Genomic DNA, 144,179 nt, shown 5'->3' with positions numbered 1-144,179 from the left:
AGCTATGTGGAGAAGGAGGCGGCTGACAATCTCCTGCCTAGGCCCAGAGCCCTCCAAGAGCCCAGGGAGAGGGCAGGGATGCGAAGTGTCTAGGAGGTACCGCAATAGAAGCGCCAACATGAAAGTATCACAGACTTGAGGGAGCCAGCTGAGCCCCGGAGGGCCTAGGGTGACAGGGAGATGGGGATGGAAGAGGCTAAGAACCTGCCATCGATGGCTGGCTGAAGGGGTCTGCTTTTTGTCCCAGGGTGGGGCTGAGGAACATTGGCAGAAGCTAGGAGCCCACATGCTCCCCAGGAGGGAGCAAAGCAGCGTCACAGACAGCCTTCCCAGAGCACCCTGTGGCCAGGGCCCTGTACCCGGTACGCAGCACCTCTCACACACTCTGGAAGGTAGGGCCAAGCCAGACTTCTGATCTATGGGTAAGAAGATTTTGTACCAAACCCAAGACCACCCAGTACATTGAAGCAGCTGTCTCCAGACCTCTGCTGCTTGCCTTCTGGGAACTCAGGTCCCCCTTCCCTCCAGCTGCCATCATCTCTCTGACCTACATTTAACCGCTCCCCCTCCCTCCCCCCCGGCTCATCCCTGAGTCTGCCAGGAAGCCTCTGTCCCCAGTGGAGGCCACTCCAGAATCCTCTTCATTAGACTCCTAATGTGGAATATTAAAAGCATGAGCTTGAAACTTTTCAGGGCAGCACATAATATTTACGGGTATACTGTTTTAGAAAATCAAATATTTATACTCGAGTTGACTCCGTCATAGTACACGTGTCTGAGTGGCTGGGGCTGGGGCCGAGGCTTGATGAATGGACCCAGTCATTAAAATGCTTTCGAAACCATTTGTGCTCCTTGCAGCTCCTCTTGTGTGTGTTGGGTTGCGGGAAGAGTTGCTAGGTTCCAATATAGGATCCACTGCCTAGGGCTGATGAGACCAGTTCTTCCCTCCCAGTAACAGCCAAGGACGTCCATCCTCCCCCTCCGCCAATTGGAGATAAGAGTCTCTCAGACTTTCCTGCCTAGACTGGCTTTGAATCTCAATCCTCAGCCTCCTGAATAGCTAGTGTTACAGATGTGAGCCACCAGCACCCGGCAGTGTTCTCAGGGCAAGACAATGCCTGTCTTCTGAACAGCTGCTTCTGCAGAGCCTAAAACAGTACCTGATTTCCAGTAGGATCTGAATAAACTATTGCTGAATGGCAATTTGCCCCAAGTGGATCATTTTCTTAAGACCCACCAATGAGGGGTTTTCCTGATCTCTAGTTTTCTCTCTCTCTCTCTCTCTCTCTCTCTCTCTCTCTCTCTCTCTCTCTCTCTCTCTCTCTCTCTCTCACACACACACACACACACACACACACACACACACACACACACACATACACTTTTTGTGTACTTTCTTATCATATATTCCACTTTACAGAGACATTTATGACTAATTTCAAATCACTTTCCAGATCTAGAGTATCTCCATCAGTTGCCTTACCTTCACTGTTTCCTTCCTCTGACTCTTCATCTTATAATAGTATCTTCCTTCTCCTCCTCCTCCTCCTCCTCCACCTCCTCTTCCTCCTCTTCCTCCTCCTCCTCCCCTCTTCCTCCTCTTCCTCTTCCTCTTCCTCCTCCTCCTCCTCATCAACAACATTAAAACATCAACATAGCTCTATTATACTGCATAATGACTCCTCATGTCCCTTATCTCAAATCTCCATTCCACTGGCCTTCAGAAAATTTCTCTGAACTATCCCCTGTTCAAGTACATCCCACAGCCAAGAAGCATGCCCACTCTTGCTATGGTTGAGCAGAGAGGCCGTTGTTTTTTTCTGGTAGGAGACTGACATCTAGGTTTATTGCCTTTTGCAGAAGTGAGGAATAGAAAAGTTCACAGAGCCTTGAGGTTCTCTCTGGGTTTCATGGGGTGGCTGGGTAGGACGTGATCCAGGTTGGGGAGACAGTGACCCTGTTCCCAGGATGCTCTCTTCCGAAGTCACCAGTGAAAACTAGGGCTTGGGACCAATATCTGTGATGTGCATCTGTTTATGTGGCCAAGCTGAAGTGGACAAATCACAGGGTGGCCACTGAAGTAACAGAGCTATGTTTGGCTCATGATGTAATGAGGTTGAGTGTCTGGGCTGGCTTGGAAGGCCAAAAGAGATTCTTAAGAGTGTCTCATGTCAACTCTATGTATGTGGGGTATAATAAAAATACTTTCTGAGACATTCAGATTACTCCCACACTGCCTGCACACACACACACACACACACACACACACACACACACACACACACACACACACACACACACACACAAAATGTCGTTACTGCCTCTCCCAATGCTGATGGATTCGTGACAAATGGCTTCTTTCAAACTTCCTGCTTAGTTCTGCATTCAATGATTTTGCCCTTCATTATAGATCAGTGGTTCTCAAACTTGTCCATGTGGCTGAGCACCTGGAAGTTATGGGGCTTTTTGCGGAACACCATGAAATACTGATATCTTTAATCCCATTATATGAGCCAGGAACAATTTTACTAGCAGAAAATATGACTATATTAATGTCTGTGATATAATATCACAACCACAAACACACATGTTCTAAAAAAGAGCTAAAAGAAAAGCAAAGAAGAAGGCTGCCAGACTGAGGTAGGCTGTGTGAGCCTTGTTTGCTGCTTGTTTATTCAACTGCTATATCTAAAGCTGCCCAGTGTGTATCAGGCTTACCACCATCACCGTGAAATCCCCTTCATGCCTGATTCTATCTACTGGAGTCACAATCGGCTCATCCTGTCTCTTCGTCTGTCCCACCACACCTCCCAGAGAGATAGCTTTCCAGACAGACTATGATGAACTTCAAGATGATGCTTTTGCATTTTTTTATTTCCCAGACTGGTCTCGCACTTCTGCCCAGGACCAGCCTCAGATCCTCCTACTTCTGTCTCCCAAGTAGCTGGTGTTATCAGTGTGTACTGTTAGGCCTGCCCACGCTCTCAATTTTTCTTTTAATCTTTTCAAAGATGATTCCTGAAAAGAATCTTTGGGGCACAAAGTTGGCAATACCGTGGTCAAAGTTGTTTTCTATCATTAAGAGAGTAAAAATGAGCACAGGTTAGAAGGAAGCTGAAATTTCTTAGGTCACTGGGGAAATAGTGTCTCTAAGATTACTAATATAATAAAGCAGGTGTACTTGGAAATAGAGTTTTGTCATTGGGTGAGTCTTTGGGATGATGGCTTCTACCAACTCTCCACTGACCAGACCTCTCACATCTCCCCAGAGGAAATGTACTGGCTAGAGGAGTGCCTCCACCACCACCCCACCAGTCCCTTTTGCCTTGCTGCTCCTGAGCCTCTTATCAACTGCCATCTTATCCAATGTGATTGTCATCATGCTATTACACTTCTTGTTCTTACAGATTCATTGGGCCATTTGGATCTTCTATCTCATTGTCTCCTTCCTATCGGCGGCACAGAATCATAAAGTAGCCTCAGCCAATCTTTCTAACGCCAGCTGTTTTTCTCTCCTCTCGGAAAGTGAAATGGAAGAGGGCCACTGTCTGTGGGGCCCCACCCTCCCCATAGGAGTCCAGGGTTCAGGAATTGTGGGTTAGCTGCACCCTAGCTCCAGGAAGAGGCACAGAATTGACCTTGGGATACTTCATGGAGAACAGAGAAGTGGGAATTCTGGCCCTATTACTCAGGGTAACTCGGTATCACTTTCTGGCCTAAGTCATTAGACAATTACCTTCTTCCTCTAATGTCTGCATCTCACCACACAGTAAACTCCCAAGGACAGAGATAATAATAGCACTAATAGCCACTGCTTACTCTGCTCTTACTATAATGTGTGTGTGTGTGTGTGTGTGTGTGTGTGTGTGTGTGTGTGCGCGTGCATGCGCAAGCACTGTCCCGAGTATTTATAACCTTACTGGGTCTCTCCCCCACAGCAACAGGCCTGGGTGCTGCCTCCAGCTTCACTTTGCAAAGGAGGGTACTGATGTTCAGTCATGTTCAATGATAGAGCTGGAGTTTGCATTCAGTCCAATGAGCTCCAAAGCTTTTGTTCTTAACCCATGCACCTACCACAGTACCTGGCATACTGTAGGTACTTAAAATGTGCTGAAAGGGGCCACTTCACTAATGAGTCCCTTCTTCCTGCTGCCCCAGGTTCAGCCTGTGCAAACATCCCTGTTGTCTCTGCCCTTCCCAGCAGAGCTGCTCCACAGCCTGGCTCTTCCAGCCATGCTCGGAACTTGAGCGCTGACTTCCACTGTTAAGGTCCTGGGTCTGGGGCCTTATGCACTGCCATCAGCATGACACTGCAGGTGGCGTGGATTCTGAAACAGGGAAACATCCGGCAGCCAGGAGGAAAGAGAAACCAAAATTCCCTGCAGAGACCCAAGGAGGAATGTCCATCACAGGAATAACCAAGTTATTAACTCATTTTCCTTCTCTTCTTACCCTCAACCCTCGGGGCTGGGCTGCGCAGAAGAAGAGGCCCAACATCACGTAAGCAGAGGACTGGCTCTCCATCTTCCTACCCCCTCTGGGGAAGGATGCCGTATGGTGAGATTGTTCTAAGAATCAGAACTTCAGAGAGCAGAGGGAAAAGACGGATCTGGCAGCCAGGCAGAGCGGTCATTTCTTCCCAGCTAGGAACCCTTGGACAAGACAGTTGCCTGCAGGACCAGAAGAGGGAAACCACTCTTCCCTCCCCATGTCTCTCTCTGGAGCACTTGACAAGACCTCAGGAAATCACCTGGCACGCCAACCCCCTTCCACCTGCTCCTGACACAGAGAGCTGCTTCTGTAGCAGAGATTAAGGAGCTCAAGTCTGGGGCTCTGCAGAAATCCCAGCTCTGTCACAGGAAACACGGCAAGCTATTAAACTTCTCTGGCCCTCAGTTTCCTTATCTGTAAAATGGGGCAAATCCTATCTCAGAGGGTTGCTGAGATATGCAAATGAGGCAATGCACAGAACTCAGCTCAATCAAGCAAATATGAAGGACTTGTAAAATTCAGCCACTGTTCTCTCTACTTGTATTGTGTCACACAGTTTACAATACATTCTGTCCTTTGTGAGTTTTTGTTTTTCTTTTTGCTGTTTGGGCTTTTGTTTTTGTTTGGAGCATTCTTTTGGACAGGATTTTGCTATGTAGCCCAGGTGGGCCTAGAAGTCACCTTACTCACTGTTCCCTCACATACTCTTGACGATCCAGTCCTAAAGGCAGTGCCCAGGGGCCCTTTAAAATCCATCAAGATATTCCAAGGTAGGGATTGTCCTTATCTGACTGAGGAGCTGCAGGCTCAGAAAGCTTACGTGGCAGGCCCACAGGACACAAGAGAGCAGCCTCTTTGTCAATGTACCAGGCTATTTCCCAACCAAGGGAAAATGTCACCACACCCACGAAGGCATTTAATTTTACCACAGCCCGGGCAAGTTAAGTGACTTCCTTGCAATGGCTCTGCCGGGTAAACAGCCCTGGCTCCGTTTCAACTCTGAGAAGAAGCCACCCTCCGAAGGCCAAGGCTTAGACGTGGTGACTCTGTAGACAGTTGCCTGACCCTCAGCAGCCTGCAAATAAAGGCCTGGAGTTTTCCAGGGTGACCTCAGCTGAGATGAAAGCACGGTCCAACGTGCCACCCTTGCCCCAACACTGAAGACAAACAGCCCCTCCTCTAGTTTCCTCCAATGTGCTCTTTCTATTAAAATGCAGGCAGCCTCAACCTCCTGCTGGAAACCACACACATGCAAATACTAGAAAAGCCACAACTGGACTCACATGCTACAACACACGTGACACTTGTTGCCTGACCCAAAGCGTCTCTCTGACTCAAAGGCTGAAAGGCCTGAATAATCCCCAATGTAGAAAGTGGCCAACAGCTGGGCACCTGTGGCTGCTGCCTGCAATCCTAGCTACTCAGGAGACTGAAGTCTGAGTATTGGTTCAAAGCCATCTCAGACAGACGCATATGAGACTCTTGTCTCCAATTAACCAGCAAAAGGCCAGAAGTGGATCTGTGACTCAAGTGGTAGCTTTGAGTGGAAAAAGCTAAGGGACAGCACCCAGGCCCTGAGTTCAAGCCCCAGTATCACCACTGTCTACCCCAAAAAAGTAGCCAAGCTAAATCCTAGCACTGGTGAATACATTTTCTATCTAAGAGAGCAAAGACAAACAGTAGCAGAGCCCAACAGTAGAAGCTTATGGTTTACCAAAACAAGACAATGTATTTGTTAGCCTGCCAAGCTCAGAACTGACCTCAGGCCACAATAAACTCCCCAGACTATTGCAAAGACACTAATAAATACTCCACCAGAGGCACTAGGGGAAGAAGAGAAGAGGAACTTGTTGCCAAATAAGTTCAGGAAACAGAGTTGAAGAAAGTTAAGTCTGCATCCTTCTTTCTGGAAAGTGCTAGTGTAGATGGGCTACAAGACAAAGTTCTGGAGAAATCAAGATGGTGCCCCAAGTGCCCTCATCCTCATCTAGAGTGTTCTACCCCCTTGCTAATCTCTCCTCCCCTCTCCCGGCACCTGCCAACACCCAGCTTCAGACAGACAGATATAGCATTTTGAATTGAATTGAAATCTAATGTCCTATCAGTGAACATTTGTCAGTAACTCTAAGTTCTTTGTCCTTGGAAAGGGAGAAAGATTCCCCTCATCCCACCCCAGATACTGGGACTCAAACCTAGGGTTCAACCATTTGAGCCATATTCTCCACCTAGAAGCCTCTCATTCCTGGGGACAGTTTCTGCCTTTGCCTCAATTTGATACAGCTGAAATTCCTACCCTTGGTGTAGCTGGCTTCTAGGATCCTTGTGTTCCCAGGCATGAGAAAAGCAATGTGTTGCACATGAGCTCAGGGTCCTACAGTGTGGCCTGCTCTGTTTTCTCATCTGGAACAGGAGCTTCTTGACTTCCTAGGTCCATGTTGAGAATCTAAGGAGTAAGCAGAAGTGCCATTCTAGAGCAGGTGCTTACTCAATCATAATTCTTTTTTGTATGATACTTCCAAAACCCTTGACAAGGTCATTCTAAAATGTTGGAGAAATTCTCTTGCAGAGGGGGAACAAACATGTCAACAATCATAGCACACACCAAGGAAGATTCACGAATGTTAGCTCCAGTGAAGTTAGTTCTACTTCCCTTCAGAATCCCAACAGTGCATTTCTGGTAGACCTAAGCCAGCGCAGAGAGGCCCTCTCCTTCAGGGAAAGTATTTGCACTGAGTCAAAACCACAGCGTGGCTTGTACTTAGCCTGAGGTTTCAGCAAATAATTCATAATCCTCATCACCAACTCTGCTTCCGCTCACAGCACTCAGCTCAGACCGCCAGAGAGTGGTGGATAGCGGTGGACGAAGGGCAGGCTGCACAGGCTGGCCTGGACACCTGACTCAGCCACATTGCAGCTGAAGGAGTTAGACCCAGCTAATGTCTTTGAGCCTCAGTTTCCCTGTTTATGCACTGTCAGTGTGTGTGTGTGTGTGTGTGTGTGTGTGTGTGTGTGTGTGTGTGTGTGTGTGTGTGTGTGTGTGTGTGTGGTGTATGTGTGCCAGCAAACTTGAACTCAGGGCTTGGGCAATATCCTTTAGCTTTTTTAGTCAAGGTTGATGCACTACCACTTGATTCCCACCTCCACTTCTGGTTAGTTGGTGTTCAATTGAAGATAAGAGTCTTTCCTGCCTAGGCTGGCTGTAAACCTTGATCCTCAAATCTCAGCCTCCCAAGTACCTAGAATTATAGGTATGAGCCAGTGGCTCCTGGCTACAATGAAAGTCTTGATGTCTGCCTCCTCAAGAAGGTCAGGAAGATGAAAGAAGCTAGCGAGTTGGAGGGGAGGGGGCTGGCTTTATCAAATGCATGGCCTCTGCCACTCAGAATGCTACTCCACTGGCACTTCTTGGAAGGAACACACATCCACTTCTTGGAAGAAACAGTCATCCAGTGTCATCCTCCATGGATTCTGCATCATGCTGGGCTAGAAGCAGGGATAGAAGCGGTTTTGGCATTACTGATGCTGCTGCACCATACTGAACCTAGGCGCAAGCCTGCAGGGAGATGGGAGGAGCTGTGGGAGCCTGCCCTCCATGTGCACCCTTTTTGTCTGCAGTTGGCCTGAGTTCTAGGTTGCTCCAACTTTTTTATACAAAAATTAAGCCCCACTTTGCTCCCAGGGGTACCCCGTGTTGATGGTAGCCCACATGATACCCTGATTTAGGACATTTTCCTGGGGCCACAGGAAAGGAAATAGAGCTGCTTCCCAGTTGGCTCCATAAGAAAATGCTCATCTGCTATACCTGAAGAACACACAGGGACCTTCTAGTGCAACCCCACTGGAGCTGCAAGATGACAGCTCCCTTCCCCACATTCACCAGCCAGTCAGCTCCAGAAACCAACTGTCCCAATTCCAAGGGGCTGGTATTTGTCTCCTGAGATAAGAGCTGAACAGTGCAGAGGAGGGGGGGGGGCTGCTCAAGCCACATTGAAACAAGGAACTTCAGAACTTCTGGTATGGAGTGTGTGACCCTGGGCCCTCCCCCTAGCTGCCTGTGTCCCTGTTAAGTCACCAACAAATGGGGATGTGAGCCAGATTCTAAGCCCCTCTGTGTTCTGGTTCACTGTCTTCCTTGCTGGGGGCTGGGAGGGGTCTCTTCCTGTGGGCATGGCTTGAGCCAGGTATGGAGTGTTGTTGCTACATATGAGATCACACAGATTCCTAGTCAAGGGGAGACATGTGTCTCTCACAGGCAGGAGGGCCTCTGCAGCAGACCATTCCAGTTCAGTGCAGGGCACAGAGCAGCTAGCTTACCTGAAGGATTTCAAACTACCTTGGTTGATCTTGCCAGGATTCAGTACATGGAAGCCAGGGGCCAGGTGAGCTTCACAGTGCCCCAGGAGGCAGGCACCAGGGGACTCAGGTTGCTCCTTCAAAATAAAGTCCTTTCTCTTCTTTGATCACCCAGGCCTGGCTACTCTTCCTGAGGCAGCTTGGCTGTTAACCTATTCTCTGGAGACTTGGCGAATCTCCAGGCTGCCACTCTTACAAACTGAGAGTGCCTCCACTCTTCTTTGAACCAGGATGCTCTCATTTAACCAGGGCTACAAACTGAGCCCGACACCAGATACCATACATCATCCCTCCCTTGCCCTTACACAACCCTTTGAGTTATGCAGTAGTCTCCACTTACAATGAGAGATGTAGACTCAGAGACTGTATTGGGGAGCGAGTGAGGATGGCAAAGAAAGAATAGATGGGTTTTCAAGAAAGGTCATTACCATTTGGAAATGAAGGGAAGGCAGGAAAGAAGAGAGATGGAACTATTTAGACTTCCCAGTCGATATTAGCTGACCCCCTCTGCTCTGACGAGAGAGTCACTGATCCTGGAAGAGTGACTCATGGTATTCTCACTTTATCATCTGGAAAACAGTGAAGACAAGTGAGTTGTTCAAAGTCACACAGCCCAGAAATGGGAAAGCTGAACTCGAATCAGAGTCCCTGACTCCTGGCTCTTTCAGGCACACCACACTGCCTTTCTTTTGAACACCTGCTATGTGCTGGGTTTCATGCCTTGGATTCTAAGTGTTCATTTCTAGTAAAAACTTAAGACTCCAGTGGGAGTTTTCTCAGAGATGGATATTGTCTAAGACAGTGGCAGCCAAAGGTATGGGAAAGGGCCAGGAGAGGAGCATCCATTCATCGTGTCAAAGCCTCCTGAGCCCTGTAAGGAGGGCAGAGGTGGCTGGGGTCATCTGGCAATCATAAAACCCTGCCTGGGGCAATTACATTCCGAGTCCCCCAGAGTCGGGGCCAGAGATACCGCAGTCTTTCCCTGCCAACAAAACCCCCTCAGAGAACCTCTCTCCTTCCTTGCTGTGTCAAGCAATTCTGACCTTGAACTTGTCCATGCAACCCAGGCCCAGCCCCTTCACATTCAATTCCACAAGTGACTATCTACTGTGGATCCGAGCTGAGCAGACCCAATCCCTGACTCTCAGGAGTCCTGTGCTAACATAGGGACCAGGTGAACTCACCTCCAGAGGGAGATGTCAAGGCCACATGTGTAGAAGGGAAAAATCACTCTTTGGAATGGTGGTTTGGTTATGTACTTATTAGTGAATCCAACAACCTCCGTGGTATTGGAGAATTTGGGCCTGTGCTCGCAATCCAATACTTAGAAGACAGAGACAGGAGGATCAAGAGTTCCAGGCCAGCCTGGGCTACAGAGCAAGATGTTGTCAATAAATAAATACATAGATACAATAATAAAGTACAGGATTTTTCTAACTAAACCGTTTCCTGCAGTGACAATGGTGCCATGCAGGAACTAAAAGTCAAGTTCTATAGTCTAATGACAGCTGGACACCAGCCCCTGAATGGACCCAGGCTGAGCATCCCAGCATGTATGCACCCAGATAACACAGCCGCCAAACTATCACAAGGACAATGAGACCGCAGAACAAGATGACCACAAAAACGACAAGACACAGGTGTATCATGGCCTCTGTTAAGGAATTGCACGCCGAGGTGTGAAGAGAGGGGCCTGGGGTTAAATTGCCGTTAAAAGCTGTGTGGCAGTGTTCATTGCATCCTCTAAGGGAGGACAGATGCCCAACCCGGATCAACCCAAGGGGTTAGTGGGATAGTAGGATCTGGGAAGGGGAGCTTCTCACCTTTATGGGACACATGGGAAAATGTGGCTTCCACACCCTCCCCTCCCCCTCTCTCTCACCTACTGCTGCTGTCCCTGTCATGAAGACGGGCAGGGTCCAGCGTTTCAGCGAAGGGAACAGAGACCTGAGGACTGCCAAGTGCAGAGGGGTAAATGGAGCGTGAAGAAGGTGACCATGAGGTTAAACAGAGTTTGAGGAAGGAAATGAGGAGGAAAAAGATGAAAGGCTCCAGAGCATAGAAAGGCCCATCCTTATGGATTTCTGATTCCCAGGCTGCTGAGCACTGTGTTTCTGAGTAGGGGGTGACTTGTGGATTTGTCTCTGTTCCCTGGTGGAAAGAGAACTCAAGGGCAGCTCTCATGATGGTCCCTGGAGGAGCTTTCCCAGCTGAGGCAAGCCCAGCCTCAGTCTCTCACCCGGGTGATGAAAGGTCCAGCCGACGCTGGTTTAGGGGTGGCCAGAAGAGGGCAGAAGAGGGCTGGTAATAGGCCACAGAAGCCTTACTAATGTGCAGGTGCCCAGGGCAGCCCGTGGTGGCTTTGAAAGGCCCTGAGAGCCTTGTTGGACTGGAGAAGAAGTCATGGTGAGATAGGGAAGGTGAGAGAAGGAAGAGATTGGAGGAGGAGCCCCTGAGAACAAACTCCATGATGTGAGCTGAACTTACAGTAGACAGGATTCCCAGCTACTCAATTACAGTGTGACATTGAGTGAGCTACTGACTTGTCTGTTCCTAATCTCCTTCTTGACAAATTAGGAGATGTTAATAGCAAAGCAATGATGGTTTTCACATAAAAGAAAGCAAGGGACAGTTTCATACCCATCCAGATGCCCTGGCCAATCCTTGTCATGCATATATCTGCCTCAGCCCGAGTGTTAGTGGAACCAGCTAACCTCTTGGTTTTACAGGAGTGTGGCTGTCAGGGTGTCTGTGCTGCTGGACCACTCTCCCCCGCCTCCACTCCTTCTATCACTTTCCTCTCTCCAGAAATACCTCAAACTCTACTCCTATCCCCCTGAGGGCTAGGAACCCAGCTTCTGACCTGACCGGCAGAAGATCACCAGGAGTGGGTGGCCCCTCCATTTCAGCCTTAGGGTGTCTCTAAGAGCTCCATCCCCAATTCAGAACAACTCTGGAGACCACCTGCACATACATACACACCTGTGCATGCATGGACTCACAGGCTTTCCTAGAGACCTTTGCAGAGGGTAGTGATCGAGCCCTGATCCATTTCCTCTGTCCCTTTTCTTCCTCATTTTTGTCCCTTAGGATTTTGCTCACAAACTGCCAGGTTAGGAAGAGGGATGTGGCGTACCTTTACCAACTGCACTCAGGCACTTGTAGACTGGAGCATAGAGAATGAGCTGAGAACTGTCCCTTTCCAATAATGACCACATTTCCCCACTATCCTTGTGTCCTCAGCATCTCCACAGAGGGCCATCTCTCAGGGCGCATTTGATGTCTGCTGACCCCAGGTCACTAGACGATGTACCCACTACCTGGTGTCAACTGGGGACCACTAGCTTCCATGCAGATGGCTCCATCCTCAACCCCTCCCTTTGCCCCAGCCCCTGCAGACAGAAGCAGCTGGCCTAGGTCAATCCCTTGGCAATCTCAGAGATTCTAAGATCCTTCCTACACACACACACACACACACACACACACACACACACACACACACACACACACACACACACACACACACACACACACACACACACACACACACACACACACACATATACACGTGGGAACTGGGGACTTCGGCAAATGGTACCATGCATGAAGGTTTCACACTAAGCCTTGTGAAGGCACCTGCAGGGTTGGCTGGGCCCCTGGGGAGGGTGCATTGTACTTTCCTGTCCTCTCACTTTAACTAGGGGCACTCTGTACTAGATCCGTCTCTTATAGCAGAGCTCCATGTAGGCTTTCAGATTTCATGGAACTCAGGATTCTGACTATACAAAAAAAAGTCCTTTGATGTGTATGATGGGGGGGCAGTCCTCAGCAGGGTCTGTGCTCCCTTCCAGCGGTCTTAATGGTCATACTCAGCGAGACAGATTTCATCCTCTCTCCCTTGTTGTCACCTTGCAGATATTTATAGCATTATCTTGTCCACCAGAGAGCGTAATGGGCTTTTTAGGCTAAACCAATTAAACTCTCCTCCCGTAAGTCATGTCTGCTGCCTGCCTCCTGCCGCCCTTCTCTGAACTTGCTCCTTCTTCATTATCTCGGCCCCTCGTGGCGGGGAGTTCACAAGCTGGTTATGGGATGCCTGCCTTTCTTCCAGCTGCCTTAGTCATCTGCCCCAGTGCCCTTCTTCTCCCTTGGGCTGTGCAGCTGTAACCTTGACCTTGGCAGTGCAATGAACCCTCTTGGAAACAAGGAAAGCTGAATATACTCAGGAAAGGGTATTTGATCCTTCCCTCCTTTTCTTCCTGTCCTTTGCTCCTTCCAGATATCACACAATGATCTAGAATTATCTGCTGACAGGAAGCACCCAGGCTTATATATATATATATGCACCTGCAGTAGGGACCAATGGTTTAAGAAACAGAAGTGACTATAAGATAGAAATGCAACATCAAGTTAATGAGGATCATTTTTAAAAATAGAGTAATTCTAAATTTTTTCCTAGTACTTCATAAACCAGTGCTAGAAACTGGCCTGGAAACATAAGGCTACACCTGCAGCAACAACCCAGTCTGGGTGTGCCCAGAGCACTGACAAGTCGTGGACATCAATAGTATGGGGGAAACCACTTTTCCCAAGTTCAAGTTTGCAATCCCTAAGGGCTCTGGTGATCCTACAAGGGACCCAATAGTCAAATGTTGCCATTTTTCACTAAAAACATAAGGAAATGCTTTCTCAAGCAAAAGAGCAGCGGATGTGAGAGCTGGAAGCCTGCCACCAGAGCCTGCCTGGCCCACACGGGGCTGCATAAGATGTCAGTTTGGCCATGACCTGGTCTCCAGTTCACTGGCATCTCTCAGCCCAACACCACTGACCAATGCGGTGAGCTTTGCCATCTCGTGGTATTACGTCCTTATTATGTCTAGTCATACTCAGTTTAATTTATACCCAGTATGAACCATTGATTTAAGACATGAAACATAAGGAACACTCAGATAGAAATACAATATTAAGTTAATGAGGACTATAAAAAATAGAATAATTCTAAAAATTTTTTCCTAGCACTCCATAAACCAATGCTAAAAGGGGAAAACACAAGGCAATTAGAGTCAATTTGGCTTATTTACTAAGAATAAAGATGATCCATTCTTATAATGATTTTTTAAGAAGTGCTTGCAATGAGCAGTTTCAGACTTTCCCTTTAGTTCAATCTCTGGGAGAAGAAAATCCTTTACATTAAAAATAATTTCATTTTTCAAAACACAAAAATTTCAATAATTCCAAATATGAGGCTCTAATTTTTATAGTGGCAACTTAAAATTGCCATCTGCATTTTAAAACACATTTGGGATCTATAATATATCAAATTAAAAGTTGCCAACAAATCACCTTTTTGCATAATTAACTTAAAATAAATTAAACATTTATCACTTAATGGGGAAAATGCTCAAATTCATTTTCATACATTATGCACATAATGAGTGATTAAAATAAACTTTATGACACGCTTTTTAATAATACATTAACATAATGTAAAATTATTGTATTTTAAAACCATGCTACATTCGACATAAAAATTATAAAACAACCTAGACATGGTGGTATATATCTGCAATCCCAGCACTCCAGATCACAAGTCCAAGCCAGCATGGACTATATAGCAAGACCCTGTCTCAAAAATATTATTAGCCAGACACCAGTGGCTCACACATGTAATCCTAGCTACTTACTCAGGAGGCTGAGATCTAGATACCAGGCTGGGCAGACAAATCTGAAGGACCCTAATCTGTAACTATCAAAAAGCCAGAAATGGAAGTGTGACATGTGGTAAAGTGCCAGCCTTAAACCAGAGTGTGAAACCCTAGTTCAAGTCCTAGTAACAGCACACACACACACACACACACACACACACACACACACACACACACACACACACACACACACACACACACACAAACACGAGAGTCAATAGTGTTTCCCTGTAATCTTTCTGGTTTTCCTCATGTTCCCATGGTAAAAATGCACTTTTCAAGGTGATGTGCTTGGCCAAGGGTTCTATAGGGAAAGTTCTAGACCTTCAGAAGTTCCTTTTGCCTCTCACAATAACTGGCAATATTTCAGATGGTGGTCGTTGTACCAATCCAGATCCCTGAGTCACTATGATGAGCCCATCTCCCTTGCTAACCCATAAGACACATATTGACAGGGAATCAAATCAAACATTATATTTTAAACCATTGATATTTGGGAGTATCTGTTACTATACATCAATCAAGCCCAGTTCCTGACTAGAAATAAAATGATCTCACATAGTCATATTTGGAAATTGTATCAGTCAGGTCAGGCTTGGTTAAAACATAGTAAACCAGCTCCCAAATTTAAGTGGCTTAATACTACAAATTACCTCTTTTGCCAGGAATAATGAATAATATTATGGGACAAGATTAGACCAAGATTAGACTTTATTTTTTAATCAACCTCTCCTTTAGTTTCATGAAGGTTGACCAGTTGTCTCTTCCCAAGATGGAACTTTAGAGATAAATTTATTAATGTTTAAATAATGAGCTAGCTACTAATAGCTATATAATTTAGACAAGTCACTTTAACCTCTCTATACTTAGTTTCCTCATCTTTAAAATTAAGATACATGACACCCACCTTGCCTGGCTACTGATGGAATTAGAAATAGCATATAGAAAAGATCTTCTATCATGTCTAACACTGTAAAAATAGAAGCCATATAAGACAGTTCATTTATAAACTTCTTTTATGTTTCTCTTCTCAGCACCCCTGTCCCATGTCTCTCTTCTTTGGCATCACAATCCTCTCCCTCCTTATTCATATGGTTCTAGTGAGGTTGCTGGCTGAAGAGGGTACATATGTAGCCAAGGACTCATGGATCCCAGCACCTTTTAAGGACGAATCAAAGGTCAGGGCTTATGACCCATGAAGGCCAGTCATGATGTTTTCATGGGATTTGATATAAGGACAATCGGGAAAGAGGTTCATCATTCATGGACAGTGACCAAGGGGTGCCATAAGCCTGCAACTGGCAGTGATCTCATACCCTACTATGTAGAAGAAACTTCAGTGGAAGAAAGTTCCCATACAAAGAGAAAAACCAGGGAAAGAGGAAAAGAAGAGGCAGGAAAGAGGGCAGAGAAAGAGAGGGACAGAAGCAGAGAAAGACAGAGGCTCTCATTATAGCTGCTCTTGTCCAGCCCTTGGATGTTGCTCCATCCAGCCTTGGCCAATGCTAGTACTACCTTCTTCTGCCTAGGTACGTGAATCCATAAATTCCTTGTGGCTTAAGCTAGCTTAAGCTTCCACCATTGGCAATCAAAATCATCTTGATGAATCCAGACATGCACAGTTAAGACATAGGTATGCATACGTAGCCTTCATGCAATCACAAGCACATGTGGTTAGCATCTTGGGAGAAGAACCAAAGGTGCAGTAGAAATACTGGGAGGAAGCAATTGTGCCTGACTGGCTAAAAAAGGCAGTGATCAGGAAGGGCTTTCTGGGGGAGGTGGTACTGGAAGCAAAGCTTTGAGGAAGCAGCAAAGCCTTGGCTCTTGAATTTGTTTATTTTACCTTTTCAAGCACCAATGAAAACCACACCCTCCTCCATCTCTTTCAGATCTGGACCTCAAAGATTAGACTAATGTGAAGGAAAACCTCTCAGAAAGTTTCTATGGAAATTTTCTTTAAGCCTTGTTTCCTCATACTCCCCACCATCCCTAATGAGATGCTGACAAAGTGGTAGATCCTAGGGATATACAGGATCCCCCTGATCGAGGGAGCTGATGGTCTACTGGGAGATGTGTGCTGGATAGACAGTGGTTAGGGAAGAAGTGAGGGCCCCGCCTCAGACGGGCAACCAAGGACTGTCTGAAGAGGAGTTTTTGAGTTAGTGCTGCAGAGAAAAGAGACTACCAAATGCAACCGCAAGCTCCTTTGGGGCATAGGCTGATAGGTTGATTATGTCCAGAGGTGGGAGGTGCTAGGTATGCACATTTAAGGAAGAGCAGTATGCATAGTACATCCAGAAGAGGCTGGAGACGCAAAGCCAGAGAAGTAGCCAAGTCCTCAATCCCGTGGGCACATGGGGTGTTGATGGCCCCTGAGGCGAGTTCCTAAGGGTGTGGAAAGCCCTATAACACTTTAAGCAGGGGGGTGACAAGGCCACCATCATTCCTGTTGCTTTATAATGGAATCCTAACTCTTTCTCTATCAGCAGCACATGGGGGGGAATCCTTCTGATGGAGGATGGCCCTCACTTCATCTCCTGGTATCCAAGCTCCAGCCTGACCTACTTGCCCTGAAGCTTGTTTCCTCTGATATTTTGGTCACCCTGAGCTGAAATTTCCTGCCCTATGGTTCCTAGAGAACCTGAAAAATTGCACAAGGGGCTTGTGAGCCCCCAAGACACCCCCAAGAAGTCCTAGAGTTCTAAACCTGTACAAGTTTCTGAAGGCTTTAGGTGAACCCTCACCTATTGGGCTGGGGTCTTCTTCTCACTGGCATCCTTCCCCAAGAGCCAACCACCTGCTTCCTGGACCATTTCTTCTACCCTTCTGTTGGATACCTAGACAGGGACCATCAACTCAGTGTTTCCCAACTGCTCAAGCTCCTGGCAGCTGAGGCCCATCTGTTAGGAACATATTCCAACTATTTCTTGTCCAGAACACCTCAGATATTAAACATCTGTCTGGGCCACCAACACCTGTTACTATGCCCTCCTCCCCAGTGTTCTTAGCTGGGCACCTTCCCATCCTGGCAGCTTGGATCCCCAAAGGCCGGTCTCCTGCTTATACAACACTGAGCCTACGTGCATGGGGTTTTAGTTGGATGGGCCTGGGCTGGAACTCTGGCATGGCTACTGAGCAGCTGGGAGGCTTCAGGCAAGCTACTTACTCACTTACAGATTCAGCTTCATGTCTTGAAAATGGAGCCAATAACAGGAAGTGGACTGAAAGCTTATGTCCCCCTAAAATGTATCAGTTGAAATCTTAATCCCCGATGAGGTTATGAGGAAGTGAGGCTTTTGTGAGGTAGCACGAGGGTCAGAAGGATCGAGACTGCACAAATTTCGTCAAACACAAAAATAACCCCAGAACACAGTCTCATTCTCTCTTTCTATCTATCTGTCTCTCTATGTCTCTGCCTCTCCCCACTACACCCTTTCATTCCCACCATTTAAAAATCCAATGAGAAGTCAGAGTGTGCAGTCTGGAAGAGAGCCCCTCCCAGAACCCAGCCATGCTATGGAACCTCAACCCCAGAACTGTGAGAATTAAATTTCTGACACATATAACTCACTCCATAGTGTCTTGTTCTAGAGGCCCAAAGTGACTCTAACACTACAACTCATACTTGTGCTCTGAGATCTGAGTAAAACAACACATGTAGTAATATGTAGAGTACAGTCACTCAATAGTCATTATTTCTATAATTATCAGGGTCACCTAGTCACAATAAATATAGTTATTTCTTTGCCTAGCCAAGTGTGATCATCTTGACAACCAATTTCCCATTCTCTACTCCTGACACAAGCCCACTATAATCCCCTGAGTGACAACATGGTCCAGAACTTCCACTGGGGACTCAGGAGAGGGAAGAGGACAAGAATCAAACTCTTCTGTCCTATGAGAAGTTCATGTGGGGACTCAGGAGAGGGAAGAGGACAGGAATCAACCCCCCCCCCCCAACCCATGAGAAGTTCATGGCCTGTGATTTTTTTTTTTTTTTTAGGAAGAAAAAGGACTGAGACCTTGTCCCCCTTTCCACTTAGGCTGCTCTAAAGTCTATTTTTACCAATTTTCGCACTCCTCTGATCTATTTGGCTATAAGGAATGACTTATCCAGAGGTGGGAAAAACACACAGGACTTTGGCTTTGGCATCTCTCTGTAAAATCAATTGCATGAGAGATTCTGCTGCTCTGGCATCTCTATGTGCTCCAGCTGGGAATCCAGCTGTCTGGGAGATGAGGCCATGGAGATGGGCTGGGGCATGGCCTGCTCCCAGATGGGAAAGGAATGTATTTTTCTGCTAACCAAGAAGCCCAGGGGTGGTCCAATAGATCCAAGTTCTAGAGACAGGGCCAAGATGGACACAAACCCACATGGGAGCCATCCACTTCCCAGGTAGCTACAGGCCGGGGCAGGAACCACAGCTCTGGGAGTTAGGGTAGTCCTCTGTGACCATCTCTCCTAACCCTTCCGTCAATCTACTGAGGAGCTGACACCCAGAGGGAAGGCACTCTCCTCATCCAGGGTGAGACAAAGCCATACGTCCTGGCCTCCCAGTGACCTTTCTGAGGAACTCGCTGGCTGGCTGCTCACCCGAGTTATCTAGTGCCCAGGGAGAGAGTTCTGCAGTGGGTTCACCCAGTGCCCTCTGCAGCTGCCTGGCTGCCCCTGGTCCCTCTCTGTTTTACTGCCAGGATTGCCTTCCTGCTTGTTTTCTTACGGGAAGAGTTAGAGGGGCCAGGCAGGGCCGCCACTATTGAATGGCTCTTCTGAAGGGAGACTGTTATTCCAGCAGCTCTGGAATGTCTAGAGGGATGAAACAGAACTACTGTTTGCAGGGGTGGATGGAGCGAGCTGGCCTCTACTCCAGCCCTGTGTATATTATGAGCTCAGAGTTTTTAAACAACTCCAAGCCCCAGATTCCAAAGCATGTGTGCATCGTTTTCATGCCTGTATCCCTGATGTCCTGGGATGTAAGGTCACTGGGCTTTACAGCCGCTGGAGTCCACAGAGGATCAGCCGGGATTTGAGCAGTCACATGGTGGTTTCTGGAGCACCCTGTTTCCCCATCAATAGCTCCCACTCTTCTATCCCCAAGGAAAGTTTTGGTAACCAGTTTAGTCTCAAATTCCTGGAGCCTGGCCCAACTGGTAGAAGGAGATTCAATTCAGGCATGAGGCAGGAAGTCCCTCAAAATGTATGAGGTTCTTCAGTCTATAGAGGGACCAGATTCTACAGCACCCAAGTAAGAAAAGCTCCTCTTCCCAGACTCTCTTTACTTCCAGTTGTTGAAACAATGTTGCATTATGTTGATTTTATTAGGGCAAGAGACATGATTGCCAGGATCATATTGTAAGTCTTCTACAAGCCTGTAATATATAAGACCTGAATGGCACCACCAGGGCTATGCAATGTGTCACCTGCATGTGTCACAGAGATATGTGGTGGCCTGCAATGATATTACTGCTCTCTTTCTGCCTGTCTTAGAAATGACTCCATTAGGCTCTCCCTTTCTATTCCCTGATGGTTGGCTTGGCCTGGAATGGACAGCTTATAGCAACATGTACATTCAATAGCAGACTAATGGAGCCTTCTATGGGCCCCTAGAGCCTCCTCCACCTTCTGAAGCCCAAAGCAATAGGTAGAGATGGGAACCCAGGCCAACCTCTGATAGAAAAGGAAGAGAGGGACAAGGAGCCTGGAGCTGATCTGTACTTGCAGAAGTGCTGAGGAATAGAAGATGTAAGAAAATGAGACCGCATGAGGCTGTATAGGAAGAGCCGCAAGGAGGGACACAAAGCCAAAAGTATCCACAAAGCATCAACCTGCAGGGCAGAAAGGAAAACCCTCGCCTATTTCTTTTCCAGCAGAGACAACTCTGCATCTCATTTTCAAAAGTAACATGTTAGTTACTTTTTCACAACTGTGACCAATATACCTGAGAGAACAACTTATAGGAGGAAAGATGTACTTGGGTTCACGGTTTCAAAGAGCTTAATCCATAGTCGCTGGGGCATAAATTTGGAGAGAACATCATGGTGGAAGGAGCGCGTGACCTCATACAAACAGAAGCAGAGGAAGAGGAAACAGCTCAGCCCTCTGCATCCTACAACTAGGCCCCCGCCTCCTAGCCTCCAGAACTTCTCAAAATAGCTCAACCAGCTGAAGACCAAGTGTGGAACACATGTGTCCCTGGGGAATATCTCAGACTCAAACCATAACAGGATAAAACCATGAAATCCCTGGGTGTTCCTCAGCAAACCTCTCCTGAAGAATCAGAAAGACAGTTTTGCCCTGCCTCCTTTCCCCTCAGTCACCTGCCCCTCCTTCCACCTGGACCCTCACCCTAGTCTCTGCTTCTGGGCTCATTAGCTGCCCACTGAGACTCAGAATGATTTCATTAACATCATCACAAATGCAGTCATGGAGAACTTATTAACCAAGAGTGAACTGGCCAGTGCTTCCCACAAACAGCCAACTTAAATACTGACCAAGAGATCCATTTATGGCATCAAAGGAAACCCTGAAGGCATACAGTCAAGGAAATACTGTTGCTTAGTCAATGCAGAGGCACTACCAAAGAAGCTGCAGAAAAATTATTCGTATCTATTTGGGGAAGTGTGGATTCAAAATAAACAGCTGTAGAGGAGAGCAGACATGTGCTGAGGGAGCAAATTTGAGAGGCAAGTGCAATGTTCAATCACAAATTTCGAGCCTGAATGATCAAGCTTTATTTGGTCCCTGTATGGCTCATAATTTTAAACTTTTATTATGCAAAACAGTCAGTTTGATTTTTTTTTACATTACCAAAGGAAGCTCCATATGATTAACAGATCACATTTGCCAACCTCTTCATCTGTGAAAAGTGGGCTACTTTGGAAAAGATTAAGTTATTTTCAACTGTTTGGCTTTGGAAATGGTGGTACCCTAAATCAGTGTCCCTTCCCACAGCTGCCACTGAGAAAAACTTACAGTGGAATAGAATGGGAGAGAGGTGCAGAGGATAGTTCAGGACCCCCCCACCAACACCACCCCAATTGATGCCTGTAAATAGCCTTCAACATAGCCTCAGGGCTACTCACGGATTGGCTGATGTCTAAAACTCTGAAGTTGCTGAATGGTGAGACAGATGATAGCTAGACAAGGTAGATGATAGGAGAGAGAGACAAAGACAGAGAGACAGACAGAGAGACAGAGACAGAGAATAGGCAGAATGACCAGGTGAGTCCACATCTAAATCCACAAATGGATTTAGTCCTTGTTGCTCCAGGGGAGCTCTCCAGGGTACTGGACAGACTGAACTTGGAAGTCTGACCCATAGACTAGATCCTTTGGCTTTGAGCTGGGTCTGTGGCTTCTGCTTTCCTGGATCTTTCTCTCCACATATGGGCAACAACCTTTTGTTCATTTGTGTGTTAGGACTCAATGACTGTAAGCCACAGAAAATGGGTGTGAGGCCTGTGTAAAAAGAATGAAGGGCTGTGTAGCTAGGACATGATGGTCTCTCATGGAGCCAAACACATGTGTGAACCACCCTGATCAGGCCATCATCTCTCCCCTCTGTTCCTCTGCATCTCCTTCTTCCCTCAGCAGGCCAGTTGTCTCTGGTCCTCTACCTGCCTCACAGACTACCCTCCCTTGTTCATGAGAACTCCTCCTAAGGTCCAGAACAGACACTTAACCAGACTGGCCCCATTTTAACAATCCCAACTCCAAATTACCAGAAGAGAGAAACCTGACTGAGCTGGTTTAGAACCACCTAGAGGCTGGTTTGGGGGCCAATCATTCAGCAGGACCTGAACAGGGGTAACCAATCCCAGGGAAGGCAGGACAAACACACATTCAGTACAATTGCTTAAACTTCTGGTACTAACTGCTTTCATGTGTTGGTTGGTGCCCAAAAACTCTGATGTTGTTGTATGATGAGACAAAAGATAGCTAGATGAGATAGATGATAGAAAGCTGAAATAGATGGTAGAAAAGGCTTCAGAAGAGATGGTGACAAAGGCTCTTTCATCACACTTTTAAATGCTATTGTTCTTATCATTAGAATCAAGGAAAATAAAAATCAATGGTCCTCATCAAAAGAGGAGCTTGTTAGCAATGTCATTCAGTAGCAGATTACAGCAGTGATTACAGACATATTGGCATACAAGTCCCTATATGTGTTCGTGGTCCCAGAGACGTCCAGCATCTTTAGCAGGGGAGGGTGCAAGAGTGGAGAGGTCTCCAGGTTCTCAGTGTGTTCTAGAGGAAGCACTACCCTGCAATGGATGTTCCTGACCAAGAAGAACTAACTAAAGAGGGATGAGCCCAGAGTCTCTGTTCTAGAACACATGTTCAGGCTCAGAGGGCTCAACTGCATAACCTACTTCTCTGCATACTTCAGATGTTCTTCTGCATCTTTCCTATATGCTGGCAGCCTGGTAACCTTGGTCCTCTATCTAACCATTTGGAGAGTGATCCTTAAAACCTCATCCTCAAGGACTGTTTTGAAAAATAGAGACTTGGAGGGTCAGCAGATGGCTGTGATTTTTGTGTATGTGCCAGTCCTGGGAATTGAACTCAAGACCTGGGCCATGTTTGTGAGCTCTTTTTTCCTCAAGGCTAGCACTTTACTACTTGAGCCACACCTCCACTTCTGGCTTTTTAGTGGTTGATTGGAGATGAGTCTCATGGACTTTCCTGCCCAGGCTGGCTTTGAACCATGATCTTCATATCATAGCCGTCTGAGTAGCTAGGATTACAGATCTACCAGTGCAGTGCCTGGCTAGAAGCTTATTTTTAAACAGTTTCCCATGGAGTTTCTTTTTTTGGTAGACTTGAGAGCCCCTGAGTGAAGGTACAAAGTCTCATACTGCAAATATAAGCTGAGGACAAAGCCTACGTGTGCTTTCTAAGAACAGCGTCTGCCTCGCTGCTCAGAGGAAAACAGTGTCTTTCCTTTCTTCTGCAATGACAAGTTCTCTGGAAAAAATGCCTCAGGAGTTCAACCCAGGCTGTCATTAGACCACTGTGTCTGGACTCCTACAGATTTCTCTACCCATGCAGTTGAGCCCTTGGAGCCTGAATATGTGTTCTAGAACAGAGATTCTGGGCTCATCCCTCTTTAGTTAGTTCTTCTTGGTCAGGAGCATCCCTTGCAGGGTAGAGATTTCTCCTCCCCATTTCTCTAGAACCCTCAGAATAAGGGTATCCACAAGCCTGCAGTTTGAGGGAAACAGTGCTTCAGTGAAAGGCAGCCAAATGGAAGCCCGAGCTGTACAGAGCAGGGACCTCCCACGTGGTCTCTACATGAAGCCACCATACACAGTGCCCCAACCAAGACTAATTCTAAGGGCTCATTGTCATGAGGAAGCGAGAGTCCCCCAACCCTCTTAGAGGAACAGAAAGGACCTGGGGCATGTAGGATAGGCAGATAACCAGGGAGTAGAGCCTGAGGTAGAGAGTAAAATAGAGCTGGAGGTGTGGGGGAGGAACTAAGAGGAAGTTTGGGGCTAAGTCTGGATCTATCAGAGAGCTCTTCTGACTTTGCAGGAAATATAGAGAAGAGGACACTGGTTAGAAGCAGGCTGGCCTCCTCTGGCCGGCAGGGACTCAGTAATCTCATGATGTCCTGTGGGGAGGAGTTAGGAACTCAACATAGACAGAGAATTTGTGCCCAGCTATCTCCTAACGGCTGTTACCTTACATGCACTACCCAAACTCTCTAGTCTTGGCTTTTCCATCAGTAAGATGGCAGGGCGGGGGCGGGGAACAGTCAATCTAAGAGATGTCTACCAGCTCTGAGTCTCTGTGGATGCTGAGCTGAGAAAAGTTCAGACCTGGTTGCTGTGAGTTCTGGAGCCTCCTCTTCACTGAGGGCCCTGAGGGAACATATGGAGACATCTCCTGATCATTTGAAACAGGAAGAGGACAGTAGGGGAAGGGTAGCAACCTAGGAAGGAGTCATGGAACCTGAGGACCTGGACAGTCAGCTCAAAGACATGGGTGGGTGTCCAAAAATCCAAGGAGACATGAGATCAGATCATTGCTTCCCCCTTTCCAGTGAGCTTGAGAGACCCTGCAAAAAAGCCTCATTGCTGCCAGGCACTGGTAGCTCCTGCCTGTAATCCTAGCTACTCAGGAGGCTAAAACCTAGAGGACTACAGTTCAAAGCCAGCTTGAACAGAAAAGCTCCTAAGATCTCATCTCCAATCAATCAGCAAAAGCTCAGACTGGAGGTGTGGTTCAACTGGTTGAACACCAGTTGTGAGTGAACAAACCAAGTGTGAGCTTGAAGCACTGAGTTCTGTACTGGCAGAAAAATAAATAATGTCTCATTACCTCTAAAGATAGAAAGGAATTCCTAACTTTATCCTTGATTAGGTTACAAGGGCTAACCAGGATACTGAGGGTTCTTGCTTTGGGCGCAAATGGCCTCAGCACAGTGTGGTAACTGGGTAGCTAACAGCCACCTACTTCTTGGAAAAACAGATGGTAAATTATAGCTTCCTCCTGCAGTCTGTTTGGCCAGTGTGGGGTGTGTATCAGCCAGTGTCTGGGCAGGAAAACAGAAACCACAGAAGTTATTTTAACAGGGCGAATTCAATCTAGAGAATTGGTTAAACTGGTATTGGATGACTACAGAGGGGGGAAAAGAGAGGAGAGAGGAGAGGTATTGAGAGAATAGAATGGATAGTTGCAAGCAGCAGCTATCAGCCTGTGGTGAGAACCAATGGCAGGTTGGGTTATTAGAACTAAGAAGCTAGGGAATGCAGCTATCTGGGAGAAGGCTCTGGATCCCAGACTTCTGAAAGAAGGGTGCTGCCTGGCTGGTATATCTGAGGGGCCCAGACAGGCTGATTCTGGAAGTCTCCATAAAAGCTACATGCTGGAACTGGCTTCTATTGCCAGAAGGAAGGATCATCATTGTGTGAAGGGCAAGAAGAGAATTGAGAAGGAACAAGAATGAGGCCTAGCCCCGCCTGCTGCCTTCTTGTCTTCTTTGAGCCTCTCCCATTGGCAGAACCTAACAGGAAGCAGCTGGCATGGAGAACCTGTGGCTTTCAGAGCCTGGGTGGCACCACAAAGTGGAGACAGAGCACTGGGGTTGGTCTGAGAGATTCTGTCCCTCTGTAGCAGTCTGTAGCCACAGCTCACAACAGGTGGGAAAGAATCTAGAGAGCCTGGGGTGCCCTCTGAAAGCTGAGCTGAAGTTTGCTTTGGGGCTCACAGAACAGCAAAGGCCCCGGAGAGCTGAGTTTAGGGTGAGAGCCAAGCTTTTCATAGCAGTGAGAGCTCAGTGGATGCCCAAGTAACTCTGAGCTACACACCACCACTGGACCAGAAACCAAGCAAGTGCTGCCGGAGAGCTGTCCCTTCTGGCCTCTGCATTTCCTCCCAGTCTCCAGCAGTACAAGGAGGAAGAACCATCACATGTGGTTAAGACTGGGTCAAACCCATCTGCCCTGACAGAAGGAGGAAGGATGAGATCTCTTTTGGTTGTCATGGGGACACCGGCAAAGTATGAAGCAGGGGAAAGACACAGCGCAGAGATGCACTGGCTGCTTGCACTAGCTCCATCACGGCTGTGGCAGACTGGGAAGCACCTGCCTGCAGAAACCTAGCCCAATGGAGACACCCCACTGTGAGATTCTGGGGTCATCGCTTACACCTCAGCTTCCATGTCTGGGAGAACTGAAACATCTAGGAAGCAGAGACTGGACAGAGGGCCTTTATGTTAGACTAGGAACAGCCCCAGAGGAAGAGCCAGCTAAAGGCACTGGGTGGGCTTACCCTCACTCCCTGCAGGTGTCCTCTGGAGACCCCACAGGAACATGCCCAGCAAGCTGACCTTTGGAGTCTAGCCTGCCTCAGGCTTGAGGTTTTTCTGAGTAAAGGTCCAGCTGGGCTTTGGTTTGTGTTTTCCCTGTAACTCTGTCACACCCATGTCTACTGACACCCAGGGCTTTGAGCTCTGAGCATATTTTTGAAAAGGGAAAATCTGGGTCAGGCATTCACCATCCAAGCCGAGGTTTCAAAGGACTTTCCATTCCTCCAAGCCCTTCCCTTTGAACTTGGCCAAAATCTTCCTCCTGGGCTGATATTTCTTCTTTGGCATGATAGCCCAAAGGTGAAGAATGCAGGGCAGCCTCCACCGTGAGTGGGTGGAGTTGTTTTTGAGCCTATGAGTAAGCAGGGGGGAAAAGTACTGGCAGCTCAGGCCGGCAGCCCCAGACGTGTCCAGGATGGCCCAGTCCTGCCCCAGCACCTTGCCAGACACTTGTGCCATGTGAGATGCCACCCTAAGAACTCACCCTTTCTAACCACAAATGGTTCATGCCACCACCCAGGCCTTTTCTGCTCTAGTCTTCTGATACAATCCTGTGAAACGTGAGTCATCACAGAATCCCTGGCTCGGGTCACAGCATACACTCTGAGCTGGTCACCCCCAGCTCCTCTTCCCAGCATCCCTGGATCATTCATGCCTGCATTATCCCAGATTCCCAGATAACTTGGCCAACTCCAGCCAATTCTGTTCTGGAGTTGTTCCTAGTAACTGGGTGGAGTGTCTGACGGACAGCTGGTTGATATATGATATAGAGTAGAAGAGGAGGGGTAGAAGAAGAGGCTTCCCTCAGGGAAAAACTACACATGGGTCATACCCCAATCCCCAGAGCCAACCTCACTCTCCAGCATCCAGACAGAAAGGCCTTGGAATCTTCTGGCCAGCCTCAAAGAAAGCATCTCCCTCCTCTCTGTCCCTCCAAAAAGGCTTGGAATTAGTGACTTATCCCAACTCACTGCAGAGGAGGAAGTAGGCTGTCAGAAGATGGACAGTCCTCCAGAGTTGAAAAATCTCCTGTCCAGGGCCCAGCACACTGGCGCTGGAGCCTTTGGCAGCTCAGCCCTGCTGGTCTACAGAGAAGAAAGACAGCTGCCTCAATGCCTGGCTATCCTCCCTGCAAAGCCTCTCTTGTGCTATTGCCAGAGCTAGATTGTTCTAGCAGACAGACATGGATACTATCCTTTTAGGTTTTAGCTGAGTTTATTTGAGGTGTGCAATTCCATGAGGTTTTTTTCTGTTTGTCTGGGGAAATTGGTAGCAGCTAGCCGGTTGGTGCTCTGCTTCAAAGCAGATTCACAGGCCACCATCACAACCTGTCTACCATATTCCCAACACCCCCTGTGCCTCATGTCGCCCTTTGAAGTCTCACTCTCCCGACTGCTAGCAGGACTGTGCCTGTGGACAGGCTTGTCTCTCTGAACCTCAGGTTTCTGCTGCAATTCATTCCTGCAGGTTTGATGAGACTATCATTTGTGGTATCGCAGTTGTTGCATGGCCAGGCTATGTAGAGTATCAGAAAGTCTCCAAATCAAAGCTTAGGACCCATGTATGGCAACCCCTCATACCACACTAGAGACAAGAATACATCCAGACATAGTGAAGCAAGGACACTTTGCAATCACACAAAATCTGAAAATGCTTTGCTTTGAACTATTCTCAGACTCATAGGCTAGGAAACAAATCTGACCTATATATACATCTCCATTCTGGCAAAAAGCAGCCAAAGAAATGCCCTTCCTCTTCTAAGAGCTTAAACTTCAAACCAAGAAACACTTGTTCCAATTTGGACCACTTGGTAAGCATAGACAAGGTACTTGATTTTAATAGACCTCGCTTTTCATGCTTGTAAATGGGGCTGATAATGTGGGGTTATAATAATGGGGTTGTGGAGCTATGGGGTTTAGCCCAGTGGAAGGGCACCTGCACGGAGTGCTCAAGGCCCTGGGTTCGGTCCTCAGCCCTGGGAAAAGAAAATAATGGGGCTGTTCTGAGAGCTAACTAAGACAACACTTTACAGCCCTTAGTGCAGTCTGCTACCGAAGTACATTTTCAAGCAAGTTAGTTTTGCTTGTTTGGTACTTGGTTATGTGTGTTTGTGATCTTCAAAGAACATCAGACTTCTATCTCTAAGCTCTCTCCCTGCTCTTATATGACATGAAACTGAGTGTGATTTACTTCATTCATTCAAGAAATATTAAACTTATAGAGAAAATCTATTTCCCAGAAGAAAGGCCTACCATGGAAGAAGGTACAGCTCTGCCCAAGTTTTTCACTGAGCCCAATCTGACTTCAACTCCAGTTTTGTTGATGGTCAAAGACCTGAGATTCTAGAGTTCCTCTCCCTGATGGAAGTGAGAGGTTTGGGTCCAAGGTACAAGGCTCAAGTTAGGCAAAGAGCAGAAGACCCCCTAAGTATTCTTCTCCCAGCCTATAGAAATCATTTCCCATGGCCTCTCGGTCCTACAAGGAACTGCTAAATGTTTAATGTTAAATCACAGACCTTTGCTTCTGGATATTGTCCAGGGGCCTGACCTCCCCCTACACTTTGTCAGTGAAAAAACAGCTTCACATTTGCCTCAGTAGATTCCTGAAAACTGTATAATAAAATGGATTGTTGTAAAGCAGTCCCCGCTTCCCACAGGCCCGGGGTTCTAATGTGGTTACAAGCGAATCAGTGGCGACTCAACAGCAAATTTATCACTGTCACAAACAACAATGTCATAAAAGCAAATACTGGATGTCTCTATAATCACTTACAATACCCAAGTAATGCTCCAAATCCTAGAAAAACAGGCATAAATATACTGAATACTTTATTATATGAAGGGAGCCAATGGCCTATAGGCAATATATGGGCAGCTATAAAAAATACAACCATGTCATAAATTTGAACTAAAAACCAATATTCAAGCCTTAATGGACATGAATTAAATATTTAATTAAGGTCGGTTTTTCCTACTTGCTTAGAATTCAAAATGAAATTGGGATGGATGATTTGGAAAGCTCAGGTCTTTTTTTAATACCACCAAAGGAGGCCTGAGTTGTCACCTTTGTCTCTCAGTAAGTGAAGGTCCTGGGGAGGAATTCTGGGGAGGAACCATGGTATCCTCCTCAATGCACCATGCACCAAGCAGTGGTTGGTTGTTTCGTTTGTTTTTTAAATTTTATTTTATCGTAAAGAAGCTATACAGAGGGGTGAGTTACATGAGTAAGGTAATGAATACATTGTTAAGGATGTGTTTACCCCAGGGAGAACACTGAAGGGCTGCTCCACACAGCACTCCTGCTGCGTCTACAAACACAGGGAAGTTGCCTGCCAGGTGAGGGGCTGGGCTGGCTGACTGCTAAACCAGGAAAGGAGGGTGGCAGTTTTGTAAGTTGTCATAGAAATGCTTAAGAAGTGCCTGGCTTCAGAATTATGAAGAGCTGCAACCATGTCAGAGCCTGTGCCTTATTCTGATGTCCTGAATCAGTCCATTCTGGTTGTCATGGGGCCTAGAAATCTGCATTGTAAGAACCCCTCAGTAATTCTGGAGCACACTGGAATTAAATCTCTGTAGTAGAGTTTATTTTCATCTCACTCACTCATGGTCTCGCATAACTGGCCACCACCATTTCCCCAACCACACTCCAAAACAGTATTGTGGCCTCCTCACACCCAAGCTACAATTATATTTCTAAATTTATGTGTGTGTGCATACACCCACAGTGGGGCTTGAACTCAGGGCCTACACACAGTGCCATCATCTCTTAGCATTTTGCCCAAATCTAGTGTTCTACCACTTGAGCCACAGCTCAAGCTTTTATGTGGTTAGTTGGATATAAGAGTCTAACAGATTTTCCTGCCTAAGCTGGCTTGAAACCTCGATTTTCACATTTTAGCCTACTGAGTAACTAGGATCACAGGCACCATTGGCACCTAGCTCAATATTTCTAATTTTTGAAAGCTATCTCAGTTGCGAAGTAGCATAAGTTGCATGATAGTTGTCTAAAAAATGAGTAGAACAACAACCAAAAAAAACATGTGAAGCAAACATACTGAAAGTCCTGTTTTCCTTCCCCTTCTCCAATCACTTGTCCATGGAAGGAAATTCTGTTGGCTGTTGCTTGCACATATCTTCCCAGGTCTTTTCAAAATACATTGTCATATTTATTTATAATCTGAATTTCTGGTGATTAACATAAGTGCTTTCCTTCTACTTGCATTGGAGTGGTGCTTGATTCATGTTTTTTGTTCTTTGGTTGGTTGGTTTTGCCATGCTGTGGATAGAACCCAGGGCCTGATCCATGCTAGGAAAGTACTCTACTGCTGAGCCATATCCCCAGCCTAGTCTTTGCTGTGTAATATGCCTAGAAACCACTCAGTGTGTTCTTTCTACTCCATATTAGGGCTATTCACTCCTCTACTGAGGAACATTTAAGCCCCCCTTTCCCCAGAGTTAGTGGTCAAAATTCTTTGCACAAGTCCTTGTATACATTTGCCATCTATCTAGTGCTTCCATGCCAAGGAACAGGGCTAAGAGCTGAGAGCAAAAAACAAATATCCCAGGGCATGGAGGGGTAGGCAGTACTTTGCAGGCTCACCCAAGCGAGCCTAGAACCAATCTGTCCATAAGTAAGTAGGTACCTATTCTCTTATAGCTGTGGTTCCAAGCTTTTGCAAGCATGAGATCCATTAATAAAGTCAGAACTCAGAGTCTCGGATTTAGGAAGTCCGAGATGAAGTCTGATAAGTAGCATTTCTAGAAAATTCTTGGGTGATGGTAAAGCTGTCAGTCTAGAAATTACAAGTTGAAAAATCATTGCCTTTACAGGATTTGAAAGTGGCTCCTGCTGCCCACATTTGGGGTTAGATGAGCCCGGGACAAACCCCAAGTTCCCTTATACTCACCTCCAAACCTTTGTCTCTGTGTCTCTCTGTCTCTGTCTCTCTCTGCAGATGGTTTCATGTAGCTGACCGGGGACTTGCCTGCCCAGTTCCCCTGCAGGGCTGGTGGTAGGCTGTTGGGCAGCGGAGCGCAAGGAGGGAGGACGGGTTTGTGAGATTTTGACAGGAGAGGTTTAAAAGTGCTTTGGTGGCCTCAGAACCGCCACATTCCCACTCTCCCCTCCTCAGTCCCAGTGGAAGACGCCCTGTTGTCTCCAAGTCAGAGCCACATGTCCAATGGAGAGCCGGGGGCCTCTCTGCGATCTTATGAAAGAAAGGCTCCTCTCCCTATAAAAGTATATAGATACACAAAAACAAAAGCATATGGACAATTTCAGGGGACATGAAAGGTTTCCAAGGCCCAGACTGTCTGGTTAAAAAGACTCTGTAACACAGTGATTCTCTACTACCTGGGACACTGGAAGCCCCCACTGCAGAGATTCTGATAGGGTAGGAGGTCAGGAGCAGAACTAAGAGACAGATGTGTTTGAAAGTGCACCCAGACTGAAAACCATGGCAACTTGCCTCATTGCCCTTGACCTCCAGCCCCTACTCCATTTTCCACACTGTCTGACCTGAGGCAGCTCAAAGTCCTTCCTCCCTCCTTGGTCTATGGGCTAGGCCTAAGCCACCATTGCCCACTGTAATGACTACAGGTAGATGAAGTGATTTGGTGTTGGTTCAGGGTCACCTGTCTTCAATTATCATCCACGCAAAGGTTCACTGCCAGTCTCTAAACCAAATCCTGTGTCCTTTCTGAGAGGGCATCTGGAGCAGTCATCCCCATCTCTCCCACCTGGGAACAGCTGTATGCCCCATTAACTGAGCCGCTCCTTCCCGTTTAGAATCAGAGTGGTAATAGGAGGGAGCTGCTATTCTGTCCTGTCTTCAGAGACAATTAAGATGAGAAAGGAGTCCAAGCAACCATACGGAAAGATCTGCTTCCATAAAGGGCACTGATACACCTGCAAGAATCACAGTGGCAGCGGCTGCCTCCCAGGAGGGCGCTTTTAGAGTTTCAAAATGCTGAACTCTATAATCAATACTAGGAAACAGTCTGGGCAATTGTAATTGATTAAGTGAGGTGCTTAAATAGAATGATCACAGTCTAATTATTGCTCATCGCTGACTCCAGGTATCTTCTTAAACATATGTATATATAATCTATGCCTCTCCCTGGTCCTTCTGAGGAACAGAGCAGGAAGATGGTGATTGGAGGAAGGCAACTGGGGCAAGAAGAACAGAAGCTCTCATTCCTTGCTGTGCAGCTGGGGCTTCACTGCCATTCTGGGCCCTTTTCTTGGCACATGTATTCATTCACGCTCTCTGCAAGGAATTCCCCTTCCATTGCATGGTATCATGGGGAACTGTTAAAAATGTCCCAGTTTCCCACCCAGCCCCCATCTCCTTGTTCCTAGGAATAGACATTATTTGGCCAATCAGACCTTCTCGGATTGGAATTTAGATGTGAGGGCACTGAGCTGGGGCCATTTCACTGATGACTACCTGAATCAATTGCTTTTTCATTCCAGTTAATGACCAGGTCTCCTGAGCCTTAGCCTGCCCTTACCAGACCACATTATTCAGCCTTTCCTCTATCCTTCCCATAAATCTCTGCTGTTTAAATTAGCCAAAGTTGGTGTCCATTGTTTCCAAAGAACACAAGCTAATTGATTCATGTTACCCCCACAAACTCCTACCAGGAAAGGTGTGAAGGATGATGATTAAGGTTCATCCATGAGCAAGGCTGGCCTGGAGCAACTAAGCCATGCAAAGTGAAGGGGAAGAATCGTGCAGGCCACAGTAAAATGAAGCTGTCAGCCATGGTCAAGTTCCCGATGTATCAGAGATCAGGTCCATGAGGACAGCAGAGATCAGACCACTGTAGTAGTTGTCTCTCAGAGGCCAGAGGCAACATGGGAATAAGGAGGCAATGGGGGCAGGGATGGTACTTGAGCTTGTCATAATAGAAGTTTCCGTGACTGTTCTCCTGGGGTGGACACAAAACATTTCTACAAAACTGGGTGGGTAGCTTAAAGCAGTAAGTCTGTATCCTCTCTCACAGTCTGCAGCTAGAGGTGCAAAATCAAGTACTGGTGAGGTGAGGCTCTGGTCTGAAGGCTCAAAAGGAGGCAGGTCTCTTCCAGCTTCTAGTGGATCTGGGTGTTCCTCCTCATTCCTGTTCTGTTTTCATGTGGCACTTGTGTCCATGCAGCTCAAATATCTCTCATAAAGACACCAATCCCTAGATTTGGGTCCCACACAAAATATAGAATAATCTCATCTTAACTGCACTTGGATCTTTAACTGCATTTGCAAGAGCCCTCTTCCCAAATCCAAGTCACCTTCACAGATTCCCGGAGTTGAGACATGGACATGTTTTCTTAGGGCCACCATGCAACCCACTGATCCAGATAGTATATGGGAACAGAACAGCCTCTTCCCATCCTTCCTTTCTCCTCTACTTCTCAGAGGCAGGCAGGACATCCAGGCTCAGTAAAGCAAGCTTCATGTCCCAGGAGAGAGCTCACACTAGAGAAGCCCAATTAACAACTAGACCCTCAGAGTTAAGAGTGGGTTAAGAGAAAGCTACAAGGTCAAAATACACCGTAGCTCAAAAACTATGGCTATGGCTGCCATGACTTCACACTCTATATGCATGGTACAGAAGCAATGCAGACACTTTGAATGACCCATGCCACATCCCCCTGGGATAGGTAATGCTCCATGGCCAACAGAAGATACAAGGGAGGGAGAGATAGTAAACAAATGCTCCACTCCCCCGACCCATGCGCACCCTTAGTGAAGGATTTTTCAATGCATCTGTCTATAGAAGGTGCTCATTAGGTAGAGTCTTGGTTGCTCAGCATAGGAACCAACTCAATAATAAACATCTCCTATTGGCTCTTCTCCCTTGCCTGTATCATTCTTGTTTTTTTTTCTTTTCTTTTCTTTTTTGCCAGTCCTGGGGCTTGAACACAAGGCCTGACTGCTGTCCCCGAGCCTCTTTATGCTCAGGGGTAGCATTCTACCACTTGAGTCATAGCGCCATTTTCAGATTTTTTAAATTTTTTTGTGTGTTTGTGTGGTACCAAGGAATTGAACCCAGGGCCTCATGCATACTAGGCAAGCCACACTCCTTGCCTTTGCCTGTAGCATTCTTTGTGGTCTTTACTTCCGCTTTCTGAGATATTGTTCCAGGTAAACAGCTTTCATTGTAGTCCTTGTCACCCTAATCTTTAGCCTGGCTTTTAGGGAATCCAAAACTAATTTCATTGATACCAAAAGCAGTTAGAAAGCACATGATCGTATGGATTCTGGAGCTGGATCATTTATCTTTGCCGGGTGAATACCTATATCCTGGGCCAACCTAGAAGCAGTTAAAGAGACTCACATCCTTGTACCATATAGCAGACTGTTAATTACTTAGCACAGAATTTAATCATAAGGATAGCAAAACTACAAAGGTTATTCATTCAGTTTCAATAGGTTTTTATGCTAAAGTCAGGACCCTGAGAGATAGAGTGGATCCAAAGATGTAATGTAGAGCATATAAGTGGAAACATGAGAATTGTGAGTCTTCAGATGTGTGTGGACCCTCTTGGTGGGCAGAAGCAGCCCCTACCCATTACTAGGGAGAGAACTTCTTGAGTGGATGTCATTCAAGCTGTCATGTTTGGCCCCCTAAAGATCTGACTGACCAAGAAAAAAGAGAGCGAAGATACAAACTACCAACATTAAGAATGAAAAGACAAATGGAGATCACTGCCAACCCTAAGAAACTAAAATGAGAGATGGTGAGAAATTATGTATGCCTATAAATTTGAAATTTTAGATGAAATAGAGCTTTGAAAAATCAAAACCACAAAACCCATTCAAATAACCCTAGATATAGTCAAGAATTGCACAATTAAATTTCTTCCAACAAAGAAAGCTTCCAACCAATGGAAAATTCTTCCTTCACTGGAAAATTCTATTAAACATTTAAGGAAGTCATAATACCAATCCTACATATACTCTTCAAAAATAAAGCAGGAAGAAACACAGACTTCTGCTTCTAGGAAGTGGAAATAAAGGAGCTTTCTCCTATCTTATCAAGTGAGAGCCTAAGTTTAACCAACCAAAACAGTGAAATAAGTAAATGTTTTACTATATATAAGTATATTAAAAGACTAGAAGATGTAAAAAACAATATTTGAGGGGCTGGGAAAGTGGCTCAGTGGTAGAGCGCTTGCCTTGCATGCATGAGGCCCTGGGTTGGATTCCTCAGCACCACATAAGCAGAAAAAAAAAAAGCCGGAAGTGGCACTGTGGCTCAAGTGGTAGAGTGCTAGCCTTGAGCTGAAGAGCTGAGGGACAGTGCCCAGGCCCAGAGTTCAGGCCCCACAACCAGACCCCCCAAAAAATAAAAAAATTAAAAAATTAAAGTTAAAAAAACAATATTTGAAATATTAATGAATGATTTCAATAATAAAATGGAGAGGATGAATGAATTAGAAGATTCAAGAATAGAAAATTGGAAATTTTCTAATGTGAACAACATAGAGAAATTAGATTGAAAAAAAGAACAGATCCTCCCCGAACTGTGGACTCTAACAACAACAACAACAAAACATCTAACACTTATTGTTCAACGCAGAGAAAAAAAAGCAGGACTGAATAACTACTTGAAGAAATAATGACCAGAAATGTTCTACACTTTGCAAAATGTGTAAACTTATGAAAATCAAGATGAAGAAAGCACAAACACAATAAGCCAAGCAAATCCACATTAAGATGCACCTTCTTCGTTAAACATCTGAAAACCAAAGATAAAGAAGAGCCATGAAAACCACAAGAGTGAAACACCACCTCACCTACAGGAGAAACCATTACCCTGACAACAGATTCCAGAATCCACAAAGGTCAGAAATCAATGGCACAGCATCCTCAAGAAAAGAGTTATCAGTCCAGAATTCTATATTAAGGAGGAAAATACCCTTCAAAAATAAAAGGGGGCCAGGCACTGGTGGCTCATGTCCGTAATCCTAGCTATTCAGAAGGCTGAGATCTGAGGATCAAGGTTCAAAGCCAGTCTGGGCAGGAAAGTCTGTGAGACTCTTATCTCCAATAAACCACCAGAAAACAGGAAGTGGCACTGTAGCTCAAGTGGTAGAGCACTAGCTTACCACTTGAAGAGCTAGTTGAAGAGCTAAGGGACAGCACCCAAGCCCAGAGTTCAAGCCCCACAACCAACCAATAAATAAATAAATAGACAAATAAATAAATAAAAGGGGCCATCAGACACTCTCAGATCAAGGAAAATTGACAGAATCTGTAGCCAAGTGATCCATCCTAAAAGAATGGCTAACAAAAATTTTCTAAACAGAAAGGCAAAGAGAAAGAACTTTGGAACATCAGGAGGGACTTCAGAAAAACAGAAAAATGAAAAGATGTTAAGCATCCATTTTTCTAGTGTCCTTGAGTTTCCTAAATTATGTTTGATGATCAAAGCTATTATTGTCTTATGTATCCATATAATAAAATATTTAAGGACATATAATAAGACATATGTAATAAGATATTATAAAAGAGATTTAAATAGAAATAAATCTTCTCGAATCTAACTGGGAGTTGACTGTGATAAATTAGGTATAAATAATATCTAAAAAAAAACTAAAAAGTCTCTACAGATACACACAAAAACCTCATATGAATCAGCAAGGAATTCTAAAGAATATTGAAGTCCATCACCAAAAAAAGCAGGAAAAAGAAAATGGAGCCAAAGGAAATGAAGTGGGAGAGGTGGGGAAAGAATACAAAATGGCAGATATAATATCTGATTAGCCTGATATGATCATTATTATAGCAAGTGTAAATGATACAGATATTGTCAGAGAAGATTTAAAAAACACATGCTCCAACTATATATGTCTACAACAAACCAAAACTTCACACATATCATAGGTCAGTGGTGGGTTGGGAAGGTGGCTCAATGGTAGAGTGCTTGCCTTGCATGCATGAGGCCCTGGGTTCGATTCCTCAGCACCACATAAGCAAAAAGAAAAAAGTCAGAAGTGGCTCTGTGGCTCAAGTGGTAGAGTGCTAGCCTTGAGCTGAAGAGCTGAGGGCCAGCGCCCAGGCCCAGAGTTCAGGTCCCACGACCGGACCCCCCCCCCAAAAAAACAAAAAAACAAAAAAAAACAAATCATAGGTCAGTGGTAAAAGCTTAAAAAATATGTATCATTCAAGCAATGATTAAAAGAAAATAAGACAAGGTATGGTAGAGTACACCTGTAATTCCAGTGCTTGCAAGGCTGAAGCAGGAGGATCATAAGACCAGCCTGGGCTACACAGCAAGACACTATCTCAAAAAAAAAAAAAAAAAAAAAAAAAAAAAAGTAAGGTACCAGTGGCTTACACCTGTAATTCTAGCCACTGAGGAGGCTGAGATATGAGGATCACGGTTCAAAGTCAGCCCAGGCAGGAAAGTTTGTGAGACTCTTATCTCCAATAAACCACCAGAAAACTGGAAGTGGTGCTGTGGCTCAAATGGTAGAGCACTAGCCTTGAGCTGAAGAGCTCAGGGACAGCGCCCAAGCCCAGAGTGAAGTCCCATGACCAACAAAAAAATAAATAAAAATAAAAATATATATTTTTAAAAACCAAGAAAGTGGGTAAACAAAGGAGGAGGCTACAATGCTTGATAAGAAATGTACTCACTATCTTGCCCATGTAATTGTAACCCCTCTGTACAGTATTTTCACAATAAAAAAAAAAGAAGAAAAAAAAAACAAGAAAGTCTGATAGAACAACTAACAGAACATCTGGATATAGAAGAATTTGAAACACTAATAACCAACAGGATCTAATTCATACTCTCTTTTCAAGAACCCCCAGAACAAACACCAAGTTAGCCCATGTCCTGGGCCATAAAACAAACCTCAACACATTTGAAAACATTTAAATCACAGAGTGTTTCATCTGGCCACAATAGAATCAGACAGAAATCAATAAAAGAAATATAACTGAAATTGTAATTCATGAGTCGCAAAGAAAGTCTCAAAGGAAAATTTACAATATAATACTTAGCTAAATACAAATGAAAATACAACATACCAAAACTGGGGCAGAAAGAAAGAAGTATTTGGAGGACAACTTAGAGCACTAAGTGCTTACAGGAGAAAAGGGAGAAAGAAATCAATAATCTTATCTCTACCTTGGGTGGGGGGGGCAAACTAAACAAAAATCAAGCAGAAGAAAAGATAACGAGGAAGTCAAGGAAGTTTAATAAACAGAGAAAAATCAAGTACTTTTCAAAAAATTGTCAATCTTTTATCAAGACACATACACACAGAGAAAGAGAGACAGAGAGATAGTGGTTAGTGACAGAATGAAGTGCAGGTGACATATGACAGCCCAGAGATGCAGAATGACACATGAAAACACAATGGGGGTGGAACTTCTGAAAAAGAAACATCGTTCTGCACCTGGAGACATACCAGCTTTAGCAATATCATAAGCGAGGCCCTCTGACCTGGACTTTGGTGTTTTGGCAGTGAACACTAGTCCTAAAGACTTGAAAAGGCTTTGTAAGAAGCCTCTGAAGCAATGAATATCACTGGAGGAAGGGAAGATGAAAAGCTGGGGATGGAAGATTATGGATGGTCCTATGACCTAACTGTAGCCCCAGCCTGTTTGTAGACATATGCTGACCACTCCTCAAAAACTCCTTGATATCAACTGGATGAGCACCTGATTGGGGGTGAGGCAGGAGCTGGAAGCACTATCCAGATAACAGAGACCAGAACCTAGAAAGTATGGCCATAATCATTTGTGTGACTCCAACCTGGAGTCTGGGAAACTAGAGATAGATAGATAGATAGATAGATAGATAGATAGATAGATAGATAGATAGATAGATAGATAGATAGATAGATATAGATAGATAGATAGATAGATAGATAGATAGATAGATAGATAGATAGATAGATAGATAGATAGATAGATGATAGATAGATAGATAGACAGACAGACAGATAGATAGATAGAGCTCAATAGTATTTGTTGAACAATTAAGTAAATGCATGATCACACCAACAGATGTCTCTGGCTACTGTGATTCATTTCTTCACATGATGATATGAGTTAGATGACTTACACTGAGTGGGAGCTGGGTCTTTGCCTCTTTGTGTCCCCACAGTGCCTAGCAAAGGGCTCTCTTTATAAAACGATGGATCTATGCCCAAGGTTTTGTACAGGACAACACCCATGGTGAATGAGGCACATTCACCTATTGGCTTGAATGTATAAATCCTTGCCAAAGGCATAAGGCACTGCACCAGGTTCCCGTCATGCCGCCTTACCACAGTGACAGTAATTCAGAGTGTGGTGGGCAGAAGCTTGTGCTCATTAATTGGTAATGAAGAGAGGAAATTATTTGCCCTCAGAAGCTGCATTTCTGCTGATATGTTGGTGGAATTCCTTTCTCTCACCCTTGTTTACTAACCCTCAGTGCTAAAAGGGGACATCATGTATCTACATTTTTTTTTCTGGATAGTTCAGTCAACACGTTAGAGGTCAGGCCGTCCTAATAAAAGTGGTTTTCAGCTAGTGGTTGAGAAAGGAAGCTTTTCTTGTCCTTTCTGGGCAGTTTCCTTCTATGAGAAAAGTAACAATCCTGTAGTTATTTAACTCTTCCTTTGTCACTGAGGTATCAGGAATGATGTAGACTAACAAGTTGGGTTGCAGCCCAGAATAACTGTGAGTTTGAACACCAAGATCACCCATGTCAAGGGAAGGACAGACATTTGGAACAGGTTTCGCATCTTTTCTGCCTGCCCAGAGCTGGTGGCCTCAATGGCATCTGTTGACTAGCTTGTCTCCAGAAAGATCTCTGACTTAAGCCTGAGAGTCACCGTGACATTGATTCTCATGGCATTGGATAGATGTTGGATTTCCTGTCATGCAGGAAGATTTTTCCAAACCTAGATGTTGACCTGATCTCTCATTACTGGATCGTCAAAGATAGGGCCTCGTAGGGGCAATAATGAGAAGACTCTCTCCCCATCCCAACACCCCCATGTTATGGATGTCGTAGGGACACTGAGGTGTTTGTAGAACAGTAAGACAGATGTAGTCCACTCACCCTACCATGAAGCGATTGAAATCCACTTAGGACAAACCGAGATATGGAAATTGTGATTCCTGAAGACACTGCTCATCATATATGACAGAATCCTCCAAGAATACCAGAGAGGGCCTTAAATGGCACAAGTCTGGGTCATCTATAGGGCTCTAGATTCTGTCAGTGCAAATGTTTTCTAGGAGTGTGGCCTAGAAAAGTTCTCCAATGTCAGCAGGCATTAGAATTATCTGGAGGAACACAGATGCTGAGCCCCATCCCCAGAAGTCTGGGGTGGGGAATGGCAACTGACATTTCTAACAATCCCAAGGCATGCTGATTTTGCTGGTCCACCACCACATGGCTGATGGACTAGGATGTGAGATTGTCAGGTGTGTCTCTAGCTCTATCTAGCTCTGGTATTGTCTGAATGGACCCATCAGACTCACCCCCCCCCCCCCTTCACCTTCTGACCTGATGCCTGGGGTGGTCTTGGATTACTCTTTAATGCCAGTGGCTCCATTTTAGCTCTCTAGAGGGTGTCTTGGCTCCATTCTTGCTTGATCCAGCAACTCATTTGACTTCTTTTCTGGTAGGTTCTCACCCCCAAACCCCCCCTTAAGCCAGATCAGGGAAATTTCCCCTGTGATAGCTCCTTGCTGCCCCCTCCTGGTTTCTGGAAGTTGAATATAGCCTGGTTACATGAAAATGAACCCTTTGGAATCTGTCAGTCCCAACCATAAACAACTTTTAATATTAACTGGGAAGATAAAGACTAATTCTGTAAGAATCTGTAAAATGAGTCAGGTGCCAGTGGCTCATGCCTATAATCCTAGCTACTTAGGAGGCAGAGATCTAAGGACCATGGTTCAAAGTCAGCCAGGCAGGAAAGTCCATGAGACTCTTATCTTCAAAAAGCCAGAAGTAGAACTGTGGCTCAAGTGGTAGAGCGCTAACCTTGAGCAAAAAAGTTAAGGAACAGCACTCAGGTACAGAGTTCAGATCTTCAAACCCCAGGATGGGCATGCATATATGTATGCGCGTGCGCACGCGCGCGCGCACACACACACACACACACACACACACACACACACACATACACACACACACATACACACACACACCGTAAAATGCTTACAAACATCTGCATCAACAAACTCCAATGCAAGAGAAGGTTAAGCTGCAAGTGTCTGTGTTTGAGATTAGGTGTAGCTCTCTTTAATCAATAGCTTGCTTCCTGAACTCATATTTCCCACAAGATACCTCAATCGATTCTAGAGGTAATTCACAAATAGTTGGTCCAAGGCCAGGAGTGGCTCCTAACACACTTGGGTGTTCCATTTGGCTCTGTCTCCAATCAATGAGTTTCCCTCAGAAGCCAAGAAGAAGCAAGACTCTGGGCCATGGGAAACACCATGAAGGTATTACAGTTCCCAGGCTAGCCCACTAAAGCCTGGTAACCTCATCTGCCACGAGAGATGGGAAGAGGCAATGCGATCACTATGTCTGTTGCTGTAAAAAGACTCAGGAAAACATCAAGGGATAAGAAATGCCTTTTAATTTAACTTGTGCTGTTTGAGGAAAAAAGAGGTTCAATTACTGGCAGGTGAGAAGGTCAGTTCAGAGTGTGCGGCTCTGAAGGGGCCCCAGGGGGTTCCAGGCAGGAGCACTGTCTTCATTCAGACTACCCGCCCCCCCCCGCCAATTTATGACTTTAATTTACTTGAACAGAAGCTAAGCACTGTGTTGTGCCTGTATTTAGCTGCTGAGACAATCAGGGGTTTGCGGGTGAGGAGGGTACAGATCACAAATGAAGCTGGTTAGAAGGGAGTTCAAAGAGGGTGTGTGGCTTGTAGGGAAGGGAGATGGGAAGGGGTTGGCAGAGGGAAGAGGGGCAATGGCAGGGAAGGAGCGGTGACAGTGCTAAAGATGGCAAAGCAGCCTCTTTAAGGAGAGGAGTTAATCAAGAGAAATGGAGGGGAGGGGGCGGAGTAATGAAGTGAGAGCATGTGTCTTCCCAAGGGACAAGGAAACAGCTCTGGGGAACAGATGAGCATGAAGCTGTTGGTAGCAAATCAAAAGCGAACTCCAAACATCTGTGAGAACTCACGGGCATTTGTGCTGGGAATCCCGGATGTGGGGGGTGGGCGGAAGTGGGGTGGGGGTGGGGCTCTGAGTCCTATTCCCAGCCTTCAGAAACCTGGAATTTAGTGTAATCCTTTCTTAACTTCACCCTAACCCTCTTACCAGTCTCCTGTCCACCCCCCAAAGGTTTACCTGTGAGGAGTTAAATCCCAGCTCCAGACAGAGCTCAAGATCCAGGTCAGACAATCCAATCTCCACTCACCTAATTCGCCTCAGGAAGCTCTGGGCTGCACCGGCTTCCCACCTGGCTCTGGAGCTGGTGGCCCACAGCTCTGTTAGCATAGGCTGCTCCTGTCCCCTTCCTGGATTTCTGTCCTCTCTGCAGGTCTCTCTCCTACCCTCTCTGCCCATCAATATCATTGATGTAAGCCCATATCAAGACCTCAATCATCTTTCCCATGAAGTGTCCCCTCCCCTCTTTCAGCCCTAAAGCTCCAAATTGGACCTAAGAGATCAAATGAGTTTATTCTTCTGCCCTTCCCCAGGGCCTGCCTCTTAACCACATCCCCCTTTCATGCCACATCTACCAGCTCTACACACAATCTAACTCTCCGGTTGCCCTTAGACCTGGGCACAGAGTCCCTTGTTCTGGTTCTCCATGCCACAGAGGGCATTACCATGGCCCCTCTTTACATGGCTAAGGGAAAATGCCCTGCAGAACTCTCCACCCCATCCCCAAACCCAAGTTCCAGGAGTTCCTTTGCCCAAGACCCCTGAGCCTGCCTCCATCTCTTTCCCCTGGGACCTGTCTGTACCTCCATGTGCCCCAGGGGGATGGGACACCACAGAACTTTGTGCACAGAGTTCTGCACTGATGGAACAGAAGGTGGGAGAGAGAAGAGGTGGGCCACATGGAGGTCAAGGCCAAGGGAGAAACTTCCACAGTAACATGTTCCATTACAAGAACTCCAAGGAATGGAGAACTTTTGAGTCCAATCAGATCCTCTAGGCTATTCCAAGTGTGTATTTTTGTCAAGGTACAAGGTTGACATCTTTTATTTAGCAATGAGTCTGATTTATGAGTCTTAAATTCTTAGCTGTATATGTGGCATGAGACCTCCTTTGACTTTTAACCCCAGGCCCTGCAAATGTTGGAATGAAGCTAGCCAATTTCACACCTTACTGCGTAATGGCGATTTCTCGGAAGCTTCACAGAGAACCAGGGAAGTTGGTCAGGGGCAGGGGAGGGGAGGGGGAGAGGGGAGGGGGTGGGGGTGGAGAGAGTTGCTAACATTACATATCACAAAAGTTCTATTTAGCCACCTTTGCTCTACTCCCAAGTTCCTGTCCCTCCTTTTTCCCCGGGAGCCATCTCTTGGACTAGACTCACTTCCTTGGTAGGTCTTCCTTGCTGATGGCACACACCCACTGTCTCTGCCAATCCACCAGACTCCCATCCTGTCTGGATACAAGCCTGGTTAAACAACATCTATCTTGCCAAAATGAATTGTTCTCCTCATTGATCATGCCTCCTGATATCACAGTTTGTGTGTGTCTTTAAACCATCCCTCCCACTAGACAGTGAGCTCTTTGAGGACAGAGATGGTGTCTGGTTCAGCTTTGTGACTCTTTCCAGCACCTTGTACTTCAAAAGCTTTCATGCAAGGAGCTTTCATGGAAGAATAATCCTCAAAGGGGGCTGGAACCTGTATGTGCACCGCACCACAGCTCCAAAGCACTGGTAAGTTTGTTCCTGGCCACCCCACATTTCCACCACCCTACTCAGGGAGCTGGACCCATCCTCCCAGGCATCAGGCACTTCTCCCATGAAGCCTCCAGTGCCTGGCTTCCTTCCTGTGTGCCTGCATAGCTCCTGACTTCCTTTCCATGTTCTGGTTCACTACATTCTGTAAAGTAATAGCTGTGTGACTTTGGCCACGACATCTAACTCCTCTGTGCTCTTCTTTATCATCTGTCCCATCCCTATGTTACTTTCAAAGCGATAAAAGTACCATTTGTGGGGCTTTGAAAGGATTGAATAAGATGGTACCCAGAAGCTTGATATGCTGAATCCCGAGTACAGAACTGGGTTGTCTATGTCTCCCAGGAGTGCATTTGTTTAGTCCCTAAACACTTACTGAAACTTGCTATGTGTCAGGGCCTGTAATAGAGTCTGGTTTGAGGGGTAAATTACATCAAAGGGCCCTCAGAGATGAGGTCGCCACAGACCTGCATGTACAGAGTTTGGTAGAGGGTTATGAGTACTAGATCTGTAATGGAGGAAGTGGTATGTCAGCCAGATCAGAGCATCTAAATCCAACTAGTTGAATTGTACCATCCAACCCCCATGACATCATGGGGTGAAGAAATGACACCTGAGAAAAATCCTACCACCAGTAAGTCCTGGGGCTAGGCCTGAGCCCAAGTCCCTCACTTCTCAAAGGATGGACTCATAGCAAGTCTCCTGGAGGTCCCCCATCCACTGCTTGCCAGCCTGGGCCTCTGCCCAGCCTTGCAAGCTAAGGACTTCCGGGCAACTTCCATTCATTCACTGGGCTCTGAGGGTGCCAGCCCCTGAGCTCCAGGGTATTTTTAGCTCTGGGCAGCCAGGCCCCATGGGTGATTGGCAGCAGGCAGAACCCTCTGTGTTGCTTCTGGCTCAGCATGAGAGGTGTCTGGGCATGGGGAGGGGCTCAGGCACACCTAGCACCCAGGTCCACAGCTGCCTCATTGTCCCTGGGGGAGGAGCTGGGCTGAGTCTGCTGCTACTGACCCGAAGCTGGGCACATTCTTTCCTGTTGATTCATCACAGGGAATGTTTTGGGCCCAGTATGGGGTGGGGCAGGGCCACTGGGGGGACATCACAGACATGAGCGTCCAGGGGTGGACAGCAGGTCACTGGGCCCAGTGTGTCCTAGTCTTCATCCGGGGATCATAAAGATCCATCTTGCCACGGGGGGTGGGGTGTCTTATCACAAAGCTGCCTTGTGACAGGCCTTGTTTGCACATCTGCCCCCTCCACCAGACAGGGAAGACCCCCCCTCCCCCACCCCAGCCAGTGCATAACACTCCAGCCTCCTGTCTAGCACATAGGAGAAAATCAATGGTTTGCTGAATGAATGCGCCTTTGCAAGGGTGCTTGGGCAAGGGGGAACAGAACTGGGCTGCGCTGGGTACCTAGGAAGGAAAAGCTGGAATCCTCTGCCCATTTCATAAAGAGGATCCTGCTGACACCCAGGGGTGGAAAGAAACTGGGAGGGGAGCGGTGGGGAGGAGGCAGGGCTAGGGTTGGAGCGCCTGGGCACTCCTGCGGGGATTCCCTTCTCAGCCATTTTGATATTCTTTCTATTCTTTCACCCCTCCCCAAATCCCATTCTCTACTCACACCTCCCCCATGAGCCTGCCAGGGCCCAGGGTCGCCTCAGCCCACTCTGTGAAAGGTTCCAGTTGCTCTCTCTTCTCTTTATGACTTGGCAGGAAAGTCGTCGTCGTTGTCTCCTAGGCCTCGGTGACCACTGCACAGACAGACCACCACTTCCCACTTGCCCTAAGTAGCATACAATAGCTTCCGGGGCCATACAAGGGAGCAGAGCCGCAGCACCTCAGCTCAAAGGCATCCAAGTAGAGATTCCCCCTCCCCCAAGGCTGCCTGCGTTGTCCTGCAGCCAGGAGCTCCTGAGGTCTGGACCCAGGACATCAAAGTACTCCCACGGGGAGGAACTGAATGTGACTCCTTTCTGGCAAAGGAGGAAGGCGTGCGCTCACCCGGTCCCAGGGGAAAGGCTGCCCGGGGGGCTCCGTCCGGAGCCTGGAGCCCCGGGACTTCCCGGCCTGGCTGGCTGACTCCTGTCCCGGGTAGCGCGCGCCTGGCGCAGGGCCGGCGGGGCGGGGCGCCCGCACTTGGCGCGCCCAGGGCGGGGCCTGTAGCTTCCTCCACGGGCCCAGGTTGGGGGCCGGCAACTAGCGGATAAAAGGCCCCCAGGGTGGCTCGGGAAGCCGGTTAGCGCTGCTCCACCACGGCGCCGGACCCTGCCCTGATGTCTGCGATCCAGCTGGTGAGCTCCCCTCCGCGCCCAGCTGGGCCTCTAGCCCTGGGTCTGATTCTTGCCTTCTGACTTCTGCCCATCTTTCTGCCTCTCTTGGGTCTGCAGGCCTCTGGGAGTCCCTGAAAGCTGGGGGATGGAAGAGATGGAGGAAGGGATCCCATGGACAGTCACCCTGGACCTTGGAGTGGCTTACAACCTGCTCTTATATGGACCAGTGATCAACTAGGGGGCTTGGCCCAAGGCCTGCATGGGTGGTGCACACTGGCCCCAGGGTGCCTGAGTGTGGAGCCTGTGATCATACCACGTGTAATCATTTATCAACCAGGGGGGACCCAGGGCAGGAGGGGAGGTAGCCTCAGATGTCACTTCTGTGACCTGGGGGACTGAGCTGGGCTTCCTAGCTAACCAGCCCAGCATTGACTATGCTGGAGAGTGAGAGAGAGGGTGGGGGCCTGGAGGGAAGAGACAGAGGATCCAAGCTTCCCTTCCCCATAGGTGGAACTCAGCTGGCAATGTTCCAGGCCCTCAGTTGGCAATCCTGGGGAAGGGACAGGACCCAAGGCAGAAACCTCACCCCAGGTTGTTACAGAGAAGGGATTATGAGTGATCCCCAAACTGGTGTCCCCAGGACAGTACAAGTCCTGGTGCTTTCTCCTGTCCTTGCCCTCCTCCAGCCCTTCCTACTGGGCCAGGGCAGGGCACGAGCCAGTGTCCCCTGGCTGCACCTGGAGCAGGTGCCTCTCTGCCTGGAGCTGTCAGGGTCTTGAATCTGTCACTTAGTAGCACTCAGTGCTGGCACCCACACCATGGCCCTCAAGCCATGGCCTGGGTCATAAATCAACCACCAACAGGGTACAATTTCATTCCCTCTTCCCTTCCCTCCTCTCCCTCCTCTCCCAACATCCACCACTTGAGGTTTTGAGAGCTGGGCCTCTTCCAGACAGCCTGCTGGAATCCTGGCTAGGCAAGGTCCCTTTGCTTCTCTAAGCCTGATCTCCTGTGTAAAGTGGAGATGAGCATTCAAGAGCTATTGTAAATGCATTTTAAAATTATGATTTCCTTCTCTTTTCTTCCCCTCTTTTCGTTTCTCATTCCATCTCCCCCTTCACATCTCCTTCCCCTCTCTTCTCCTTCCCATCCCATCCCCTTCTCCCTCACATAGGAGAAAGACCAGCCATGGAGGGCTAATTTGCAGCCTAGTCCTGTGCTTGGGCAACGGATGTATGGAGTCAGGAAGGAAATGCTCCAAGTACCAGGAAGACAGGGGCTTGAGAAAGCTTCCTGGAGGTGGTAGTAGTATTTGAGCTGGGTATTGAAGAATGTGTAGGAGTTGAACAGTCTAAGATACACAGAAAGGGCACTCCAGGTAGAAGTAGCAATGAGAGCCAAGGTGAGAAGACAAAGTTGAGTGTGAACAAAAACTATAGGAGGTGGGAGTGCTGAGACAGGGATTGTCCCCATGTCTGATTCTTGGCCCTTGCTGTTGCCTTGGTTCCTCCTAGCAGACTACCTAGAAGGAGCTGTCTTGCCCTAGTGCCCAGAGTCCTTTAGCAGAAGCCCACCCCTGGCCCTTGCCCTCGTGGCCTGGAACTGTCCACAGCCTCTAATAAGGCCTCCTCCATGCTGTGGGACTTCAACCACAAGCCAAAGCAGACCTGCTTAGCCTTCCCTGGGGCCCTTCGGAGCACATCATCCTCTAGAGCCAGCCCTCATTCTACATAGAGGGGGAATTCATAAGAAAACTCAACTCCATTTGTGGGAGAGTTAGGAGCATCCGGACTCCAGGGAATGGGGGGAAGAAAGATCATCTCTTGGCCACACAGGACCCATGTGACCACTGGGTCCTAATGGCCAAGTGACTTTGGTATGGCTCAGGTGTGAAGATGGGAAAGGGACATGGGAAGCAATGGAGAGTGCTCTGCTGATAGTGGTACCACCAGTGCTGAATGACAATAATGTAAAGATTTAAGGGGATGTGAAGGGAATGGAGCAAAGTGCAGAGAAGGAACATCATGCTATGCAAGGCCTGCTCTTCTGAGGGCTCAGCAAGTATCCACTGGTTAAATTTCACAAAAACCCTATATGGCAGGTGCTACTGTTACAATAAGTTTACAGAGGGTCACAGTGAGGTCCAGAATTGTCCTAAATCACAAATCACCTTAATAAGAGCAGTGGAATCTGGATCCAGGCAGCCCAATTCCCCCAGTCTGTACTCAGGCCATATCTCTGTGTCTCCCTCTCCTCCTCTGTCTTCTGTCTCTCACATACACATTTGTGAAGGACAAACCCACCACAAGGTGCTCAGACCCCTCAATCATCTGGGTCCTCCTTCTCTACTTCCTTCCCCTCTAAGACCCCAGCATTGCAGTATGGGAGTAAGAGACGGCACTCCTGCTCCTGAACAATCTCACCTCTTTCCCCTACTTCCCTCCTCTACCCATCCTGCCCCCTCTGCCTGGAGTACCCCCTTTCCTACCTAGAATTCTTACTCCTCCAACACGGCCCTTCTTTGAAAGCCTTCCCTGATTCCTCTTCTCTGTGTGTTGTGAAGGTAAGGAATGCATCTCATGTTTCCATTTCTATCTTTCTTTTATTTTTTTCAGTACTGGACTTTGGCCTCAAGATCTCACACACTAGACAGACCCTCTGTCGCTTAAGCCATCTCTCTGACCACTTTTTGCTTTAGTTGGGGGTTGGTTAGGGGTTCCTTGTTTTGCCCAGTCTGGTTTGAACTACAATCTTATTATACCTCCGGAATAGCTGGGATGATAGATGTGAACCACCACACCCAGCTTTTTATTGGTTTAGACGAGATCTCAGAACCTTTTTCCCTAGCTTGGCCTTGAACCTTGATCATCCTGGTCTCTTCATTTGAGTAGGTGGGATTGTAAGCCAGCTACAATTGTCTTGTGTGAGACACCACACCAGGCTGATGTCTTATTTCTGTGTCCCAGCATCTGGCCTACTACTGGATCAAAGCAAGTCCTCCAAAAGTTTCTGCTGCACAGAGCACACTGATAGATGGCCCTGGGACAATGGCATATTATATATTTGGCTCAACCTCCTCACCTTGGAAATAAAGAATTAGTGCCTAGTAGATTAAAGAGACTTAGCCAAGCTACACAACAAATGAATGGAAGAGATCTTGACTCTGTAATAACCCTTCCTGCCACCAGCAATCATGGGGAAGGTGGCATTTTACACCTTTGCTTGGGTTCCTGGGAGCTTCAAAAAATGGGAGAGGGCAGTAACTCTTCAATGAGTTTTTGTCCTCAGGGGAACCACTGGAGGCTACCCTAGGAGGATTCCACTTGAAGACACTCTCACTCTCCAGCACATTGCTGAGGGGGCGTGTGGTAGTGATTGAACATGGTAATCATTATTTACTCCTTCCTCAGGCCCTTGGAGTCACCATGACATCATCCTCACCAGTCACCATCTCCTTGTTCCTACTGCTGCTGCTAGGCCAGGCCTCTCCCAGCAGGCCACAGTCACTGGGTAACAAGAAGCTCAGGCTGGTGGGCCCAGGGAACAGGCCAGAGGAGGGTCGCCTGGAGGTGCTACACCAGGGCCAGTGGGGCACCGTATGTGACGATGACTTCGCTCTCCAGGAAGCCAACGTGGCCTGTCGCCAATTGGGCTTTGAGTCTGCCTTGACCTGGGCCCACAGTGCCAAATATGGCCAAGGGGAGGGTGAGTGATGGTGCTGCCCCTCAGGATGTCAAGGAGATGATAGAAGGCTTCTCTCAGGGGTTGGCTCACTGGGGCTCCAACAAAAGCTTCAAAATGTTCACCAGTGCTTAATGTCCATCTCAAATGGCTACCATGAGCACATCCTGAGTGCCCCAAGTGCAGATGGTCCCTGCTCCAGCTTTCTGTAATGAGGCCACCTCCATCACCATCTCTAAATTGTAATCTTTGAATGTGGCAATGGTGTCACACAGTGGGTTCTTAGCCAGTGTGGATAGATGGATGGATGGATGGATGGATGGATGGATGGATGGATGGATGGATGGATGGATGGGTAGATGGATGGGTGGATGGGTAGATGGATTGATGGATGGGTGGGTGAGTGGGTGGATGGATGAGTGGATAGATGGATGGGTGGGTGGATGGATGGATGGATGGGTGGATAGATGGGTAGATGGGTGGATAGGTGGACAGATGGATGAATGGATGAATGGATGGATGGATGGATGGATGGATGGATGGATGGGTGAGTGGGTAGGTGGGTAGGTGAATGAGTGGATAGATGGATGGATGAATGGGTGGGTGAGTGTGTGGATGGATGGGTAAGTCTAATAACTATACCTACATGCCATTTTCCAGAAATAGATTCTGAGGTTTGACACCATTTTCTACTCAGCATTTGGAGGAGACTTGATAAGTATAGAGTACCAACCAGAAATGGAGCTGCAGCTGCCTTTCTGTGCATCCTTGAGCTTATCTTCCTCTCCCCCTCAGGACCCATCTGGCTGGACAATGTGCGCTGTGTGGGTACTGAGAGCAGCCTGGACCAGTGTGTATCTAATGGCTGGGGTGTCAGTGACTGTAGCCACTCCGAAGATGTCGGGGTGGTGTGTCACCCCCAGCGTCACCGTGGCTACCTCTCTGAGCAGGTCTCCAATGCCCTTGGGCCCCAGGTGAGGTGGTTGTTAAGGCCCTGACTTGGTTGGTTCAAGATAGACCTTCCTAGAAATTAGCCTGGAAGAGGAAGGAGAGAGCAGAGCTGGGCTGAGTAGCATCCTGAAGGTTCTGGCCTGAAGCAGGTGCATGGACAGAGGGCCCTAGCTTGATACAGGCAGGCAAGGAGGATAAGAGGCTAGGCATGCCGGGAATCACAGAAACTGCTCCCCACAAGGGAAGTGGCAGTGGGGAGTGAGAGGACCACTTCACCCACAAGATGTGGCCACAATTGCTGCCTCTTCCCAGCACAAACAACCGTGAGCTAAAAACAGCCCAAGCCAAACAACAGGAGTGGCAGGGCAGGGCCTGGTTCCCCCCCCTCCCCCACTCCACTGGCCTGAGTCACCTCAGGGAGAGGGTGGCAGGGTCCTGTAGGGGGCCCCAGGGGTAAACTCCATGCCCAGGAGACGCCTTCTAAATCTCATGAGCTCCTGCTTGGTCTCCGGAGGGCACAGACCCCACACTGTACTCTCTCTAGTTCAATAGACAAGATGGGGTGAAGAGCCTAGTCAAACCCAAGTTCGGCTGTTCACTCACCCTGTGTGATACCTCCAGCTCTGAAGCAATAAAAGGTCCAGAAGAGAACTTAGAGCTCTGACCAGGTTCTTCCTGTATGAGCCAGTGACTCTGCACACTGCAGGGCCGGCGTCTGGAGGAGGTGCGCCTCAAGCCCATCCTTGCCAGTGCCAAGCGGCATAGCCCTGTGACCGAGGGGGCTGTGGAGGTACGGTATGAGGGCCACTGGCGACAAGTGTGTGACCAGGGCTGGACCATGAACAACAGCAGAGTGGTGTGTGGGATGCTGGGCTTCCCTAAAGAAGTACCTGTCAACAGCCACTACTACAGGTAGGAGGGGCTGGGATTGTGGAGTCATGGGTGAGTATGGTCTGGGGTAGGAGATGGAGGGAATGTGGGATCTTGCAGGGTTCAGCAAGAGCTGGGGGGATGGATTGGCAGGGCTCATGTCTGTGATGAGGAAACACCTCCATAGAGGATTGGGCCTGGACTTTCTGGGTTTTACAGATACTTCAGAATAGTTAACATGAATGAGGAAGGGTCAACTTCGAAATCCTGAGAAATACCTAAAAGGGGTCAGAAAACAGAATTGACTACTGCACCAAATGAAAACATTTGGTGAATGTAAATCTACATCTCTGATTAAGAAGATAGATTTTAATGAAGAGCTATACAGTGTCATCCAAAATATAGATAAATTGCCTGCTGGGCTCAGCTCCCTCAGTAACTAGCTGTGTGGCCTTAGGGAACAATCCACTTTCCCATGAATGATGTCAACCCTAAGATTGGGTTTGTGTGTTAGCAGGGCACTGGGTGGGGCCAGTTTGGAAAGAGGAGACCTAAAAAATATTCTGTCAGAAACGTGGCAGAACTGTCAGAGCAGATTACATCAGCCCAGTAAGTCCCAAGCCCAGTCCCAAGTCCACTGGCACTGTATCAGTGAGAACTCTGAAGTTCTCACTCCTTCAGCAACCCCTTCCCCAACCCAATCAGTGCACCACATTTCACTGAAGCATCAAATCCCTGGTTGTTCTACCCTGTGTCTCTGAGATGACTGAGGTCTTACAGGAAAAGGGGGTGCTAAGCAGCTACATGACACCAACTTTGGGAGTCATGGGGATATGGGCCCTGGCTCCCCACTGCCTGGTAATTGCACACTGATCCTTGTTGGCTCACCCACCACCCATGAGGAAGGCAGCCCTGATTACAGCCTGGGTGTCTCTAGGTGGCAGGTCCTCCCCCTGCCTCCCCACCCCCCCATCCCAGCAAGGCCCTCAACTTGCCTCTCCACCTGTCTCTAGAGGACCTTTCTCCAGGGCAATTCTCTCAGAGCACCCTCTGAAGACAGCCGTCATCTGGGCTGGGTAGAGAGCAGATCTGAGTGCTTGTCCCTGGGTGGCCCCAAACAGTAGAGATCCCACTATAGATCAAGCCCATGGACTTTGCTTGCCTCCTCAGTAAATAGGTGTCATGATTATTTATGACTTGGTCACCCTATAAGGCTGCTGTGAAACTTAGCAATGACATAGGATCAGCAAACAAGTCTGCAGACTGTGAAGTCTAGTATACATGAAAGAGCAATGCAGGAGATCATGAATGGCAGGGGGGTGAAATTCCTGCACCCATGCCCACCCCCTACCCCATTTGCTTGCTTCTGCCATAGGAAAGTCTGGAATTTGAAGATGAAGGATCCAAAGTCTAGGTAAGTAGTAGTCCCCGAAAGGTAGGAGGAGGTGAAGAGGTATGGCATGAAGAGTTTCTTGCCCTTCCTCCTTCCTGTCTCCCTTGGCCTCCTTTAGTCTTCACCTTCAGTCTCCCTTGTCTTCCAGGCTCAGTGGCCTGGCCAGTAAGAACTCCTTCTGGATCCACCGGGTCAACTGTCTGGGGACAGAGCCCCACCTGGCCAACTGCCAGGTACAGGTGGCTCCAGGACGGGGAAAGCTACGCCCAGCTTGTCCAGGTGGCATGCATGCTGTAGTCAGCTGTGTAGCAGGGCCCTATTTCCGCTCACTGAAGGCCAAGTCCCATCGCAAAGAGTCCCAAACAGAGGTGAGCCCCAAGATGTCCTGTACCCATCCTGTACTTTCAACAAGACCTTGCTGCCCAATGCGGGGGGGGGGGGGTGGAAAGAGAGAACCCAGACAGGGAGGGGGGGACCAATTTACAGAATGGCGTACCTTGGAATTAATTTAAAAGGGATCATTTATAACCCTACTATAAATGGAAAGCAGACATTACTTGCCATGAATACAAGGAAACCATATAAACAGTAATTAAATCATAGCTGAAGCCCATTGAGGCTAAAGGTATTGATGATGAGCCAGGTTCTTTGTTACAAAAGTAGGTGAGTCCTATGAGGCATTTCACCCAGACTAGTCACTGAAGTAGAGGTAGAGAAAACCAGCTTGTTCAAGGTGATACTTACACGAAGTCCTAGGCAGGATCTGAACGCATGCCTTCCTGGCTTCAGCTCAGACTGTGGAGCTTGAAGGCCCTGCCCTGGAGTCGCAGTGCGCTCAAGCCCTTTGGCTGCCCTTTGTGAAGCTGTTTTTCTCCTCCCCCAGCAGGAACTGAAGGTGCGCCTGCGTGCTGGGGCCCAGGTGGGTGAGGGCCGCGTGGAAGTGCTCATGAACCGCCAGTGGGGCACCGTCTGTGACCACGGATGGAACCTCATCTCTGCCAGCGTGGTGTGTCGTCAGCTTGGCTTTGGCTCTGCGCGGGAGGCCCTCTTAGGGGCCCAGCTGGGTCAAGGTGAGCCTGGAGGCTCAGGGTAGATCCAGAGAACCTAGATGTGCCACTGTCTTGTCTCCTCTCTTGGAGGCTTTGGGGTGCCAGGGCTCAGAAGGGTCTCCCCTTCTGGGGAGAGAAAGCACAGTGTGGCCTACAGAGGTGGCAACTCACACAGCCTGTTCTCATCCCCCCTAGGACTAGGGCCCATCCACTTGAGTGAGGTGCGCTGCAGGGGCTATGAGCAGGGCCTCAGTGACTGCCTCACCCTGGAAGGGTCCCAGACCGGCTGTCAGCATGCAAATGATGCTTCTGTCAGGTGCAATATCCCTGACATGGGCTTCCAGAACCAGGTGAGTGCAGGCTTGAGTATCTCTCCAGCTAGGAGTCCAGGAGTCACAGGGACACCCCTAGGACACCTCCTTGAGCCAGGGGGAGGGAACTCAGGAAACATAGGGCCAGTAATCCCACCTGGGCAATCCACTCACCTTTGGAGCCAGCCTGGAAGTCTTCTCTCTGTCACTTGTCTCATCTGCAGCCCTAGAGATAGAGGGACACATGGCTAGGCACACACTTACCCACACACCCCTGGGTCCTCACTGAAGCTGAGGAAGAAGGTGCCTAAGGCCAGAGTCACAGGCTGCCAGCACCAGGGAGGGCATTAGAGATGCCCAGGTTTGAGTGTCATTCATGGTGGGATTTTAGGTAGGAGGAAGGCAACTTTCAGGGAAGAAGCCACGGTCAGATTCCTCCAGTGGGCAGGGATGATAGTGACCATCTGGAAACCTGTGCTCACTTTGTAGAGGAAACAAGCCTGGGGAGGGTTAATATCTGGTCTACAGCCATACTCAGCTGACCTGGCATGTCTCCAGACTCACAGTCCTGTGCTCTCCTTCTCCTGGGCGGAACAGGCCCATGGCAATCTGGGAGAAACAAGAAATTGAAGACATAGCCATATATCCCTCACAGGCCTCTACCCAATGCAGGTGCGCTTGGCTGGTGGGCGCAACCCAGAGGAGGGCGTGGTGGAGGTGCAGGTGGAGGTGAACGGGATCCAACATTGGGGCGCAGTGTGCAGCGACCACTGGGGGCTCACCGAAGCCATGGTGGTCTGTCGACAACTTGGCCTGGGTTTTGCCAACTTTGCCATCAAGGTAGGTCGCTGTCTTGCTCCTTCTTTACAACCTCAGCCTCCTGGATGGAAAGGACCAGAACTTTCAGGCCCTTTATTCATTCATTCAGCAACTAATTTAGAATGAAACCATGAGCTGACATGCTGACTGGAGGAGCCACATCTGAGGGAAGGTAGCTCTTATTAGTAACGTGTTCACACAACCAGATACATAGTTGTATTTTTAGAAGGTGAGAAGTCAGCCAAATGAGGTCGGAGAGTAGTAAAACAGTCCACACAAGCTCTGTGGCCAGAGAAAGCTCATTGTCTATTGAGGAAATTTGGGAGAGAGGCTGCAGTGTCTCTTTCAAGGGAGTGTGTGCAAAGTTCAAAGTTCAAGAAAAAGATAATAAGATGACTTACTACCTGCACCCCAGATTTTTAGAAGCTTTCTTACTTTGCTACCTGGAAAACATTTGGTGTTGAACGTAACTTGCATATAGGCTACAATAGCGGTCCAGCTAAGAAAACATGCTGGGCTGGTAAAGCTAATGACAGTTTGGGGAAAATAAGCAGATTCTTTCTTTTTTTGGGGGGGGGGGGTATCTGGTCATGGGGCTTGAACTCTGGGCCTGGGCGCTGTCCCTCAGCTCTTCAGCTCAAGGCTAACGCTCTACCACTTGAGCCACAGTGCCACTTCGGCTTTTTTTTTCTTTTTGCTTATGTGGTGCTAGGGAATCAAACCCAGGGCCTCAAGCATGCAAGGCAAGTGCTCTAGACCACTGAGCCACCTTCCCAGCCCCAGATACGTGTATCTCCTGTGTGAGTAGCAACTGGGGTAACCAGAACAGCATCTGTGTGGGGAGGCAGGCACAGACTCATTCTCCTCTAGGAGGACTCCAAGATAGGGATAGGAACAGCATCAGGTGGAAGCCATAGGGAGTGAAGTTTTGCCTCCATACATGGAAGAAATTCCTACTCCTACAGGGATCCAGTGTGATGATGGGCGATGATGGACTACCCCAGGGGGCGGAGGGTTCTCATTAGTGAAGGTTTTGGGTAGTGTGGCCTAAAACTCAGTTGTACCTCAGAGATGGCTCTCTGGCTCTGACTGGGAGACGCTGGCTGTCTTCTTAGGACACCTGGTACTGGCAGGGGACGCCGGAGGCCAGAGAAGTGGTGATGAGCGGGGTGCACTGCTCAGGCACAGAGCTGGCCCTGCAGCAGTGTCCGAGGCACGGGCCTGTGCACTGTTCCCACGGCACCGGGCGGTTCTCAGCTGGAGTAGCCTGCATGAACAGTGAGTTACAGGAGGGGATCATGGGCGTGGACAGGCGCAGGTGGGGTTGGGAGTGGAAGCACCAGCTCTGTTATATCAGGATGCAAAGCCTGGCCTGCCCCTCTGGAGTAACTGGGCGAATGAAAACTGAGAAAATGATACGAGACAGGAGATACACGGGGGTTTTTCAACTTGGGGTTTAGGACTGCAAGTTTTTATTTTTTAAGGAAAGTAATGGAAAATATGAATGCATGACACTTAGTAAGGATAGTGTTTCTTTCTTGGAACTATGTGTATGTGTACACAAAATGTTATTGTTTGTAAGAAAAATAGCTTGAGAGCCATTGTATGGGATCTATAAATGTGAGGCACATTGGGGCTGAAGGCCTGTGCGGAAGTTCTCTTCCTGAGTTCTGAGATTTACCCAGAAGAGCTGAGAACAAGACCAGTTTGTGGCGAGGCTTTTCCCACAGAGCCAGACTCGAAGGACAGCAGCATCTGTTGACACCACCCAACATGGCCTAGGCCAAAATGACTATATGTAGTTCAGAGGTGGCAGGCTGGCTCCAGCCCTAGTAACCATTTGACCTTCTTCCCTGACACACTTCAGTCCAAACCATCCTGAACTCATCAGGGAGCTCTAGACTTCCTCTCAGTGCAATGCCTGCAGGGCAGAGCAGCAGACCCACCCATCGCACCCTCCTCTGCAGAGTGGTGACGCATCAGAGCGGCTCCCCAGCACCAAGGCCTCAGCATGCTGAAGCACACTCTGCATCCTTCCACATAAAGGGTTACTGTCCAAATACCTATACTATGGCCTTGTGTTTTGTCACAGACAAGGACTGAGAAGGGGCCCCTTTTGTCTACTGAGGTTACATGGCAACAGCTCCAAATCTCCGTATTTCTGTACTGACACAGGGACAACAATGGTACAGACATGTGGTATCAAAGATTAAGGGTCCCTGCAAGAGTAGAGGGCAGAGGCTGAGCTGCTTTATGAGATCCAGGCAGCAGCAGATTGGATTTTTTACATACAGAAAACTACCAGACATGCCCAGCATGGCCTCAGAGAGAAGCACGGGGAATACCTTAGGTGGCAGTCAGGCTACACCAGGACCTGGAGGGAGCACAGACCAGGGAACCCTAGCATAGACCAGACAGGTGAACTCAGGAACAGGCATCCTGGGAAACACACTCCTCCAACCCTCCTTTCTGGCTGACCCTGGACACTGAAGCAAAGACAGGGAATTGGCTAAAGTAATGAAGTTCTGTATCAGCAGAAAATTGTTTCAAGAGTATTTTATGTATGCACTAAGCTATGTAAAGGCAGTTTAAACACTGAAAAGCATTTTACAAAAGAAATGGTAGTTTATATCCATTGCCTATTTATTGTGGGGCAGACAATGATCTACATGCAGTACATATATTATCATATTCCTGCCTGTAATCTTATCTCCAGCTTGCAGATAATAAAAACAACACCCAAAAAAGCCAAGCAGTCACAAGCTGGCAAATGGTGTAGTCCCACACAAGACACAAGCATGAACTCTGGTGGCCTGGCTCCAGAGGTGATGAGCTTAACCATGACCCTTGAGCTATCTCCTATCTTTAAGTGATGGATTCTTCCTTTCATCAGTTACTAGAACACACGTGACTCAACTGCCTTTTCTGGGATCCCATCAGAGAGCTTAGTGTGGAGGAAAGCCTGGGCTGGGCTGAGGAGCAAGACCGCTGCTTTTCTACCTTTTCCTCTCACTCTGTTTTCTGCTCCAGGTGCTCCCGACCTAGTCATGAATGCCCAGCTGGTGCAAGAGACAGCCTACCTGGAGGACCGCCCGCTCAGCCTGCTATACTGTGCTCATGAGGAGAACTGCCTCTCCAAGTCCGCTGACCACATGGACTGGCCCTACGGACACAGGCGTCTGTTGCGCTTCTCCTCACAGATCTACAACCTGGGGCGGGCAGACTTCCGCCCCAAGATTGGACGCCATGGCTGGATTTGGCACCAGTGTCACAGGTTAGTACCCGCCAGAGCCTTGGTCCTAGAACTTTTGGGACAAAGAGACAAACAGCAGAGCTCAAGGACCTCAGACACACTTCCCAGGGAGCACTGTGCACTCTGCATGTCTTCCTTCCCATACACCCCTGTAAAGAGGAAGGGGTGTTTACAAAGGATCCTTGTAGCATCCACCTACCCTTTTCATCCCTTATCTTCCTTGGATGTACCTAGGCGAATGGTATTCACAGGACCTGCTTCCCACAATTAAGTCCCAGAGAGAAGCCAGCTGCAGCAGCTGGTGCTGTGAACATGGCCTAATATAATCTTTGTATGTTTGGGCTCTCTCTTTGTCTTCAGAATTGGGGAATCCCAGAAACCTGGAGACCCAAAATAGGATTCTGGCACTGCAGACAAAGCTTGCTGGATCCTGCAGTAGCACAAAGCAAGGCCCCCAAAGAATGGCAGAAACAACTGGTGCTAGAAAGGAGACAATGAGCATTCTTTCCTATCAGGCTGGAGAGACACACAAAGCCTGTGACAAAGGCAAAATTGAAGGGAAAAGAAGTTTCTGTTTTTTTTTTTTTTCTTCCTTCAGGACATAGCCAAGGGTAGGGAAAGTTGAGAGGAATGGGCAGTGACTTTGGGCAATGGCTTGCCTGAGATAATGAGCATCTTTTCCTGTAGCATGAAGAGTTGTCATTATACTGAATGGGAAAATGTGGTAGCAATTTGGTCCCAGCTGTTCCTTAGGCCAGTGGTCCTTCCTCCCCCCTCTGCCTAGGGCCTGTAGCCAGGCACCAGCTACCCCGAGGTGATTAGGGCAGTTTTTACCTCTCCTACTCAGGTTATGACTAGGTGATGGGGACAGTTGTGTCTTGCTGCCAGCCAATGGAGTAGGCTGTGGGCCACACTAATCTCAGGTCTGGAAGGGAAAAGGGCACTGCCCTACTATTATAACTTTCCTCCCTGGGTAATGATGGGGCCTAGTCCCTCACTCTTCCCCAACAACTCCTCCAGAGCAGACCCTCTGTTACCATAGACCTGACAGCTCTGCTTCTTCGGCAGGCACTACCACAGCATCGAGGTCTTCACCCACTATGACCTGCTCACACTCAATGGCTCCAAGGTGGCCGAGGGACACAAGGCCAGCTTCTGTCTAGAAGACACAAACTGTCCCACAGGTACACAGTTTCTTATCAGTGCATCCTATGACACCCTTCGCACTGTATTCCTCTATGCCATGGACAACAGGCCCTGTTTAAAAGCTCTAGACATCCAGACTCCAATATTTAAGGGAATCCAAAAAGATCACTTCAATGGTCTCCATTCCCTCTAAATTCCCAACATACTTTGCACCACATTTTAGAAGGCTAACCAGTTTCTATCTTGGATAATATTTGCTGTCTACTAGGGTGAGGCCAGGGATTTCTTAGGAATGACCTGGTGTATATACACTGGATCTTCAGAGGGTTGGACAGATGGACAATTTAGTTCAGTAGGGTAAGAATCTCTCAGCTTCATTTCTTAGGCCAGCAAGGATTTTGTTTTTAAATTTTAACTAGCACATCTAGAGAAATTGTCTTTTTGTCACAGACATTGTTATGATACTAGGTTCAACACTTTGGGTTCTCAGCAAGTCATCTAACTGAAACTATAGCCTCAAATCTGTGAACTGGTCTTAACTCCACTGAGCTGACAAGGGCTGGAGTGAGGATTATATGCTAAAGTACATGAAACTCCTAACAGTGTCTGGGCCCACTTGGCTCCTCAGTAATGGTGTGCCTTTCCTTGCAGGAATGCAGCGGCGCTATGCATGTGCCAACTTTGGGGAGCAGGGAGTGACTGTGGGCTGCTGGGATACCTACCGGCATGATATTGACTGCCAGTGGGTGGATATCACAGATGTAAGGCCAGGGAACTACATTTTCCAGGTAAGGAGGCCCAGGGACTAGCCACTGGAGCCTTGTCTTTTTCAAGTCCAAATTAAGGCATTTCCCCTTACAGTCCCCTACCATAGTTCTGTCACTCCAAGTTTTGCTGTGAGAAAACACAGGATGGGGGAAGAATATTCCAGCAGGGATCCCAAGGGCCTGGGTGTGAGTCCCAATTCAATAGATATTGCATAGTTCTGTTTCCCTCTGTAAAATGGAGATATAAATACCTACTTCCTGGGGTGACTGAAGGGATCTTACACATCAACTTTCTCTTTTACCATCCCCCGTCTCACTCCAGGTGGTTGTGAACCCCACAAACGAGGTAGCAGAGTCAGATTTCTCCAACAACATGATGCGCTGCCGCTGCAAATATGACGGGCAGCGGATCTGGCTGCACAACTGCCACACAGGTAATTCAAGGGCCACTGTGAGACTACTGTGTGGGTTCAGGGCACAGGAAGATGTTAAACACACCCAAGAGTGAATGGATAGATCGCTAGGGATGGGACAGAGGTGAATTTCTTTTGGCATCTTCACAGGTAAACTTCTAGAATTGGTCAGACCATCAGCAACTCACCCAATAACTACTTCTGATCACCTATTTACCCTTTAAGGCTATTTGACTTTAAACTTAAGTTTCCAATCTTCCTGTCACTTCAAGCCTTGTCATGACTTTCTTTCCCAATCCATTTCTTTTCCTCCTTTCTTATGACTTTGCCTGCGACTGTAGGAATTCCCACCATCTGTATTCCTACCTCCAGCTGTAATCACTGCTTCCAAGACTAGGACAAAGAGAACAGAAACACTTAGAGGAAAAAGAAGCAACAAGGGAATCAAGGGAAGTTGCTGCTCTACTTCATCTTCTTTGTGAATAGGACAGCCATTCTTGAATTTGTGGTGTGAAGTGGGGACAATTTAGCCTGCAGTCAGCATGTATTAAGGCCTATTACCATGTGAACACTGTGCCAGGCACTCTTAAGATACATGAGCTCAGTATTGAGTACAATGTACAGACATACAGATAACCACAATCAAAGGAGTAACCCAAATAAAAATGAACTAAATGTGGAGCAAACAAAGACAGAGAACAACACAGGGACCAGAAAAGGTTTCACAGAGGAAGAGGTGCAGAAGACAAAGAAGGGAGAAGCTGGAGAAAGAGCACTGAATTTGGCTTCAGACAGCTTCAATGGATTCCAAAACTTTTACTGAGGACAGTAAGGAAATCCCAACTGTCCTCTCTTGTTCTTCTGTAAAACAGGGCTATGAACATCCAACCTACCAAAGTGCTCTCCAGGGAGAATTATGGTAGTTCTGGAATTTTTCTTGTGAACTTCTAGGACACTGATAAATTTCAGTCAAGGGAACAAGGAGATTATTTATTCTTTTTCTTTTCCTTTCCTTCTGCAGTGCTAGGGGTTGAAGCCAGAGTTCTGCACATACAAGGCAAGCAGTCTACTATGGAGCTACCTTCATAGCCTCACTTGTTTGCAAAAAATGGCTGGTAATAAATAGGAGAGAGTGAGGAGTAGGTGATCCAGGGCAGATTTTGTTGTTGTTGTTTTTTCTTTTTCAGTCTGGGCACTATCCCTGAGCTTCTTTTAGTTCAAGGCTAGTGTTTTACCACTTGGGCCCTAGCACCACTTCCAGCCTTTTCTGAGTACTTTATTGGTGGTAAAAGTCTCATAGACTTTCCTGCCCAGGCTGGCTTTGAACCATGATCCTCAGATCTCAACCTCCCAAATTAGCTAGGATTTATAGGTATAAGCCATTGGCACCTGGCTCCAGGGCAGATTAAGAAGAGAAAAACTACACAATTCTGCAGATCCTTCTACCAGAAGGGAGAAGGGGCATCCTCAAGTCAGATAAAAGCCACAGCTATGGTGAACCTGGCCAGGGCCTATAGTCAGAGCATCACTGCCAGAACTGTAGAACTACAACATGCAAAGAAATGGCTGCCCTCTCTTCTCTCTCTACTCTCTGACCTCCAGGGTGGTGCTGGGTGGGGTCAGTTCTCCAGGCAGAGAGAGAACAAAGGACACAAAATGAATCTGGGGTGGGAACAGAACAGAACCAACACAGTTCTTCCCACTCAGTAGCCTGTTCTTCCTAATCAAGGTCTGTTTATAAAGAATGACTGGCACCTGTGTCCATGACTGACTTGATGGCAAGGACAAGCTGGGCAGAATAGATCGGTCCAAAGTCATGGAAGGAGAGGGGCTGTGGAAGAGGTGGTTACTTAGCTATTTTTCTTTGGCCACAGGAGATTCATATCGAACCAATGCAGAGCTCTCCGTGGAGCAGGAACAGCGACTCAGGAACAACCTCATCTGAAGTCATCACTACACGCTCCCAGCTCTGCCCACACACTAGATACCTCAGCTTATTGGAGCCATGCCCTTCACAGAGCTCTGACTCAGAGGAAAAAGGGCTAGTGCCAAGTGGCACCAAGAATCTGCTCAGGAAGCCTTTTGACAGCAAGATCACCAGGCCGGGTGGTACTGCTTCCTCAGGATGGCTCTGGGCTTGTCCCCTGAAGACCTGTGGCCCACACAATATGGCCTCCAGGCTGCAGTCAGCTAAGCTCCTCTTCTATAAGGAGAACCAGTTTTTCCTCAACTTGCTGCAGTTCCTTAGGGATGAACTGTAGTCCACTCCCCCATCTAAGTGGTGCTTTCCTAATGTCCTAGAGGAGCAGAGGATAAAGGACTATAGTATACAGAAAACAGAGTTAGTTCTCTGATAGGAGCTCAATGAGACACAACTGTGTCAAAGTCACACTAGAGAAGTGAACTGGTGAATGCGGTCTCTTGCTTTACCTGTTTTCCTTTAGGACTCAGCGCTTATCCTCTGCGAAGTGTCTGTTCCTTAGTGTCTTTTCCCTATCACATATTTGGGTGTTTCTTATACCCCTATAAACTCAGGCTTCTGGTACCCGCCATCATCTCCTGATGGGTCAATACCCCAGTTACTGAGGCTTGAGAAGGGACAAATTTCATAAAAGTAGCACAAGAGGACCCTCTTATAGAACTTCAAGCCATCAAGCAGAAAAGGCACTGAGGTGATATAAACTCTGTCTTTTTCAGGGCCTCTTGCCAAAGAAAACAAGGTGTCCTATACCTGGGGTAATCCAGTATCTTTCAGGATCACCAAACACCTTAGTTGCCTTGTTTTTTTTTTGGTCTTTTATAGCTTTTTTTTTTTTCCAGAGCTGAGGACTGAACTCAGGGCCTTGCGCTTGCCAGGCGGGTGCTCTTCCGCTGAGCTAAATACCCAGCCCCTACCACACACCTTAGGATTGGCTTAAATTTCAGGTTTTATCCAAGTCAACTTTGCCTTGAGTAAATATTTTACAACAGAAAGAACCTATGTTAAAGAAGACACTATAGAAACACAAAGACAGGTCTGGTAGAAGAGACTATGGAGAAAGCAGAGAGGGAACATTAAAAGAATGAACCTAAAAAAGGCCACCACTTCTACTTGATGTGATTGCTATTCTCTTGCTCAAGTGGTTTAAAATCATATAGTCTTTTCTTGGACATAACTCTTGACCCTTTCTCCACTAACTCACACCTAAAGAAATGATCCTCCGCTGGGAATGTGGCTTAGTGGTAGAATGCATGAAGCCCTAGGTTCAATTCCTCAGTACCACATAAACAGAAAAAGCTGGAAGTGATGTTGTGGCTCAAGTGGTACAGTGCCCAGGCCCTGAGTTCAAGCCCCAGGACTGGCAAAAAAAGAAAAGAAGAGAGAAGAAAAGAAAAGAAAAGAAAAGAAAAGAAAAGAAAAGAAAAGGAAACAAAGAGAGAGAAAGAAAGGAAAGAAAGAAAAGAAAAAGAAAGAAATGATCATTATACGTCTGACATCCTAATGCCAATAAAGGTTGTTCATTATGGACTCCTACCAAGGCAAGACCAGCTGTGAGTCTGTGGTTTCCAGTACACTAACTCTAGTTTTTATTCCTCCCTTCAAGCTGGGAATGTGCTAGGAAAGAGGATGTACGGGGCATAAAGACTACTCATGAGAGTTCTACCCCATGTGCTTCTTTACGCTGGTATTAGCCTACTCTGCTCCCCAGTTATCCTCCCCAGGCTCATGCTGAAACACAGGTCAGAGGGCAAAAGGCAGGAGAGAGAAGGTAAGATCTAAGGACTATAAACTTTTATAACAGAGGCTACAAAAACAAAATAAATGGTAGCAGACAGAACAGACTTATAACAGTACTCTTCTCCCCACTAAGAACTATCCCAACACAGGGAGTTAACAGGAACATGTCCTGGGTGCCTTCTGTGAATACAAAGAAGTGCTTTCTTCCTTCCTCTCCTCCACTTTCTTTTGCACTACTCCCTCATCTCCTTTAGGCAAAGTAAGGGAGCCTATTTTGGCCTGGCAATTTAGGTAAACAAGGGAAGGACTGATTTCCTGTTGGATCTAGCAAACATCTCCTAAACAGTAACAACATTATACTCACACATTCAGCTAATGGTCTGTGAAAGAATGTGCAGCTCGCAGGGCCAAGTGTGGTGACTGATGACTAGATGCAGGTAGGGAGGTTCCCTCGGCTTCCTGCTCTATCTAGTTTCTGAGAGGCCAGAAAAAGCAGGCCAAGTCGACAGCACTGGCCTTAGTCTCAGTCTTGCTGCCCACATCACATGTTTGATAGGTGTGGCCACTTCTAATTCTTGGAAAAAGCTATACAAGGGTTGTGCTGTTATACCTAGTTGAAAGGGAAGGACATGGGAAGATTGGTGGCTGGCATGACTTATAACTAGATGAGGAATGTTAACAGAATACTGACCACTAAATTCCAGACAGAGTAAAAAACCTCAGAAGACTTTCACGACACATTTTGGCCTCAGAGAAACTGAAGTGCTAGGAATCGCAGCTTACTCTGTAGAAGCTAATCCACAAACTTTCACTCTATGAAATTAGAACTCATTTTTATTATAAATTCCAGATAATCCTGGGGTATAGATGTTTGACACACATGAATCATATATGTACAGCAGAGTGTATAAACTGTCTTCCCAAATAGCTAACATTTTCTTTTAAAGCAGCCATACTGTACAAACAGATCTACTTATCTTAGTTTGTTCCCTGAGCCTGTAGCAGCCTATATAGCAAATCCTATTTGTGAAGACTTGGTTTAGACATGACTAAGGAATAGTCATTATTGGCCAGTATACAGCAACTCAAACTACTAGAATATTATAAACTCAAAACTTGGTAAATACAGCAATATTCTAAATTTTCAGATGTTTCTTTAAAAAAAAATCCTTTCTCTGCTATAAAACTGAAAGGCTGATTGTCAGCTGAAAAAAAAACACAAGTTTTTACAACACTATATTAAAATGAGAACAAATATAACTTCTTAAAACTATGAGCATTACAAAGAAACTGGAGCCGAGTGCCAGTGACTCATGCCTATAATTTTAGCTATTCAAGAAGCTGAGATCTGAGGATCACAATTTGAAGCCAGCCTGGGCAGACAAGTCTGACAGAATTTTAGCGCCAGTTAACCAGCAAAAAGCCAGAAGTAGAAGTTTGGCTCAAGTGGTAAAACACCAGATATAAGTAAAAAGCCAAGTGAGAGCATGAAGCCCTGAGTACAACCCCCAGTACCAGCACATACACACAAAAAGAAATGCAAACTGGATATAATAAGCACACATTACCATTAGCAATGCCTTGAAAAGCAACTTACAGTCAGAAAGGGGATACACCCTCAGAGGTAAGTGATAGGAACACTTATTTTTTCTACATTCAAGGTCACTCAGGTTTAGACAATTAAAACATCAGCTGGGGATGTAGTTCAATAGTAGGGTACTTGCCTAATGCATAACCAGCACTTGGGGGGAAGAACCAAAACAGAGCAAAGGTATCTCAGAAATATACCATTCAGTATGAAGTCATGCTGTAACTCCCTTCCCTCAATTTTCATTCAAAGAAGCTACACTATTCCAATAGACCTATATTATCTTAGAGGTATTTGTTCCACAAAGACAAGAGAAATGAAGTCCGACAGCTATAAGCCAAAGTCAGAAAGAGTGTCAGAAGGTCAAGAGAATGACTTATTTACTCTTCCAAGCTTGACATGGAAGCACTGATCATAAACAATGGCCAGGAATTAAGACACACAATGCTGATGAGCGGGGACTAGAACTGTAGCAGGAACAGTTAGGCCAGGCCTAAGACCCAAGGCCATTTAAGGTATGTTTGAAGAGAGTCCCACTCCACCATGTTCTATAGCTTTTTCCAAGAATTAGAACATGCAAAGAATCAATCATTGTTATGAGTACTAAACCATAAAATGAAGAGGCTTTGGCTTAGTCCAAAGCCCAAAGAGATACTGTTACTTCTGTTCTTTAATGGCCTAGCACTTCTTCAGTGCAGAACTACTTTCTCAACACATTGAAAAAGCAGGTATGAGGTAGATAGAGCCTGAGTTGGTGGCTCTGTCCTGCCTGTGTCCTTTGGAGAATTTCTCACTGCCTAGAGGTATTTATTTCATCCTGGCTGCTTCTCACTATAACGGATGGCCTGGTGCTGCTTGCCAGGTGCCTCTGGCACAAGCTGAAAAGATCATACCAAGAACATGCTGTATGCCAGATGTTTCCTGCAGGATGTCAAATTTGACAGAAAAGGGGGAAGATGGGAAGTTGGGGTGCACAAGGAGGTCAAGGTCAGAGGAGATGCAACCTATCAACCCAAAGATAAGTCGGGGCAGAGAAATGGTCAGCATTCCACTCACTGGGGTTCAAGAAAAGCAACAGATCGATTTAAACCATGCATGGCATTATAGGCATGAAAAGGAGAGGTGGTCTCCTGTTTTATTTTTTGAGGGAAAGACAAACTGATAAATACCAGGATGATGTATGTCATAAAATGGCCTTTAATGTCTCCCTCTTACAACATATTGCTGCTTAAATTGGAACTGGCACACAGCTCCTCAGACTGGCTTCCTATGAGAAGAAAGCTGGCAGACCCCTGGCTTAAGTGCAGCTGGAGCAGCCCCAGGCACTGAGATCAGTATGAACTCAGGAGTCCAAATACCCATAGCTGCTGCTGTTCACCATCATTGGAGTGCTGGAACTGGCAGAGTAAGTCTGTGTATGCCAAGTACACCAGTCATTCTTCTTGTTGTTGTAACTGCTCCCCCTACTTGCCCCAGTATTACTATACTTGGCTTTGTGAGGTACTAAGGAACATTCTGCCTTTACAAGGCCTCAATCTCCCATCACTACAGGTTTGAATCCTCTGTTGCGCTCTTCTTTTGCTTTAGATCTCTCGGGAAGTATGAACCATACAAACATGATGCGTACACGACCCTTTCCAAAGGATTCTTGGATGGCACATCTTCCATGTTTTGATAGTTCCCTTCTGTATCTACTATGGTAGGAAAAGTCGCAAAGAACTGCAACTAGGAGTGAGCACAGGATTTTACCTTCTCTCTTAGCCCTGTCAGTCTTTGTCTTGACCACTTTTTCTTTTTCTTTAACATGTACCTCAGCATGTACACAGCTCTAGAATGATCCTCTCATTTGAAGACTATGAAACATTTTCTAATGCATGGGAATTTATCCTTTTCATTAAGCAATGTTCAAACTGCAGACAGGTCTCTTCCTTCCCAGATGTCTTCCCGTTGTTTGGCTTCCAACCGCTTTCTCTCTGTAAATAACGCATAGTGTTAAACATGATTGTATACTTCATAAGACTAGAATCCAAATTACAAAATACTTTAATCATAAGACAGGTAGACCCTGATCCTAAGGGTTAATTCTTTTCGTTGTCCATGTGTTTTGTTGTTTTTTAACTAAAAATACACACTACTAAATCATTTTTGTTTCCGTGTGTGTGTGTGTGTGTGTGTGTGTGTGTGTGTGTGTGTGTGTGTGTGTGTGTGTGTGTGTGTGTGTGTGTGTGTGTGTGTGTGTGTGTGTGTGTGTGTGTGTGTGTGTGTGTGTGTGTGTACAGTAACAGTACTGAGGATCCAACTTGGGGCATTGAACATGCTAAGCATACACTCTACCAACTCTACCCACCATGTCTCTTATGTAGTAAAAAAGGGCTAATAGAAATAAAAAGTACATGAAAATGCAAGGCACATACATTTCATCCCAGCTATACAGGAGGTTGAGATAGGGGTGGGGGAGAGTAGAATCACAATTCCAGGTGAGCCCAAGCAAAAAAGTTTATGAGAACACATCTCAACAGAAAAAGCTGAGTGTGGTGGAATATACCTATCATCCCAGCTACAAGGGAAAGGTAAATAGGAGGATCACAGTTCATGCAGGCCCAGGCAAAAGCAAGACCTATCTCAGAAATAACCAATGTGAAACGGACAGCGATAAGACTCAAGCAGTAGAGCATGTGCCTAGCAAGTGCAAACCTCAGTACCTCTGTAAAGATAGAACCTGGTGCTGGTGGCTCACGCTTGTAATCCCAGCTACTTGGGAGACAGACCTGAGAATTATGGTTCAAATCCAGCCTGAGGTAGAAAAGCCCATGAGACTCATCTCCAATTAACTACCAAAAAACCAGAAGTGGAGCTGTAGCTTAAGCAGTAGAGCACTAGCTTTGAATGAAAAAGGTCAGGAACAGTTTCTAAGCCATAAGTTTAAACCCCAGGACTGTCACATGCATATGTGCATACAAGCATGCATACACACATGCGTACACACACACACAGTCAGAATCTAGCAAGACAGATTTTTTGAGTCTTGCTAGTATTTATTTTACTTCTACTTTTCTGACCAATACTTCAGAATAACTTCACATTATTCTTAGTGCACTGCTGTGTATGAATGTTTCAGTAAGGATTAAGAATATGTTTTAATGTTCCCCTTCCACCGTGTTGTTTAAATTGAAATAGCAGCCATTGGGCTCCCCTCATTATTTCCCTACTACAAACTTGTTGAATAAATACTTCAGAGGCAAACCAAATTTTTGCAGAGCACTTCTAGGAATCAAAAATCTTCAAAAATACACAATTCGAATATGGAAAAAATTACCATATATAATTGGTAAAAAAAAGAAATAACTTTTTAAAAACAAAAAAATGTACAAATCTAGATAATCAACCTCTAATTTTAATCTAGAAACTTGGTTCTTTCTCTCTCTCTCTCTCTCTCTTTTTCTTGTCAGTTATGGGGCTTGAACTCAGGGCCTGGGTGCTGTCCCTGAGTTTTTCTGCTCACGGCTAGCACTTGAGCCACAGCTCCACTTCCAGTTTTCTGGTTGTTAATTGGAGGTAAGAGTCCCATGGACATTCCTGCCCAGGCTGGAATCTTTAGATCTCAGCCTCCTGAATAGCTAGGATTGCAGCCATGAGTCACCAGTGCCCAGCAGAAACTTGGTTTTCTGTATGCCTGTAGTTCCAAAAGGCTAAGGCAGAAGGATCACTTAAGCCTAAGAGGTTCAGACCAGCCTGGGTAACATGGCAAGATCATGTAAATAACAAACATGGTTGGGTGGCCCAACTACTGTTAGATGCCATAATACTAGTTCTAATTTTATGGCTAGTCATTTATCTTGACACCATAAAATGCAGGTGATAAGCCTAAATGCTTCTTTTCAAGGACTATTATTCCAGATTGATAATGTCTATAAAAGGCTTTGCAGGTTATGAGATAGGTGTATTACAGAAATCAAGGTGAGTTTAGAGTGACGCTTGCTATTTCAACATACCTTTCCAAATTAGCAGAATCCCTAACAAAATTCCTCAACTATATTTGACTGTACTTTAAGGGAAACTGACTGGCACTTGGAAATGTGAGCAACAGAAATTCCCTGCTATTTGGGCACCATCTTGTGGCATTATCTGAATATAGCAGCAGTTACAAATGGCAAGAAATGGGGGACTCATATGTAAGGAAGATTTAGACTGGGCTGGGATTCTCCAGAAGAGCCAAGTATAACTAATTTGTCCAAAGGATGCCAGTATTTCTTAGGTAGGCAGTGTAGTTTTGATGCTTAAAACCATGGATAAGTTAAGAGGAGAGCTAACTGCAAGGCACCTTTGAAGAATATCCATCAAAAACTGGTTCTGAATTCCAAGGAAAGGAAAAAAAAACAAAAAGAATGAATTATTAGAACTCAAAAATTTTAATAATAAACAAATAAAAAGACAATATGGACAGTTATTTAAAAAAAGCTATCCATAGTGTGAAACTATGACTGTTCCACAATCTACAATTCTAAAATCCAAACATTTCTGAAAGTAAAGTTTTTGTTTTTCTTTTAAAGACTGGCCCCAAACTCATTGATAATGGTAAATCTAATCCAAAAGAATACAAGATGTTTCAGTCTTTACATATCTCATTTAATATAGTCAGTCACACACTTTGCTGCAGATATATTAATGTTAAAGTGTTTGATTTTGGTGTTATAAAACATACATTACAGATACTGTATTATCTTTCTAAAGCTGTAAAAGTTCACAAATCTGATAGCTTGTACTGATGCTTTCTACTAAAACTAAAAGCTCTATATTGCCAATCATAATGTAAATAAAAGTAAGAAGAAATTCTGTTGGCAAACCAAGACAAAACTAAGAATAATGGGAAAACAAGTCAACATATACATGGAAAAACAAGTCAACATATAAACAGAAAAAATTTAAGAAATATAGAACAGCATAGAGAAATACAGGGTAGAATAAGACTTCAAGGACCTAAGAGCTCTCAAGCTTTTGTGTATGTGTGTGCTAGCCTTGAACTCTGGGTTTAAGTGTAGTCCTTGAGCTTTTGTGCTCAAGACTAGCTCTCTACCACTTGAGTCACAGTTCTACTTCCAGATTTTTGTGGTTAATTGGAGATAAGAGTCTTTTCTGCCCAGGCTGGTTTTGAACCACAATTCTCAAATCTCGGCTCCTGAGTAGCTAGGATACCAGGTGTGAACCACTAGGGCCTGTCTACTTCATCAATTATAAGTAACAGAAACTTAGGAAACTTAAGTGACTTCTCTAAAATTACATAATCAGTGAAAACTGAAGCTGGAATCAAGGTCTTTAATTTTAACCAGTAAACTTTCCACTACCTTCATATATGAAAATATAATCTGAAATATCTAAAGCATCTTTAATAAGGAGAAAAGAAAGCCAATAGTATCTGGTAGATTATATGAAAAATAATTCCTATAACTTTAATAATAAAAAAGGGAAATGGATTAAATAGAAAGCCATAAGGAAGTACAAGGAACTAAAGTAAAATAGAGGATTAGGATGAGATAACATTTGCAAAAACTTTCCATAAGACTTTCACTCTCCACTATAAACAAGTGGACAGAAATGACTACATTATGTGAGTTGATTTGAAATCACTGAGGGAATGGAAAGGGGCCAATTTATTGTCATATTAAAAAAGTGAATAAAGAAAAAGGGCTGCAAATGATGGACTTTCAAGTTTTACTTCCACATCTAAGAAAAATGATCACAAATCCACTTGTAGTCATCTACAGAGTAATAACACACTTTGTGAAGAACAAGCCTAGTTAAACTAATTTAATTGCTTTCTTTTATGGCATGACAGACCTAGTAGATCAAGACATAGCATAAGTAACCCTTAATTTTAGCAACATTTCAGAGTGTAATCATTAATATATAATTTAGATCTCATCAGGAGGTATTTAACTCCAGAGAGAATGATTATTTCAAGGAAATATATGCTATTTATTTTAGCAATACTTGGCAAACTGGTCAGTTAGTTTTATGATTGATATTTTTTATCTCTGATTTAGGAGTTTATTAAAGAGCAACCAAGAGCATGGTGGCACATGTCTAATCTCTTAGCACTTGGAGGCTGAGGTAAAAGGATGGTGAGTTTCAGTCCAGCTGAGGCTGTATTTCAAGACCCTGTCTCAAGAAAACAAAAACAACTGACACCAAAAAAAAGGTAAATACTGCATGGGGGCAGGGGGAATCACACTAGAAGTATGTGGTTAGAAATGAAGGGAACTCCAGTAACAAGGAAGACCAAGAAATTACCTGAAGGCCTAGATTATGAGGCAGTAATGTAGCATTGCAGAATAAGAGAACTCCTAAAAAAGTTTCCAGGAGGAATCAGCTGTAGTGAAATTTATCTTATTATAGTTGACTAAGTTGACAGATGATTTTATGGTTTCAGTGGTTTAATTAATCAAACTAGATGATCAAATTGTTTACTTACTCTGTCTTTTAGGCCTATGAACCAAAAGATGGCCTTTCAGAGCCAGCTAATTAATCACTTCCTCCCAAGAGTAAAAGGAAACAAATTTTGAAATAAAATTATAGGGTAGCTTATTCTGAGAGGCAATACTATCTCTAATTTTAAGTAGGAAGCAAATGTTTGGAAAAATGGAACATGGGAAGTTTTTATATGTATTCTTGAGTTCAGTTTTTTAAAATGTGGCACTCCGGGTGATAGATGCTTTTATTTTCTACTTAGTATATCTCTGATCTGTTATATACTCTGCGGGACTAATGTTTAAGGCCTATGTACTAAGTAAACTTCCTCTTGATATGTACAAGTGACTTGCTGAAAATGATTTAGGAATTTCCTTTTCCTCAGTTCCTCCAAGAGTAGCTTAAATTCCCCAATCTCTTTATAAAAAATTATCTTTCACTAAAAGGGTAGGAAAACCCAGATAAGGATGGAAAGATACTAGCGGAAAGAAAAAGTATTTAAAACTTAAAATAACAAATTACAAGTTCATTAATAACGAGTTTCAAATATAGTGGTCCACTATGGGTTCTAAAATGAAAAAAATGGAGGACTTGAATAGAGTTCAGAAGTAAAATCAAAACATTCATGGAAAACTCTAAAGAAGCCAGTATCATTCATACATTCAGTTATGAACATGGGGTAAGTCATGACTGATTAGAAGTATCTGCCACGTATAATGAAGAAAGAGCAGCAATATATAATAAAAATTTGTCATTACTGGCTAACATTATTATAATACAGAAATTCACCTTAGGTACACACCTTTTTTTTTATTATCAGTGCCTGGACACCGTCCCTAAGTTATTTTGCTTAAGGTTAGTGCTCTATCACTTTGAGCCACAGCACCACTTTCTGGTTTTTTGGTGGTTAATTATATGCCTCACAGACATTTTTGCCCAGGCTGGCTTCAAACCACAATCCTCAGAGCTCAGCCTCCTAAGTAGCTAGGATTATAGGCATGAATCACCAGCACCTGGCTATATAGCACCTTTTAAAACATTCTTACATAGATAAGTGAGATTATATTGTGCTAAAATTCTCCTTGGTTGGGTAGGATAAGCATTACTTTCACTTTGTTGGAAAGTATAGCAGAAAGAGGTATAATGGACTTGGCCAGAGCCACATAGCTAATTAATGGCCAAATTTCTAGTTCAGCCTGCATTCCATTATTCCTAAACAATCTGCCCTTGATCTTTATAGTTAAAAGTTGTTAGAGGGGCTGGGAAGGTGGCTCAGTGGTAGAGTGCTTGCCTCGCATGCATGAGGCCCTGGGTTCAATTCCTCAGCACCACATAAGCCGGAAGTGGTGCTGTGGCTCAAGAGCTGAGGGATAGTGCCCAGGCCCACGACTGGACCCCCCCCCCCCAAAAAAAAAAAAGTTGTTAGAAAAGAATGTGTCCAGATGTTTTGTAATTCTATTATGAAAAAGAAAGAGGAAACTGGTTCAAACTACCCTGTGGACCATGGGAGGATTTTTAAATTTTTATTATTTTCAAATAGTTGTGTAACGGAGTTTCAATTTCACATCTCTTCCATCATTCTCGGCCCCCTCACATATGTCACATCCCCACCACTCTCCCAAGTTGCCTACTTCCATTTCCACACATATATTTCAGTAAGCTAACTGTATTTGCCCACCAATTCTGTCACCATTCATTGGTCCACCTGGTCATGTTTCAGTATCCTGGTATTCACTTTGTTACACTATCTGTTAATTACTCAAAGGGAAATCCACCCCTGCATATACCATACTTTAATCAGTTTGCTCATGTATATATAGATGCACATACCTTGTATACATTTTCATATATGATTCTATTTTAGGTTTAACTTCCACATTAGAGAAAACATGTATCTTTTGTCTGAGTTTGACTTATTTTACTCACTTTGACTTTTTCCAGATTCATCATTTATCATTCATTATGTAAATGACAAAATATTATTCTTCCTGATGAATAAAATTCCATTATGTGCATCACCCAAATTTTTTTTGATCCACTTGTGTCTAAAGGAATTTGGATTATCATAGACAGTTTTTTTCGCACAGTGAAAGCTGCTAACCACTGATACACATAAAGAAGCCTCTCACATTTTATTCTCTAGAAACTTAAAATACATTTTTGTTTTCCTGGTGCTGGTACTAGAGTTTGAACTCAGAGCCCTGGGTTCTAGCTTGGCTTTTGTCACTCAAAGCTGGCAGTCTACCACTTGACCTCTCAAGTTCTGGCTTTTTGCTGGTTAGTTGGAGATAAGAGTCTCTCAGATTTTTATGCCTGGTTTGGCTGCATGCAAATCTTGATTCTCAGACTTCAACTTCCTGAGTAGACAGAAATATGTGTGGGCTACCAGCACCTGTTCATTTGTCCATCTTTACAAAGTTTTCCTCTCAGGGGAAAATTTTTTTTACCTGCCCCAAAAGTCCTTCAAGAGAGATTATACTATTGTAGAGGAAATATAAGTTTTAATTAGAAAGACCTACAATCAAATCCTTCCTCACATTTTCCTTGGTGGTCAACTTTAGGCCAGTTACTTAACTTCTTGAGGCCAACTCTAAACTGCAGATAATATCATCCATCACAGAGTTATCATGACATAATACTATCACAACATGTTACAATGCCTGGAATTTCCTTTCAGACCTTTTTATAACAAAACCTTTTCTATGCCTTTTAATCTTAAAATCTTCAGAAATGAAATAGGAGTAGAGGCTGAAATTGTAATTCAGCAATAGAGTGTTTAACTAGCAAAAGCAACAACATGGCACCAGCACCACAGAGAAAGAGAAAGTGAGAGGAAGAGAGAGATGGAGAAAGAGAAAACAATTGCTTAAAATATGTAAATGTAGTTCATATTTTGTTCCTAACTCAAGTCAAACAGAACAAAACCTCGTCTTCTAAGTCTCATAAATAGGCAAGACAGTATTTGGCACAGGGTAGGTAAGCAGGGAACACCAAGTGGAGTTGACAGTATTACAAAAACTTTAACATAGAAAGAAGAATAAAAATGTATGCACTCAAGTTTGTCTTGGAGTCACAATTTAACATGCTGCTACAATGAATAATTTTGCTAACATTACAAATATAGCTACTAATATCATATACTTAAATATTAGCTACTAACATTTGCCTGATTGAAACAGAAGCAAAAGTTCCTATGATTTTTGAGGATGACTAAATATCTTTCATAAATTATCTTTTCTGCTTCCCATTTTTATGGTCGAGGCAACAGGAGTCTCTGGAGAACAAATAATTATTGCCTAAGGTCACCTAGCCAGTAAATGGAAAAGCTAAAATGACTCAGGTAGTCTGATTTTAGAGTCTATAATGTTATCAACTATGCTGTACTAATCCCACTGGGAACAAAAATATTTGTTCTGTTCTTTCAATACCTAAAAAGTTTTTTGAGTTTCTACAGGAAAAAAATTAGGTAAGAAATATAGATTCTATGTAGACAACTATATGAGTATCTACTCATACTGAAAGGTGCCAGAAAGAGAGAGGCCATGAACTTTTCCATTTTCTTCATTTTCTCAAATATGAATAGATCTCTAAGGTGAAACAAACAAGGATCTTCTGTAATTTATGCATCAAGAGATAGAAAGAACCTATCACAGTGGATCTCTCTATTTACAAATAAAGGTATCCTTGAGTCCCAGCTACCTAGAAGGTTGAGGCAGGAGGTTTGTAAGTTTGAACATAACCTGCAACATAGCTATACTCTTATCCCCAAAAGGGTAGATAAATAAAGTAAGTCCTTTTTCTAAAAAGTAATAGGGTACAATAGTCTCATTTTTAATCTCATCATTAAATTGTCCTTTGTATAGCCAGGCATTTATTTAAAACAAATACTTCCAACTAGAGCTGCATGCTAATGTGTCTAAGACAGCTAGAGGGGAATAATTAGGTGATATTCATGTGAAACAACTGCTGCAGTAACTGTAAAGCATGGTACATTGCAGAGGGAGATATCTCCTTTAGATATTGCTACTACTGCTCTCTACTCATCTTTCTTTTCTTTTCTATCCCTCCCTCTTTTGTCCTTTCTTTCATAGTACAGGGGGTAAAACCCAGGGCTTTTCATATGCTAGGCAAACACTCTACCACTGAGCCACTTTCAGCTCATCTTTTGGGATAACTGTAGTTGTCACATAGAATTATTTTCTCCAGATGTAGCCAGTAAGAGGTTAGGGATACTGAACATTTTAAAAAATCTAGTTCTTTCATTACCACATTGTGACCAGAGGAATCTGCTCCTGTTTCTGTAGTTTATGAGATGTTTTGATTAAACAATGCACCCAAAAAAATAAAAACTGCCTCAATATAATCATTAAGGTTTCAAAAATTAGTTGGGTTCCACTCTAAACTCTAGCACCTGCCATGACACACTCTGTCACTGGTTATCTAGCCAGTGCAGCCTTGAGTCCGAAAGCTGCCTGCTATCACCAAAGCAGAGTGGACAGGAAGTATTAATGGCCTTGTTAGACTGGCAATAAACAAGCAGTGTGAAACTTCAATTGGTTTAATGGAAAAATGAAGTTACTTCTCGGCAAGTGGAATTTTCAGAATAAATTGCCTCCACAGATTTCACAGATCTTGGGGCTAAGGCAATAAGACTGTCTAAAGCCTAAAGGTTGATAAAAAGCACTTAAGTGTCAAGCCTGAGTTCCAAGTCTTTACATACAATTCAACAGCTTATAAAGAGGAGACCTATTTTAACCCCAACTCCAAGGAGAGAAAATCCTTGCTTGTGAATCTGGAGATATTTTCACAAACTCTTAGGGACTAGAAAATAATTAAAAGACAGGGGGATCTAGATGTATTCTAATTGAGCTACTCAGTACTGTCTGTAAAAAGACAAAAAACCCCTTTACAGTTACTATCACCAATGTCAATTGCAAGCTTTCCCTTAAGTTGTCTTCTACCCAAGATCTAAACCATTTGATAACATCATGGCAATATCATGGCAATCATGACCCGGTAAAACCACAGCAAATAAGGTTTTCTGTCTGGAAGACAATTATGTCTTCTCAGGTAATTGTTCTCAGAGCTTGGAGCAAAAACTAGAAAATTCTAAGAATGAGCTGAGGTCAAACCTACTTGTAGATAATCAGAGCATGGACTAGAATGCCTCTGTATGTGGAATAGGAAACAAATCTTGAAAAGTCTTCCTTCTGAAAATAAAGCTTGAAAATACTTTCTATATACTTGAAAGGCTTCTAGAAAATGGAAATGACAAAATGTAATGGGCTTCATTCATTTTTCATTATTTAAATGCAAGGCTTATGGTGAACTCTAGGGGCACTAGAGAAGATCACTGAGTCAACTCACCTCGGGCTTCTTGCAGTTTCTTAAGCTCTGCTTCTCGTTCTGTTTTGCTCTGCTTGCTTCGAACCCCAAGGGCACTGATGACCAACCTTCTGGCTAGGGCTGCTGAAGTCTCAGGTCGCTCTTTTGCTGGCTGGAGGAACTCTGAATGGGAGAAGAGGAGGGAGGAATAGGGAGGAAAGAAGTGAAAGCACTCCAGCTCCAAATGATTTAACTCAGTAATTAACATGCAAAATTGACTAACAAGGGCTGCATCAGCAGTAATTAATACAAGCCTTATAGATGATGATCAGAGGAAATTAACATGGCAAAGCACAAACAATCCTGACTTCATTATCTGCATTAACACACTTTCCTTCAGTGACTATTAAAATAGCAAAAACAGGTATACTAACTAGGTAGCAATATCGCAAACTAGCTACTATATATAGTATTTGCAGTTAGTATCGCCTGCTCTTCAAGTGGATACTCAGATGGAGTATTTCCAACATGATCTTTTTTCCCTTTCTGTCCTTAAATGAATACTTCTTTGTTGGGTATGGTAGCATACATCTGTAATCCCAGCTACTTAGGAAGCACAGGCAGAAAGATAAAGTTTGAAAATAGCCCAGGCAAAATTATAGAGACCCTGTTTCATAAAAAGGACTGGGAGTGTGGCTCAAAAAATGATTAGAGTTTGTAATTCAGGTAATAGATCTGTTTTTCTTAACAAAACAGTAAATTTTACCATACATTTGCTGCTGTCGAAAACATATAATGCCAAAGAACAGGTCATTGACTATGGAAAAGACTACCAGCTTAAAAGACTACCAGAGAATAAAAAAAATGGATACATAAAATTTACAGTTCTATACATTTAAAAAAATGAGTATAGAATGCTTGTCTAGCATGCTTGAGATTCTGGGTTCAATTCTATAAAAAAAAAAAAAAATCCATACTTCCCCTAATAGGAAAAGTAAGTCTTTAGAATCCTGGGTAGGATACAAGTACTGGAAAGAACAATAATATCATCAATGAGAGAACTGCAGAGATGACAGGCTCACCTGCATAAGCTCTAGCTTTGGCCTTGGCTGCTCTTGTAGCTTGTGACAAGGGCCGGATCTTCACCATGGTATGTTTAATACCCAGAGCATCACGAGCTGCAAGGATGAATAAATATAAGGAAGTGGAAGACATCAGAAGAAAATTTAGGGCTAGTTCTTAGAAACTATTTCTAGATTTTTTTTTTATAACAAGAAAAAAATTATCATAAGATATAAAAAATCTGTAAAGAACAAATTGGTAGTGATTATTTTAGATCAAGGATCAATAAACTATGGCTTTAATGCCAAATCCAGCCAACCACCTGTTTTCATAAAGAAAACTTAATAGCTGGGTGCTGGTGGCTCATATCTATAATCCCAGCTACTCAGGATATTGAGCTAGACAGAGAAGGAATGTCTGTGAGACTCTTATTTCCAATTAACCACAAAAGCCAGAAGTGGCGCTATGGCTCAAAAGACTGGTGGCCTTAAGCACAAAAGCTCAGAGAGAACACCCAGGCCCTGAGTTCAAGCCCCAGGATCAGCACTAAAAATAAGTAAATAAATATTTAATAAAACAGAGTCATATCCATTTGTTTGTAGACTGTGTTCTACCACAGCACACTTAAAGAGTGACAGACCTTTTGCTCCACTACATCTAAAACTACTTTTGGCTTTTTACAAAGTAAGTTTGTAGACCTGTATTCTATATTGTTCAGACAGAAACTATTCTAATGTCTCTAATTTCTGTGAATACCTCTGCATCAGATCTATTATAAGCCCAATTATTTGTGTATGTATATATGGATATGTTCACAGGGTCCAACCAAATATTCAGCATATGTTCTACAATTTCTCACTTGTAGGTCACTTCAAATTCATTTGTCTGAGAGGAAAAAATAACAACTGTATGATTTAGTTCTACTATCTTCTTGAGACCTGTTAGTGTTTGTGCACTATAAGGCTGTAATCACATTAACACCACAAATTATGTTGGAAGGAGGAAAGTATTTCTCCAGATATCACTGGAACAAAGTGAAAAGGGAAAAAGGAAACACATGCATAACCAAAGTAGCATATTTCAAAAACACGTATCTATTCTGTGTCATGTATTAGTTGAATAAAATGACACTGACTAGAATAGAAGAAAAATAAAAACAAGCAAGAGGAGAAACAAATTATAAGAATGGAATACTAAAATTCACTGAATGAATACCTGTAATCGGACTGGAGAATACTCCTAGAGCATGTGTATCATCTACCCACTTAATATCAAATCCTTTCTTTCTGTAAAAAAGAAAAAAATTTCTTAAAATAAAACTTACTTTAATAAAACATCTTCTAAATAGACACTTCTAAAGCATTTCATAAGACAGAAGAAGCACATTAAGACAGAAGAAGCACTCAATGAGTGCAGAGGTGGAATGGGAATAATGACACAAAAACAGCTTGAAGGACAGAAGAAGCCACTGAAATTTAAAAGCAGTAATACTGTCATAAAGATTACCTGGGAGCATTTTATGTTTCCAAACATTTTATAGACATCAACTAATTAATCCTCACAAGTCTCTTGGGAAGGTAAAGTATTTAATGTTCTATTTATAAAAGATGTTCTTACAGTCAGAAAATGAGAAGAGATGAAAAGAGGTAGCAGAGAAGGGATAAAAGAATATAGGAGGAGGAATCAGGCAAGGTCACTTGGACTTAATGCAAATATAAAGCATGTCCTTGAGAGAGAGACAGAGAAAGGGAATTACAATGCAAAATGTCATTTGAATTCTTTTTTTTTCTTAACTCAAGTAATGATAGCAACAACTATAAACATAGAGGTTTTCTTAGTCCTTCTTATTTTTGTAGAAGGGAGGTAAGAGAGATAATAGGAAAAACTGTGGCAAAGTCAGAAAACTTCAAAATAAAAGTGGTCACAATAAGAGAAATTAACATACCAGATTGGAAGGAATCAAAAGAATGATCACTTAGTACTAGGCACTATCTTTATTTTGAAACAATCACTACAAGAGATATTAGGTATTAGGTATTACAAAACTGTTCATGGACTCAATTATTCATTAGAAAAGAACATGGGTTAGAAGGCCAGATGTAAATGGATCCAAGGTTCTCCCATCTTCAGACACTGAGCAGGTTAAATCACTCTTGAGATTAAGTTTGCTATCTATAAAAACGGGCACCTTTCTCAGAATTGTTGCAAAAATGGTAGGCAGTAAGAACATCTATTACAAGGTCAAGAACATGGTGTTGAGTACTCAGTAGGCATCTTATAAATGAATGGTACTCATTATTTTTAACTGCAATGTTGATCAGGAAAATTATTAATATTGATGAATATAGTGATAAAACAGAAATCTGACTTTTCTGATTCATAGATATTACAGCTTTTATATCATGACCCTTAAAAATTATAATTACTATAAGGAAAAACAACGCTAATATCTTCCCACTTTAACAATGAATCAAAAATATTCCTTGTATGGAACAATAAGTTTTTGAGGTTAATCAGAGATTTTCCTGAATATAAGATGAGCTTGCCCATGATATAAAGTGACCACAGATTGAAAAACAAAAGATTTTAACAGTAAAAGTCTCTGCTATAATATAGTTTATAACATAGATGGGAAAAGACCTAGAAGGATTCTGAAGAGACTTTTAGACTTTGGGATTTCATAATACTTTTAAATTACCTTTTAGGAATAAGTTTGGCTTTTATAGAAAAACTGTCTTGTGGCTTGTTAAGGTTGGGGAGAAACAAAGCAAATAATTCATAAGAATTAACTATTCTAGAGGAAATTCTAGACATCAACAAAATCATGGTTTAAGAATTATGATTATTAATGACAATCTAAGGTAGTTGTGGCTGTTTTTAAAGATCTGTTATGAACTGGTCAGAGCTTAATATTGGGTCTCAACATAATTGTAATCAAATAACTGACCTATACTACATATTTAGAGTAAGATTTATGGCAGAGATTAACTCTCCTCTAGGATCTATTTACTCTTTCTTATTTCATTCAGGTACAGCATGGCTGCTCTCCTCAAATCAAGTTTAACTGATTAAATAAATATGTAAGTGCTACATAGTTTTTAATCCATTCTATCACTTTATATAAAGACAAGACACTTTTATAAATAAAGCTTTATTTTAAAATTATTTGTTTAAATATTATCTAAACAAGTATATAACTGCTACATATTTTTATAAATAAAGTTTTATTTTACAATTATTTACATATTATCTATGGCTGCTTTTGTGAGACACAGCAAGTTGTCTAAAAAAATTTGCTACTTGTCTGTTTAAGAGTTAGGCACTCAAGCTGGGCGCCAGTGGCTCACGCCTGTAATCCTACCTACTCAGGAGGCTGAGATCTGAGGATCGTGGATCAAAGCCAGCCCGGGCAGGAAAGACCGTGAGACTCCTATCTCCAATAAACCACCAGAAAACCGGAAGTGGTGCTGTGGCTCAAGTGGTAGAGCGCTCGCCTTGAGCTGAAGAGCTGAGGGGCAGCACCCAAGCCCAGAGTTCAAGCCCCATGACCGACCCCCCCCCCCAAAAAAAAAACACCAAAAAAAAAAAAAAGAGTTAGGCACTCTATTTTGAGGTAGCACCTAACAAATTCATATATAGTGGGGTATGGTAGGACTTACCTACAACACTAGCACTAAGGCTAAAAATAATTTATCATTTAATAATAATAGAGTTGATTTTTTTTACATCAGGATTGTAAAATTTAATATAATTAATCCTTCTTGACACCGACTTTCTTCTAGACCATGAATACTTTTCTCAATTCCTTAATTCCCTTTCTTAATACTTTTCTTTATTCCTGCAGATTATTTTTTCTTAAAACTAGAAATAAAAGGTATACTTCTAAATTTTACCTTCTATAACTGTGCCAACTATATACATATCAAGAGTTCTGCAATTATTCTAAAGGTCACTTACACCAAATTATGCCTGATATTTTCATGACATAATTTAAATAAAATTAAAATGAATGAAATATGAATGTGAAGAACTGTATCCATAAAATTACCTTTGGAAGACTAAGGAAATGTATTCACTGACATAAGCAAAATGCTAGTATAATTTGTGGACAAAATAGTTATTATAAAAAGTAGAAAATAGTTTAGCCCCATTAGTAAAGTATACTCATAAGGTGTAGGATGAGAATATGTTAAAGTTCTTGATTCACTTAAGTGAAATTATGGCTAGGTGTCAGTGGCTCACCAACTAGCTAGTAAGCTAGTGTTTAGCATTACCTACTAAGGAGGCTGAGACACAGAATATCAAGGTTTAAAGCCAGCCTTTGTAGAAAGTTTGAGAGACACCATCCCCAAAATAACCAGCAAAAATTGAGGCTGGAGGCGGCCCAAGTGGTAGAGCATAGTCAAGTAAGCAAGCTAAGCTAATACAAGGCCTCAGTTCAAGCCCAGGTTACCGAAAAAACAAAAAAACAAAACAAAAAAAAACCCCTACAAATAAGCAAGTATGAAGGTAATTTACAAGAACTACTCTATCAACATACCCACAGTAACTTACAAAAGAAGAGAAGGAATTTGGCATCACATCAAAAGATTGGCAAACGAATAGTGTAAAAAAAAAAGTTGTGAAATATAATGATTTTTAAAATAATTTTCTATTTGACCATTTTTGACTAGTTAGAAAAACCCCAAGTCAATAATTTAATTTAGACAGCTCCTGGACTATTAGTGGCTTTGATGCTTGGCAGAAAGCTTATATTCTCTTGAGAGAAACTTTCTTCTTTCATTGTAGGCCTCTAGTCCCACAAATAAAATTGAAGGATCAGCTCAAATTTATCATCAGCTTACAACTAAAATTTAGAGTAAAAAACTAAGAAGAAAGACACTGTGAGCAAAGACTTGAAGAAATATGAAATTCCAGAAAAGAACTAAAAAGACTTCAGATAAAGTAACTATCAGAGACTACAGAAGATATATGTTTAATACACTTAAAGATAGGAGAAGGTGGTAGTCACGCCTGTAATCCTGGATACAGGGAAGATAGAGATCTAAAGGACAGTGGTTTGAGGCCAGCCCAGGCAAAAAGTTTGTGCAATTTTATCTTAACAAAAACTAAGTGCAGAGGTATACACCTGCCATCTCTGTCACACAGGAAGTCAAAACAGGAGGATGGCAAACTAGACTGGAAAGATCCTATTAAAAAGTAACCAAAGCAAAAAGGGATGGAGGTATGCTTCAAGTGGTAGTAGAGAGCCTGCCTAGTAAGTACAAGTCTCTGATTTCAAACACCAGTAACACCAAAAAATGTACATACATAATAAATGCACATACACACATATATACAATATATACACACACAAATGCACAATAACTAAAGTTAAAGGAATCACTCAGAATGTAACCGAAGCAAAGAGAGACTATAAGAGATAACTTGGGATTAAATGAGAATCTCTAATACACATCTAATGGGCACTTTAGAGAAGGTGAGAGACTAGGAAAGAGATAATAATTGGTGAGATACAGTCTAAGAGTTCTCTAAAATAATGAAAAACAGTAATCCACAGATATAATAGGCCAAAAAAAAAATCAAACTCAGGACAAATAAAAACTACAAAGTCTTTGTCACAGTGAAAATGAAGAATACCAAAGAAAAATCCTTAAGAGCATTTAAAGAGAAAAGATTACATTCAGAAATGACAGTGGTGAAACTGTCAGCTGACCTCTCATCACTGAGAAGAAGCTATAAGACAGTAAAATATCTTCCAGTTTCAGAGAGAAAAATAATAGCCAATCTAGAATTCTATACCCAGCAAAAATTTTCAAGCTGAATATCTGGAACTATAGCTCAGTTGTAGATAAAGCACTTATCTAGTATATATAAAGCCCTGGATTTGATCCTAAATATTGTAAATCAAAAGAATGAAGGACAAAGCTTTACAAAACAAAAGTTTGTAACTAGCAGACTATTACTAAGTTAAATGATAAACCACCATAGGAGGAAAAAGAATAAAATAGTCACAATGGCATATAAATTAGGGGAGGAAGAAGAGGGAAATTAAGTTTGAAAGTCCTTGCAGGATTTAGAAAGAGGACATGAAATTAGCTTTAGCTATTAATGAATTAAATACACATTTTATAATTTCTGAAGGAACTACTAAAGAATAAAACACATGACCTTTTTTTTTAAATCACGGAATGAGAAAAAAAATACCTAATCAATCCAAAAGAAGGCTAGAAAGAAAAGGATAGGAAAAGTAAACACATACAATAAAGACAACAAGCAAATATAAAGATATATATTTAGATGTGAATCCAAATATACTAATATTACAACAAATATAAATGGACTAAAAGCATCATGAAAACAGATTTAGCAATCATCAGAAATAGTAATCTTCTTAAATGATAAAATGAGGTCTAGCAAAGTTACCTGGCATTTTTAAGGAACTTAGAAGTTTGATATATAATATTTGAGTTTAAATTTTTCTTTTATTATTTTAAAATAAACATTATGATTTATTATCCTTAAATAGTTCAATTCAGCATGTCAATTCATATGTAAAATACAACCTAAAAAAGCATACAAAGCTAATGCTAAGGTAAACAGTGGGGAATATAAAAACAACAGATAATCTTTCAGTAAACAAACCAAAACTTACATTCTACCTTCCCCAGCATGGATAACTACTTGCAAATACTTACTGGTAACTGCAGAAAACCCGGAGAAGGTCTTCTGTACGAAATTCTTGGGGGAAGTCATAAATTTCAATGACATGTGGGAACTCACATTCACTGAGGTCTATATCAGGAAGTTCATTGTTGTAATAATCAAATCTAGGTTCCTGAATGCTTTCTCTGTTCTTCATATTCCCTGATAACTAGGGTGGGAGAAATACATGTGACTGTTCATATGAAATCAAGGCATTATAAACAATCCCATCCCCTATCTCCACGTTCCTTGTTAACCTTTGTCATTTTGTCTAAACTAATGCTGCTCATGAATACAATGATGACCAAGTGTTTACAACCTAGTTTATATTATACATGTGGACCATTTGAAAAGCTGTTGAAATTCCAGCACATAGGCAATGAATGCATAAATCTTAACTTGTATCTATCAACTAACATGTAAGAAAGTACAGACTTGTAAATTTGTAAGCTCAATAATAAGCACATGATAAGCTTATGTACTTAGAACATATAACGTCCTAGGACCAAACCCAGCACAACCAAAGTCAAGTTAAAAAAAAAAAAAAAAAGAAAGGAAAAAGAAAATTAGTGGATTACAAATGGCACTATTAGCTCTCTCATGAGAACTTCATCTTAAAATCATGAAAAGAGTCCAGGACTAGAAACTCAAAAGCATTGATTCTAATACTAACTCTGGCACTTGCAACCCTTAGCTAGGTAATAAAACCTTTCTGAACCTAAATTACTGTATGTATAAAACAAGAGGGCCCAGACTACATTATAGGCTTCACTAGCAGGTCCAGAGTAGCCTCAATGATAAAAAGAGTTTTTAGTCTTGTGTTGGTAATAAGACAATCTCAGAAATGACATTTTAATGAAAAAATACTTGGAAGTTGGGCACCAGTGATCCATGCTTGTAATCCTAGCTACTCAGGAAGGTGAGATCTGAGCATTGCAGTTTGAAATGAGCCTGCAGGAAAGTCCTTAAGACTCTTATCTCCAATAGACTACTCAGAAAAAGCTGGAAGTAGCACTGTGGCTCAAGCAGTAGAGCACTAGCCTTGAACACAAAGAGGCCCAAAGACAGCACCCAGGCCCAAAGTTCAAGCCCTAGTACTGAACACACACACACACACACACACACACACACACACACACACACACACACACACACACACACACACACACACACACACACACACACACACACACACACACACACACACACACACACACACAAAAACCCCACCTATTTAAATTGTACCTATATATGGGGTACTGTGTAATAATTTGATACATGTACAAAATATGTAATGATTAAATCAAAGTAGTCAACATTGCAACTCAAAGATGTTTTCCATTATTCAGAGAATACTATTAGTTTCTGCAATCAAAAACATGAACATAAGACCTTACATCATGCAGTGCATTTATCCCTGTACAAATGGAAAAAAATTAAGTTTAATGTTTCTATACCAACATGGCTATTAATTCTTATACAATGCCAATTCAACATAGTAATCTGGCACAGCTGTTTCAAAAAATTCAAATTATATGTGTGGGGGTGTTTGTGTGGGTTTATTTATATAAAAGACCAATAACAGCAGTATGTTTTGCATAGCAACAGCAGCAACAGCTTTTTAATTGCAGCAACAGCGTTTCCAGGTTCTGCAGTCATGTGAACAAAACTAAGAGGCATTCAACACACTCCATTAATAAAAAGGAAAAAGGGGAAAAACAGATAAAAACCAAAACCTCAGAAAAATGTGACGTTCTGTTACTTTTGTGGTACCCGGCACCATTTTTTTTTTTTTTTAGCTTCAATTTTTTTTTTTTTTTGCTCAGTCCTGAAGCTTGAACTCAGGACTGGGCACTAAGTAGTTCATGAGATTCTTTGGCTCAAGGCTAGCACTCTACCACTTGAGCCACATTCCCAGCCAGCCCTCCAATAATTTTTGTAAGAGACAGAGTCTCACTACAGATAGCCCAGGCTGGCCTCAAACTCTTAATCCACCTGCCTCCACTTCCCAAACTGTGAGGATTTTAAGAATGCATGACCATGTCAGACTTCAAAATTATGTTTTGAGGTTTTTGACTAACAAATGAAACTACAAATGTATGAGGTACAGAGTGATTTTTCTCAATGCAGGGATATACAGTTATGCAAATAGTAATGAACATTTCCATCTCCTATTTACTTTGTTTGGAGTCTTCAAGCTCTTCTCTGTAATTATTCACAAAATACACAATAGTTTATTGTGAACTACAGGTAGCCACTGTGCTGTAGAACATTACAACTTAAAACTCCTTTGTGTTTCAGTACCTGTTAACTGTCCTCCTTCCCAGCTTTCCTTTCATCTAGTAATCACTATTCTACATGAAAAGTGACATTTTTTAAAGGCATTCACATGTGAAAGAGAACATAGAGAACTTATCTTTCTTTGTCTGACTTATTTCACTTAACATAATATTCTCCAGTTCTATCCACTTGAGTGCAAATGATATCGTTCTTTCTTATGGACAAGTAATATTCTAGTGTGCATATATTTCTTATTTCCTTTACCCATTTATCTGCCGATCATCTCAGCTGATTCCTTATCTTTGTCATTGCGAATAATACAGCAATAAACACGCATATGCCGATATCTCTTAGTTATGCAGATATAATTTCCTTTTGATATACACTCACTAGTGGAACAACTGAATCATATGGTCCAAAAATGATTTCCAATACTAACATTGCACTTTTAGAAAAGACTTCTTGTAAAGTTCCATCTCTAAGACATAATAAAATTCTAGTTCCTAGTCCTTTATAGTTTAAGAGCTATTAATATAATGATAACTCAGGTCTTGGAAATTTGTAATCAGGCTATCCTTCTAAATACCTTTAATTAAAGTGTTCAATATAATAAACTAAACTATAGTAGGACTATATAATTACAAAGTATAATAGATTTCTAACTAAAATCAGACAGAAGAGTCAAAGAAAGTCACTTCATATTTATATTTGGAATCTATGAAGAGGAAATTATAGTGGTTAACATATCTTTACCAAATAGTGATACACCTAGGTTGAGACTCTAGGCTCAATCATAGTGGGAGGCTTCAATATTCCCCACTCTCACAAATAAATAGGCCATTCAAACAAACAAAAAAATCAAGACACCTCAGAATTAAAAATACCATGAAAAACTATATCTACAGAATATTTCATTCAACAGTTGCACAATACACATTCTTCAAGCAGCCCGTGAAACTTTCTCCAAAATAAAGCATATTCCAGGGCATAAAACAGACCTTAGCAAATACAAGAAAACTAAAATAACTACTTGTATTCTACCAGACCATACAGAATTAAATTAGAATTCAACAGTAAAGTTACTACAGAAAACATTCAAACACATGGAGACCAAACAACATATTGTTGAATGACAGACAAGTGAGTCTGTTGTTCAACATGAGCAATCAAAAAGTTCCAGAACCAAATGCAAATGAAAACACATCCCACCAGAACCACTGGGATGCAGCAAAGACAGTGCTGAGAGGAAAAATTATATTATGGGGGCTTACATCATCACCCCCCCCAAACACACACAAAAAGAGAGTTATCAAATAATGATGTACCTCAAACATCTAGAGAAAGAGGAACAAATCAAACACAGTATTAACAGATGGAAAGAAATAGTAGATTTGGGCAAAAATGAATGACATAGAGACTAAAAAAAATACAAAGAATTAATGAGACAAAAGTTCTTTGAAAAACATATAAGGTTGATAAAACCCTAGCTAATTTGACCAAAAAGAGAGAAAAGATTCACTTAATAAAATGAGAGATGAAAAAGGGACTATCACAACAAATACCAAAGAAATCCAAGGGGTTGTGAGGAATATTTTGAAAAGTTATACTCAAATAAGCTGGAAAACCTAGAAAAAAATGGATAAATTTTTAAATACATTCGTGCCACCAACAAAATATAAAACCACTTAAAACATAGCTAAGCCGGGCACTGGTGGCTCACACTTGTAATCCTAGCTACTACTCAGGAGGCTGAGATTTGAGGATCACGATTCAAAGCCAGCCCCGGCCGTGAAACTCTTATCTCCAATTAACCACCACAAAACTGGAAGTAGCACTGTGGCTCAAGTGGTAGAGCACTTGCTCGCCTTGAGCTGAAGAGCTCAGGGACAGCGCCCAGGCCCAGAGTTCAAGTCCCACAACCACAAAACAAAAATAAAACATAGCTAATAATAAACAATGAGAAACAATCTTCTGACAAAAGCCCTAGGCTATATGGATTAATGGCCCACTTCCAGCAGACCTTCAAAGAAAACTAACACTAACACATCTCACTCTCCAGTGCAATAGAGAAGGAACACATGTATTACACCCATTCCAAAATCAAACAGAAGTACAACAAAAAAGAGAATTATAGACCAACCTCTTTGAGAAACACTGATGTAAAAATTGTCAATAAAATCCTTACAAACTAAATTCAGCAACACATCAAAATGATCAATAATAGTCCAGTTGGTTTCATCCCAGGGATGCAAGGATTGTTCAACACATGTGAACTAATAAATAAAATATATCACATAAACAAGACCAAGAACAAAAATCATCCCAATCAATGTAGAATATCCTTACACAAAATTCAACATCCTTCATGATAAAAGCTCTGAAAAACCTAGAAATATAAGGACTGTTATCTGAACTTAATAAAGGATACATGGAAGTGGCGCTGTGGCTCAAGCGGTAGAGCACTCGCCTTGAGCTGAAGAGCTGAGGGACAGCACCCAGGCCTAGAGTTCAAGCCCCGTGACCGACAAAAAAAAAAAAGAGTAAAGAAATAAAGGATACATATAATAAAACTACACACAACATAAAAGGTGAAAAAACTGAAATCACTTCCCTTAAAGACTGAGATAAAGGTATCCATTCTCCCCACTATTACTTAGTATGGTACTAGAATTCCTAGCTAGAGTAAAAAGACAAAAAAAAAAATGGGTTCAAATATGTAAGGAAGTAGTCTAACAAATTATCCCTATTTACAGATGATATGGTTTTATATGTAATAGACCCCACAACAGGATATAAAACTAGCACTCAAAAAACTTAGTAGCTCTTCCATATACCAACAATGAATAAGCTAAGAAAAATATCAGGAAAACAATTCCATTCACTATAGCTTTTTTTAAAAAAGGCATGTTTTCACTCAGACATGGAAGACAGACCTAAAGACATAATGCCAGGCAACAGTGGCTCATGACTGTAATCCTAGCTACTCAGGAGGCTGAGATCTAAGAATTATGGTTCAAGGCTAGCCTGAGCAGGAAAGTCTGTGAGACACTTATCTCCGATAAAATACTCAGACAAAGCCAAAAATGGTGCTGTGGCTCTAGTGGTAGAGCACTAGCCTTGAACAAAAGCAGCTCAGAGACAGTACCTAGGCCCTGAGTTCAAGCCCAAGTCTGACAAAAACAAAAACAAACCCAAAAGCATGTTCATGGATATACACATGTGTAGACACTTCTACACATAAGTTTATATGCACATACACATACATACACACATAGATATATGTGTTATTTTAACTATGAAGTTATGTAAGATGATGAGAGGAAAGAGGGAAAAATAAGATGCAGGGTAAAGGTATGAAATAGTCTGGAACCCTAAGAAAAACTGCAAAACTAACAGAATTTAGTTTTATTGTAATTTTGCCTAGTGCTTCATTTCTCTGATACTTGTATGTACTGTGCAGGGCTGTTTGCTCCTAACAAAATTTCTCTTGGAGTATTTATTCATTTTTGCCTATCCCTCTTAGCAAACAAACAAAATATACTTCTTCAATAGCAGACTCAGTCCAATTTGACTCAATCTTGACCCAGCAAGGCATAATCTACAATCTGAAGGATCAACAAAATTCAGTCAGGAGCCCCTTGGAATTTCCTTAATAAGCCTAGTAGCTGGCCAATCTAGATTACTGATTAGCCCTTATATTTCCTGTATCAATTTATACCCGAATACCTTGAATGAGTGCTATTCCAACTCCATTTTCCTATGAGTATACTAGATTAGTAGATTTTTGTACACAAAAGACTTCCCAAATGAAAGGCTTTAAAATATAGATACTCCTTCCCCATTTACCTCTATCTTTAAACCCAAGTGAAGACTGGATATGATTAATGAAGGTACCAAATGCCTATCTATCAACAATATTAGTTCTGTGTGCTGACATCTCACTACCCACCCTCCTATTAATAAATTTGCTGACCAGTACAGGAGGTAGCAGGGACTATGAAAATATGTTTTTCTAGAAACAGTACTATCTATGACTTTGTACCAAGATCTTTTGCCTTTACCAGTTACTAACTTAAATCTCTGAGTATTCTAAATCAGAGCTTTAGGTGATTATGTGATCTTTGGAAATTCATCAATAGTTGCAGAAGAACAATAGTGACCCAATTATATTCTACCTTTTCTGGGCAGTCTTAGAGGTTCAACTACACAAGAAATTCCTTCAAATGCTAATGGCTGCCATGCCTTATTTTACAACATATCTTCCTACCTATTAGAAGCATTAGGCATGCCTCATATGACCAGCCATTAACAACAAATAAACCACCTAGGAAAAATAGCCAAAAACCTTTGGTTGGAAAATTTTCAAGGTAGACAGGCAGTCTGGTTTAGCACTTAATAAGGCATGTTTGAACAATATAAATAATAAACTTAAGAGCAAAAGTCATGAACAAGAAATTGGATTTGTGGCATTTAGAATATTATCATTGTTACATCTTCTAAAATACAAAGCAGAAAAATACATACTTTGGAGTTGGAGTTGCCTGTATTCACACCCACATCCCCACATCCTTTTTTTTTTTTTTTTTTTTTTTGGTGCTGGTTCTAGAGCTAGAACTTAGGGTCTAGGTTCCTGAGCTTTTTCACTCAAGGCTAGTACCATAGGCCACAGCTCCATTTCTGGCTTTTTGGTGGTTGGACATACAGTCTTACAAACTTTCTTGCCCAAGCTGCCTTTGAACCGAAATCCTCAGATCTCAGCCTCCTGAGTTGCTAGAATAACAGGCATGAGGTACCAGCACCCAGCCTATCTACCTCTTTTCTTCTTCTTCTTTTTTTTTTGGTCAGTTGTGGGTGCTGTCTCTGCGCTCTACAGCTCAAAGTTGAGCCACAGCGCCACTTCTGGTTTTCTGGTGGTTTATTGGAGATAAGCCTCATGGACTTTCCTGCCTGGGCTGGCTTTGAATCACGATCCTCAGATCTCAACCTCCTGAGTAGCTAGGATTACAGGCATGAGCCACTGGCACTCAGCTCTACCTCTTTTCTTAGAAACAAAAGACTCATCACTTAGTACTCCTCTTTGTTAATAGCTCAAACAAAACCCTTCAGCAAGGAGATGTCTGGTAGAAAAAGTCAAAATATAAATGAAAGAAGAAGACTGAAGTCCTGATTCTGACTTTCCTAAAAGTGTGTTCACTAGGCTTCAATTTCCTCATTTATAGAATGGGAATTTTACAGGGAAATTATTTTTTCCCTTGCAGGCAAAGGTTATGTGAACCCACAATAAGGAGTGAAAAAGGAACTACCAGTTGGCAATGGTAGTTCTAATTTATAACAAGGAAACTAACTACTTGATATAATGTAAATATTTAAATTAGGAAAATGAAAAGACTGAGCTAAGGAATTTGTAAGATGGCTTCATGCTAACATTTTGTATTTATGAGCCCTAACTGGCCATAGCCAGCATGTCATTATTCACTTACATTTTCTACATATACTCAATACTCATTTATTCTTCGATTTAAATCAGCAAAAACTCCTTAAAATATAGCCATACATTTTTACCTTTTCCTTCTCTACTTCTTTCCCTCTACTGTGACCAATGGCATTCCAATAGCCACCAAAATTAAATGTGTATGAATAACAAGTTATAAATTATTTCCATCTTTCAAGTAGATCATGTACACTATTTCCTGTCCATACAGAAAAACCCTTTTGAAGCTCTCCTCTATATGTCCTCATCAAATAGCCAATGATCCACTAAATTCATCTTCAATAGATTTACTAATATCTCCTAGGACTTTACTGTAATAGATACTGCTCAACTCTATATAGTTTTAACCTTTAAATATCAGATACTTTTCTTAATTATAAGCCTATTAAGTTATTTAAGGAACTCTTAAATTGAATGAAAGTGAATATATGAATGTACATGATGTCTACAAAAATTACTTCCAAAATCTACGTTGCCCAAATTAATAAACTGCCTAAACATCAAGCAATTTCAACTAAACATACCTCTTGTAGAAGTCGTGGATCCACGCAGTCACCATCATCATTAAACATAGATTCCCAGCTCTCCTCACTAGCAGTACTTCCCTGTATGTGAGAAGTTTCATTTGCTTTTAGCTCCACAGATATTTCTATAGATGATTCTCTATCAGGAAATGATACAGTAAATTCTGTATTTTCTAAGTCATCTTGCTCTTTTGTTTGGAACTGTTCAGCAGTTCTTAGTTCATGCGATGCCTCTGTTATATCACCAGTACTATCCAGATCATTGCCCAAGGCATTCTCTGAAAGTACTTTTGCCCCATTCGACACAGTGAGTTCTGAGTCCAAAAAAGTATTACAATTACTATCAGCAATCTTCTTTATAGGTAAGGAAGAAGCACAATCTGACAAGCTCTCTATCAACTTTCCTGTTGACTCTGTAGAACTCTCAGCATAAATATCTAAGCAAGCAGTCAGGTTGCTGACATTTTCAGAGTCATTCTCACTTTTAGGTACATGAAGAGGAGCTGCATCTACATTCATTCCTATACACTTTGAGAAAGTACTTATATTGCTACAAGTCTCATCAGGTAGTCCAATTCCAACTATACAAGGGCTGCCTATAGTTATGTGATCACACACGGTACCTGCAATGCCCATCATACATGCCTCACAAGCACTAGCACTTACTCTTCCAGACCTATTATCTGTATCTGTTTCATGAGCAAGGACAGTTGTATCAGAAGGCTCACATTTTCCACGTAACTCATCATCAGTGTTGTCATTATCACTCTCTCTAATCATTGTTGGATCAATAATGTCATTTGTGATCTCTAATTTGCTGACTACAGTTACTTTATGAGAGATATGACCCATATTATCAAGAATGAAATCTGCATTTTTCTGACCCAAGATGAGACTTGTACTATTGGATATATCACTTATATTCTCAGCTTTAGAGTCTATACAAGTCTGATCAATGACATCATCTGGACTTCTAGAAACAGAAGCAGCAGTGATGCTCCCAATGGTGAGCTTTAACATTCCATCTGATGTCTGTATGTCTTTTGGTAAGATTTCAGAATCAGAATTTATTTTTACTGGTGCAAGCATAGTATCTGGTGGTGTCAACACAGTAGTACAAACTCTGGGAAACTGAGAGAGAATCTCCACAACTTCAGCATCAGTTTCAATTCTGCTTTCTTCTGAAGTTTCTTCGTTTAACTCATGCCTACTAAAATCACAGCATTCCATCTTCTGAAATGGTTTGTTTAGAAGCTGAATATCACTGGTTTCTGAAGAAGATTGTGATAGAAGTGTCCCCTCATATCCTGCCACAGCTATATTTTGAACTTCTAAACATTCCATGTCCTTTGGTTTAAAATGTCTTTGTATAGGTATACCAGACATGATCCCACAACTTGGGACTGTTTGCTGAGGTTCTTGGGATAATACAGCTTTGGATTCCATGGTTATTTTCTTAGTACAAAGCCTATCTTTATTCCCTTTTTGAAGGCATGTGTCTCTCCTTAATCTTGATGAAGATTTCTTGCCTTCCCTATAATTATACTCTTTTCTATTTAGATTTACACTCAGTCTTTCAGTCTCCAATTTGTCCACAAAAATCTCCTTTTGAGAAAGACTATCTTCTTTTTGTTCTTTCAGCACAGAGTCAGGAAGATTGCAGTTTTTTTCTTTAGCACCTGTCTTGAGGAGTGCTGCATCCCTTCTAGCTTTGGGGACATAAAGTGCCATGTCAGGCCTTTTGGCTCGAACTCTGCACCTCTCTGCTTCTGGCTGCATGGCACCACTTCAATCTGAAAGAAAAGGAGAATGATTTAATTACTAAAAACTAATTACAATGTATTGAACCAAAGATTTCTTTTTTGAAACCAAGAGATTTTTAAGACTAGATAGGCCTACTAATCCATCCTATAGAAATCCTCAAGTTACAAAGCAAAGTAAAATCTGTCATAAAATCTGCCAGTAAAATGTACAACTAAGGAAATATTTTAATCATGAATTTGTATCCAAATATCCTTGTTCAGACTCTCTTAAATTACCTCTGCCTTTCAAATCTCTACTTTTTAAATAAGCTTTAAATTATGCCAAATTAAAGCCAGATTATGCAGACAATGATAGACACCCATCAAGTACTCATAAAACGCAGTGATGTCTACTATATATAGGAGCTTAGGTTTTTACTTTGAAGAGTATATTCAAGGAAGAACCCAGTAGTGATAGATATAAATACATACATATGACTAAAAGTATTTTTAAGAGCAACGAGTATCAGCTACAAAATGTAATAACTAATCAGGGAATGCTTCTGATCTAGAAGAGTGCTTGCCTCTTAACTACAGTTTTATGGAAATAAAAAAGTAATGGAAAAGGTAAAGGTATTTAATTAATCTGATTTGATCATTGCATTTATATGTATACATATATATATATATTTACATATATATATGGGGGAGGGAAGAAAGGAAAGGAAAGGAAGGGAAGGGAAGGGAAGGGAAGGGAAGGGAAGGGAAGGGAAGGGAAGGGAAGGGAAGGGAAGGGAAGGGAAGGGAAGGGAAGGGAAGGGAAGGGAAGGGAAGGGAAGGGAAGGGAAGGGAAGGGAAGGGAAGGGAAGGGAAGGGAAAGGAAGAGAAGGGAAGGGAAGGGGAAGGAAGGGGAAGGAAGGGGAAGAAGGGGAAGAAGAGGAAGGGGAAGGGGAAGGGGAAGGGGAAGGGGAAGCGAAGGGAAGGGAAGGTTATTTCATAGTAAGGGATGCAACAAACATGGTGTATATTGATTTAATTAGTAAGCTATCTATCAAAGTATACCTTGATGGATTTCTGAATGAGATGTAGATTACTTAAAGAACCAGTAAGTGGACTTATAATCAATTAATTAATGAAGACAAGGCCAGGGAAGGTGGTTCACATCTGTTATACCAAATTCTAGGGAGGTAGAGACTGGAAGGATTGTGGTTTGATGCTAACCTAAGCTACTGACACTATTTCAACCAATAAACTGGGTATAGTGGCATGCATCTGACACCTCAGCTACTGGGAGGCATGAAGTAGGATTATGGTCTAGGTGGGCCCATGCATAAACCTGAGACCCTATTTAAAAATAATAACTAATGCAAAAAGGGCTGAAAACGTGTGGCTCAAGTGGTAGGCCCACGGCCTTTAGTTCAAACGGAAGAGAGAGAGAGAACTCAAAAATCAGCTGCACATGGTGATTCATACATGTAATCCCAGCAGTTAAGAGACTGAAGCAAGAGAATCATGAATTTGAGGCAAGCTTGGGCTACCAATAAGGGGCAGGGCAAGGGAGATCAGGGGGAAGAAAAGGAAAAAATAAGAAAGAAACTCTACTTCTAGATATCTCTAATGCTACTATCAGGGGCAAGGAGATCTTTTATTAATAATTGACATAAAGTCTAGATGACTGACATACATTAGAGAATATAATTCTACTTATAAGAAAAGTGATCTATATTAATTTTAAGCACCCTTCAATCTCTAAATCTTATATTTGTATTCTTCTGTTTTAGAGGTTAATGACCCTTTTATTATTGAATTATACTGTGACGTCTACATCTACGATTAGTCAAGAAGAAATGCATCAAGAACACGTTTACATTTACTCTAATGAAAAAAAACAGTTGTGTCTGTACTTCTAACTTGTAAGTGACCTATTAAAGACTTACGTTCCTCTATGATCCATCTCCATAAGCAAGTAAAGTAGCACAAAACAAATCAGGCTTTTACATTTTCACAACAGTATGTCAAAGCTGCTTGTCCTACATTTGTGATCTATACACAGATCCCTATCAATCAACAGGATATTAACCCTCCAGAGAGTTAAATGGATTATTTGACAAGGAATTGATTTGATCTAGTATTTGCCAAAAGCTCACTTAGGTTATCTGATTGAGAGAAACTAGCTAATGGATGTGTTAACTATGTAAGCCTCTAGAATAAATTCTCTAAGCTCTATTACTTTTTAATAGAAATGCAACATAATAAGCCATTTATAGTCTCAACTTTTATTTGAAATAATTAAAAGCCCATATACAAGTTGCAAAACTAAAAATTGTAGTGTCCACATACCTTTACCTATATATTAATGTGAATATTTTATATCTTTTATCATTTGCAACATGCATGTTCCTTTCTCTCTTTCTCCTTCCCTCTTCCCTTCCTTCTTCCTCCCTCCCATCCCTTCTATTACATGGACACTGAATTTTTTCCTGAGCCTTTGAGAGTAAATTATATGTATTATGGCCCTTTGTTCTACATCCTGCAGAGTGTATTTCCTATAAATAGAAATATCTCTCATACAACCACTGATAACAATTATCAATGTAAACAAATTTAACATTGATATAATACAATATAAATATAGCTAACATTAAGTAGTCTAATTTTGCCAGCTAATCTAGAAATATTTCCCTCTCCAAAACAAGATCCAATTTAGGGTCAGGCACTACATTAGATTCATGTCTCTTTAGCATCCTAATTTGAAACATTTCCACACCTTTTTATTATCTTTATGACAATGTCATTTGGACTATTTCACCCCTTCATTCTTAATAAAGACAGCATACCAAGCTGGGTGCTGATGGCTCACCTTGTAATTCCAGCTACTCAGGAGGCTGAGATCTGAGAATCACAATTCAAAGCCAGCCTGGGCAGGAAAAGTCCATGAGACTCTTTATCTCTAATAAATTACCAAAAAACTCAGACATGATAAAGCTCAGGTGGTAGTGTGCTAGCCTTGAGCAAAATAAGCTCAGTGACAGTGCCTAGGCACTGAGCTCAAACTCCAGGATCAACACACACACACACACACACACACACACACACACACACACACACACACACACACACACACACACACACACACACACACACACACACACACACACACACACACACACACACACACACACACACACACACACACACACACACACACACACACACACACACGGCATTCCTCACTATCTCACTAAACTTTATCTACAGAGTATTTCCCCGTGATTAGACTGAGGTCATATATTTGCAACTAAACACTACAAGTTGCTGATATGTCCTCAAAGAAACATATAAAGGCATCTTCTCTTCAGTCTCTTAACTTTTGTCATCCAGTTCAAGGTGTATCCAATTTCTCTACAGTCTAATAACTGTATTTTCTCATTGCAAAAAAAAAAAAAGTCTGCAGGGTATCACTTTAAAAACAAACGTCCCTCTTGATTTAGTATTCAGAATGGTAAATCTGATGGTTTTATCTAATCCAGTTTTTATGAGATGGTTGTAAAAGGATGGTTTGCCAATACTAGCAGTCTTCCCACGTTTACCAGTCAGCCTTTGGCATTTTTTCTGAGAACAAAAGCAGGCTATGTATCTTAACACACAAGATAGTAAGACTCTTTAAGCTAAATTTTCAATGTTAAAATTTCACATCTCATGATTGGTCAATACAGGAAATGTCCATCTGAAGAACATTTTCTAACTTCTGCAAAATCCAAGTTAAAAGCAACTATTACCTTATCCCCAATGTCCCACTAATAAAAAGAAAAGAGGAATGCTCCCAAAGTTATATGGTTCCTTCACTAAAAACAGCATAATGTGCCCCTTTTGCTCCCTCTTTTCCAGAAAAACAGAAAGCTGAGTTTGATCTTCAAATGCAATGATTAATTCATCCCAGATGTCTGGTAATATTTATTTCACTGTTCCTTTTTAAAGTCATCTCAAATTCCTTCGAGAAAGCCTTAAAAGGCAAGGTACAGTCAATTCACACATGTTAATAAACAGAAATGTGAGGGTACAGGAAGAAAACATCTTTCATTGAAAATATGGCAGCAACATGTTTATTCTAAATCCATTTTCTGGAGAGTTTCTTTAAGCTTTATCCACTTAAATGTGACTAAGTTATAAAATGCTTTATGGAATAAATAAATGTCTCAAATGAGATACATATTGGGTTCTGACCACACTACTTTCTTCAAATGATTGGCAAAATGTATGCAATATAAAAACATATAAAGCCAGCCAGTACAATTCCCATATATTGGCACACTAATGCATATATCTTGAATGCAAGATTCAACAGGTAGACATAAAATTCAAGATAAGAGACTAAGTAAAAATAAATCTATCTTCATTAAGGGGTTTTTGTGTGTTTGTTTACTTGGTTTGTTGTTGTTTTATCTTGCTCTACATTTTAACCCATGTAATGAGCTTTTAAATTTTAAATGGTTATGGTGTGTGTATGTATTGTCTACTAATGTTTGTATAAGGGAATTATAATTTAACATGCCATTAATGTGTTCAAAGCATCTTAATGAGTTGGTCCTTCTATCACTCTCCATCCGTCATGGCTAAGGGTTCTATTACACTTTTCCCTTTCCTTTATTATGCCTAATCTTGGTTGCATTCTTTTTTATTCTGCTAGTTTTTACTTTACTCATATTTTTTCTTCAACCTTATTTTAAACATTTTTATATTATCAGATTATAATGATTATAGCATTTATAATATTAATGCTAACTTACAATTGCGCTAAATATATTGTGGTTTTATATTTTATGTTTAACACTATTTTCTTAAGTTCTCAAAGATTTAATTTTTCTACTTACCCTGTGTCTGACTTTTGCTTAAGGCATTTTTGTTGCCTGTTTGTTAAGGCATTTTTGTTGTCTGTTTGTTAGTTTAGTAACTTTGGGTAGCGGATGGGGCTTTACAGAATTCCATGTGACAGACAGCAAGTTTCCTCTAGAGAGTTTCTGCAAGAATATTATAACAACACATTTTCTTTTTGAGGTGTTATGGACCAAGTAGTTAGTATGCATCTGAAACACAAATCCACATGATAATAAATCAATAGCTACAAATTCTCCAAGAAACTTTTCCCTTCACTCAGAGCCCAAATAAAAACAGAAAAGCTTGTTTTCTTTCTGTGATGCACAGAATTGTTTTTATGGCCTACCCTTTGAGTGAAAATACAAGTCTTTCCAAATTAAGGCTTTTGGAAGTGAATTAAGTATCCAAGCCCTCTTTCTCTCCCAGGCCAAGGCCTCCATTCCTATTTCCCATATACCAATGAAATCTAAGTCTCAAGTTACTAAAAACTAAAAGTAAAAAAAATAATTAATAGGTTGTAATCCTCAATTAGAATCTCAACCCAACTTGACTATGCCTTACCTTGATAAATTATTTAACTTTATAGTAAAAGATAGTGCTCAAAGTCTTAAATTTACTCAAAGTATAAAATGACAATAGAAGACATATCTCACAGACATATCAAACAGATTAAATAAGATGATAGATAGATCATAAGTCTTCATGAAAGATGATAGGTACTAGTAGTGCATGCCTGTACTATTTTGAAAGGCTGAAAACAAAAGGATTGAAGATGGAAGCCAGTCCAGGCAGGAAAAGTTGTCAAACTCCTTATTAACCTATGGCTGGACACAGTGGTGCATGCCTGTCACCCCAAGCTACATGGGACTGAGACTGAGAATAGGAAGACTATGGTTCCTGGCTAGCCAGGGCAGGAAAAGTCCAGGAGACATCATCTCCACACAAGAGAAACTAGATACAGTGATCCTATTAACAATGGAAAGCCTAAACATAGGTGACTATCAGCTCAGAAGTATGTCAGGGTGGGATGTGAGAACCTATTCTAAAAATAACCCATGAAAAACACGGCTGGAGGCATGCTGAGCATTATCATGCCAGACTAGCAACAGTGAGGTCTGTAGTTCAAATTCCACTACCACAAAAAAATACCCAAAAGTTTTCTTAAAGTTAACCATCATTAAATAGGCAGTTGAGTTCTTTAAATTACAAAGTTTACAAAGGGAATCTTAAGTCCTAATAAAATACAACATACCCCAACCAACTATAAAATCTACTAACATGTACTACATCTATACATCCATCTTTGCCCATAATCCAAGCTCTCACTAATCACTTAATCTTGTAAACATCTAATAAAATAAACACAATGCAACAAGTCATAATGTGAAAATGTAGAATTTCATGAAAATAATATTCAAGTAACTCATCTCACAGAAAACTTGGATTTCAGCAAAATCAAACCAATAAACAACTAAAAGAAAAAGTTCAACAAAGATGATGATACAATAGGAATCAAGGGGGAAAAAACATGTCAAGGGATTAAGAAAATCTTTTGAAAAACTGTAAAATCCTTCAATAGTTTTTGTTAAAAGTAGATGCACCCGTCTAATGATAAATCAGTACCTTATAAATACTAGGTAGACAAATGCTATCAGACTAAACATTAGAAAAATCATGCCAGTGACTTTTTGTTAAATATATGATAAAATAAATGTATTTCTGAACATTGTCCCAAACAAGCCAGGCCCCAGTAGCTCCCAACTATTAATTCTAAGTACTCAGAAGGCTGAGATTTGACGATTACGGTCTAAAACTAGCGAGAAAGTCTATGAGATTCTTATCTCCAAGTTAACCATCAAAAAGTCAAAGTGGAACTGTGGTTCAAGTGGTAGATTACTAGCCTTGAGCAAAAAAGGTGAAAGACAGTGCAAGGTTCTGAGTTCAAGCTCCAGTACTAGCACCAAAGTCACTAAATAATTCTTTTTTAATTAAAAAGAATGAAGTTTTAGCATCCATTTGAGTTTTTATTATAGTCCTACAGTTTAGACTAGGGCCTCAAGCTTGCTAGGCAGGTGATCTACCACTTGTGCCACATCCTCAGTCCTTTTTACTTTAAATTTTCTTAAATAGGATCTTTCATTTATGCCCACTACAATCCACCTACTTTCACCTCACTTTACCTAGTAACAGCTAGGATGACACAGACATGTACTATCGTATCCAGCTTATACAAGACCTTGTACACTTTTTGCTCAGGATGGTCTTGAATTAAAATCCCCCTGATCTTCATTCACTTTGTAAGTAACTGAGATTGCAGATAGTGAGCTACAATGCTGGACTCCTATAGTTTGCTTATGAACTTTCTTTTTGTGTGAAATAGCAAAGTTTCTTAGGAAGGGAATGTAGTTTCAATACACTGAAAGTGGGTCATATCTAGGGTGAGAACAATCCAATCTCAATTTTTAATAGGCCATCTTTTCAGAGGACCAATATTCTTCATTAGCAAGAATTTCTCATAAATATATAATGGTAAGGAGAAAGACACACACACACACACACACACACACACACACACACACACACACACACACACACACACACACACACACACACACACACACACACACACACACACACACACACACACACACACACAGAGAGAGACAAAATATAGCTGTCAGTGGTACAGCTAGGAGAACATGAAACAAGAGAGGAACAAAATTAAAAAAAAAAAGAACTGCTATATTTGTATACTACATAACCACAGTATTGTTTAAATTTATATTTGTTCCATGCATTATTTTTATTATTAAAAGCAATAATGGCCCAGTATGTCTGGGCCAGAAGTAGTAGCATATCCTTTTAATCCTAGTTACTCAGGAAGCAGAGATAGGATGATGCAGTTCAAGGCTAGATCTTATTTCAAAAACAAGCCAGGCCTGGTGGTACATGCCTGTGATCCCACATTCTTGGGAGACAAAGAGGTAGGAGAATTGTAGCCTGAGGCTGGCCAGGCAAAATACAGAATGCTAAGTGAGATTATAAACTAAAGTGTACATGGCTCAAGTGGTAGAGCACTTGTCCAGCAAGTCAATCTGCAGTACTGCAAAATAGAATATTAAAATTTAGATACACTATTTTATAGTAAAGTAGAATATTGCTATAAGTTAGTATAAGAGAAAAAGCAATGAATATTTGTAAACACATCTTTATTACACAAAATTTTAAGTAGAGAAATGATGAACATAACAGAGGACTCTTTAGCATACCTGACAGCATAATAAAACAAGCAGCACATCTATTACTTGGGTGTTGGAAAAACAGCTTCAAATGTTACCAAATGCTGAGCAATCTTCACTCTTGGGTTTAAGAATGATCTAGGACTACACTGTCCAAAACTCTAGCCACAGCAGCTACTGAGCATTGGAAACATGGTTAGTATGGATTGAGACGTGCTGTAAATAAACACTTGCGGATTTGAAACACTTAGTTTAAAAAAAAAAAAAAAACAACTTAAAATATCCCATTATTTTTACAGACTAGATGTAACATACTATTTTGGATATATCAGGTTAAATAGAACATTGACTTCATCTTTTTTTTAGGTACTTTTAAATGTGGTACTGGATAATTTAAAACGTTTAGTAGTTTTAAATTTAAATTTGCTGCCTATATTACATTTCTAATGAAATAATATGTCTAAAATACTACCATAACCGTAATATGTCCCTATGGACAAAAACAGCCTTTTTTCCCAATGAGCCCTGTTTATATCAACAACATGAGAAGATACTAAATCAAGAATTAAAGTGCAAATGAACAGATATGCTTGTGTTTACATATACTTTAATATTCTATAAATTACTGTTTTACCAAAAGAAGTTCTACTAATATTTCACAATCCCAAAATTAAATCAGTCAGACAACACTCCCTTGACATAAAAGCTATCCTCAAGTTTAGGATCAATTTTTTCCAACTTTTTCTTTTTTTAAAAACAAGAGCTTTGTATTTATTTGAAACTATGGCAGGTACTAGATTTAAATTATTTTTTCACATTTGAAAGCAACTTTCTTGATTTTTCTGTATAATCAAGACAATTCTTTATTCTCTTTGTATTATTAATAAACTGGCAAAATCAACAAATGCCAAGATTCTTCAGCAGTGCTGATATCCATGTGTAAAGAAATATATGTATGTTACAAGTAAATTTAGTATGTTTATTAAGCTACAAAACATATTAAGTGACAAAAGTAAGCCAAAAGACTTCTGGGCACTAAGATAAGTATGTACTTTAAAGTTCTAGCTATCTTCTAAAGAAAAAGCTCACTATCCTTATCTCTTCAACTTCATAATCTGTTGAATATTATAATGGCTAACCCAGTTTTCATAGCTAGAACTTTGGAACTCACTGCCTGACATTTCAACAAGTTTAGTCATTTCCATTGTTCAAACCCTTCAGCAACTCTTAGCCACAGAACTTAAAAGTATGTTGAATAGCATATACAGCCCTATGTAAGTCATCCTTACCCTACAACTTCCTGCCTAGGCTCACCTCCAATTTAATTCCAGACTATTGTCTATCAATTCCAAATGCTTAAAGTATAGCCCAAGCATGCCCAGGTGTCATCTCATCATACCTCTATGGTTTAAAAAACAGACTATCTTTAGCTGGGATAGGTGGCTTACGCCTATAAACCTAGCTACTAAAGAGGCTAAGAACTACAATTTGAAGGCAGGAAAGTCCAGGAGAATCTATCTCCAATTAATTAACCAGCAGAAAGCTGGACTGGAGGCATAGCTCAGCTGGCAAGAACACCAGCCAATCAAGCAAGCATGATGCCCTAAGTTAAAATCACAGTATAAGCATCCATTTGGAATGAAACAAATGTGCTAAATCATGACAACAGAATCTCTCAAGAATCTCTTCCACACCCAATTGAGATTTCTGATCCATTCATTCATTCCACAAACATTTACTGAGTACCTACTACATGTCAAAGTCACCTTAGAATCTAGAACATAGTAATGAGTAAACCAAGTCCCTGACCTCATGAAGGTAACATTCTAACTGTGAAGATAATAAACTTTTAACCATATACTATATGTGATAGTGATGCTACGGAGTAAAATGAAGCAAGGATCACATACTGAGCAATGGGGTGTGTATGGCTATTTTAACAGAAAATTATGTTGGTAAAGCAAGGACACCCCTGTTAAGGAGTAAACACACCATAATCAAAGTTGGTGAGACACAACAGATATGGGGGAAAGAAAGAGCTATGAAAAGAGGAAGAAAAGGGAAAAAGCTCTAAGGCATATACAGAATAACAGTAAAACAAATGTGGTAATAGCAGCGTAAAAGGGATAGAGTAGACCAGAACAAGTAGGGGTATGTAAGTCATAGCAAGAGCTTTGGATTTTATTTTCAATGTGTTTGGTAATTACTGGATGTCTTCTGGAAGAAAAACCCAGACACAATCTAACTTATTTCTTCTAAACACCTTCTTAGTAATATGCGAATATAGGAGGATAAGAGCAAGAGGAAAATGGTTTTAGTTAAGTTACTGTAGCATGTCTAGGCTAAATGCTGAAACATCACCAGAAATGATTAATGACACGATTCTCTAAGCAAAACTAGCAAAATGATGTGTTGACTATACAGGATGTAAAAGGAAGAGTTGCTGAGACTTTGTGGTATGATTAACCTGAGTGACAACAGTTATATATATTTAGATGGGAAGACTGGAGAAGGAAAAGAAAAAAGCAATCAACAATTCTGCCTACTGGATATCCTGTAGTTGTTAAGAAAATTACAGGGAAATAAGTCTGAAGTTTAAAGGAAGTATAAGCATGTAAGATGAATGTTTACGAATCATCATGAAGTTTCAAAGAATAAACTACTACCTAGGGAGACATAGAAGGTCATAATAGGCATAACAGATACAAACAGGCTTTAAATTCTAAAGTATATAGTTAGTGTATGAGCTTAGCTATTCTAATAAACCTGCTTCATCATATCTTTATTAGAAATAAATGGAAAATAATGTAGAGAATAAAATAGTCTAGATTGCTCAACTCTTCACTAGAGGACAATTAAAGCAATTTCAACCTCAGCATTTTTGTACACAAATAAAACTCACAAATTACAAGTATTTATAAGTTATTCAGACTTAGAAAAGTTTAGGATTGGGGGAGGGGGATATGAGAAGGGATGGGAAGGGGAAACAAAGGAGGAGGTAACAATGCTTGATAAGAAATGTACTCGTTATCTTGCCCATGTAATTGTAACCCCTCTGTATGGTATTTTCACAACAAAAAAATAAATAAATAATAAAAAAATTTAAAAAAAAGAAAAGTTTAGGATTAAAACCTATACAAAATCAGTTCTTCAGTCATTTGTATCCAAACAGTCTAAGGAACAAATGAGTAAATAAACACATACTTTTTAAGTAATGGCCATTATATACCTTTGTAGTACTGGGCAACAATGGGATATAGCAATAATATTCATTGATCAACCTTTATACAGTGGTCAATACTCTGATGACAACACTAGATTTCAAAATTCTATTTCTTGGTCACCATAGACTATTTTATTTCTTGGTCACCATAGATTAAAATATAAGAATAAGGTCTCCAAAGTAGAAAAAGTGTGATTTTTTTCTTACACCTTAAAAAATAACAGATGGCTCAAGATCTGAAGTAGAAGGTAAAATACAGTTTTATAAAAAAAAAAAAAATTATTAGCTGGGTAACAGTGGCTCAAGCTTATAATCCTAGCTACTCAAGATGCTGAAATAAGGATACAGGTTTACCCACTGTAACAATGAGATGTACAAGACACTATGTTGAAAACGAACTTTACAATTGGTGGGGAGGGAGGAGTTGGGAAGGTGGGGAGTTAAGGGATAGTAAAGGGAAAAACAAAGGAGGAGGTAACAATGTTCCATAGGAAATGTACTCATTACCTTATTCATGTAACTGTAACCCCTCTAGAGGTACACTAGTTTTACAATAAGAAAACATTTTTTAAAAAGAGGCTGAGATCTGAGGATAGCAGTTTAAAACCAGCCCAGGCAGGAAAGTCCACAAGACTCTTATCTCCAATTAACCACCACAAAACCGGAAGTGGAGCTATGGCTCAAAGTGGTAAAGTGCTAGCCTTGAGTGAAAAAACTCAGGGACAATACCCTAAGTTCAAGCCCCACAACCAACAACAACAAATATATATATATATATATATATATATATATATATATATATATATATATATATACATATATATATGTACATATATTTAAGATGTTTTGTACTTATAATAATAGATTATAGTATAAATTATTTTTTAAACTTTATATTCCTCAAGGTTCAGCCAAGATGTTACAAGGAAGGAATTACTTCTTTTTAAAGGTAGAATAATATCCCCTATGTATATACATCTCACATTTTTTGATCCATTTATCTGCTAATGGACATTTAGATTATGCCAAATCTTAGTTCCTGCAGATAATGTAGCAATGAACATGGGAACTTAGATTCTGTTCAGGATGCTGCTTTCAATTCTTTTTGAGATATTATATCAAGAATAGGAAATTACTGAGTCACACATGTTTCTACTTTTAATACTCTGAAGTATTTCCACACTGTTTTCCACTTCACAGTCCCACCAATACTTCCATATTCTTGTTAAGAGTGCTTACCTTGCATAAGTAAGGCAGTGGGGTCAACATGTACCCCCTTACACATATACACACATACATACATACACACACACACACACACACACACACACATCCTTAGTCCACATAAAATATGTTTACCTGACACTGAAGGCTCTCTATGATTCAACAGCTATCTACTATTCCAATCATATTTCTACTACTCAGATAAAATCCTCCATTCTAGGATGGATGGCCTTATAACCTGGTCCTTTTAACTTCTGTGAAATGCCCTCCGTGAATTATCTCAGTTTAAATAGTCCTAGTCACTACTCATTCAAATGGATTGTATCAATTTCAGCTTTTTCCTATAACTATTGGAAAGCAATTAATTTCACCATCCTGTGAATTCATATGCACTTATCACCTATGATATTCATTGTCATGATATACATGAATTATATTCTTATTTATATGTTGCACTTATAGCCAAGCACGGTTGTATATAACTGTGGTCCCAGCTATTCAGGAAGCTCAGGCAGAAGAATCATTTGAGTCTAAGACGTTGAGGCCAACCTGAGCATCACAGTGAGACCCTGCTTCTTTTTTATATAATTAATAAATCTGCATTTACTCAAGTATTCTCGAACTCTCTAAATTTCTTGAAGACAGTCTCTCACGTTTCTTACATCTATGTAAATACAAGTGCTAAATATTCAGAGATGACAATTAATTAAAGGTTAATTTTAAATTGGAAAACTACGTATTACCTTTAATTCAATTACTTTTCAGAAAAGTAACTGAGAAAATGAGGCAAAGGACACTAGACTTCCGTCGCTGGGATTTGCATCTGTATCACATGCATCTTCCTACTGCAGAGTTAAGGACTGTGCCTGAAGCTGGGCGTCAGTGGCTCACGCCTGTAATCCTAGCTACTCAGGAGGCTGAGATCTGAGGATCAAGGTTCAAAGCCAGTCCAGGCAGGAAAGTCTGTGAGACTCTTATTTATCTCCAATAAACCACCAGAAAACCGGAAGTGGCACTATGGCTCAAGTGATAGAGCTGAAGAGTGCAGGGACGCGAGCACCCAAGCCTAGAGTTCAAGCCCATGACCGACCAAAAAAAAAAGAAAAAGACTGTGCCTGACACGTGGAAAGCACTAAAACATTTAAACACTTCATAAAATGTTGTTTTCTACAACCATAAACAGAACATTAGAGTTCTGTTTTAGTCCTCTAGAGATTGTGCAAGTTATTTTGTAGTAATCTCTAAATTCTGTTTGTTTACCTATTACCCCTGAATAGACTCTAAGTGTCAAAAGACAAAAACTGTACTTTCTTTTCTGCTTAAAGATTGTAAAGCAACTATCATAGTACTTGTAATGGGAGGCACGAAATATCTCTCAAATTTTTAGAAGTTATTCAAGGGAAGCTCATATATACTTATCTGTCCTATGTAAAAACATGTTAGTTACTCTTCCCACTATGAAGATTTATTTTTCATCATCTTTGGCACAAATCTAAACTGTTATGCCAGGTCCCATGTCCCAATAAATATGCATCCACAAGCAATTATAGAGATAGATAGCTTATGAGGAGGGGGGCACTCGTTGGTCAGGTCCCCATGCTGGCCTGTGGTTAGGGGAAAAGAAGAGTGGGGGGAGGGGTGTGGCCCTGTGATTAATCACTGCCCACTCTCCTTAGGGGTATTTATCACAGCCCACTGTCAGGTAAATCACTGGAAAAACACCTCTTCAGTAATTAATGTGAAGTGACGGATGGACAGCCCCTGGGCCCATTAATCAGGAACATCAGCAGCCTACTGAGATTATGAATGTCAGGATGCATAAACTGCTGGTGGATCAATAGGCCCAGGAATTCATCCAAAGCTCTCATTTCCGAGGCATCTCCGGTACATTAGGCTCTCTCAACCCCTCCCTCAATCTGAAATGAAAATCAAGGCTTCTGAACAAAGAACATGAGCTGAGGTCAAAGGTGATCACTATAAGAAAACAGTCAAGGAAGCTGACCAGGAAAGACACCAAGATAAGGACATGAGCATGAAGTGCTATACTATCACACTCTCTCTTGGAAAAGCAGGGGAACCAGAAGATATATTTAACATTCACATATTTAGACTGATTATTTTAGGGATTACCCAGTTTCTTTCTTCTAATTTTGCAGCATTTTTCTGTCCATATTTTTTTTTCCTTTCACATTAGAATCACCAACATTCACATAAATAAGAATGAAAATTCAATTCTATGAAAGAATCTAGGTAAACTTTTTAACTTAAGAAGAAATTGTATAAAATGAAGTCATTAAACTACCTTTGAATTTAATTTAATTTTAGCCTTTATCATCATGATGGACAAGGAATTGCCAGCAGAAATGTTTATAGTGTTAAACAAAAACATTCTCCATCAAAGTATCTGTTCAATCTAGAGCTGAAAGAGAATTACTGTTTACTAATCATCCCAAATTCAGCCAAATTTTCCATGAGAAGGAAGGCTACCTTAGGTATTCGTACTGAATACATTCTAGACCAGCAGTGTCAGAGAAAAAGACTGCCCTTGCTACCATACCCCACCAAATCCCAGTACTGTGTTCTGTGGTCAGACATAGGCCAGTGCAACAATTGTTGGTTAAAAAGTGTCTCAGAGTTACGGCTGCCTGTTCCGCTAAATCTCATTTCATCGGCCTGATGGATGGATGGACAGATGGCTGCTTGGTGAAAGCAGCATTATCAGCCAGCTTCTATGGAGCCTCTAAATGATGGATAGCCCTCTTTCTACTTTCTCCAAACCACCATCGATCCAAGCCATATTTCAGCGGTCAGAAGCCCAGTAATATTAAGACACACAATCAGGTTAAGTTACTTGCAGTGTAAACCTCTAGAGCAGAAATCTTAACACCTCAGCTTTGCTGTCATGAACCAGGCTAAAAACGTTATAGTTTCATTCTTTCTAGCTGCTAACACAATGAATTCCAACAGCTCAAAGCCCAAAGGGAACAGCTGGGCTCTATTCCTAGCTAGCTTGCCTGCCAATTTGTTTTTACTAGCCAGTTCATTTCTGGAAAATGAACTCTGCAGTAGTGCTGAGTAGATCTGTGAATATGTGTATCCAGTGTACTATGAAGCTATTAGAACCATAAAACCACCTAGAGTTTCTCAGTATACAATCACTAGCCTCTAATGTGTGTGGCCTTACAACTACTAAGACGACCTACCAACACCAATGATGGTGATCAAAACCAGAACAGATTAAAATTCTGTCTTAAATGTTTTGTTTATCTACTCTGCTTGATTAAGTTCTAATACCATGCATATGTATCAGACTGTAATCCCATGTCTACCTTCACAAGTACATTTCTGTGTCCATTTTTGTCACCTTCTAAACACTATCTCAGCTTGTGTATTTTAATTTCCACACCGTTCTTTGTACCTTTGTGTTATTCTCAGCTCTCAAACAACTTAGATTCATATCAATGGACAATAAAACAAATTATTTCCACTAGTATGACTAAAACAGGAAACTGACTCCAGCCTTGTGATATGGAATTCTAGAACTCACATGCTCTCTTTTTTTATGCTTACTTAACCTCAAATGACCTCCTCTAAATGCTAGCAATTGTACTATTAATATAGCTACAATTGTACTACTCCTCTAAATGTTATCAGGATAACCTCACTCCTAGTCTTGGCAAACTGTTGACTGAAATGATGCTACCTTAAGCCTCTGCTCAGAGAATTTGTATCTGTGAGGAAAATGTCTAAGGGTGTGGCAACTTTCTTTTTGCTGTATGGTAGTCTAATACGTTAATATCAATGCCTTAACAATATCTATGGTTTAGTTGGTAAGTGATCTAGATTTTAGTTTGAGTTTCTACTCATACAGCTGTAAATCTTAGATAAGTTTCCCAACTAGTTTTTTATTTAAATCTTTAGTATGAGGAGGTTATACAACATGATTTAAGGGTCCTTTTTAGCTTAAGTTATCAAGGTACATGTGGAAGTAGAATGTTAATCAGCACATACAGTAGTGAAACATCCTGGCCACCAGAGGATGAAGTCTAGTTAGTCATCTTGTCCTCCATTTTGACCAGAATGTGACATTTTTGGACATGAAGAGGATAAATTGCTATGTTTAAAAGTACTCCTATAAAATAATATTCTATGATTGAAAGTACTCCTTTATTATAAGCATACTTATGAATGAGAGGCACTGACCACAAAAACATTCAAGAATTTTTATAGAATCTGCTGAGTGCAACAGGACTGAAGTTAGAGGCCGGCCTGGGCAGAGAAGTTTGAGAGATCCTATCTCCAAAATAACTAGAAAAAAAGAGATCCAGGGGCATGGCTCAAGTAGTAGGATGCTAGTCTAACAAGCACAAAGCCCTAAGTTCAAACTCCGATATTACTCTCCACCAAAGAAAAAATTTTACATAACTTTTGGGTTTTTTAAATCATTTAAAAAATTATCTTTAAATAGTTGTACAACAGAATCCTACAGTTCTATTACTGGAAGGAATCACAGGTCAGAACTTAATATAACCAATTTTTTTCAAATAAAGATATTGAGATTCCAAAGTTTTAAGTGTGGAGTTACATTAAATACTAAATATCAAAACAAGCCTGGTACATAGTTTACAATACTGGGCTCATTCTAGTCAATTTCTCAGGCTTTCTATTTTTATACTAGGGATTTCATGATGAGGGTAAGTGACGAGGGGATAAGTGTTGTATAAGTGTGTGCCCGTATGTTTGGATGGGGAGAGTGTGGTCACAAAGAAATCTGATTGCCTATACTATTGTGGCACACAGTTCATCTGAGAGCCATTTACTAGCTGAAGGAACAAAATCAGAGAAAGCCTAACAACTAGAAACCTCTACTTCTCTCCTTTACTCCAGTTCTATACAGAAGGTTGAAAAGTAATAAAGTAGAAATAAATTGAACATAAAAATCAGAGTCAGAAGCCCTAAGACAATGTAAATAGATGAGCTAAGGCAGCAATGTCCAAAAATGTCACATTCTGGTCAAAATGGAGGACACTGACTAACTGGACTTCACCCTCTGGTGGCCAGGATGTTTCACTACTGCATGTCCTGATTAACATTCTACCTCCACATGTACCTTGATACCTTACAGCTAAAAAGGACCCTTAAATCATGTTGTATAACCTCCTCATATTAAAATTTTTTTAAAAACTAGTCAGGAAACTTACCTATGAGTAGAAACTCAAACTAAAATCTAGACCACCTACCAATTAAACTAATTTTATCACCATAATTGCTGTATCACCCAGTTTTCTACCCAGTACATACTCAGGATATATGCTGAGCAAAGTTTAATGAGGAAGTTAATTGTGCTGCAAAAATAACCACATAATGCACATCAAATCCAAATATATTATCCACACTAATGCTCAATTGCGTTAATGTAAATGATTAGGATGACTTTTCTAGTTCATTTCCATAAAAATGTGCCTCATACACTGGACAAGACACTACAACTACTCTTATTATGAGGAAAAAAAGCATTTTTTTCTAAGAATACCCCCAAAAGGGCTTTAACTCAGAAATAAATAGCTATGTTAAATGAGTAATAAGGAATGAAAATTCTTTCAACTTTTACTTCTATATAATCCATAATTTCATAGATGCTGTTTTATTTGAATTAATAAAATACACTTCAGAAAAATTAGTTTTTATACTTATTTGGACAGCTATCTTAAACCAGTATGCAGATCTTTAACACTTATTTATTAAAGTCTCTTAGTGGAGTTTCAAGAAAGAACGATTACTCCATGCCTAAGAGAAGAATGACCTTTTTTTCCAAACTCTGGTGGCTGTAAACAATGTCAATTACATTCAAGTTTAGGTTCTACAAACAAAGTTGTGGTAAAGTAATACCAATAATAGTAGTAGGAGAAAAAGAACAAGATCAGCTACTGTTTGAGTATTAACAATGTCAAAAGGACTATGTTAAATACTGTATATACACTAACTCATTTGATTCAACTACAACATGAGGTAGCTTTAGCTTTACAGATGGGCAATCTAGAACTTAAATAACTTGTAACCAGCTTCTGAGTATTGGTTAATTAGTCTCTGCACTTGACTATAATACTAGCCTGCCAGATACTCAGCAGGATGGTCCGTCTCACAATAATGTATTAATTTCATAAATATTCCCAATCTTCTTAGACTATGTGTAAATAAATACAACGCAACCAAACAGTTCAGAGACTGATGCTTCAATAATTAAGAAAAACAATCAGAGTAACCATGGAAGAACTTTAATGCTTTTATGGCATATCTATTTCCACTAACCTTCTAGACTTTAAAGTGCTGACAATTATAATTCACTATTGTCTCTGAAATTTCCTCATTCACCTTGACTCACCCTCCAAGCCATATGGTAAAGAACCTCACCAGGTGTCAGGAGAACTCTTCCTCTTCTATTTCCCATAAGAATAATTTCCATACTTCTCTCCAACTCCCTAAGCATTTGGAAGCATCCAGAGGTACATGAAATATGGGACTAACAACCAGTAACACGGATTAACACAGATCTGAGGCTGAAGAGAGCTTCAAAGCACAGCATAAAATATACTCAATCTGAGCAGAGAAAACTAAACTGAATATGACAGTACATTCCTGTAATCCCAGCACTGGGAAGGAGGGTTGTGAGTTCAGGGCCCCGACTCAAAAAAATAAATAAAATTATGGGCTGGGAAGGTGGCTCAGTGGTAGAGCGCTTGCCTTGCATGCATGAGGTCCTGGGTTCGATTCCTCAGCACCACATAAGCAAAAAGAAAAAAGCCGGAAGTGGCGCTGTGGCTCAAGTGGTAGAGCGCTAGCCTTGAGCTGAAGAGCTGAGGGACAGTGCCCAGGCCCAGAATTCAGGCTCCACGACCGGACCCAAAAATAAATAAATTAATTTAATTAAATTAAAACTTAAAACCTAAAACAAGAAACATATACAGCAAATACCAACTGTAGATAGCATGTTCAGATTCAATCTTGCACAGAACATGTTAACAAGGGGCTGGGAAGTTGGCTCAGTGGTAGAGCGCTTGCCTTGCATGCCTGAGGCCCTGGGTTCAATTCCTCAGCACCACATAAGCAAAAAGAAAAAAGCCGGAAGTGGCGCTGTGGCTCAAGTGGTAGGGCGCTAGCCTTGAGCTGAAGAGCTGAGGGACAGTGCTCAGGCCCAGAGTTCAGGCCCCACAACTGGACCAAAAAAAAAAAAAAAAAAAAGAACATGATAACAATATATATATATATATATATTTTTTTTTTTTTTTTTTGTCGGTCGTGGGGCTTGAACTCTGGGCCTGGGTGCTGTCCCTCAGCTCTTCAGCTCAAGGCGTGCACTCTACCACTTGAGCTACAGCGCCACTTCCAGTTTTCTGGTGGTTTATTGGAGATAGGAGTCTCACGGTCTCTCCTGCCCGGGCTTGCTTTGAACCGCGATCCTCAGATCTCAGCCTCCTGAGTAGCTAGGATTACAGGCGTGAGCCACCAGCGCCCGGCATGATAACAATATTTTAACTAGTTTTCCACAGACATAAAAAGTCTTTGCCCCTCTACATGTAGTTGTACAAAGAATACAGCTTGTACAATGAGAAGAAACAATTCATGGAAAATCTGGGTATCTGGATACAGGATACATATTCCATTATTATCTTGAGAGCCCCAAAAGACATAAAGATACTATGGCATGAAAACTTTTTTCTCACAATCCATCACAATTAATGTCTTACCAGGCATTGTCACCTACTGATTTCATATTTAATAGGCTGGGACATAGGCCCCAGCTGAGTCTCTTTCACAATCCACTGACATGGGAACTCCATCGTTCACCAACTTAACCATTTCAAGTTCAATCTTAGCATCGATTACAGACTCCTTTGAAAACACCCAGATAAGCCTTAATATAACTGAACAGCAGCAATATAATATCTAATAGAAAAGTAACACAAAAAAATACATTTCCTACGCTATAAATGCCTAGCAGGAGGGAGCAAGCAAAGAAGGGGGAAATAAAAAACCCTAACTGGGAGTTAGTCTGTGTTTAACATTGGTTTCTCTTGTTTGAGTTACACTGACATCTAATAAGTGACAAAGAAAGAGCACAAACAGGGATTCTATTTCAATCCTGACATGTATTACAATTTGATATCTTTTTCCTCTTTAGGATGAACAGACTAAAGACTAATAAACCACTAAGTAAATTTTTTAAGTCAAAGACACTATTTTAATCTGTGCTTAGTGTCTACATATAGTATCTCATTTGATCCCAACTACAACTAAGTAGGAGCTACTACTATTATCTCAACTTCCTGGATCAGAAATCTGAACCTTAAGTCACTTAAGATCACCATGTTCCTAAATGTTGGTTCAGCTGTCAAAGTCCTTGCATTTAACTACTATACTAGATTAGAATACATACCTTTTAAAAGTGTGATAAAGCACAGCAAAAATAATTAAGTTTAATAAACATCAAAGTACAGTAGCAACAAAAATGAGTAATTGTAAAGGAGGCAGAGTCTACATACATAGCAATATAGTCAGAGCTCTATTTTCTAGCTCTTCTTTCCATACTTCCTCTATCATACTCTATCATACATGCTATACCAGCACATACAAAAGTCAATTGTGCCTGATAAGACACCAGAAGAAGCAAGTTTCACTTTAAGCAGGCAAAGAAAATATTAGGTGGATAATAAAAGCTTTTCTTCTATGCTGCTTGAAAGTTTACTAATTAAGAGTTTCAAGTATAACAATTACTTTAGCCTACATCTTCAGAGCAATGTTATTTTAAGGATCAGAAAACTAGTACAGAGGGCTACAGATTGCTTTCAAAGAATAATCTACTAAGCAAACATTGCCCAGATACTTAAAGGGCATTCTAATCTATTATTCTTATGATTCAAAAAGAAAGATAAATGTTAAAGAGAGATAAAAGCTAATAATAGGTAATGGTATTTTCTCACCATCAAACAAATATTTATTAAGTTTACACACTGTACTGACATCTAGGCTGGGGTAGAGGAGATTAAAATCTAGGATTGTAAGTAACAATGTCATTTGAAACAGATAAATAAAAATGCAACCTCACAACTTAAAGTGTCTCTACCTTAAGATGTAAGGAGGAAAAAATAAAGAGGTTGTCCAAAGTGATTAAATATAGGTGCCACATAAAGGGAAAAGGAGCAAATGATAGAAACTCAAGGTAAAGAGGTATCACACCAGGCCTGGAATGGTTGAGGAATATTTCATGAAATCGGTGGTACTGGATGGAGATAGGTATTCAGAAGCTGACACTGAATTTTAGGGGAAATTTAGGGGAAACATTCCAAACAGAAAGAAGATTTTGTCAGAAAGATTGTATTCAGCCTGAAAGATCTTCAACACTAAGGAGTAGGCATTAGTACCCTATGCAGGAGAAAATCAAGCCTAGACTCCACAGATAATGTGAGAATAGTACTAGTCTTTCTAGGCTTGCACTTTCCCTTGGATCATTGCATCTGTCTTTCCATTTGCCCCTAGCATCTGTTTTAAATATATATCTCACTATAGAGAAAATAGGACAGCAAGAAACTTTAAGAATGGTATCTATCTATATCTCTCCCTCTCCCCTCTCCATCTCCATCTCATGCTTACTTAATCCAATAGTAGCTGTGCCAACTAGTAACATATTTAATCTAAAAGCACAAATGAATCAAGAGAATGAATGGGTTCCAAAACAATGGGTCTGAAATCTAATCTTAGAATTAGACATTATACTTACTAAAACAATCAAATACACTTACAGGTTGAGTCTCTTATATGAAAAGCTTTGAGCCAAAACTGTTTCAGGTTTCAGGGCCTAGAATATTTATGTAGACTTTATGAACTGAGCATCCCTAATCCAAAAATCTGAAATTCATTCCTTGATATCTGACAGAGACTGTATGATAAGCCATGTATTTCTGAAACAATACTAGCCAACAATGTGTGTGTTAGTAAATCCAATCAAAATAAGCAATCAATAAGTCACAGAGACATATTTGCCTGAATAAAGGTCCATACAAATGGTAACTGGTCTTATTATTACCATCTCCATTACCTTAACTCTTACAGTTTCATTTCCTGGTATAAAGTTCCATTTAATCCAGCCACATAGTTTTGGTAAGAAAATGAAACAACTACACATTAAAAGACTGAGTTTCCATGAACCAAACAAGTTTTAGATTTTTGTTTTATATTTTTATTAACAGAGCCTAACAACTAGAATAGCTTCCATCCAAACTACCTATTAAACCTGAGTTCCTCGGCTCACTTCCTCCCACCTCATCTCATCTTTAACTGACTTATAGCCATTTTATTCTGCTGTCCACCTTCCCAAACTGCTGCTCAACAATTCACAGGCTGTCACAGATTGTCAGTACTGCATTTGGAGACTTAAGAAGTACTCTTATGGGACAGTTACAGTGTGTTAGTACAGCATTTTCCCAGACACAATGTCAGTTTTTATAGCCAGTTGCAAATTAGCTTCTTCTTTAAAAAAAAATAATACTCTTAATAAGACAGGTACAAGGAGATTTTAAATAACCAAGATTAAAACTTACTTTGGTTTCTCTGAGACGTAAGCTGTTTCAGTCATATACAAAAAACAAAAAACAAAAAAAAACTCAGCAATCTACTTTAAGCCACACACATCTGGAAATATCTAAAGAGATTTCTGATACTAAAAAAAAGCAAAAAGTCTACAAAAAAATGGAACAAAGGAGAATCTTAATTTTTCCCTTTTTTTGTGCTTATAGCTCCTCAACTTTGTATACTACTTGAGAACACTGTTTAAACTCGTTTCAACATTAATATTTATTTCTCACTATATCTAACTGTAAAACAATTTAAAAGAAAATTCTGAACCAGGACTTATAACACAATCTGTAATATTAGCCTTTGGGAAGCTGAGGTTGGAAGATCAAGAATTCAATGACAGCCTGAGCATACTGCTTCAAAAAAACAAACAAGCTGGGCACTAGTGGCTCACACCTATAATCCTAGCTATTCAGAAGGCTAAGATCTGATGATGGAGGTTCAAAATCAGTGCAGGCAGGAAAATCTGTGAAGCTCTTACTCTAGTTAACAGACACACACAAACACATATTATATACACACAGAGAGAGACAAAAGGCTGGAAATGGAGGTATAGCTTTAGTAGTAAAGCACTATCCTTGAGCAAAAAAGTTCAGGAATAGCACCCAGGATCTGAATTCAAGCCCCAGGACAGGCACAGACACGCATGCACTCCCCCCCACACCCCCCTTACCCCCAAAAAAGGAAAGAAAAAAAGGAAGGGAAGGAGGGAAGAAAGGAGTGATGTTGCTATAGTTGCTATCTAAGTTTTGTCATATGATTGAGCAGCAGCACATGAGTACCAATGCTGTGACCAAAGCTCTTATTCACACTAAAGCCTTTACACTACTACACATGAAAGACTGAAAAGATCTTAAGAAGATACAGATAAGAACATCTCACGAAACAGTAGTTCATATGAATTTACCAAGTCTTCTCTGGAGAAACACACATTAACTGAAAAGAAGTATCTACAGGGTAATATTAAGCATTAAAATTAGTTATCTAATTTTAAAGTATTTTAATAACATTATTCATCCTGCTTTATTATACTTTACTAAGGATTTAAAATAGACATGTATTCTTCCTAAATAAATTCAACCCCTACAATAACATTACATCTTTGCAGTTCCCATTAAGAATTGTAAGAAACCTAGAGCTTGATAAGGCTAATTCTCAGTTGCAGCAGAAAGACTAAACAAAAAAAAAAAAAGCTAGTAATCCAACTCTTAAAAACTCTACCACAAACAAATACAAACACAAAGAAAGATACAAATACAAAGAAAGACACTGAACAGAAGCAAGAAAAATCTACTAAAGACTCTTAAGTGTTTCTAAAAATTTATACTTTAAAACTTACTAGTTACAAAATAAGCATTCAAGTAATACATATAAAGCAAACAAAAAAATAATTCCATAAAATATTCCTAAGTGTAGGCAACTTACCACGTTTTTTTGAATAATAAAACTCTACAATATGCAGACAGACTGTCTGATGGCAAATTATACAACAATTTCCTCTGATAGCAGCCTCACCTGGAAATAATAGTAACAAGAATTATTTTTAGGCTGGGAAGGTGGCTCAGTGGTAGAATGCTTGCTTGCATCCATGAGGCCCTGGGTTCAATTCCTCAGCACCACATAAGCAGAAAAAGCCAGAAGTGAAGTTGTGGCTCAAGTGGTAGAGCACTAGTCTTGAGCTGAAGAGCTGAGGGACAGCACCCAGGCCCAGAGTTCAGGTCCCATGACCAACAACAACAAAAAAAAATTACTTTTATAAAAAAAAAAAATACAGTATTTCTTTGACATCTATTTGACTTTTCATCATATTTTGTAAATGTTGAGATTTTGATATTCTAGGATTGAATCAATAAATAATAAATATGAATAATGGGACCAGGTTTCTCACTATTGGATGAAGCTATTAACATGGAATAAAGGAAAACAGAATAAACCTGTAGTATTAGGTTGGAATCAGAATGTGCACAACACAGGCACACATAAGCTTACGTGCACACACACACACCTCACATATATCTTTTTCATAGATGTCTACTGAAAAGGCCCTTTAAACAACACTACTAAGTAGCAACTAAGACAAAGAATGCTTGTAAAGCCATTCTCTATTAAAAGGAGGATGATATGAGAGGACATTGATCAAGATGCATGTAGTCACAAACTGACAGATCAAACTAAAACCCCTGTGTACAATTACTTGAAGGTAATTTTTTAAAAACCTAATTTTTTTTTTTAAAGGAGCACTCCTTGAAAAAGTTACTCATTCTAGGGTTGGGGCCTGTAAGGTTGAAAAGTGAGCCTAGACTATCTTATGTTAAGAAGTGCTCAAAGAATGACAAGTATATGTCAAAATGAGGCAGAAATCAGCTTCAAGGGGTTCCTAATGGCCAAAGCAGAAACAAAATCAGAATAAAGTACTACTGTAATTAAATATAGAGGGAATGAGAGAATTAGAAAATCATCAGAAATAACACTTCGGGGGGGGGGCTGGGGGAGGCTGGGAAGGGATGGGAAGGGGAAACAAAGGAGGAGGCTACAATGCTTGATAAGAAATGTACTCATTATCTTGCCCATCTAATTGTAACCCCTCTGTACAGTATTTTCACAATAAAAAATAAATAAAAATTAAAAAAAAAGAAATCACACTTCAGTCAGAAGTCACCAAAGGACAAATTAGTGCATGATAATTCAGGGAATAACAAAATATTAACAAGATCTCAAGATATTTTTTCCACAAGCTATTTTCAAACTACTAGTAATTCACAAATAGCAAAGAGAATGCAATGCCACTGAGCCATACACCTAAAAATTAATGCATAAAAATACATTTTGTTGCGTTCATTTTATCACACAAAATAATTACAAAAGGGAAAACAGTTAACTTTACAGTGAAAAGCCCTCATGAAGTGATCCAAGATTACATACATCAATACTTTAATATTTTCTTTCAGTATTCTATGCTTCCTCGTGTATCTTCAGAAGCACACAAATTCTGTGGTACTCCTGCAAGAAATGGATAACCTGAATCCAATCATCAGACACCCAAACTGAAGGCATTCTATAAAATAAGTAGCCTGTACATTTCAAAATTATCAGTATCATAAAAAAAATCTGAGCAAAACTGAGGAACTATTCTAGATTAAGAGATAATGACAATTGAATGCATTCCATGATTGGAAATTTTTTCTTCAAAATCTGAACAAGTTGTGGATCATATTGAATCAATGCTAATTTCCTGCTTTTGACAACTGGTTGTATAGTGAACGTCCTTGTTTTAAGAAAATAAACAATGAAGTTATTTAGAAAAAAGGGGCAAGAAGGTCTACACCTTCATCTCTCAAGAAATTTAGTCATGAACCACATGATGACATCACCAGACTGCATATCCAATAGTGATCTCAAAAACTTCTAAGAGCTGAAACTCCTGTCACCTAATGACACCAAAGCCAGAGTAACATTAAAGCCTGTGTTAGCCACATGTTTATGGTAATGCTAGTGTAAAGAAATCTACTGAAAGCTGGGTGCCGGTGGCTCACGCCTGTAATCCTAGCTACTCAGGAGGCTGAGATCTGAGGATCGCAGTTCAAAGCCAACCCAGGCAGGAAAGTCTGTGAAACTCTTATCTCCAATAAACCACCAGAAAACCGAAAGTGGCACTGTAGCTCAAGTGGTAGAGCGCTAGCCTTGAGCTGAAGAGCTGAGGGACAGTGCTCAGTCAAAAAAAAAAAAAAAAAAAAATCTACTGAGCTTCAAGTTGTATAGTGTTATAGCACACACACAATTATATATAGAATATAGTAGTTGATAACAGTTATAAATGATAATGCTCTAGTTTGTGTACTTATTATACTTTTATCATTATTTTAGATTGTAGTACTTATGAAAAATTCTGTATAACAGCATGCTATGCTACAAATGTCTCGATTGCATCAAGAGGCCACATGGAATTACTGACCTACCTAGATTTGTTAAGCATGATATGTACACAATAACAACATAACCTAAGGATACATTTCTCAAAACATAGTCCCATCATTAAATACTACATGACTGTATATGTGTTAGATGATGCAATGAAAAGACAAAAAGGAAACAGTAAAATATTAATATTTGAGATCTCTGAGTCAATTCTTTCCACCATTCTTATAACTTTTCTGCCAGCTGAAACAACAGCAGCAAAAAAATGTCAGCATAGTACCTGACACATGACCAACACTCAAATTCCTGATAGCTGTTAGCTGTTGTTAATGAGACCATAATCTCAAGATACTGTGCACAATGAAGTTCTCTTGACTCAAGAGGTACATTCTTTTACAGCAGGAGAAATGGAAGGAACAAAAATATATGTAGTATGCTCCATTTAAACACACAAATACAGAAGACACAAAAAATACACACTAAACTGTTGCTATCACACTAGTGATAGTCTCTGGATAGTAAAATTAAAGTGATTCTTACTTTCATCCTCATACTGCAATGTTTTCTTATAACGAAGATGACATTTGTGTCTTTTCCAAAAATTATTTTTAGAAATTGTTTAGTTACATTTGAGTACTGTTGTTACTTTCATCTTATTAAAATTATAATGATCATGTAAGTATTACCATACATAAGAATATCCTACCCTGGGTTCAGTTCCTACCATCATAAACAAACAAAAAACATACTTTCTTCTCAAATCATCTCACTCTTGTGCATTAAGTGAGAGGCATGTACATACACAGTAATTTTGCTTCTTCCCAAAAATCTTACTAACAGAACAGAAAATTTCTTTTAAGATATAAACTCATAAAGATGGAAAGCAGGAAAGAAGAGCAATAAAACTTTAAAAGTTGAAACATATAAAGCTTTACATAAGATTAGTAATCTATTTTGTTCAAAGAGATTGTGTGTGATCAGATACTCTAGAGAATAAGTTATGATCTTGTCATTCTTTGATAACAGGATAATAACGTAGACAAAGATAAGAGGAATGGAAAACAGGATAGCCAACACAACACAGAAGTGAAATAGACTGGCAATTGGGGATTCTTGGATAATAATGCCATACCCAAAGCAAAGACAACCAATCCACACTGGGTTTATGTGACAAACAGGCACATTCAAGGCAATCATACACCTGCTTTCAGCCACAGCAACCATCTGCTCAGGCTCAACTATTAGAGAGCAAATGAAAAGAAGATACAAAAGTCTAACAGTACTACTAATCAAACCTAAAAGGAGAAGAAAGTCTAAAGACTGCAACAAAAGGAAATCATCCCAGATAAGAGCTGTGCAGTGGGCCTAGAGATTAGACTTAGCAAGAGTAAGGAAAGTCTTTAGAAGTTTTTGGAGGGAGGAGAGGGAGAAAGGAAGGGAGAGAAGAGCTGAAAAGATTACTCTAATTAACCTTTAGAAAACCACACTGAGGGGGTATTTAAGATACTATCAGGGAATAAAATTTTTCCTGACATAATAATGTACAAACAATACTAACAATATGATTTAACCAAATATTATAACTGAATCGGGAAGGGAAAGCAACAAGGAAGATAGTTATTTAAAAAGAGCAAAACTTTCTCTACCATAATGGAAACTCCATATTATGAATAAATCGGTTAATGAAGAGAGAGCATTCAAATATATCATTTTTTAAATATGGAGATACATAACATCAAAAGAAAAAGGGTATGGTTGGGAGTTTAGCTCAGTAGAAAAGTGCTTGCCTAAGCCGGGCGCTGGTGGCTCACACCTGTAATCCTAGCTACTCAGGAGGCTGAGATCTGAGGATCGCGGTTCAAAGCCAGCCAGGGCAGGAGAGACTGTGAGACTCCTATCTCCAATAAACCACCAGAAAACTGGAAGTGGCGCTGTAGCTCAAGTGGTAGAGCACTCGCCTTGAACTGAAGAGCTGAGGGACAGTGCCCAGGCCCAGAGTTCAAGCCCCACGACCGACAAAAAAAAAAAAAAAAGAAAAGTGTTTGCCTAGCAAGTGCAAGGCCCTGAGTTCAGTCTTAAGTATGTCAAAAACAAAACAAAACAAAAAACTAAAAAGAAACAAGGACTTGAAAATTGTTAGAGACTAGAGAGTAGAGATGATGAGAAAAAACTACTCATTACATTTTATGAATCCTTTTTATTTTTTTACTCTTTGACTTTTAAAATTTGTCTATTGGTAACATATAAAGAATAATTTACAAATAAACAGCCAGCCAGGCACTAGTGGCTCATACCTGTAATTCTAGCTTCTTGGGAGTGAAGATCAAGAAAATCATGGTTCAAAGTCAGATGAGGCTGACCTTCATGAGACCCTAATTTCAATCAATAGCTGGGCATACTGGTTGTATCTGTCATCCCAGCTATGCAAGAAGCTGAGATCAGAAGGATCATAGTTCTAGGCCAACCCAGGCAAAAGTATGTGAGCCCAATGCCTGTGGCTCATGCCTGCAATCCTAGTTACTTAGATGGCTAAGACCTAGAGGATCACAGTTCAAGGTTAGCCCGGGCATTAAAATCCATTAAACACCATCTCCAATCAATTAGTAAAATATAGACCTGGAGACATGGTTCAAATGGAAGAGCACTACCATGAACAAGATAGTCAAACAAGAAGAGTTCAAAGCCCAGTGCCTGAAAAGAGAGTAAAAGGAAAACAAAAAACAAAATGCAACCCATCTTTTTATTTTAAATAAATTGATTATTTAAAAATGTATAAAGCCTATAATCCTAGCTACTCAGGAGGCTGAGATCTGAGGATCACAGTTCAAAGCCAGCCCAGGCAGGAAGTCAGTGAGACTCTTATGTCCAATAAACCAACTGGAAAATCAGAAGTGGCACTGTGGCTTAAGTGGTAGAGCACTAGCCTTGAGTTGAAGAGCGCAAGGCCAGCGCCCAAGCCCAGAGTTCAAGCCCCACAACCGACAAAATATAAAATAAAATAAAATAAAGTAAAAATAAAAATGTATAAACAGCCAAGTGCCAGAGGCTCAGCCTGTAATCCTAGCTACTGAGGAGGCTGAGATCTGAGGATCGCAGTTTGAAGCCAGCCCTGGAAGAAAAGTCCTTGAAACTCTTATTTCCAATTAACCATCAAAAAATTGGAAGTGGTGCTGTGACTCAAAGTGGTAAAGTGCTAGTCTTGAGCAAAAAATCTCAGGGACAGTGCTCAAATTCAAGCCTCATGACGTAAAATAAATAAATAACAGCACAAATAAACTGGACACCAGTGGTTCATGCCTATAATTCTAGCTACTCAGGAGACAGATCTGTGGATGGCAGTTCAAAGCCAGCCAATCAGGAAAGTAAGCACCAATAAAGCCAGAAATGGAGCTTCGGCTTAAGTGGAAGAGGAGTAGCTATGAGCAAAAAAGTTCAGAGACAGCATCTAGGCCTGGAGTTCAAAGCCCAGGACTGGCAACACCACCAACCAATAGGTACAAGTAAAGTATTTTCAATTGAGCCAGACACTGGTGGCTCAACCTATAATCCTAGCTACTCAGGAGGTTGAGATCTAAGGACTGTGGTTCAAAGCTAGCCGCCCAGGCAGGAAAATCTGTGAGATTCTTATCTCCAATGAACTACTCTAAAAAAGCCAGAAATGGTGCTGTGGCTCAAGTGCTAGCCTTGAGCAAAAGAAGCTCAGGGATAGTGTCCCAAGCCCTGAGTTCAAGTCCCAGGACTGGCAAAAATATTTTTTTTCAATTAAAAAAACAAAAAAAATCATAGGGGAAAGTCTCTTTTTACTAGAAGATTTTTATATTTCTAACACAGAAAGAGCATAAGCACACAAAATGTGAAATATTTTTATAAATTAAAAGCAAATAATTATCAGGAATGGGAAGACAAAATTCAGTAATTGTTATACCGGGGAGATTCTAGGTCTGACCTTACTTACAAATTCATTAATGATCAGGAGACTGTGCAAATAGGGCATTTAATTAAATTTGTTCATTTATCTATTTTGGGAAGTACAATTAACAGCACCATGAGAGAAAAGTAATATAAAAAGACAGAGATGGATTAAAAAATTGGCCAAAACCCAATCAAACTGGTAAGCTGGGTGTCGGTAAAACATTACAGGTTTAAAACCATAAGACGTATATCAGAGGTTTATCATCAATTTCTGTACACTGCTAACATATGAGGTAGATGTAGTCAACTTAATGTTAAGTGAGAATATATATGTGTGTATATATGTACATGTACCTATATGTATATGTGTACATGTACACACACACACAATTCAGAGAGGATTATGTTCTAAAAAACAATATACTGATTTAGAGGTCCTTATCCAAATTGGTTGGGGGCAAGAAGTGTTTCTGATTTTAGAGAATTTGGGGTTTCAGGGTATTTCAGGTTTTGAATGTTCATATAATTTCATAACTGTACTAATTCTACTAAAGAATACCAATAATGAATTAAACTGTCATTTAAAAAATACTGGCTTTTATCCTTTTATTCCTCTTAACTTATTCCAAGGCAGTGATGATTTGAAATAATAGCAGCAAGCTGTGGCTGTATTAATAAGTTTCATCAACAGAATATGAGCAAATCTAGTATATAAAACCTCTAAGAAGTATCCTGTAAAGAAGAAAGGTGAAATCTCTTCTTTCTGCTAGTTGGAGTATAAATGAGATGGCTGGGACTCTTAACAGACTTTGAAAAAGAACTGCATCCATGCACAGAGGACCAACAACAAGTTACTACTGCAAGCCAATCAGTCCTAAACTAATGTCTGGAATTCTTCACCTTAACAGAAATACTACCTCTATCATGTTTAAGTCAAGTTTTCTTGACGGCAACCAAATCTAATCCTAATTAATATAACCTCTAGCCAGGAACTGATGACTATACTCCTAGCTACTCAAGAGGCTGTGATCTTATGGTCAGGGTTCAAAGCCAGCCCAGACAGGAAAGTCTGTGAGTTTCGCATCTCCAATTAAAAAGAAAAAAAAAGAAAAAAGAAAAAAGCTGTGGCTCAAGTAGTAGACTCCCAATACCCCCTCCTTAATCTTTCCTACTCTTCCCCAAGATGTTCTAGGACACTGTAAAGAAACATCTTTATGTCTGATGTTTTCAGATCCAGTTTTATCTCCAGCAAGATATGATTGCACTAACATGAGACATAATTATAAGATCATAATTGATTTTTAAAACAGACAAAATAGACAAAGTGATTGTAGTAATGGTAAAAAAAAATAACTAGTATTTATTGAACTCTTAATATTTGCCAGACATCGTTCTAAATATGAGCTAATCCTTATACCAATCTCACAAAGTTAGTATTACAACTCCTATTTTACAAATGAAAAAAAAAAGACCAATACAAATTGAATAACTTACTCAAGATAATTAAGGGAAATCATTCAAACCTAGGTTTCCAAGCCCATCCCCTTAACCAGCGCACATTAACTAGCATGATGTTCCTAAGGTGCCAATATAGCCTACATTAACTAGCATGATGTTCCTAAGGTGCCAATATAGCCTAACACTTCATAAATATCTTCAACAACCACAACACATTTAAATCTCCTACATGATCATAAATCTAATGCCTTTGCAGATTAATTTGTAGAAATGATCAATTATTAGAGACAGCTATATAAATAAGATGGTTGACCAAACAAGACAGTATTCTTTTTAGGGTCAAGGGATATAACCATCAAGTGACGATACTGATTTTTTCATAAGGCTCTATTGGTTCTAAAATTATTTCCAAAAGACAAAATATTTATTTATTAAAAGAAATATTTAGAACATTTGTTTGCTAAAATAAATTTGTGACCTCAAAAATAGACTACTTTAAAGAGAATATTAAAATGATAATTATTTAAGTATCAGACTTTCCATATCACATCAATTATACCCCTAAAATTTAACATATCAGAGAGTGAACTCATCATCTCTCTCCTAGATCTGAGACCCTTTTCCAGACACAATGCACTTGATATGTCTAGCTCAAACTCTTCAAGATTTTTGAACCCGATGTCTTAATATTTTTTCCTCCACAAAAGACAGCCCATGTCTTATTTCTATACTACCCCACATTACTACTGAAATGCTCTATAACCACTTGGTACTTGGAGTTCTCACATACAAAAATGGCAAGACAACCTTTATCAAACATGGCAGTCATTATATGACTTTCAATGGAAGTCCTGTTATTTATTAGATCACATCCAATATATTAAGCAATTTGGATGAAGTTCTGGGGTACAACACTACTCTAGCAAGTATAAATTTTCAATACCACCAAAAATTTAAAAACAAAACAAAAATTAATCTTTCTGTGGAAAAAGTCTGAGTTGTTATACTACAAAGAATAAAGACTATAAATAGCCTTATATCAGATGACTTTGCTACCAACTGAGTTTACCATAAACTAAAAACTTCATTTTCATAAGTTTGAACTTAGGAACTATGAATAAGAAATTATGATTTAAATGACAATCTCAGAGGTAAGATTGTAGATTGATTCTGTTTCTTTCCTAGTTCTCTATATTTTCTACAGTAAGTATATATCATATCATTTACAAAATCAAAGCTCCTGTTTTAAAATGGAGTGAGGCAAAGCCCAAGCACAGAACTGACCATCACAGTAAGTTAAAGAGATAAGAGCAGGGTATGTACCTCAGTGGTTCAGCAGTTCCCTACAATGCACAAGGACCTGTGCATTAGTAATCTCCATTACCAAAAAGAGACATGAAAAGAACAGACTAAAACAACAAGAGTGAATGAGTCTTCCTCAGAGCTTAAAAGTCAAAAAAATTATTTTTAAAACCTTGAATATTGTTATAACTTAAGTGTAAGATTTAAAACTAAGTTAAAAATACCACTAACAATAGGGCAAACCTTTACACATTTACTCAATGACATTTTTGTGCACTGGTACTAGTACTGGGATTCAAGGCCTAATTTTTTTTTTTTTTTTTTTTTTTTTTTTTTTTTGCTGGTCCTGGAGCTTGAACTCAGGGCCTGTCCTTGAGCCTCTCTGTGCTCAAGGCTACTTGGGCCACAGTGCCACTTCTGTTTATGCAGTACTGAGGAATCCAACCCAGTGCTTCATTCATGTTACGCAAGCACTGAACTACTAAGCCACATTCCCAGCCCAGGTCTTCATACTCTTCTGCTTATGTGGTGCTGAGGAATCAAACCCAGGGCCTCATGCACGCGAGGCACTCTACCACTGAGCTACCTTCCCAGCCCCAGGTCCTCATACTCTTGCTTGGCTTTTTTACTCAAGGCTAGCATTCTACCACTTGAGCCACACCCCCATCTCCTGCTTTTGTTTGTTGGAAATAAGTATCCTGAGTAGCTAGGATTACAGGCATGAGCCACCAGCAGGATTAGCCTGCTTGCTCAGCTGGTGCACTACTACTTGAGCCCTGCCTCCAGCCCAGCTTTTTGCTGGCTATTTTGGAGATGGACTCTAGCAGACTTTTCCACCCAGGCTAGGATCAAACCAGATCCTCTCTAGATCTCAGCCTCCTGAGTAGCTAGGATTTCATCCATAAACCAGGCTCAAAAGTGATATTATTTTCTTAACTCATTTTTAATCTATTACAGCTTTCACCTATCTTCCATCCCACCTGTGGGACGTGGGTTCATGGAACCACCACTCTCCTTGATTATGCCAAGCTCTGTCACAAGTCATTGACTTTCAAGGCTAGTTCACAAAAGGCAATGCACCCTCCATTGGTTTTCTTGGAGTGTTCACTTTGAAAACAGTCACTAACCACCAAGCAGTGAAACAGCTCAAATTAGCCTACATATGTGGAAAGATAGGTCATCTGAGGGACAGACAACTTCAATCATGAGACTTGTAAGTAAAGAAGCCTTCAGGTTCTAGTTCCCAGCCATCAAGTCACAACCATCTTTCAACTCTTCCAAGCTAAGGCTCTGGCTAGTCTCTGGAACACAATCTCCACACTACCCTGTATAAAGTCCTATAGAATCCATAGACATAACAAAATGTTCATATTATATTAGTAATTTTTGGAGCACCTTGCTATACAACAAAAAACAAAGCATCTTTTCCAAGTTCAGCAGCTTCCTATTAATCATACATATATTCCATAAAATCAACTTTAAAGATGGTCCAATTTACCAATGTGCAATTAAGTAAGACAATTTCTGCTCAGAGGACTTCATAATTCATCTAAAAAATATTCTAACTACCTACATATACACTATACTTTGGTAGAAGCTTAAGACAAAAAGATAATTAACAAATACAGCCTATAGCTTACTAATGACACAGAAAAAGAAATGTATAAAAAGCTTATAAAAGTGTCAGATTGAGTACAAAAAAATCCTGCCACAAATGGTTAATTTACAGTGTAATTTTGGATTTATGAACAGCTTCTTTACTCCCTTAGGAAAGCCAAACTTTAGTAAATGCTTAGAATAAAAAGACTGGGAGAAGCCGGGCACCATGGCTCACGCCTGTTCTTGCTACTCAGGAGGCTGAAATTTGAGGGCTGCAGTTTGAAGCCAGCCCAGGCAGGAAAGTCCATGACACTCAACTCCAATAAACTACTCAGAAAAAGCTGGAAGTAACACTATCGTAGAGCTCTAGCCTTGAGCACAAAGAGGCTCAGAAACAGCTCCCAAGCCCTGAGTTCAAGCTCCAAGACCAGCAGAAAACAATTTAAAAAACAAACAAACAAACAAAAAAACATGGACCTTCTTATGTACTACATTCAGATTGTGAGATTATGAGTGTTTTATCTTTCCCTGTATATTCCAAGTTCTCTAAGACAAATGTATTTTTTAAAAAGGAAACAGCCGGTTGCCAGTGGCTCAAGCCTGTAATCCTACCTACTCAGGAGGCTGAGATCTGAGGATTGCTGTTTAAAGCCAGCCCAAGGGCTGGAAACTCTGTGAGACTCTTATCTCCAATAAACCCTTAGGAAAGCAGAAGTGGCTGCAGTGGCTCAAGCGATAGAGCACCACCTTGAGCAGAAAAGCACAGTGACAGCACCCAAGCCCATAGTACAAGCCCCACAACCAACATAAATAAATAAATAAATAAATAAATAAATAAATAAATAAATAAATAAATAAATAGAAATAAAAAGAAAAACTGCTGGGTGTTGGTGGCTTATACTTGCAAGGGCTACTCAGGAAAGGCTGAGATCTAAGGATCACAGTTCAGAGCCAGCCTGGGCAAGAAAGTCCACGAAACTCTTATCTCTATAATTAAATTCCAAAATGCTGCACTTGGAGCTATGGCTTAAGTGGTCGAGTGCTAGCCTTGAGCAAAAAAGCTAAGCAACAGTGTCCAGGCACTGTAAGTTCAAGCCCCAGGACCAACCAACCCCACCAAAAATAAGAAGGAAAAGAATAAATAATTTTTTAGAAGCATGTTTAAACTACACTATGAAGAGTCAAGTAAATAGCAAGATTGAAACTGCCTTGGTAAATGCATGAAGACTATGCAAAATAAATAAGTAGAAATGCTAGTTAAAAACTGCAGAAGTGTGTCACTTCATTACTATGTGATTTTCTTTCCTTTCCTAGCAAACTATAAATATTTACAAGTTGTCCTCTAATAACAGACAGAAACTAACTCAATTCACTTCCCATCTCTTGATCACATTTCCAGTTGTTCATTCACACATTTGCTTTTTGTCTCCCTCCTCTGAACTGTCAATCTGTTATGTCTCTCATTTCTCAAGATGACCTTCTAATGCTGCCCTTCTCTCTGTATCTCTGATTACCAGACTTTCTAACTGTCTGTGTAACTATCCACCTCAGTGGTTATAAAATTTCTCTGTCTCTGACAGGCTCTCAATCTCTGCCCATTGTGTCTGCCTTACTCTTCTCTATATCCACCCCATATTCAAGACATCCTTCTTGGCATCCTTTAACTTTTACAAATAAGCAGGTATTATTATTATCCTTATTTTGCAGGAAAATAGAAACCAGACTATTGGCATAAATTGAAAGAATTTATACTTAAGTGCTTCCCTTCTTTCTTTAGTAAGTTTTTGACTTTCCACAGCAAACAACCCAACTATAAGCCAATATTAACAGATTCTTTTCTAAGCAGTAAATCCAATATTAAAGAATGCTAAATACCTTTTGCCCACATTTTAAACTCTTCATCATGTTCAGTGGTCAGGAACTGTCAGCCATTAGCCTATTCCATAAATTCATATCACCATGTTATCAGGTTAACCTGTGTTACTATACTACACATGAGAACTTGAGGTTTTTAACAATGCTTCTGTTTTTATTTCTATGCCCAAATCAGCCATTTTTAGAAGAAGGAAGAGAGAGAAAGATAGTGAGAAAGACAACAAGAGAGGTGGGAAGGAAGGAAATGGAAGGAGGAAAGGAAAGTGGGGGCGGGAAAACAAATATTAATAAAACAAAAGAAAATCTGAAGAATGGAAAATTACACGCAAGGCTAGTATGGAACAATGAAGAAGTGCATACCACAGACTTGTAAGTTGGAGAAAATTCTCTTCAAAGATAGGCTTTCTGTTATAGAGCAACACTCCATAAGTTTCTTCTATCTAATGTTCAGACAACTAGAATTTCTCTGTAAGTCTATACAGTTAGGACCTACCCAGCCCCATCCATCCTCCTACTGGGCTCATTAATAGAGAACTCTAAATATTTTCCCACTAGCAAAGAATGCCTTTTCTTATGGGATACATAGAAATTTCAACCCAAAAACAGTTTACTTATTACTTTTCTTATTGGTGAAAAGTTATCAACAAATACAATTCAACAACTAAAAGTAACGTCTAGATTATAATTCAGGTTGGTGGTTGTCAAAGGTCATCATGTATGTTAACAATTTTATACATACCATAAGGACTACTCTTCTAAATATTTAAGACTCTATACAGGGGCTGGGAAGATGGCTTAGTGGTAGTATGCTTGCTTAGCATGCATGAAGCCCTGGGTTCATATCCTCAGTACCACATACACAGAAAAAGCTGGACGTGGTGTTGCTCAAGTGGTGGCTAGCCTTGAGCAAAAGAAGCTCAGGGACAGAGCCCAGGCCCAGAGTTCAAGCCCCAGGTCTGGCAAGGAAAAAAAAGATTCTATACAGTTCCTCATGCGTTCGTTCATTTTACTTATGTCTAATGAACTGCATAAATACCAGACAAAAATACACTTTTTCATTTATTTCTGGTGGAATATTTGTATTAAGCTCATGAAGCTAATGGAGACAAGGTCACAGATTCAAACTCCATGTTTGCCACTTAGCTTTGTAATGTTTCAGGTTTTATGGTCACAATCAACAATCCTGAACCCTGGCTAACCCTGGCTAACTCATCACATGAAGGATTAGGAGAATGACTACAGGTGTAAAACCAAATCTATTACTATTAGAAAAACACAATAATAAAAATTAGAAATAAGCATAACTAGTATATGCTTAGTTCAAATAATCTTTAATCATTTCAGCCATGCAGAGCTAATAACATTGTCCCTGCTTTACAGATGACGATAGTGAATAGATAATGACTATATGAACCAATGTCACACCCAGCAGTCTGGATATAGACCTTTGTCTCACTCCAAAGCTTAGGTTATTCTCACTATACAAAGAAGCCTCTTCTGAGCATGCTTCCGTGACACAAGATAATAAATGTTCTTATTCAGAACTATTCAGCACCATCTTAACTAAGCACCCAGTATGCAGACTTAGCTGCTACATTTGAGAATGAAGTCTACCTTCCAAATTCCTTTTAATTAAGAGTCATCAAGCAAAGGAAATAGCACATAATGGCATACAAAATAGTTTTCAATGAAAATGACTACTGCCAGAATTTGGTGGTAGTCTGGTGTGAATTCAGATCCTCAAGTTTGCTAGGCAGGTGCTCTACCACTGAGTCACAATTCCAGTCCTGTTTTTCACTAGTTATTTTTAGAAAGGGTCTCTTGGCACCTAGACTACAATTCTCCTATTTTGGGCTTCCTATAGCTTCTAGTTGTTTGAATGACAAGGACATAGCACTATGCCCAGCTTCCCTCTGTTGAGATGGAGCCCTGTGGATTTTTCTGCCCAGACTGTTCTGGAACTATGATCCTCCCAATCTCAGCCCCTTATGTAGCTTAGAATGACAGCGGCACCACTGCACGCAGCTATGGGTTGAGAAAGGATCTCTCAAACTTTACTGCCCAGGCTGGCCTCAAATTGAGATTCTCCTATCTTTAGCCTTACAATTAGCTAGGATGGCAAGCATGTTATAACTTTGTATACCCAGGTCTGTTTCAAAAAATAGCTATTAGACTAACTCATAACTAAGGGTAACAATGAAACCAGAGAAGCATAGTCAGGGGATACAAAGGAAACATTTCCTCATTATCAGAGTGAGCAAATATCTGATTACTGAAGTAACACTTGAAGGAAGTAAACAAATAAAATTGCACTTGAAAGTTTTAATAAGTGGCCAAGCTGGCCTTCAACTTGAGATTTTGAGTTCCAAAACAACTCTAATAACAAAAAAAAAGAAAAATAATCTAAGTAGAAGTTCTCAAAATGCAGGGTCATTTCTTTTTGTAAACAACTACATTTCTGACACAAATTATAGGAGCCAATATCTAGTACTAGGATTGCATGTCAGAGCAGCGCAAGACAATTTTTTAAAACTTGCCGATTAAAGTTAACTATCCTCATTTTACAAATAAATTTCCTGACAAATGCCTAATCATCATGTTTTCATCATCATCAGTCAAAAACAGCAACATAATAATTTACTTTCACCTGACATTACTATGCCTTTTATTATTTTATCTCACTTCATCCTAACATTGTTAGGTGGTAAATGCTACTAAATCCACTTTAGAAATTAGTAAATAGACTCAAGGAAGTAGATTTGTCCAAAGTTAAAAACTAATAGTAAGCCTCAGCACCAGATTCGAACTCTAGTTCATACACCAAATATTAGTGGCATTTTTACTGCCATTCTGTATTTTCTGAGCCAAGTACTTTCCAATCAATGACTTCAGGGAAAAACACAAAATAAACAACAACAAAAGAAACAGCTGAAGACAGGCTGGGAATGTGGCTTAGTGATAGAGTGCATGCCTCGCATGCATGAAGCCCTGGGTTTGATTCTTCAGTACCACATCAACAGAAAAAGCCGGAAGTGGCATTGTGGCTCAAGCGGTAGAATGTTAGCCTTGAGCAAACCAAGCTCAGGGACAGTGCCCAGCCCCTGAGTTCAAGCCCCAAGACTGGCAAAAAATAAAATAAAGATACCTCCTAACTGTATCATAAGACTATGTAACAACTGATTACAATTTCCTTTTCTCTACAAAGGAAAGGAAAAAAAATAAGCAACCTGCTTAGAATTTGTGCTCAACCTATAGAAAATAGGCTGGAATATTAGCTCATTATACTCTGAATTCTGTGAGCTCAAATATAACCAAGATAAGTGAAAATAATCCTAGTATTTCTGCCAGCATGAGCACAGGTTAGTGAGTGGGACTGTGTAAGAAGCAGAATATGTTTAGTTTAGTGCATGAGTACTACGTGTAAGGAAGAAAAAGACATATGAACTGCTGGAGGCTGGTTATCAATCAATTCAGCAACATAGCTGGGGGCCAAAGTGCCTCCTTGGATGCTTGGACCTGTGTAGTGCTGAAAAGGTTCTAACAGAGCATAAGGGGCAGATGGAAGGCTGTGTTGGAGAACAGGGAAGAATCCGAATGGTGAGCCTTAAAATCCAGAAGTTTAAACTTTGGTCGACAGGAGGTAAGGCACTCCTCCTCCCTTGGGTCACCTCCACTAAGAAACCTGGCATATATCGACTGTATTGGTTCCCAAGGGCCGTTTATTAAACTCGTTCGATCTTATAAACTCATTTGACTTTTTATAATGAATGTGTAGTTTTAAAATTCGACCGACCAGGACTAGAGACAGGAGGAACATTAAGGTTATAGTTTTACTCCAAAGCTTTTGCATGCATGTTATCACTTCTGCTGACTCCCACAACCCTGGAAGGGAGAAGAGCAAACAGACCCATTTTTTTCAGATAGGGACATCAAGGCAGCAGCAAGCGGGACTACAAGAAGATCCTAGGTCTAGAAAGCGTCAGGCCTCCTCCCAAGACATCAGACACCACATCCTAGGCTCTGTACTCCGGGAAGAAAACTTTGATACCGGGACTTGGGAGCGTTCCCGGGGCCGACCCAGGAGAGCAGGAAGTGCAACTCCTCCCCGCAGACTCCAGTCCGTAGCCCCGAGCTCCGGGACAGCCCGGCCGACGAGTTCGCCAAACTGACGGCCCAGGAAAACGCCAGCGGGTCCGGGATGCGGGGTCCGGAGCGGGGGGCACGGGGGAGGGGGTGGGCTCGGCGGCCCTCGTCCAGGGAGCCCTCCGGGGTCGCTCCACACCCTGCCCTCGCTACCTGTTGCACCGAGGAAAGGGACGAGCCCTGCGGCAGGGAACGCTAGCAGCGACGCCGAGTATGGACAGCAGGGGTCCGGAGGTCCCCGAGGCCGCCGGGCCTGCGGGGGTCCCGGGGTCGAAGGGCAGTAGGTACCCAGTAACCTCCGCCCCAGGCGGAGGCCGACCCTACGCGTCACGTGAGGGGAAAAATTTACCGGTAACAAACACAACAGGAGAAGAGACTTTAGTCACACGCCACGAAGAGAAAAGTAGGGACAATGAGCCCCCGGTCGGGGTGTGAAGGGACAGAGAAATGTGGAGGGGGGGCGGGGGTCGTGGTTACCGGGACGCCGTGACTCTCTGCTTCCGCCGCCTCACCGCAGCTCCCGCTCTTCCGCTCGCCGCTGGGGCGCGCACCAGGCCTAAGCCACGCCCCTTCCGCAGGGCCTTCTGGATACTGTAGTCCGCGCGGGATGCGGCGGCGCCTCCACGTTACGCCACGTTGAGGCGGGGCCTGTAAGTGGCGGGGCGGGAAAACGTCGAGCCTCCAGCCCCCTTCCGCCCTCCTCGGCGGTCCAGCTAATGTCTCCTCGCGTCGGTCTCAGTTATCCGTTTCCGCTGTTCACAGCCACGTCCTCCGAAAAGTAGTCGACACTCAGAGTCTCCGCTTCCTCCACTCTGCACCCCCGCTTCTGTTCGCCCCGCAGCACACGTCCTTGTCGCCCGTCTGTGTCCCTGCAGCCAAGCCCACTGGAGGTGTTTCCGAGCTCGTCTAACTTCAGCGTTAGTCACGAGACGCTGTGAGACGTTGTCATTTATTTTCTATGACACTACCCGGGTTTGCCCGCCGCCTTTCCAGGCAGTGCACTCGGTCCCCTTCGAGAATGCACCGACGCGCCTCTCAAGCATTGCTGTGGACGCTGGAGAGGCGAGGCTCCATCCCTTCCCTCCAGAGCCCCCGCTCCGCAGACGTCTCCGAAGTACCTAAAGTTGGTGGGTGTAGCTCAGTACTCCTGGATTCAACTTCCATCACTACGAAAGGGAAAAAAAGCGACTACTACCCCTCTTCATATTCTCTCTCCCCCCCCCTTACTCTCTCTCCCCCTCCCTTCCTCCTTCTTCCCTCCCCACTCTTCCCCCACCCCCCAGCCCTCTGCCTCTTTCGCCATGTTCAGATGGTCAACAAATATTGTCGTTTCTCTTATTCCAACTCCTTGTGTCTGTTTCCATTTCACCTCCACTGCGGGTGATTTAATTCCTGCCCGCCTCATTTCCTAGCTGATTACTGTGTGGGCTTGCTTACTGATCTCAGTACCTCTGTGGGGTCCTCCCTACTGCCTTAGGCCAATTAATGTAAATAACAAGTTTAATCAAGTCGTGTTTGTGTTAAAAATCCTTTAAAGACTCCATTTGATTGAGTTTGAAAAGAGGAATGGAGGTTAACACCTTGCCTACCTTTTTCAAAACAGGAATCCCAGAGGCTGGGGATGCAGCTCAGTGTTAGAGTGCTAGTCTAGCTTGTGCACTGCAAAGCAGAGGGGCCTCCCCAGCCCAGCAAGAAAACAAAATATATGAACCTCACTCAAAAAAAAAAAAAATCCCAATCCACTGTTATCCCTCCCATGCTCTATTGTGGTTGAGAGGTTTAGAAAAGGAAGATTTACATCAAATTTTATTGTAAGGTAGGTAGGCATGGGCATTTTTTTTTCCAAGTTCCCCAAGGATTTTTTCAACAAGAAATGTATTTTGTTGTTTCTTATGTGTCAGTGTTGTTTACCGAGAAAATAATAGTGAACAGAAGATTCTCTTCCCCTGTGGGGTTTACATTATCTTACAAAAGATGTATATTAATCAAATAATCCCATACCAAAAAAAAGTAACAGCAATAAACGTAGACATAGTTAGGCAAACATACTACCATATGTGATAAGAATAATGGAAGAAAAGTTATTGTCCTTTTTCCCTTCTATTTGCCACCTGCCCCAGTCTAGTTTGAGAATCAGCTTATGTTAGCCTAACAAGCAAAGCCTGTAGGAAGCCAATCTTACACACAAATACACACACACACACACACACACATTTTCTTCCCACCTACGTCTAAAATTGCCAAACTACTGTATTATACTTGTTCTCTCACCTTTGCATAAGCTGTCCCTTTTTTAATTTCCTTTCTCCCTTGACTAACTTCTGCTCTAATTCTCCTTTGTTAAGAGTCAAAGCAAACCCAGGAGAACTCCAGCCACATGGAAGGATTTGCTGAGAATTCAACTGAATTGTTTGATAATGCCAAGGTAAGCAGAGATGAGCTGAGTAGAAAAACCAGGAACAGTTGATTGTGGACTACTGGGAGCAGGACTGTGTTAGCCAGTTTAGAAGCTAGAGGCCTGAAGTCAACAAACCACAGAAATAATATCACTTCCTCCAGGAAGCCTTTCCTGAGTATTCCCTATCCCCAACTCTTTTCCTGAGCACTCATTGTTTTTGCTTGGAGAAACCAAGTAGGAGTCTATCTCTTGTAGTAGGCAATGAGAAATAATGAAACTCTTAGCAATAGGATGAAGAGAAGTGAGTAGGTTTGACACATTAAGTCAACAAGACTTGCTAAAGATTGACCACAATGGAGGATGGGCTAGTGAAGAAAGATCAAACCCATGGTACAAATAATTGGTTAAATCCATCTCCATAACTTCAGCCTAGGATTAGGTCTGGCACATAGTTCGTATTCAATAGTTGAGCTGAATGAATGCTAACCTGTGCCTCACAAACGTCAAACTGCTTAAGACAAGCCCTCTACTAGCCCATATAGTAGCACAATTAAAAAGACAAATAGTTTAGAGCACTAAGCTTGAGCTGAAGAGCTGAGGGACAGCGCCAGGCCCAGAGTTCAGGCCCCATGACCGGACCCAAAAAAAAAAAAAAAAAAGACAAATAGTGCCACCTTCCTTCAGGGTACAGACTGGTAAGCAGTGTATGGACTGCATTCCATCCTCACTTTACCCCTCAGCAGATGCCCTTATGCAGTGCACAGTCTGCACGACCACATACAGCAATACAGTTTAACTTAGCATCCCTGGGCGACAGTTCTGTGGCATCAAGCCCAGTATTCATGGGGAGACTTTGAGGTCCAGAGGAAGGAAGCTACTTGCCTGGGGTCACTGGAGCTGCTGCTATGACTGAGACTCAAACCTTGCCATCCAGCTCCCTGAGGGCTCTTTAGCCTTGGAGCCACATTGTCTCTCCCAGATCACTCAGCCCATCAATAAAAAGCTAAATTCAAAATGGTGACTTTGCTTCCTTGAGTTTCTCATCTGTCTCAGTTACTATTGTTAGAGTCTTTAACATTTATATAGTGCCCCTGTATGTGCCATGCCTTACAAAATACAATCAAAGAACATGAAACCAAAAGACTTTTTTTCAAAACAGAATAAATAAGGAATGGCTAGTTTAAAGGGCCTTTAGCCCTTGGATGAACATGAGCTGTGGCATATTGGTTTATGGTGATATTGTAATCACTATCAAACAATAATGGATAATAATTGCTCACATGCAAGCTGCTTTTCTTTACATCCCCAACCAGAAGAAGGAGAGGCTATTGAAACAGCTGGTTCCACAAATGTGAACTAGAGAAAGAGTCAGGATGGAGATATCAAGGATATAGGAAAGAAAAGAAACAGAAAGAAGAAAACCTCCCTCCTTTAATAAACAATAGCATTTAACAGTTAACAGCATTACTAATGTGTGCCAGGAGCCATGCCAAATCCTTTACGTGCCTAATCTGGGTTGGTCCTCATACAAATCCTGTCAGGGAGGAGCACGTGCACCATCATTTCACATCTGGGGAAAAAAATGTAAGCATACACATAGAGATTATATCACCTGCCTAAGGCTATGCTGCTAATAGGTGACAAACCAGATATCTGAACAGAGACAGCCTGGCTTCCAAGTTTGAGCTCTCAACTACTCTATTATATCACTTTACTTTAGTCCTCTCAGAGGCTCCTAGGGCCAGATTCCTAGCTTTAATAGTGTGACCCTTTGAGTCATGACTAACAAAGAGTATCTGATTCTCAGACCCAGGGATTTGGTATTGCCCATCTGCTCAGTGATTGGGGACATGGTTATCTCCAGCCTAGTTTCAAAATGTACAGTTTAAACAAAGTATATACAAGAGATGAGAAATATATATTTGTGTATATATATATATATCGATAATAAAAGTCCTAAACCTGCTGGAAGACATCTCTGAGTTTCAATATTCTTCTGATATAATATCTGTAAGGTCCGCTCCTGGATGGTGAGCAGACTTCACCCTCCTTGCAGCAAAGTCTCCGCCCAGTACCTGCGTTACCTAGGCAACTGGCACACCTGGAAGAGGTCACACCTGCATCCGCTGAAGTCACATCTGAATTTGATGTGGCCACACCTTTCTCTGCCCATACCCTAGATAAGGCCTAGCCTAGGCCCAGATGCCCTCTTTCCCAGCTCTCTCTCTTTCCAAGCTCTCTTTCTCAGTTCTCTTTCCCAGCTCTCTTTTCCCAGCTCTCTCTTCTCTTTCCCAGCTCTCTTTCCCAGGCCTTTCCCAGCCACGTGGAGGGCCAACATGGCCTGGTGCCAGCCAGAATGATGAATAAACCTACCCCTTACCTGAATACCACATGCGTGATGCTGTTCTTACTCACCTCTTTTTAAAAACCTAACATAACTTAATTACCATACAGTATGGAAGGTGGAGGAGAAAATATTATCAAGAAAGGAGTAAACAAGCCTTCCTCTTGGAAATGTGGGTCCTGATTAGTGCCTCCTAACTTAAGGGTTCTTTTCATTAGTGATTTTCAACACATAAGCACAGAGAATCCAAATTTTATTGGGCTTTTGAATATTAAGTCCTTCCCGGTGACTAACCAGTCAGTTCTACTATTTTGAATGCCTTGGGTCCAAGACATCAAGTAGAGGATCTGGGTTTTTGTTTTGTTTTGTTTTGTTTTGTTTTAGGACAATAGTTGGGCAGGGCATCCACAGACAGCTCCCTTTAATTAATGGAGAAAAGTAGGACGCTTATCAAATGACAATGACTCCAGACTCCAAGGTCTAAGTTTAGGAACCCAGAGGACTCTCCAACTGTCACTGGAGCCACTTGTTAAAGGACCTAGTAGCAAATCCTGCTCTGACTGCATTTCTGGGCTATGAGGTCACAGCCTCTTCTGCTATTATCCAACTATGTGAGCTGTGCCAGCAGCCACCACCACACCAGCACACATATCCACCCACTTTCTACTTAGCCTTCCTGCACCAAGACTGTTCGACCCTGCTCTTGATCTCTAGGCTAGTATGACTCAGCTCTGCAACACCACAATTGCCCACATAGTGGGAAGGGCTCAGCAATATTGTGCTGACGTTCATCTTGACTGAATCATCTGCTAATAATTTGACTCCTTAGAGCTATAATTGATTATTAGTCTGTGTGTGTGTGTGTGTGTGTGTGTGTGTGTGTGTGTGTGTGTGTGTGTGTGTGTGTGTGTGTGTGTGTAGTAGGGCTTAAACTGAGGGCTTGGGCACTGGCCCTGAGCTTTTTTGCTCAAGGCTAACATTCTACCACTTGAGCCACAGCTCCACTTCTGGCTTTTAGGTGATTGATTGGAAATAAGAATCTTACCGACTTTACTGCCTGGGCTGGCTTTCTACCTTGACCCTTAGCTCTCAGCCTCCTGAATCGCTAGTATTACAGGCATAAACTACCAGAGCTGGGCTAGTCTGTATTTTTCTATTCCAACATGGTATCATCTATGCCCTGATTCTGATACCTTCAACAGTTAAATTGGGATATGCTACAAGCCACACCTCCTACTGCACAGTGCTGTTGGGGACCTCTAGCCTGCCTTAGAGGCTGTGCCACGTACCCAGCAGGAGGTGGACGATGAAATGCCTTGTGTAAGTGAACAAGTTGAGTCTAAGACCCCAAAATGCCTTCTATTGAAAAGATATAGCTAGGCATTGGTGGCTCACACCTGTAATCCTAGCTACTCAGGAAGCTGAGATCAGAAGATCAAGATTTGAAATATCCCAGGCATAAAAGTCTCAAAGACATCTTCAAAGTAAAGCCAGGCTAGAGGGGCTTAAAGGCGTGGCTCAAGTATAAAGCACAGGCTGAGCAAGCAAGCAAATTGAGCATGAGGCAGTCCTAAATTTAAATCCCAGTACTAGCCCCCCCCCTCCAAAAAAAGCATATAACCTTAGAGGATTCACTAAAACTCAAATATAAAATGGAGACCCAATAAGACCCACCCTGTCAGTTAACCATGAGTACTAAGTTACAAAAGGAATGAAAAACGGTTTAGTAAACTATTTTTAAAGGGGGGGGATAAATATTACACAAAGGGACATAATATGAACAGGAAACTAATACATTTTAAAGTTGCAGTGCTAATCCTCTTTTTCCCTTCTGAGAGGGGTGGAGGCAGTTCCTTTTCAGGACACAATTATCAGTCCCAGGCCCTTTCCTATAGCCCTGTGTTCTCAGGAAGGCATGGTTCCCTCACCAGGACTCCTAGTGCATTGCATATATTATC

At 41.8% G+C, this 144,179-nt stretch overlaps 2 protein-coding genes across 8 annotated transcripts; one reads left to right on the top strand and one right to left on the bottom strand.

The window, feature by feature from the left end:
• The first annotated feature begins 46,469 nt into the window (after window positions 1–46,469).
• On the top strand, window positions 46,470–65,622 carry LOC138826199 (lysyl oxidase homolog 4-like). 4 transcript variants are annotated; one of them, XM_070021365.1, is made up of 16 exons: window positions 46,650–46,850; window positions 49,943–50,062; window positions 50,156–50,237; window positions 51,009–51,187; window positions 51,871–52,076; window positions 53,410–53,448; window positions 53,576–53,795; window positions 54,311–54,497; window positions 54,672–54,826; window positions 55,460–55,627; window positions 56,722–56,884; window positions 58,637–58,880; window positions 59,928–60,043; window positions 60,657–60,793; window positions 61,095–61,206; window positions 63,060–65,622. In XM_070021365.1, exons 1-16 carry the CDS (start codon window positions 46,704–46,706, stop codon window positions 63,128–63,130), a joined length of 2,346 nt encoding a protein of 781 aa, XP_069877466.1. In that variant the 5' UTR covers window positions 46,650–46,703; the 3' UTR covers window positions 63,131–65,622. The 4 variants fall into 4 exon arrangements, with proteins under 4 accessions (XP_069877467.1, XP_069877466.1, XP_069877465.1 ...); XM_070021366.1 differs by lacking the exon at window positions 46,650–46,850 and adding an exon at window positions 46,470–46,553 and having other exon boundaries at window positions 49,943–50,237; XM_070021364.1 differs by having other exon boundaries at window positions 49,943–50,237; window positions 54,314–54,497.
• A 373-nt stretch (window positions 65,623–65,995) lies between these two features.
• On the bottom strand, window positions 65,996–138,016 carry LOC138826201 (coiled-coil domain-containing protein R3HCC1L-like). Of its 4 annotated transcripts, none has more exons than XM_070021368.1 (8): window positions 137,957–137,986; window positions 100,957–101,169; window positions 94,344–96,136; window positions 86,042–86,217; window positions 80,559–80,629; window positions 79,364–79,459; window positions 78,324–78,464; window positions 65,996–68,464 (listed from the first exon to the last, which is right to left on the bottom strand). In XM_070021368.1, exons 3-8 carry the CDS (start codon window positions 96,120–96,122, stop codon window positions 68,397–68,399), a joined length of 2,331 nt encoding a protein of 776 aa, XP_069877469.1. In that variant the 5' UTR covers window positions 96,123–96,136; window positions 100,957–101,169; window positions 137,957–137,986; the 3' UTR covers window positions 65,996–68,396. The 4 variants fall into 4 exon arrangements, with proteins under 4 accessions (XP_069877469.1, XP_069877470.1, XP_069877468.1 ...); XM_070021369.1 differs by lacking the exon at window positions 137,957–137,986 and adding an exon at window positions 137,829–137,889; XM_070021367.1 differs by lacking the exon at window positions 100,957–101,169 and having other exon boundaries at window positions 137,957–138,016.
• Window positions 138,017–144,179: the final 6,163 nt, after the last annotated feature.

This window comes from Dipodomys merriami, unplaced genomic scaffold (assembly GCF_024711535.1).
Source record: "Dipodomys merriami isolate MVZ:Mamm:240054 unplaced genomic scaffold, mDipMer1.0.p SCAF_14, whole genome shotgun sequence".
Classification (NCBI taxonomy): domain Eukaryota; kingdom Metazoa; phylum Chordata; class Mammalia; order Rodentia; family Heteromyidae; genus Dipodomys; species Dipodomys merriami.
The sequence above is the reverse complement of the archived record's forward strand: the minus strand, read 5'-3'. Positions and strand labels throughout refer to the sequence as shown.

Bases quoted from the DNA above. Each gene is read 5' to 3' on its own strand.
- LOC138826199 (XM_070021363.1), top strand. From the start codon at position 46,704: ATGGACAGTCACCCTGGACCTTGGAGTGGCTTACAACCTGCTCTTATA. The intron at 53,449-53,575 runs GTAAGTAGTAGT...CTTGTCTTCCAG, and splicing joins ATGAAGGATCCAAAGTCTAG to GCTCAGTGGCCTGGCCAGTA. The intron at 54,498-54,671 runs GTGAGCCTGGAG...CATCCCCCCTAG, and splicing joins AGGGGCCCAGCTGGGTCAAG to GACTAGGGCCCATCCACTTG.
- LOC138826201 (XM_070021367.1), bottom strand. From the start codon at position 96,122: ATGCAGCCAGAAGCAGAGAGGTGCAGAGTTCGAGCCAAAAGGCCTGAC. The intron at 80,630-86,041 runs GTAAGTATTTGC...TCTTTTTTACAG, and splicing joins CGGGTTTTCTGCAGTTACCA to AAAGAAAGGATTTGATATTA. The intron at 79,460-80,558 runs GTATTCATTCAG...TCATCCTTGCAG, and splicing joins ATTCTCCAGTCCGATTACAG to CTCGTGATGCTCTGGGTATT.